This window comes from Rhipicephalus microplus, chromosome 3 (genome assembly GCF_043290135.1).
Source record: "Rhipicephalus microplus isolate Deutch F79 chromosome 3, USDA_Rmic, whole genome shotgun sequence".
Classification (NCBI taxonomy): Eukaryota; Metazoa; Arthropoda; class Arachnida; order Ixodida; family Ixodidae; genus Rhipicephalus; species Rhipicephalus microplus.
Genome location: NC_134702.1, coordinates 213,319,356 through 213,463,534, shown reverse-complemented (window position 1 = coordinate 213,463,534; position 144,179 = coordinate 213,319,356). Strand labels below are relative to the sequence as shown.

General features: G+C 46.3%; 1 protein-coding gene across 1 annotated transcript; it reads right to left on the bottom strand.

Moving 5' to 3' along the window:
- Positions 1-33,884: 33,884 nt before the first annotated feature.
- LOC142803131 (carboxypeptidase Q-like) lies at positions 33,885-108,329 on the bottom strand. Its single transcript, XM_075888234.1, has 7 exons — positions 108,232-108,329; positions 61,206-61,295; positions 56,407-56,617; positions 55,566-55,991; positions 51,740-51,989; positions 36,542-36,645; positions 33,885-34,460 (listed from the first exon to the last, which is right to left on the bottom strand). The coding sequence occupies exons 1-7, from the start codon at positions 108,327-108,329 to the stop codon at positions 33,885-33,887; spliced, it is 1,755 nt and encodes a 584-aa protein (XP_075744349.1).
- Between the last annotated feature and the right edge of the window lie 35,850 nt (positions 108,330-144,179).

Here is a 144,179-nt window from a genome sequence, read left to right as displayed (position 1 = left end):
AGCAGAAAGGTGGGTCTTAAAATGAATCTGCAGAAAACGAAAGTAATGTACAACAGCCTCGGAGAAGAGCAGCGCTTCGAGATAGGTAATAGTGCACCTCAAGTTGTAAAAGACTATGTTTACTTAGGGCAGGTAATAACTGCGGAGCCTAACCACGAGATTGAAGTAACTAGAAGAATAAGAATGGGGTAGAGCAGATTTGGCAAGCACTCTCAAATTATGACAGGCAGATTCCCACTATCCCTCAAGAGGAAGGTATATAACAGCTGTATCTTGCCGGTACTTAGCTACGGAGCAGAAACCTGGAGACTTACAAAGAGGGTTCAGCTTAAATTGAGGACGACGCAGCGAGCAATGGAAAGAAAAATGGTAGGTGTAACTTTAAGAGACAAGAAGAGAGCAGAGTGGATTAGGAAACAAAGGAGGGTTAAGGATATCATAGCTGAAATCAAGAAGAAGAAATGGACATGGACCGGGCAAGTAGCGCATAGACAGGATAACCGCTGGTCGTTAAGGCTAACTTACTGGATTCCCAGAGAACTCAAGCGGGTTAGAGGGAGACAGAAGGTTAGGTGGGCAGATGAGATTAAGAAGTTTGCGGGTATAAATTGGCAGCAGCAAGCACAGGACCGGGTTAACTAGCGGAACATGTGGGAGGCCTTTGTCCTGCAGTGTACGTAGTCAGGCTGATGACGATGATGATAATGTTACCTCGACAACTCGTGCTGTATCCGGTCTGATGATCGATTCTCGCTGCTGCTGTGTTGCCCACATGGTTATTCGCGTATTGGTCTTTTGTGCTACTGTTCCCATGTCGTTGATTCCCTCAGTCGCCTAATCCTGAGCGGGGACGTTGAGCCTAACCCAGACCCAAAGAAAGTGGCGGCTTCAAAATTAAGTAAACCTGACGAGTCACGTGAATATTCCCTAAGCGCTTTTGAGTCGTCGGTTGAGCTGGCAGTGTCAGATTGTGATAGCCCTTCCCTCGTGAAGGTTCTTTACGATTTAGTTGCTTGCCAGAAAAACTTATCGAAAGACATATGCGAAATAAAAAATACTGTGAAGACACGTTTTGACGCCTTAGAACTGCGTGTGACTGCTCCAGAGGTCTGATTGAGCAAGATTCCGAGCAGCTTCGTTCCAAATTCATTTGCTTAAAACGCACAGTGGCTGACATAACGGCTAAATTTGATGATCTTGAAAACCGTTCGCGAAGAAACAACATCATTATTCATGGTATACTAGAAGATAAGGATGAGAATCGTGACACACTGCATTTCAAGGTAGTGAACGTGTTCAACAGGCTTGCCGTGTATTGTCCGCGTGTTGAACGTTCTCATAGGTTAGGTAGAACACGTCCAGGGCGTTCTCGGCCTGTCATTCTGAAATCGCTAGATTTCAATGACAAACTAATACTGCTAAAGAATGCTTACAAGTTGAAAAATTCTGATATAAAACTGTCGAAGACTTTTCTTCGAAAGTACGCGCCGTGCGTAAAAAGCTATGGGACATTTCAGCTTAGCATCGTAATGACAGATCAATTGTCAAGATGAGGTTTGATCATTTATTTATCGATAAAATCTGGTATAATTGAGATGGCCCCTCAAGCAGACTAATAATAGCTCGTGGTTCTGACAGCAATGCCAGAACGACTAACGCATCTGCATCACTGCCTTGACCGTCCTATCAACCCGCCTCCGATCGTGCGATTTTGAACGTTAATGCCAGAAGCATTACTAACAAATTCCCCCAATTTTTTTCGCTAGTTTCTTTATGTTCTCCTCATGTTATATGGATCACGGAAACATTGCTTCACGATGAAATTCACGATTCTGAATTCACGCCTCCTGGTTACCTTGCTCTCCGTTGTGATCGCTAGAATAGAAAAGGGGGTGGTGTCGTTTTGCTTTTACGCTCAGATTTTAGTTTTGAGGCTCTATCTGTTACCATTAACGTTGAATCACTTTGGTGCAAGCTAATAATAAATAGGCAGAATTTAACCATATGTGGTATTTATCGCCCTCCTGATGGCCCTAACGATCTGTTCGACGATCTCTCACATTTCATACATGAGCATCACCTGGATAGTTCGAATTTGATACTTCTAGGGGACTTCAACATCACCGGCATTCACTAGCGTTCACTTACGTGAACGCTAGTGAATGCCGCTTCGAGTGCCCCTGTCTGTAGGGATCTAGTTACATTTTCCTTGTCACATAACCTAAACAACTAGTTCATGAAAATAGTCGTCAGAACTCCATTCTTCATTCAGTGTGTGTTAGTAACAGTCTTGCTCATTTAGGTGTCACATACGAGATCTTCAAGGTATCTCTGATCATAATGCAGTCCTCGTGCACATTAACTGTCCCATTCCACCTGAACGTTTCAGCTATACAACATATCATGATTTTTCTAAGGCTGATGATACGGCTATTGTTGACGCCCTGGCAGATAATCTTGATCATTTTGTGTCACTCAGTACCGAGTGTCATGTTGACGTGCTTGTCGATTACGTTGAGTCACTAGTGAGGTCATGCATAACTTGCCACGTTCCACTAAAAAAGATAAACAATAAACTTCCTTGGTTTAACCGCGATATCTTGCACCTATCACGACATGTTAGCAGGCTGTGTAAAATTAAACAATCTAATTCCGAGGCTCGCGTCTCCTTTGAAAAAGCTAACGATGAACTTTGCACTATTACTAAAAATGCTAAAGATTTCTATTTTTCAGTACAACTTCCTCAACTACTAAAATTAAATCCTCGAAAGTTCTGGACGTCAGTATCGCCTAGTACGACTGGCAGTACCTGTTTTAAGATTAACGATGCTCTAACCAACGACCCTGATGTCATTTCGAATGCTTTCAACTCATACTCCCCATCTGTTTTCACCCTCGATAACCATGCAGTTCCGGAGTTTAGGTATGTTGCCCATAATAATAAACTAGAAAATTATCGCAATTAGTTGTGATGGTGTCTTGAACCTTATCCTGAATCTTAATACAAAAAAATGTACCGGTTCCGATGGCATTCCTAATTCTTTTCTCTCACGATACTCTTTATGGACAGCAAAATACCTTACCTTAATTTTTCAGAAATTCTTAGACTCTGGTGTAGTACCACGATCATGGAAATCTTCCAAAGTACTTCCCTTGCATAAATCAGGCAATAAACAACTTCTTTCTAATTACAGACCAATATCTCTTACACCTTATTCTTGCAAGAAGTTAGAACACATAATTCACAAACATATAATCGAATTCGTTGACTTTAATAAACTCCTATCATCAGCTCAACATGGTTTCCGTCGCGGATATAGTACTGTAACACAATTGGTCATTTTAATGCATGACGTTGCTTATAACTTAGACATAGGTAACCAAATAGATGCCATTTTCATTGATTTCTCCAAAGCTTTTGATTCCGTCATTCATTCTAAGCTATTGTTAAAACTAAACCTCATTCTCGATAACCCTCGCATTGTTTCATAGATAGCTAGTTTTCTTCATTCGCGCTCACAATTCGTTTCTTTCAGCTCGACAGATTCATCTCCAATTGACGTCACATCCGGTGTTTTTCAGGCATCCGTTCTAGGCTCTTTATAATTTTTACTTTTCATTAATGATTTACCTCATAGCATCTCATCTAAAGTAAGACTCTACGCAGATTATTGCGTCCTCTATGAAACTATCAACTCCATTGACGAGCATTACCATCTCGCGCAATCACTCACGTCTTTTAGCAACTTGCGTGACACGTGGCAAATGAACGTTAACTGCACTAAAACGGTCGTAATGCCTTTTACGAATAGGCACAACGCCTTCTCTTTTGACTATTTTCTAGGTGGCACCCAGCTCAATAGAGTTTCACAGTACAAATATTTGGGAGTAATTCTAACTGAACACATTTCATGGGCTAGCCACATTGATCATGTATGTCGTAAAGCGCTAAAAAAATAGGTTATTTGCGCCGCACTTTACCTAACGCCCCTCGAGATACTAAACTGCTTTTATATAAATCCCTCATTCGTCCTGTTCTCGAATATGCATCTGTAGTTTATTTTCCTTACAAACACTGTAAAATAAGCTTGCTAGATAACATTTAGCGAAAATCTATCCGTTTCATTTTTCATTATTATAGCCGCAACTTCTCGCCGACCACGGCCCTTCAATCAATAAACATCCCATCACAACTCTCGCGATACCAAAACGAAGCTTTAAACTTTTTATACGGAATTATTAACTCCTTCTCCGGCCTTGGTCATGGTAACCTCATCACATTTACTGATGATAGTTGTACATGCAGTTCCTACGCTTTGAATGTAACACCTTTCTTTGCTCGTACTAATACCTCTAAATACAGTTTTTTCCGCGTGCAATAGAACTGTGGAATTCCCTGCCTGGTAGCATTCGCTCCTTACCACTAACCGACCTAATAGTTGCTGTCGATGAATATCTTACTGACGCGTAATTAACGTCATTTTTACTTTCGCTTTGTTACGAGTGTACTTGCTCCACAATTTGTAAATTTGTATTTTTTTGTTTGTAATTTTTCTATGTTGCCTAGTATTATATAACGTCCCATTCCTGCGATAGCCCTGAATCGGGCTGCAGTATGTGTCGATATTTTAAATAAATAAATAAATAAATAAATAAATAAATAAAAAGACGCTTCTCGAACAAGCCAGAACAAGACAAATCATCATTGGTGAAGTGAGAGGGGCATTTCTTGTCTGCCTTCACCCTCAGGAAGTACAAAAAGGACAGGTAACATCTTTGTAGGTGAAGCGACCATTCATTCGAATCTACGTACAGACTCTCTAGAGGGCTAGTTCGAAAAGCACCCGTAGAGAGGCAAATTTCGTGATGGTGGACCGGGTCGAGAATCTTCAAGGCCGATGGTGTTGCCGACTGATAGATTAGAGCACAATAATCTGGGCGTGTACGTACAAGGCTTTTATATAAATTCATCAGGCACTTCTTGTCACTGCCCCAAGTAGTGCATGACAACACTTTCAAAATATTCATTGTTTTAAGGCACCTGTCTCCTAAATACTTGATATGTGGGATGAAGGTTAGTTTTGTGTCTTATGTTAGTCCAAGAAAGTTGTGCTCGGACTTCATTGGCAGAGGTTGACCATGCAGGTCAATGTCGGGGTCAGGATGGAGGCCCCTTTTTGGCTGAACAAAACGCAAGCGCTTTTTTGGGCGTTGAGTATAAAACCGTTCTCATTTGCCCATTAAGATACCTTGTTCAACCCTAGTTGAGCTTGACGTTGGCACATTGAGATGTTGCATGATTTCTAAAAAATCTGCACGTCATCGACGTACACGCAGTAAAAAATTGCTACGTGGGAGAGACAGGTGCAAGGAATTCATTTTAAGCACAAAAAGTGTGCAGCTCAATACACCTCCTTGTGGCACTCCTGTTTCTTGGACAAATACTCGAGATAAGACAGTGCCAACTCGGACGCGGAATGTACGGTTGAACATGTAGCTTTCGATAATTGTCAGCATTCTATCGTGCACACGTAAATGTGACAGGCCTCGCAGTATGCCGAAGCGCCATGTGGTGTCATATGCTTTTTCCATATCAAGGAACACAGAAATAAAAATTGCTTATAAGCAAAAGCGTCGCGAATTTGTGCCTCAATACGGACAAGGTGATCAGTGATGGACCGAGTTTCTCGAAACTCACACTGGTATGGGTCAAGTAGGCCATTATTGTCAAGAAAATGCATCAGGCACCTGTTATTCATTTTTTCAAACACCTTGCAAAGCCAGCTGGTTAATGCTATTGGCCTGTAGCTACAAACTTAGGCCGGGTCCTTGCCTTATTTTAGAATTGGGATAACGATGGCTTCCTTCCAGGCTGAGGGTAGCTCGCCGGAAGACCATATCGCAGTATACAAGGAGAGGAGAGCTTTCTGAATTTCAGTGGGCAGGTGTTTTAACATTTCATATGCCACACGGTTCGCGCCTGGGGTAGATTTATTGCAGCAGGTAAGTGAGGCTTGTAGTTCTGCCAAACAGAAAGGTTCATTGTATGCCTCATGTGATGTATGCCATTCTACGCTTCATTGTATTCCTAAGTGTTCTATTCTTGCGCTCTCATTTCTGTTTTTCTATTTTGGTTTTGTATCGTCGGAACGCTACACTACAGTGTGATGAGCTGGAGACCTTTTCGAAGTGAGCTCCGAGAGTCTTAGCCAGGTCTTTCAAACTCTCGCCCTGTGTGTTCACTAGAGGAAGTGAATGTGCTTTTCGTCCTGCCACCTTACCAACCATGCTCCAGACTCTCGCCTCATCTGTGTATGAATTATTGCCTGATGAAAATTTGTGCCGACTTTCCCTTTTCGCCTGTCGGCGCGCCCTCCTTTCTTGCGACTTGACGTTCTTGAAGTTTACAAGATTCTCGGCTGTCGTCGAGTCTCTAAGCAACTTTCATGCCTTATTTTGTTTTCTTCGAGCATCACGGCGCTCATTATTCCACCATGGGAGTCGTTGTTTGCTTGACGGTCCACATGTTTGGGGAATGCATATTGTTGCTGCGTCATCCAAGAAAGCTGTAAAGTACCATACAGCATCCTCTATGCTCAACGCTGCCATGTCAGTCCAACGTAATACAGTCATTTTTGGAAACTTTTCCCAATCAGCTTTGTCGGGGAGCCATTTGGAAACTTGTGCAGGACATGTATTTGATATTGATTTTCTGATAACTATAAGAAAATGTTAAGTACCATATGAATTATTAGTGATTTCCCATTTAAGTAGAGGCAGGAGTGATGGCGATGTTATGCTGAGGTCTATTGCTCAGTACGTATTGTTAGTGATGTTGTAATATGTTGCCTCTTTCCTATTCAGGAGACACGCACCGGAAGAAAAAAGGAACTGTTCAATCAGGTGACCTCGCACATCGGAGCGAGGTTGACCCCATATGCTACCATGTGCGTTAAAATCCCCTAAGACAAAGTAGGGTTCTCTGTGAAGGACTGGAATTGATGCTTTTCAAGACGGTGTGGTGGAGGTATGCAGAGAGAGCAGATGGTGACGAGCTTATTCAAAAAACTGCTTGAACAGCCACCGCTTCAAGGTATGTTTGTAGTGGTTGGTGTGTGCATGCAATCCCTCGATTGATTATAATGGCAGCACCACCGGATGGCACAATGGCATCATTCCCGTCCTTCCGAAAAATAATGTAATGACGTAAAAAGTTGGTGTGTTTAGGTTTCAGGAGTGTCTCTTGTACGTACATCACCTTAGGTGCATGTTTGTGTAAAAGTTCTTGGATATCGGCGTTGTTTCTCAGCAGCGCTCTGGCGTGCCATTGTAGTATTTGTGTCATTTCAATGTTGTGTTGTGCTGTGTGTGCAAAAGTGTTGCGTTAGGTTACAGGGTCTTTTGGGTGGCCCGTGATTCGAGGTTTTTCTATTTTGGGGCGCTCCAAAAAGTTGCGCCTATCCTTCAGCATCTGAGGCACCGGAGGAGTGTGACTTGTATCCATCACCTCTTGTGAAGTGGTCGATGGTGCCTGCTCGGCAAGCACATTCACAGAACTTTCGGACCTCACTGCGCTTGCAGTGGTTCTAGGTTAAGCGGACACGGGGGTCTGCCGGCCTTGTTTGGCAGGTGGCGGAGCAGTACGGGCTGCTCTAGCCGGGGGCGCTGCTGGCACGACCACGGCCACATGTGTGGCATTCGAGGGTGCCGAGACATGTGGCGCGGTGCCCCGGCGTGTCACATCTGCGAAGGAGGGATAAGAAGGGTCGTGTAGTGCGAAACGTTGGCGTGCTTCTTGGAATGAGATATTTACATTACATTTTATATTTTTTTACATTATATTGAAGTTGTTATGACCACATTTCAATAAATGCACAACACTGATTAGACCCATAGCCATAGGCTAGTAAAGGGTCAAACGCGAGAAAGTATACAAGCAGAATACAATTTGCATAAAAAAATCTAAACATCGAAAAACGTTGATGTTTTAACAAACGAGCAAAAATACAAGAAGATACACAATGTTGCACTTTGTTCATAAATAATGAAATAATCAAGTATAGACATAATATCAAACTATGTGTAAGGCTTAGTACATGCTAAATGCTATTGATCTACATGTAGCAAATATTTTTTAGTGCGCTCGAGAAAACCCTAGAATCTTTAATCTGAAGTTGTATGTTATTCCACACTTTAGCTTCTACGAACTGTAGTAAGCGTTCACCATACACGTTTTTAGTGGGTGGAAGATTAAAATTCCCGCATTGTCATGCATCTAGTGACGCGGGATGAGGAAGAAAAGATAGCTACATCGGAAGGTACACTGTGTGCAATAACATTGTTGATAGTGACTGCGGTTTTATGCTGCCGTATGTAATCAAAAGGTAGAATATCCAACTTGTGAAACAAAGACTCACTGGGTTCACTATATGCCGCATAATCTATTATTCTTAGTGCCCGCTTTTGTAATATCCGGATAGGATCAAGGTAAGTTTTAAAGGTCCATCCCAATGAGTCTAAGCAGTATGATATATGACTATGAACAAACGAAAATAAAGGACTCTGAGAATATTTCTGCTAAAATAATTTCTAGCAGCCAGTAGCATACTGCAGCCAGATGCTAGCTTAGTACAAACAGATTTAATTTGTTTTTTCCAGTGTAACTGGCTGTCGAACACTACACCAAGATATTTAAATTCATTTAGATACTCAAGTTGGCAGTTGTTCATTGTATTCGAAATGACTCACAGTTTGCATTTCGGTAACGGGAGTGAAAAATGATGTATTTGGTTTTCTTTGCATTTAGTGTTAATTTGTTCACTGTAAACCACTTAAAAATATTTTCTAGTTCTTAATTAGCTCTACATTCTAGATCGGCTACGTTATCGGCGGTAACTAATAAAGCTGTGTCATCAGCGTACATTAGCAACTCGGCGATTTGAGTAAGCATGGCAGATCATTTACGTATAGTGAGAATAATAGTGGCCCCAGGACGGACCCCTAAGGTACCCCTGTCTTTATGTTTAATAATGACGACGTAAGATCTTGCATGTTGACCATTTGAAGACGTCCATCAATGTAGTTAGAAAGGAGGCTAAAAACTTTGCGGCGGAATCCAAAGTGTTTTAATTTCATAAGCAAAATATTATGGTCCACGGTATCGAATGCCTTTTTTAAATCAATGACGATAACTGCCACGAGAAGGTTGTTGTGCAGTGCTTTGTTAATATTCTCTGATAACGATAACACAGCTGTTGATGTGGAATAGTGTGATCTAAATCCATGCTGCTCCGGGCAAAAAGCATTATATTTTTCTAAGAATAGGCACATTCGTTTTCCAAGAATCTTTTCAAATATGGTGTTTATAATGCCTAACTCAGATATGGGCCGATAGCTTGAAGGATCAGAGCGAGTGCCCTCTTTATATACGGGCACAACTTTGGCGTTTTTCAAACAAGATGGGTACATCGATGTACGCAAGCAAGGGTTAAATACGTGGCACAAGATGGAACTCAAAATATCAATGTTATCTTTCACTAAGCGAGCAGTAATACCATCTATTCAACTGGCTTTGTTTGTGCATATATTGGCAACAGTGTCATAAATTTCATCCTCACTGATGTAGTGAAGAGCAAACGTATTTGTTGAGGAGGTTGAAAAACATTTCATTTTTCTACTAGGGAATTTTGTGGCTAAGGTAGAGCCGATTTCAGTAAAGAATAGATTAAATTTATCAAGTATGCGCGCATCGACTACATAAGGTGATACACACTGTGTTGGTTCTTTACCGACAACTTCTTTCACAATTTGCCATGTTTTTTTTAATCGCCTTGTGCTTGAAAATTGAGTCGAGAATAATAGACCTTTTTGTTGCCTCATTAGATTCACGGATTTGTTTCTTAAAAGTTTGAACTGACCTAAATAATATTTATTTTCTTTGTGCTGTCTCCACTTGTGGTACCAGAAGTCTTTCTTCTTCAGTAATGCAAGGATCTCTGTTGTCATCCAAGGAGTTTGCGGGGTGTTATATTAGCGTGCGCACACGTGTGAACGACTACGTTCAATGGCATGGTGAAGGGCATTTGTTATGTTCTCTAATTCAATGTTGGCATCATCGTCGTACAATCTTTCAAATTCGATGGAGAGAATGTGATTCCGTAATAAGTTGTAATTGATTTTGCTTGCATTGCTGAAAAATTGTGCATTCTTGTTTGGAGTTTTTCTTATAGAAACAAAGGTAGAAAGGTGATCTGCTATCGGTTCATTTTAAACACCAGCATTCACTTTCGATGAAGATGTGATCAATCGTTGTTGCCGACGTACTGGTTACTCTCGTAGGGGTATGTATGAGATTACGAAAATTGAATGAACTAACCAATTGTGTGTAACGAGTGTAACTAGTGTTTGCGGTGTCTATGTTCATATCCCCGACGATGACTGCTCGGTTCTGGTACTTGGTTGAAAGACAGAAAAAGACTTTCTTCCATCCTATCGAGGAATCGCGCTGTATTGGAATTTGGTGGACGGTAAACCACGCTAATTATGCCAAAACAGTGGAGTCTAATAAAAAGTGCTTCTATATCGGTAGAGCTGTGGGTCAGGAAGGATATAACTGTATATGGGCAGCCTTTTTTTACAAAAAGCGCCACTCCACCACCGCGTGAGCATGAGTCTCGCTGATGTTATATGGTTTAGTATCCGGGAATGTTGACATTCTCTTTCTTTTTTTTAACTCTGGTTTTGTCGTTGCTAGCACATCAAAGTTGTTTGTATGTTTAGATAAGAAAGCAAGAAGCAAATTTGGGTTTTTCCTTATACTGCGGTTATTGCAGTGGAGTATGTTAGTCTAGGTCTTATCTATGAGCTGATCTACTTGAGCTTCGTGACAGCCATTTCTCTAAAAATTCTTGTGGCAAGTGATCATGAAGAGCAGCTACACTAGTTTCGCGAGATCATCCTCGCATGTAACATGAACTACCTTCGAGTTCTCAGACTTCCTAGCAAGGATTTTTCCTTCGGAAACCCTGACGAATCTCCACTTCTTATCTTCCTTTCCCTGTATAGCCTTACCTAATAGAACCTTATTTTCAAGACACAGATGTTCGTTCACGAACACAGGTTTATTAGTACTGAAACCAAGAGTTGACGTGTTAAGCCTGTTCTTTCTTGCTGACTTTATTATTAGACTTATTTATTAATATTTATTTGACCTAAGTTCTACTATTTGTATTTCTGTTTTCCGTGTGGGGCATGACCGTGAGTAGGCAGCGTGATCTCCTACACAGTTAAAACAATGGGTTGTTTCTGAGGTGCAGTTGTCCGATATGTGTTGAATGGATGTGCACTTTGCGCAAGTGGCACGCCCTCTGCAACTCTGCGACCATGACTGAAACATTGACACTTGAATCATCGACGAGGGTTGGGAATGTATGGTCTTACACGGAGCTTACAATAGCCGGTTTCAATCGATTCTGGTAGGTCACTTGTTCCGAAGGTAAATATTACGTGGTTTGTATTACGTGTACGTAGTTTGTTGTTGCGCCTTATTGTTATTCGTTAGAATTTGACCCCGTTCTGGTCCTGCCAACATTCGAGCAGCTCACTTTCAGAAAGCTCAGCAAGATCATCATCGGAAATTACACCACGGACAGTGTTCATGGACCTGTGTGCGCCCTCCAAAACAGGGGTTTCCCCAAAGGCTACAAGCTTAGACAGCTTTTCATACTGAACTTTGTCGCGAACCTCCAGAAGAAGCTCGCCACTTCCCATTTTGTCACTTTATGACCTGGGCCTATTGCTTCTGTGAGAGTTTTGGAAACGAGGAAAAGTGAAAGGGCTCGGACTGTCTTCTTTTCAATTTGACTGTGGGTTACATGGTACTCTGGGAATGTCGGCTTTGGTGTGTTAGCCAGGAAAGTGTCTTCGGTGCGCCACGTTTTAAGGGAGTGATCAGGAAGGAGGGAGAAAGCTTTTGCCATAAATATACTATAAAGTTCGGCGGCGATGGTGGCCACCCACCACTGAGTCCAACAAGGGGACGCTACAAGGTTGAGTAGAGAACACTTGCAGACGCCAGCCATGCATCGCCGCTATAACCGAGTATAACTACCCAAGGTTGGGTAACTACACAGGGTTAACTCACGCCACCAGAAAATTTGGAGGTAAACGGAAAGACAAGATGACAGTACAGATAAAAAGTGGGAGATAAAGATGAAGATGTAGGTAAAGAGAGAAGGGAAAAGGCGACTGCCGATTTCCCCTGGGTGGGTCAGCCCAGGGGTGCCGTCTTAGTAAAGCGGGGGCCAAAAGGGTATGTTGCCTCTGCCGGGGGGCCTTCAAGGTCCAATCACCCATCGTCGGCTCAGCCCCCAGGATTCCCTTCTCAACGGACACGGCAAAGCCATGCTCGGCTAGGCGTGGGAGGAAGTCGAAACCTCCCCCCCCCCCGTTAGCTCGGGTCAGTGGTGTCACTACACACCAAACGCCTGCTTGCGCAGGCGCCCCTGCGGCGCCCGCAGTACGACGAAAGTCCCGATGAAGGCCGAAGCACCAAAATGTACTCGGGCAGTGCACCTCCCAACCAGCGTCACTAGAAGACTACCCGTGGCATGGACCTGCGGGCCTTTCCATGGCGTCACCACTCTTCGGATAGCTGCCGCGAAGTCACCACTCATAACGGAGTAATCGGCGCCAGTATCCCCCGAGTGCGGTGGTCGAGTGATTGTCGACGGTTATAAAAATATCGGCGGAAATCGCTGCGTCACGTTCAGGAAATTTCGGTACAGAAATATCGGCGTCGTCAACGTAGAAGTGTGGCAGCTTGGGCTAGTTGGTATCGTGTCGTGGCGGAGGATGTTTGTCAGTTCGGTGAACAGCGGCCCTACCCTCAGAGGTCGCTGGACTCAGTTTTCCTGGCGTGGGCCAGGACTTGGGGACCTGTTTCGTACACTAGAGAACGTGACGTAACGACTAGGCGAGCCGAGGCGCCGAGGAGAAGGTGATCGTGGCCGGTGGCTTTGTGCAGGAGGAAACGGCTGCTGCGCTGCTAGGTATTGCTGAATCTCGCGAGGACGCTCCCCGTTGCTGGGTTGTACGCGTGCTAGGGTGAAACCCCTGAAGGCCCATCCTGCGATACGCACACTAGCGGTACAGATGGCTCACTTCGCCACAGTGGTAGCAAAGAGGCCTGTTGTCAGAGGTGCGCCATCCGTCAGATTTACGGGTGACTTCACGCGGAACTCCATACAGGGAAGTGCTCTCGTAGTTATTTGCAGGAGCAAATCGACGGGGCGATGGTGAGAAAGTAGAGGGTGGCCGGCACCCGGTAGAAGGTTGGGGACTCCTCAATGCTTCGGCGTAAGACAGAGTAGGAGGTTCCGCACGCATTGTGAGCAATGGTTGGGTCAAATTTTTGAGTTCGTCGTGAATAATGTCTCCCAGAATCGTCGCACTTGCGTGAGTAGAAGTGGGAAGGACTTTTTCGAGCTCCTCCCTGACCACGCTTCTCAAAAGTTCGTGGCGTGCTGATAAGTCCTGTCTACAGGTGGAAGTTGACACCGCGGCAACAGAAGCTTGGCGGTCGTACTGTTGAGAGCGTTGCTGAAGTGACCGTTCCATGGTAGTAGCTTCCGCGATAAACTTATCGACAGCAGTTTTGTGGCTTGCGTATGAGTCCAGCAAAAAGTTGCTCCTTGACATCCCGCAGGAGGAGTCGAACTTTTTTTGTTTCATCCATCCCTGGGTCAGCGCACTTAAACAAGCGTGACATATCTTCGACAAACATAGCCACGCTTTCATTTGGTTTCTGAACCCGGCTCTGCAGAGCCTGCTCGGCCTCTTCATTCCTTTCGGGATTTCTGAATGCCTGGCATAGCTGTCGCTGAAATTCTCGCCAGTTGGTGATAGACGGCTCATGGTTCTCATACCAGAGACGAGCGTAGTCTTTAAGTGCGAAATAGGCGTAGCGAAGCTTCTTGGTGACGTTCCATTCGTTGGCGGCTGCGACCTGATCGAAGTGGTCTAGCCAGTCGTCTACGACCTCAAATAAATCACCATAAAATGGCTCCGGGATGCGCGCTGTGTAGACGACGCTTGGGGTGAATGCGAGTTGGTCTACGTTGCTCTCTTGCGTCTGACGTGCCGTTGTGGTGGCCTTTATTGCCGAGCTCAAGGAACCGAATTCAGGAGGTAGTCCTAGCAAGCTTCAGCTGTGGCGAAGTGCCAGGTTTTCCTCCGGAATCGTTGAAACGGTGTCAGAAGCTTGAAGCGGCTTGAGTTAAAACTAGCGGATTGGGATTGTACCCAGTACGTCCACAACTTTGTCACGGCAATAAAATCAGTGCAAATAACAGTGTAGCAAACAGCAGAAAAGCTTCGATCGAGCAGCGCAAGTTCGTCGTCATCTTTTCTGCCGACCAAATTCTTTGAGACGCACAAGTAATGATGACCCTAGCCACGCAACATCCAGAAACCCACTACATGTTCGTGTCAGTATTTACAAAGAAAAAGTGCGTAAAAATTCTCTCTTTCTTGGCTTCAACGTAATGAACTATAAAAAACTAAAAAATTTAGTTACTGCATTATATTCTGAGAAATGTAGTGAGCTTGTATACGCATGGCTGTGTAACTACCCCTCAGTGTAGAAGGAGTCGCTTCCGGATGTTGGCAATAATGGCAGCAGTCAGCGTTTTGTCGTGTTTGATTAGAGAGACCTGTCACTCTAGTTCAGCTGCCTGTTATTGTTGTTCGCGGGTCGCTGACATGGTTTTCTTGCCAAGCGCCGAAAGCGACTGCTTCTGCTAAAGAAGGCCTTTTTGGCCCAAATGATGCTCGAGGATCAACGCCAGCGGACGTGGTGGGTGCACCCGTCATGGCAAACGCGGCACGCCAAGAGTGAATTCTTCACCACGGTACGTATACCAGTTATCGCATTACCGCCAATAAATTACATTGCTAGTTGCGTACGCATTAAAACATTTCGCTGCACGTTAAAACGAAACATATTACTAACTCGAGATGATTCCTCGTGAGAGCATTAAATGTGCATTGCGATTGTATATTATCTGAGAAAGCATTGTTTGAAAACGTTCTAGTGTCGTTTGTTTATGTGATTTTAACGTTCTTCAAAAGTTAGTTGACCTTCTACAGTGTAGGTGAGCTGTCAATTCAAAAGTGTTTGCGACGACAAAGGACACTCGACAGCTCCTCACTCCACGTGGACCAATCAATCATTGTGACTGCCTGGTTATCAGGCTGATTCACGCCTCCCCCCCTTTTTTGCATTAGTGCACAGCCGTCCTGCGCTCAATACACTGCTTGCTCCAATAAAAATAAATATTTCATGCGTCCCTAATTCCATAAATTTTCATCCTAAAGGAGAACCAGTTCTTTTATTAATCAGCATGTCACAAATCGATCTCACATTTCTCGGAAGTCGTATTCTGCCGGCCACATTTTGTTGAGGGCGATTTCGGGCAATCAGTGCACAACTACTTCTTTTCATTTATTTAAAGTTATTCAATTGTGCTTGTGACTGCCAGAAATATAATTTGGTCATCTGAGACTGACTGAAACATGCACGAAGTAATCTCCTTGGCCTGTATGGAGCAATGCACATGCAATGTACGTGACACATATTTCTAGAAGTGTCGAGCTATGGATATGCTGCTGGCTTAGGTGCCAGTCAACATAAATATGCATAGTTATATTTCTGTGACCTTTGCCGGGAAAGAAAAAAGCGAAACTATGGTTTCTATTTCAGATGAAAAAAATGCGTGTTAGGGACCTAGAATACTTCAAAAAGTACTATCGCATATCCCCATCACAATTTGACTATATCCTCAGTTTGGTCAAGTAAGACTTGGAGAGAGAGACTTTCATCCGAGAGCCCATACATTCAGCAGAGCTACTTGCTATGACCCTGAGGTAGTACAATTTGTCTGAAACCTTGTGGCAGTACAATTGTATTTAAAATGTTTGTTTAATGCATGATGAATATTTTTTAATGCCTAATGTGCTCTAGGATTGCATGCATAATACACATTTATAGTGCATTACTTCAACTACTTAGTAAATACTGTGATTGTTTCTAATGTAAACTTTCTCACAATGTTATACCAAGTATGGCGATTCAGTTTGCTTTGTCAGCACCTGTGTATGTTTCCCATAACCGATTGAACTAGCGTATATTGCGACAACCATGCACAACAATGGACAATGTGTCATGCATAGGGTGGTGACGCGTTTCCTGAGTCATGGGAGTCACCTTGCATTGAGGAATGTTGTCTTGCAAGATATGCAGCAATCTTACAATGTGTCCTGCAGTTCATTTCTGATTTGATTGTGCAGCACCACCTTGATTTCAGCTGCATGTTGTCAATGTGTTTGATGATATGTAAGCTGTAGGCACTCGAACTTTCTGAAAAAACTAGGCAGCTGATGTGGCTGGGGGTCCCCCAAACCAGTTGGCAGAAACAAAGTCATGACAGGACAAAGGATAATGTTTTCAAACAAAGGCACAGCAGTTTTGTAAGCGTAATCTATGAGGTGCAGAATTTTTACACTTCAATTGAAGGCACCGTGTCATGCTGATATATATTATGATTACGTACAAAACTGCTTGCCTACACAGCTATGTACTTCAACTTCAATTAGCATAATTTATGCTACTTGGAGTGATGAAAATACGACAAGTGAAATTGCTTGCCAACAGTTCCAAAATATCTATAGTAGTTATTCTCTTTTAGCACATTGTGTCAGTACCTCACATGGTCATCGGGCAGATTAGATGTACGTGCATAATAACAGTGCTGTAAATTAGAATGTGAAGGGCACATTAGTTAGTTGTTTAAAGAGTACTTCATCTTTGGCAAGTTTTGAGTGTTGTACGACTTCCTGTCATGGCAGAGATTTAGTGCCGTGACCCCTAAAGTACTTGCATACACAAGCTCATTTTGTTACTTGTTGTTTTGTTTCTTTTTTCTTTTATGTGGCTGTTCAAGAGATAGAAGAAAGGACCTGTCCAATACAATGCCCAAACCTTTCTGTTCTCATTCAACATTTCTGCCTGTAATACACACCTAAGCACCACATGTAATAACTATACAGAATATCCATACTTGGTTCGAGTTGCAATTGAATTTTGTTATGGCAATAAAAAATATTCATACGGCTATGCGATGGCTAACTCAAAACCAACAAAATTTATATGCAAATATCTGTCTTCAGGAGCCCTCATGCAACACATTGTCCTTTCATTCCGTGAGGGCATATCCACAGCTCGTGAGGCTGCGCAAGAGACATTTGCGGCACTCTGGTTCAGAATAAATTCATTGTATAGGCCTGTAAGTTGATGATCGTGTAAAGGTGTGGCTGAATATTCAAAACTTGTAACCATAGTTTCCTTCCAAAGACGATCCCACATATGCCATCAGTATAACGATTTCCATATCACAGCGTGGTGTGTGGAAGGTACAGTAAGTCAGAGAGCCGGAATCATTAACAGATTTTGATAACTAATGGCCGCGCAGCCGCACATTGGTAATGAATTGTGAAATGCACTTGTACATTTATCAAAATTAAATCAATCGCCAATTGCTGACGGTCAACTAACTGAAATAGTGCCTGAATGTGGCACTAACACATGCATCAGAAGCACCACCTTTACAGATTATACTTGTTGTGACATAATGTGGTCAATTCAGCAATCGCATGTGCAAGTTATGCTTGAAGTTGTGATGTCGCGTTCTATGCAATGCCTTCTGTTCATGTGTATTCACCATAACCTAGTTGGCTGTGTTTCATTTCTCAGTTTTAGTTCCTGTTTTTGAAGTATTTATCGTGCTCTACCTTTCATGAGCATACTCAATCGCAATAGGTGATTCTTTCTTTGTTCTACTTGTCAGGCTATTTTATTCTTCTTACTGAGCTTGCTGACTTGTAAAAGTGATACTAATGTGAGAATTTTCATTTCTTCTTTTCTTGCATCAAATGAAAGGCCAATCCCTTGAAGAACCTAAAAAATCTAGTGCTAAGTGCGAGTGCACTTAGCACTTGATTTGGTAATGACACTTGTTAATGAAAAGAGAGGTCAAAACCTTCAAATGCCTTTCTTGAAATCCAATAAATAAATACAAAGATGCTGTTGCAGACATGGAAGAAATATGTTGTGTGTTGAATAGAGCATACTGAAAAAGAATCGTGTGTTCTGGCTATCTATTGCACCACATGGCTTACCGAATGTAGCGAGAAGTAAAAGTGAACTCCACTTCAACATGCCCAGCTTTGTACCTTACTTTAAAATGAACACTTCTGCATGCTTCAAGCCATCGTGAGGATTCGTGAGCTATCATTATAGGAGAGGAATGACCTTTCGTTGAAATAGATGCATATGGAAGGATATCAGTTTGCCAGTAGCCTGAAGAGGAAAACAGTGCATAGCGACTGAGGCAAAAACTACAGTCGGCCATGGTACATGAAGCTATGGTTTTTAAACTGTGGACAGTTTTGGATGTTTGTGCTTTCCTCTCAGCGATGAAATGAAACGTTCACTGGCCTAGATGTCTCCACTCCCATGGCACTGATCCCAAAAACAATGTTACCACTACTAAAAAAATCACTGCTTCCTTCATTTAAAAGCCAAAGACGGAGACATGCGTGCATATCGCTGAAGGATTCAGCTGGACATGACAGTTCCCGAACGATATTGGGGCTGTTGATGGAAAGCACATACAGATATAGTGTCCTCCGAAGTCCAAAAGTATGTACTTCCAAATAAAGTTAGTATGTATATGATTCTGATGCACTCTGCAGATAAATTAATCCTCTTAAAATTGTTGTCTATAGCGCATATATTTTATTGCCGTTGTAAGCAATGAGCACATGGTAGGTTCAGTGTGCTGTTTGAATAACGGCATCAGTTGTTTCCATGTGTGGAATATGATGCCATGATCTCTACAAAGCACACATGCTCGTTGGTTTGTCATACAATATATTATATTTGCAGCAAGTATGATAGTATTCCCTAACGCTCCCACGTACTTTTTTCGATAACATGAATTATAACAGGCCACTCTAGGTAACCTTAATGAGAATATGCTTAGGAATTAACTCCAGCTTTTTTCCGAAGTTCGCTTTGAACCTTACAAAATAATTGAAAAATAATAGAATTGGCTTCACACCATGACTTTTGCTATTCACACAGCTCTACCTATGTCCCTTTCTCTTCTTGAAGTTTGGATGGAATGTTAGTGAATTTGCAGTTTTAAGTTACGCTTCCTTTTCCATGCATACATTGTTAAAAGATAGCCTGGTGTTTATTAAGAAACAGTAGGTGTACACTCTTATGTTGCAACCCCACTAACTTGACCTCTCAGCACATCACCATTCGAAAGCATCTAGAATAATGGTACACCATCCTATTGTATGAAACACTCATCGCAAGAGCACATACTCCATTGATCTGCTTGCCGTGGTCGAGAGCGACTACAAGTTCGTGATCGTCGACGATGGTGCTTACGGCAAACAGAGCGATGGTGGAATCCTAGAGCAATCAAAGTTCGGGTGTCACTTGGAGAATGGAAAACTTCATAACCCTCGAGACCTAGAACTTCCGAACACGTCTCACCCAGCGCTTTGCGTTTTTGTGGGAGACGAAGCCTTCCAACTCCGCACCGACTTCTTACGGCCATACCCTGGACGAGGGCTAGAGGGCGAGAAGCGCATCTTTGATTACCGATTGAGCAGAGCAAGGTAAATTAGACCTGGATTTGAGAGGAAATGTTAATTTTTCTTCTTTAGTCCTAGTGTGTAAACTTGGTACTCATTTTGTCAAATTTGTTAAACACTTGCTTTTGAAAATATTATTAAATTTATGCCAATTAGAACTGTGCTGTATCATCTGAGCATGAGATTTTCACCGCCGGGTGTATTATAGTTCATTCTTCGATATGACGGAATGAACTTCAGCCATGGACTTGCAGTATGTTTACGAACATGATACGCCTCATTTAATCTTCTGACATTTAAACACACTGCCAAACAAGTACGCAGATTTTGCTTATGGAGTAGTGTCGCAAGTGTTGCAATGTTTCGAATATAGGACGACGGCAAGGGAAAAGGAACAAGCGGCAAAGCATTTTGAATTTTGTTGTGAGTTGAAAGTGTATTTGTAAACTTTCCGGTGTCATCTTCCATGGCATCATGTCATGTAGAGATTGGACTTCGAACGACTCCCTCAATAGACTCTACCCCCCTTGCTTTCTTGTGCTTCCAAGACTTTGCATAGTGCTAGTGAAGTAGCAGGAAACGTTGCTGGCCAGAATACTTGCCATTCTTGCACTTCCCAATATGAACTACTGTTGTGCGGCACATTGACGTATCAATATTTCACCAAGGGAACGAATGTCTGAGATACAGAATGCAGGCGAAATGTTGTTGATTTTTTTAATGTGTAAACTACACTGGAAATTTCGGTAGATGTCAATCTGCACGTGGTCATGTAACGAGTGTGGCAACTGTTTCTGAGCAATCGTGCTCATTATGTATTCTCCACCTTCACTATAATCCCAATGAACTAAATTTTATTGCCTGCACAAATTTTCTGTGTGTTTAATTTTTTCGAAGATATTTCAGTCACCACCACACATGAAAAATTGGTCGGTGACTGTAGCAACAATGACAGAAGTCAAGTTGCCAATTTTTTTCCAGTAGTTTTGACAATGCTCTAGACTGATCTTGTTACTGCTGTGGTGCTGTGGACAAGCTTTGTTTGATGTGATGTCACCATACAGGACGAACATGGTAGAAGACGTGAGTTTATGGCATCTAGTTTAAATTGTGACATGTTACATTCTGCACTCAGATCCACAGTATCTGCATTACCATGTTCCCTAAATGTGCAGTGTTCAAATTTGCTGTTTCTGTTTTGCATATATTTTGGATGCCACAAAATGTTCGCTTTGACTGTTCCGTGGCAGTGCTCCTTTAATTTCGCTTGCATACGGCGGACGGAATTCTCGGACAGGCAGCATGTCACGTGGGCTCACATCAGTGATTCTCTTTACCTACAGCTCATCAGAGAAGGCCGATGTCATGTGCGACCCTAACCCGTTTTTCATTGGGAGTTTAGCGACGGAAAATTGCGGCTTTTCCCTGTGTCCATTTTGGCACCATGAAGTGGCACCAAAGTTTTTGCTACTGTTGTTGGTGATTGTTCACAAATAGAGCTGAAAGTACATGTTTACCTGAGAGTGATGGAATGGGGACTGAAATGGTAACTCGTCATTTATGCTTTTTCTTTCTTTATTTTTTTCTCCGTGAATAGGAGGTGTGCCTATAATGCTTTTGGGATTCTGGTGACCAGGTGGAGAATCTTGGCGCGGACCATGGGCCAAGAGCCGAAACAAGCTGAAAAGATGGTGAAGGCCCTCTGTGCTTTCCAGAACTTTCAAATGTACAGAGGCACTGTAGATGAGGATACATATTGTGACGCTGGCTTTGCTCATTCTGTGGATAACTTAGGGCAGCGGCGATCTGGTCGTTGGACTGAGCTTCTTGCACAGCTGCCAACACAAGTGGCTCTTACATAGGCACGCCACTTTGCCAAAGCAGCTCGGCAGGTCAGGAACCGGCATACTAGTGATTTCTTCTGTGAAGTTAGCAAAGTGCCTTGGCAGGATAATATCTGGTGTCCTGCTCACACAGGGCCCGATGCAGCACCACCTGCTCCCCAGTCAAGAGGAAAATTTTTAGCACTTTGATATGTGGGATGAAACATCCCAAAACCACCATATTATCATGAGAGACGCTTTAGTGAAGGGCTCTGAAAATTTCGACCACCTGGGGTTCTTTCACCTGCACCCATATCTGAGCACACGGGCCTACAGCATTTCTGCCTCCATCGAAAATGCCTGTTTTTGTAGTAAAGATGTTAAAGAATACGTGCCACTGTGTGACCTTGCTGAAAACTATCGCCACCATAAATGCTTATGTGCAACACAATATGTGTCAATCCCACTACTCTTCATTAGTCAACTAAAGATGAAGGTGGCTACAGTTGGCCCAACAAAAGTCTGTGATGTTATGGTGGAGTGCCAACAACATTGCGTGCCGACAACGAGATAATAATAGGGAAAAGAAAAGGCAAAGGCAGCTGCGAGAACACGTTGATGGAAGGCTGATGACCACAATGACTTGTCCGTAATCTCTGAGAGGTGCAAACACTTGGTTTCACCGAAACTTTGTCTTCAGAGTTTGGGCAACCGTGTGTCTGGGACTGTTTAAATGGTCAACCTGCCCTCGCTATCTGGATGATGTCATCGTTTTCTCACCCACTTTTCAAATCCACCTCCCTCGCCTGTCAACCATACTTGACGCCTTTCAGTGAGCTGGCACCCTTTTATTTTCTGTTCATCCATTATTCTTTGTTATCTTTTGATACCCTGCTTCAGTTTAGCCAACGCCAATCGGCACAAAACTCTATAGCATGTCTGGCTGTGGCAAAACTAGACGCACACTCGGTAGGATCTGGCACGTATAGAAAGATTTTATCGATTTGGTGCGGTGGGTAGCTGGCGTCAACAATCAATGGGTCTTCGCAATTTGTCGTCGCACTTCGACTACTGTAAAAAGAGGGGCTGATCACTTCCAAGAAGCTTCACGAGAGGTGATAATAAATTTAAAATGAAGCATCAAATTTAGAAACACGGTTCACAAAAGATAAACAAGTTTTTCTAAGAGGCACAGAAGGTGAGAACAGTGGCCGGTGAAAGGCTGTCAGATATAGAGGAACCAAATACATGAGTGGCGGAGAAACTATAGTAAGGAACTGCACATAGCGCACTGAAACGGGGACACTGCACGTCATCAGGTGCTTTCATAACTTCTGCGTCTTCAAGGGGTAACTTGTACTATGTGGTTCAGTTGCTGACAAATGCTGCACCTTGCCTCAGAAACGCACAGTCACAAAAAGCACAAGCAGGCCCTTCAATGTGTGATTGTGATCAGGTTGTAGGTGAGTAGAAGTTGTTTTGAGGCCACAGCACTTTGCTTCAATTTGTGTAGGTGTTGATTGGACAGCACTACGAGCAGGCAGCGCAATGGCAAGTCAAGGCGAACTCCCTGTATCAGTGGCATTTGCTCAGAATAGCAGAATAGGATGACCAACAGAAAGGCACTGGAAAGAATGACCCACTACAGCATTCCAAGGCTCTGCTACATGTGTAATATTGTTTTCTACTGTCATAAATTACTTAGTTGCTTCAACTGCTAGTAAATTTGCCTTGTTTTTACATGCAGATAAGAAAAATAGTTATGTGGACTTACTATTGGATAAACTGGGAGGGTTTTTATTGTTTTAAGTTTCACCATACGTGTTCAGCAACATTTCAATTCAGAATATTTATATTTTTGATTGTGACTAGTTATGTTAACCAAGGTACTGTGGATGATGCTGTTATTGTATAATTAAACTCAGTCAAGCTTTTTTGTGTCATATTGATTGCAGTGTCCTGCCAGCACAGTACATTGCTCCCAAAAGCTGTCTCAATTACAATAGTCACAAATCGAAATTAAAAGGACTTGCAAATATAAATGATTCTGAACGTTTGTCAAACCAGAAGACACTAAACCAGGTGCTATATGCTGCGCTACGACTTAACAATCGCATCTGTATTTCACGATCGCATTTGTAGTTTGCCGTCCCTTGTTTCGTTCTATCAGATCTTCCGGTACAGTTTTTTTAATTCCGGAGTATCGGCCCAGTCTCTGCATTAGCAGCGATATTCGTGAGCTGGCTAGTAATGCGGCATGTGTTGTGTCGTAGCAGACAACGTGGTTACACTCTACACTTTTGAAGCGTCTGCGCGCGCATGAGCTGCTGCTGGTGCACGATTGCAGCGCTAGTCACATCGCGATGCCAGGTGCTCCGAGATTTCCCCCAAGTATGAAACGGCCTAATATTCTATAAAACGCCAAGCATTCAGAAAATTTCACAAATGCACCTTAGTGTCATTCATACGAGAGGGGACACTTTTGGTGAAACAACAATGCACTGAAATTGGCAGCATATCCAGCAGAATAGGTCTTGCTTGTCATCAGAGGCAGAATATGGGATTGTTTTGGAAGCTTTGAACAGTATTTTTTGAACATCATGTCTCTGTGAGGCCATGTGGCCTTTAGCACTTGCTTCACTTTCTGAAAAATAAAAGATAATAAACTTCTTACTGTGAAACTAAAATAATAAATGTGAAAGAAAAACAATAGTTGTATTGCCTATGCAATAACTACATGTTTTTGGTGCTACATGGCCTATAGCAATTCACTTGCGTAATGGTTCTGCCTTGACATAAAACTTTGTATAATGTGCTTTATATGAGAGAAAACTGTACTTCAGCGTCGGTCGTTTACTCGGCCTCTGATGACTTATCTCGTATCACTTACTTTTCGCGAAGTACTAGGGCCCAAGTGATGGTTAGGCGCCAGACTTTTCTGTGTACACTGAGCTGTGTACTCAGTAATAATTTCATACCATACGTACATAACTGATGATTGATGTTACGACAATTTGGGTGACGTTAAAAGTGCAACAGCTATGTTTGACGACGCATGAAATGTGTTTGCAAGATTTTCTGTTAAAAGTGTAAAAAGTGGCTTTCATGTGAGGCCTCTTTAGTCAAGGCTACGTAGCGGCTCGAGAGGCGCGGGCTCGTTCGCTCACCACACTACATTTATGGGGTCATGATATAAGCGCCGGCGTACATTAATTTATGAAAAGAAGCCATAGACGCTCAAAATTTGTCATTACGTTCCGTTTACAATCACTACGGAGTGTAATCTGATGGAATGTCACATGCTAATTTGAAACCGGTAAACATAGCTTTCCTGACTTGCCATACGTAACGTTTCCAGGTTACCGCCGTGTGGGTCTAAAACGTAGCATTTTAAACTTTATCTCGCGTGAAAAACTCACCTGCGTGAGAAGTTCACACTAAAAAAAGCGCCCGAAAGAAAAAATGATTTTACAATGAAGTACATGTACATACCATCTGTCAAAGCCTGGCCTAGCGTGCTGATGACTCGTCTTCAGGCATCCGCGCGTGCATCCGCACTCCGAAACATTACCTAGCGTTAATTCCACAGTACCGACTCATGCCGTACAAGTTAAATTATTAATTAACTCAAAAATCGAGCCGCTTCCAAACTCGTAGCTTCCTAGTTTCGTAGATCGAAACTATCGGCACTGAAAGAGCTACCTTCTCAGCATGAAAATTTGGCAATATGGCAACTCCACTAGCTGGTTTACTTGCTTCGTGGCACGTCATCGCGACGTTTGCTTCTTCGCACTTTAATTGGCTGCTGCCATGCGGCGGTGCGATGCGGCGACAAAAATATCTGGCCGGTTTGATGGTCGTCGCACGGGCTATGCGGCGGTGCGATGCGATGATACGTCACGAAACGTCACGAAACGTCACCACTCCGGCAGTCGCATCGTCGCACCGCACGCCGAATTGCAGAGAAAATCACACGTCTGTCTCGCGCTTTACGGTACGAACACACCGGTGGGAAACGTGCAGCCGCGGCATGACGCGCGTATTCGCCGCTGAGTGATGAAATGCGGCACGCTGGCCACATCTGCGGGAGTCACGTGACAACAGTCTTGAGCGGTCTCGGACGAGATTTAGCGCGCTTTTTCGTCGTCTGTTGTGAGCTCTCCGACTTTTGGTTCAATCGTGCGGACAATGGCAGGCGACGACGATCCCCTCACAGCGTTCAATGTTACCGTGATAGCGTGTCTTCTGTTGCTTCAGCGTCGCCGCTCTCGAAATGCGCCGCGAAGTAATTGGGTCCATCCGCTTAGGAGGTACAGGGATACCGAAAGATAAGCGCACACTCCTTCCCCGTCTGCGTGCAAGTATGAAGTCTACTTCCGAGAGTAAGTATTTTTTATTATTCAGTCTTGAGTACTGTTAAAAATCAGTTGACGGCAAAATTTCAGACGCCAAGGATAGGCAGTCAAAACGAGGTTTTATGTCTCCAACTTCGTCAATCTAGGCATAATAGATTTGTACATGAATGCAAAACTTGTACATGAATAATGCTATTTCAGGCACTTGTCCTTCAGGAATGATGACTATTATTTTCTACATATGTACTGTATGCAATGTTTGCAGTTAGATTTCCTCCACAAGGTCAGAGTTTCCTGGCACTGTTTGCGAAGAACATGCAGATGTTGATGCATAAGTAGGCAAAATCTCCTTGGAGCCTATCCACAGAGAGGGCAGCTAGAGCATTCCAGATAATAGTTCTCTCAACACCTGTAAAGCTGTTAATGCTGACCATGATGTCCGACGAGTAGCAGCTGTAATACTCAAGAGCTTCTAGGTATGTTCATAAATGTTCGATGGTGGGGGCTTGCAGAACGATTGCGTACAGCAGCTTCTCATCGACTTTTAGCGTACTCTTAAACAAGACAGTGGACAGAATATGTTTGATTATTGGTGTGCTAAAATAAAATATATTGTAAAATGGATTGCCAACATCTCCAAGCCTATGCTCTGTCAGGTTACATTCTCGTATAACCTCGCATGATAGGGTGCCCTGCGAAACATGGCCTTGTGGTGGCAAAGTAGTGTTCGTAAGAAGAAAATTTTCGTATAAAGAACGGGTGAGTAGGAGTTGTGCGCTCGAGTCGACGTTTCGACTACCGAACCTGTCGCTTTCAAGGCTAGAATAGAACAGTTTCGTTCGAGCCTTGAGGAAGACAGGTCCACTTGTCAAATTGTCGGCTCCAGCAAACTACCCCTGTTTACCGATTTTTTCTATCTTCTTCCTTCTTGCCATTTTCATGCATTTAGGCAAAAATGGCCATATTTGGTATTTATATACACCATGAAAACTACACAAAAGCTGTCATTAGCCTCTAGTTTAGGTTTTTACATGAAAGTGGCACAATAGGAGCGCACTGAACAAAAATAAAAGCAAAAGCCTAAGATCTGGTTTCTAGTAATCAGCCTCATTTTTCAGTTTCCTCTGAATACCACCAAAAACTTTTGACACAATGCTCAGTCTCGTTGGACCACTGATCAAAGAAGAGAGACGCCGTTTCGGCTGCCGATTTATGCACATGAAAGGCTGGCGATGACCCGGAGATAAGGCAATCAAAAAAAAGTGATAACCAAGTAACACGTTTGCAGCTCTGTACTGCAAACGTGTTAAACATAGGCCTTGGTGGAACGATGCAAAAACATCGTTCCACCAAGGCCTGTGTTTACTAATATAGTAATATTCACGCTTTCTGCTCAATGACATGCACTCTAAGTTAGCACCATGGAATAGTTATAGGTTATGGTTTTAAAATAAAAAACCACAGTTCCATGCTTACGTAACCTTAGCGAACAGCATAGGTGGCAAACGGCACCAGCTACCTAACGCAGATGAAGATATTCTATCATCGTCTTTGTCATTTATTTCACGTCATTCATCTGTTAATACACATTTTTTGTTGTTTATTTTATTTATTTATCTTATTATGAATTACCCTCTTCCATTTCCCAGGCGTTGAGCCGTGCTCCCTAGCAGGCTTCAGAAATTAGGCGCTTTCTTCTTCTTCTAAGCAATAACACCTTTCCTTTCCCTGTTCTTCACTCTAACATCATTCTGCTACACCACTGTTACCTTTCCAATCCCACATTTAAACTCTGTTATGCGAGGCTGTGCCATATTTTATTTTCGCCCATTTTGCTTTCCTTCTTCATCACTCTTACAGCACTTCTCAGTAAAGTAAGTTTTCAGGAATACTAAATGACAAAGTTTCGCACATGTCGTTTGACACCTAATAAGAACATACACTGAAAGCTTTGTTGACATCACTAGAAAGAGAAAAATCACTAGCTGCTTTTGCATGGAGAAGTGCCTGTATGATCTGCCTCTCTACTTCAACATTGTGATCGGTGTTTTAAAGCAATAGCCATTCATTGTCTTCAGCAGCATGAAGTACTCAACTCAGTGAAACAAAAGTAGATATGTTGTCTTAAAAACATTTCTTTTGTATTTTCAGATTTCTTGCTAATAGAGACACTTTCCGAAGTCTGTCATTCAACTTTCTGGCAGGGCGATCCACTGCAGGTGAAATAGTAAGGGCAACAACCGCCGCGCTGTGGGATGTTGTCCAACCACTGTACATGAAGTTTTCTCAGACAACTAAGGAGTGGAAAAGGGTAATTAAGGACCATTCCTATCAGATTTTTCTTACTTTAGTGGCTTATGTGTATCAGTGGCATATGATGATTGCTGTGGTTTCGTCATTTTTTTTGAAAAATGTATTCACAAACAACTTATCATATTGAACTTTTAATCAACTACATTAGGTGGTATAAATTGAGTGCTTTTTTTTAATAAAGAAGTCAGTGTTCTTCATAGCCATATAACGTGCTGAAGTTACATAAATAATCAGAAATAAATTATTCCTCTCAGTCCACTGGAATGAGGCATGCAGTTGGTCCCTGCAAAGGAGCATGATAAAGTAGTTGCTTGGTAACATTAAAACATCGGCATATGAATGGCTGGCAGTGCACTTCTTTGTGAAATGACAACAGGAAGTATACACTGAGGTTGCAGTACTGGTAAAATAATTCGAGCGCGGCTTGAAAAGTACTTCGTTTTCAAAATTAGTACATTATAACTTGTCGAATTCATTAAAATTGCTATAGATTTCCTTGGCGCCCATTCAGGTAAATGACTGTGATGCAGTAGTAACTGCTTCTTGAATATTAAAAATATTCAGAATTTAATTTTATTGGTTCTGTGATAGTACGTAATATGTTTAAAGCAATTGGCCTATTTCAGACCAGCAGTGTGTGTTTTATAGCTGTGTTTGCTTCAATTATCTGCAAGCCACATCTCAGCTCCAGCTACCCATCTGCACAATTTTGTGCGTAATTGTCATATTTCATATTGCATTCCAGTGTTTATCATTGAACTAGCAATTTGTACCACTGAGTTCATCCATATTGATTTAATTTTTGTGGCTCTTTTTTGACGGATCTGAATTGCTGCAGATATTGAGGAATTTCGAAATTTTCCGAATTGTTTGGGAAGCATAGATAGGAATTATGCCATCATTGAATTCCCAAGGAATACCAGTGCAAGGAACCTAAACTACAAGGAAACCGTCAGTGTTGTTTTCCTTGCAGTGTGTGATGCACATTAAAGGTAAAATTCTTATTCTTACTGGCCTTCTCAAGCAGTAATGAGAACGAATAGGCAACTTGCTTGAAGTTCCACTCATGGTAACTCTTGACTTAATCATGTGGGCTTAAGGTATCATAACAAGCAGGTAGTAACACTCATTCAACATTGTTTTCAATGGTGATACAGTCACTTACATTCATGCTAAACCATGGGGTTACGCACTTGCACTATTACTTACACTCACAGATATTCAGAACTATTTTCATTTGTGCAGATAGATTTTACTAATAGTATACTGTTATCCCTTCCCTCTCTCTGGTACTCTTTACCACTGTCACTGCCATGCCTTAAAACCAGTCTACAGAAAGCAATGTTGCATCTACGACAACAGTATCACTCACTCTTTTTTTACACCTACAAGTTGACTGAGGAGGGAGTGAAGTCTCTGTGGTGTGCCGTATAACTATGTCTACTGGATCTTCTTTTTGGCTCTCCCACTATGTGTTTTTGGTTTTTTAGCGTGTATATGGCAACAGTATTGATGAGGACACGAAGCTTTTGGTGAGGAGGCTATGCCTGGTTATAAGACGTGATTTAAAGAGAGCAAAGTAGGTACAGACCAGTGTCGGATATCAAACGTCTAAGCGGAAGGCTTCAGAGTTTCGGTTGCTTGGTTTTTATTCTTTTACATGCCTTGACATCGCACAGTCACATACATCTAGCGTTTCACTTATATCAAAGCATCACAACCACAGCCCTGGCCAAACACATGACTTGTACATATACAGCCACATATAACAAAAAGGTGGATCATCCTGCACAATAATTATTCATTTGCGGTATGACCACTATGCTTATGAAATTTTTCTTCTATACTGTATTCTCATTTTTGGAGGATAATTGCATTATACAAGTTTTTACAGATGGCCATTACGTGTACTACTGGCCTCGCTATGGAGAACCAGCCCTTTGCACAAAGAGAACAGTATGTGTTCTCATACAGCCTTACCTATCACTGTATTCCAGATTTACATACATTGACATGGGCCACTATGGATGCGAGGGAGGCAGTGGAATTTTTTTAAAGGTCCCGTTTGCTGGATTGCTTCAACAGAGAACTGTTTGGAATTCCCCCGCCAGCAAATGTCGGAAGCGTAGGACTTACACCTTATGTATTTGTAGGAGATGAAGCCTCTCCCCAGAAGACTTTTATGATGCGACCCTACCCCCAGCGAGGCAAGTTTTGTTGTGCATGTGCTTGTGTGCAGCACAATTTTGTTCTTGATGCTGGGACCATTATACAAATACAAAGGAAATTCTAATAGTACTCTACCAATAAAATAAAACGGTAATAGAGTTCACGGTTCATGGATAATACACGGGTGAAATGGGAATAGTTAGACAGTATCTGCACTACTGAGACATATAATTACTGTAAACTCTGTGCACAGAGAGGAGTGTCAAAGGTAGCGCGTATAGTTCGGAAGTGTGCAACTATGCATACCAAAGCAGATTGGTGTGCAGCGACACTACGGACCCGAGCTAACGGGGGAGTTTCGACTCCCTCCTACGCCTAGCCGTGCGTGGCTTTGCCGTGTCCGGGGAAAAGTGACGTGAATTACGTGACGTGAATTACGAGGTAGTTCCCCAAAGCTCCGACACCAGTTTAAACCGAATACGTCTACGTCCAGAAGTAGTCCATGTAGTACGGATGAAACCGTACCATGCCCGCGACTTATGAACACTTCGAACTTTTTCCTTATTATCCACAACAGCGTGGGCTTTTTTTTCATTGACGTGATCATTTTTTTTTCTTTCATGACCACCTCTTATCAATCGACCGGGACGGTCTCTCTTGAAAGGGGGGAATTGACGCAAGGTAGGCTGGCAACTATAGTAGCCAGCATCTGAAGAGGACAACGAAGTAGATCTGTGGGCGCGTGCTCTGGTGTTCGCGTTTCTGGCCCTTGGGTTGCGAAAGTAAACGCCCTATTTTGTACCTGCGTGCCTGTGTCTTTGTGACAATATTAGCAACATACCAGACAGGATTGTAGCAGCACTCTTGGAGCTTTTGCTGAAAAGAGTTATAAAAGCAGTGCTCAAGTCAACCTAATTTTGTGTGCTGGCATAGCCAGTTACACATAACATCGCGGGGCTTTTTCACATAGAGCACAGCAATGGGGGCAGTCGGAAAAAACACGGTGTGCACTCGCCATCTCAGACGCCATGTCAAGAAATGTGCTTTCACCAGCATTCCTTTGAAACCAAAGTAGCGTGGCATCTACCATTTGTCACTCGAGTAATCAAAGCATACGAAGCCTCTAGCTTACAGTTCTCTTAGCTTCTGCCGCCACCCCTGATCAACTGTGATCTGAGGCTTTTTATCACCTTTTGTGAAGCCTGCTCTGATTGGCTAGTAAAGCAGATGCATGTACATCTGACTTTGCCACCTTTTTGCGCGCATTCGATTAACCAATTAGATGTGAAGTATAACTTGCACAAAGTAGTAAATATACATAAACAAAAATTAAATAAGATTCACTGAACAGCTGTTAAGCGTTCACTTTGTCTTACCTATAGGACTTCATGAACTATACTCTATGGCCACGGGAACGGATTTTCATTGATTTGTTGCGGTTGCTGAAGCGGCTATTCGGGCGCTCTGAAGGCGTCGTTGTTCACATATCCCAAGGACGATGGCCTCCCAGAAAGTCGGAGCGCAACCGCCGGAGGGCGCACAAGCCTCTGACCGAAATTTCAGGCGTTTCGAGCCGAGATATATCCTGCGCGATTATCTGCACAAATAAATTGCTGCGAAGAGCACATTCCCCGAGGAAAACCATCACTGGTTTCTGATGCCGTTGCAACACTTTTTCCAGGTTGTCCACGTAGTTCCTAATCTGATTTTTCACGTTTGCATAAACCGGAAAGCAAACGCGCGTTAAAAGTAACCACATCTGCAGCTCTGAGGGAGTCCGCCACAGTCCAACAACGCAGTCGAAGTTCGCATGAAAAGAAGCAGCGGCGCCACTTGGAGGCATCCGCGTGAAAGCTGACGCCGAAGCCTGGCCGACCGGTTCTAGTTTACTATAAGGAACCAGCGCTGGAGTTTCTACTGCCACTTTGATGGTGAAAGCGCGCACTTCTCAGCCCTCTTGCAGACGAGAGTGGCCGCTCGTAGAGGCGGTGTGGGCGCACATCACCGTAACAAAACCTAAGGGCACTGGCAGTAATGCAGCGTATTCAAGTGTAACATTATGTAGACAGGCGGATAACGTATAGGGAACCGAAGCTCAAGTTTGAGGAGCGATGACAACGCTGTGCCTGGCCCTGGTGGCGAGCTGTAGAACACTTGAGGAGATACGCGGGTGAGGTCGCAGGCGAGTGTGTTCCGCCGAAACGCGAGTGCGTGCGGCACGCGCGCAACGCATTTGCAGTCGGTGCGGCGATCTTGGGCGCCGTGCCGTCAGCTTGGCGCGCTAAAACGAGGCGCTCGCTGTGCGAAGTGTCCTTTCCGTGATGGAAGAACCGGCCCCACGGAAGCGTCGGTGAGGTCCGTAGTATTGTTCTGTGGGGGTTGCCACAACAATGCAGACATCACACCAAGGGAAGCTCCCCACGTGTAAAGCTGTATAAGTCTCCCCGAAAGTCACAGCCGGCGAACGCCGCCGCGTTCGTGAACGATAGAGCAAGCCTGACACCAGGTCTGAAAAAAAAATCCAGCATGCTGCTTCGCGGCGACGTAAGCGGGTCATGTGCCCACGGCACGGAGGACATGACTCTAAAACAACTCGGACATTTTAATTCCATGATCGTACAACTTTAGTTTTTATTTTTTAGCACGCCGCAAACGTTCGCACATTACCGTCCACGGCTGCTACTGCTAGATATATACCACATGAAAACAACAGTTATATGGTTTTCATATACGTCAACACAGGCCATCGACAGAGTACGAGGCTTCATATTGGCAAAATGAGACTTCCCTCAAGGCATAATAACGTCGTACATGTTATTATCACGGAGGACCCGAGAAATGCATTTTGCAGCGACTCGGGCCTCATGGCAGTATTAGTGACGTCAGTGCAAGCTCTATAACACATACGTCAAAATATTGTTGTTGCTTTAAAACCTACAAGTACGTTTTAAAGTGCTCTACTGACCCATCTATAAATGCAGTAAACTACTGAGTGTTGATGTGGCCTTTTATTTTTCTCTCGCTTTTTAATTTCTACTTCATTTTTTACTCTTTTTTATGCGGCGCTACTTTACAAATTGCAAACACTGTAATACACACCAGACTTATTTCGGAGAGAGCTTTTGTTGTTGGTTTTTTTCTAGAATTGCGACATGTTTTGTGTTTTGAACTCTATTATGGAAGCACTTAGTGAGGACGGGTGAGAATATGTTTTCCTATTCCTGCATATGCGCCACTGTCCTGTGAACTGTATTATTTTGTTGTCTAGCTAGGTGGCGCTGCTTTTTTTTCTTTTCGCAATATTTCTATATGTTCGCTTTGCTCCCTCTTCTTCGAGCTTGGGTGTCCTGCGGCGCCACCCGTGCTTGTAAACTTGCAATGGTATAATTTCCCAACCACCTGGTCCTTTGTGACTGCAGTGTACAGTAAATAAATATTCGTGATAAATGAATAGGACGTTGGGCACTCACAAAACAACCAACGTTATATTTCTGTGTATTTATCTACGAGGCAGACTCTCGTGCAAGTCAGCAAGGATGTACGAGACGCCAGCCCACATCGCAGTGCAAAGGTCTAGAACCTTGGCGTCATGAACAGTCATCGTGTCCCCGTCAGTGTGGTGGAAATAAAAATACCTCCCATTATGCGTAGTTAGCGAGGCGACAGGAAAACCTGCTTTGATCCACAGGCTGAGGTCCGGTGCATCTGCTCCGATCGTGAGCTCGGTTGCGTCGATATTGCTAAAGAGGCTTAGCACTTCCGCAATCACACATTTCGCTCGCTCACTGTGTCCACTAAATGCCAACCCCTTAGGCTTGAATGTGCCCGTATCGGATTCCATGGCGATGTTTATGCGTTCTTTCCTTTCGTCAGCGTGGTCTGCAAAATACTGTTCCGCACCCTTGATGCCAACTTCTTCAGCTGTCCATAAAACAGAGCGGACAGTACGACGCGGCTGCAGCCCAAGTCGACGAAAGACGTCCAGTGCTCGCCAAGAAATGAACGCGCCTCCACCATCATCCATGGCACCTTGACCGACGTCCCAAGAGTCGATGTGGCCGCTGATGATGACCACCTGCATTTAGAATGCGCGAAAATTTAGGTGCAGCAAGCTTCTGCACAAACAAATAAACCATCAGATCAAAGCATCAACGCTCCAATAAAGCAGGTAATGGCCGATTTGAATCCAGTGTGTGTGACCCCACTTACTGCGCATGTGCAACAACTGGCCCAAACAAAGCCAGAACGCCCTTAAGCACTAGGGCGTTCGGGCCTGTGTAAGACTACGTCGCCTCCCTTTTACCCTCTCTCAGCAATGAGGTGATGACGTCGGGGAACGAGATTGTTATATTCGCGATGAACCAACGTGTTGTATCGTAATCAGAAAGCGCTGGCACAGGCTCACGCGTTCTGATCTGCTTCATTGGCTGTGTAATCATGATATTAATGCGTAAGGATTGACGTCCCGAAGCCACCTTATGATTAACGAGAGACACCGTAGTGGAGGACTCCGGAAATTTTGACCACCTAGGGTTAATTAACATGCACCCAAGTCTGAGCACACGAGTGCAAAACATTTTCGCCTCTATCGAAAATGCAGCCGCCGTGGTCGGGATTTTACCTCGCGACCTGCGGGTTAGCAGCCGAGTGCATATCCAAAAGACTAACGCGGTGGGGCAAGTGGCTGAGTAAGAGGCTGTGCCCCCTCCTCCTTACACTCACTCAGCAATGACGTGATGGCGCCGGGGAACGAGATTCGGCCGACGCGCGATTAACCCACGGGGCGTGCTCTAATGAGTGAGCGAGACGAGTAACAGGAACAAAAACTACAGTGAATCCATGATGTGCCCGGGTAGGGTGCCCGAGATGAACGGAACTTTAAATCCACCTATGCGTTGCGTCGCATGCTGCTCATAGTTCCCTAAAATAGAAGATGAATGTATGGATGGAGAAACCTTATTTAAAATTTTGAGCGACACGGCTAGTGCAATATGATGTATTTTTTATGGTTAAGTGGCTTAGCAGGTGACACATCTTAAGAATATAATACCAACATACAAGGGAAGTATATATTCTTGTTCTGCAAAACGGGATGATTCCCTCACGCTACGCTAGCTACGGGCCTAGTTCATCAGTTGTTAGTGAGCCAGTATGAGATCTTAAAAGGAAAAGAAATAAGTGCAGGCACCGTTGTCGGAAAGTGAACCAGCGTCCTTGAGAAGTACCGTGCAACAGCTGAGCCGGTAAAATACTGTATTCACAATATCCAAATAGACTCCTTTAACTGAGCATCTACAATGAGCTCCGGTGAAACTTGCCAATGATCGCTATTTAAAACTCGCACGTGGGAGAAGCTCTACGCGCGTGTCTAGAAAAATCGCGCCATCAGCGGAACGTAGAATTCATCCTCCCCTCCGTGTATGAAGTCTACTGACAGCAGCGACAACGCGAGTGCACTTGGTATCGCTGTTCTTATTCGGTATACTTACAAGTCAACTACGGAATATTGTGCAAACCTCGCAAATCTTTCAAAACAATCTCAACAGACAAACCTCCGAAGAAATCGTGCTCTACACTAGGAATAGCTGCAACTCACAATCATACCAACTGGTGTACTTGTCACGGGGAGAGGGGCGGATAAATGAAAGTTTAACAACGGTTTTTTTTATTGCAAGCATGATCGTCCGTTCACTGGCTAGGATTCACAAGCGAGACATAAAAGTCTACTAAATATGTTAGCACCAGGGGTAACATCGCGATAAAATTGATTATGTTTTCTTTCTTCATATTCGGCTGAAGTTCGAGTCCCGCTATCTGTTCTTCCCCTGAAAATTTCACTTCGCTCTGCCCTGTTCATTTTTTTTCTTTTCTGATTGCCATTACCTGCTACGTTTTTATGGTGTAAGCTGAGGCTTTACTCATAACCTACCTCACAAAAAGAATGTCCTTATAGAGCCTCGCTGACTGCGTCGTCAAGACGCGCTCGTCACGCTATATACGCGTTGACCTGATCGTAAGCGATGTTCTCCTAGAAGAATTCAGTAAGACGGTTGCAGTCAAAATGCTATATCTTGAAATGGGCAACAAACAAAGCACGACTACCCGGCACATACGAATAACTTGAAAAATCCGAACTTAAATTGTGCCACCACTTACCTCGCGAGGTTTTTCCCATCCTGTTATTTCGGCTACCGTGTTTCGCGAGATCACTGCAGGTAAGTCCCTGTTTCGCATTATCAGCTTGATGACAGGAGTTGTGCCTGAGTGAAAGCGAGAAGAATTAGATATTTATCGCCAATGGACAAAGTGAGGTATCAACTATTATGAGTGATTCAGCCTGCTGCATAAAAGTGCCTCACTCGTTCATACCCTTGCGTCCAAGGGCAGTGAGGCAAGTGCTTTGTCGAGTGTAGCCACCGCAGCGAAAATCTCTCAGGAGAGGTCATGCTACGGAATGCCCGGGTATATGATATGAAAACTACGAATTTCTTTTAAAAACGCTTACAATGATTTATGACTAAAAAGTGGTTCTCTACCAAAGAACAATGCAGGGTGTAAAGGTATGATGTCGGTAGGTAATGGAAAGTGTTGTTTTCAGTTTCTAGCTGTTTGCACTTTATTAAAATGTGAAAAACTGTTAGTGCTTCGCAACATCTGTCACACAATGGTGGATCGCCACCGGACGAAAGATATGTGTTTGTCGTGTATGTGTGTCCTATCCTGGGCCTCGTTAGTATTACCTCTGTATGACGTGATTTGATACTGGCAGCCAATGGCCAACGTTTGGCTTAATGATGTGTAGTTTCCTGTTATTTCGGCTACCGTGTTTCGCGAGATCACTGCAGGTAAGTCCCTGTTTCGCATTATCAGCTTGATGACAGGAGTTGTGCCTGAGTGAAAGCGAGAAGAATTAGATATTTATCGCCAATGGACAAAGTGAGGTATCAACTATTATGAGTGATTCAGCCTGCTGCATAAAAGTGCCTCACTCGTTCATACCCTTGCGTCCAAGGGCAGTGAGGCAAGTTCTTTGTCGAGTGTAGCCACCGCAGCGAAAATCTCTCAGGAGAGGTCATGCTACGGAATGCCCGGGTATATGATATGAAAACTACGAATTTCTTTTAAAAACGCTTACAATGATTTATGACTAAAAAGTGGTTCTCTACCAAAGAACAATGCAGGGTGTAAAGGTATGATGTCGGTAGGTAATGGAAAGTGTTGTTTTCAGTTTCTAGCTGTTTGCACTTTATTAAAATGTGAAAAACTGTTAGTGCTTCGCAACATCTGTCACACAATGGTGGATCGCCACCGGACGAAAGATATGTGTGTGTCGTGTATGTGTGTCCTATCCTGGGCCTCGTTAGTATTACCTCTGTATGACGTGATTTGATACTGGCAGCCAATGGCCAACGTTTGGCTTAATGATGTGTAGTTTCCCCGCCATGGTGGTCTTGAGGCTAAGGTACTCGGCTGCTGACCCGCAGGTAGCGGGATCAAATCCCGGCTGTTGCAGCTGCATTTTCGATAGAGGCAGAAATGTTGTAGGCCCGTGTACTCAGATTTAGGTGCGCGTTAAAGAACCCTAGGTGGTCGAAAGTTTCGGAGCTCTCCACTACGACGTCTCTCACAATTATATAGTGGTTTTGAGACGTTAAACCCCAAAAATCAATCAATGATGTGTAGTTTGTTTTGTGTGTGTCTATCCCACTTGCTCTGCCAGTGGTCCCTGAACATTCGTTTGAGAGACGGCTTCAGATCAAAGGCCGGGATTGATATGGATGTATTGGCAGTGCTTTCGTTGACGAATGCAGCAAGCTGATCCGCCATCACGTTGCTTTGGATCTCAAGGTGCCCTGGCACCCAGCACACTACAACATGTTGTTTGAGTGTGTAGAGTGTGTATAAAATGGAGTAAAGTAAGACAATGACAGGGTTTTTCTTGTTTTGAAGGGTTTGCAGAGCCTTTACCACACTGAGGGAGTCCATATAAATTACTGCTTTTTGTATTTGTAATTGTTTGGTGTGTTAGCCACCACAAGTATCGCATAAGCTTTCGCTGTGAAGATACTTGTGCCTGGATGTAGAGGGCCAGCATCCGTAAAGGATGGGCCGACAGCAGCGAAGGACACAGAGGAGTTGGACTTGGAGGCATCTGTAAAGAAACTCAGGGCGTTTGTATTTGCGTTGAAGTTCCAGGAAGTATGTTCGGATATGGGCAATAGGCACATGTTTTGTAACTTCAAGGAAAGACAAATCGCAGTCTATAGTATGTCACTGCCACAGTGGTGGGTATGATACAGGAGCCATTAAACTGTGTTCAAGTGACACTCCAGTTTCCTCAGCTAGACCATTCAGGCGAACTGAGAAGGGATGCTTCATGTAAGGCCTGTTTTGAAATAGAATGGGGTTTGACAAATCATTATTATTAGAAGATTATGAGGGGTGCTTCTTGTCTGCTTTCACTTTAAAGAAATATACAAAAGACACGTAAGTTCTCTGCAGATGAAGCGACCATTGGTTTGACTAAACGTAAAGGCTTTCTACGGGGCTGGTGCAAAAAGCACCCGCAGAACGGCGGATGCCCAAATGGTGCACGAGGTCCAGCATCTTCAAAGCACTTTGAGTCGCAGACTGATAAAAACGGCCCCATATACTAAGCGGGTGCCAATGAGGCTGTTATACAGACTCATGAGACATTGCATGTCACTACCCCTCGTAGTGCGTGACAACACTTTTAAAACATTCATGGCTTTTAAACATTTTTTAAATACTTGATGTGTGGTACAAAGTTCAATTTGTTGTCCAAGATTAGGCCTAAGAATTTATGCTCGGCATTAACAGACAGACGTTGACCGTTCAGTTCAATGTCGGGTTCTGAGTACATGCCTCTCTTTCGGGAGAACAAGACACACGTGCTTTTTTGTGGGTTCAGACGGAATCTGTTTTCCTCTCCCCATTTTGAGACTTTGTTTAAACCTAACTGAACCTGCCGCTTACACATTGCTAGATTGCAAGATCTAAAACCAAGCTTGACGTCACCGACACATGTACAATATTGCGAGAGATGGGCAAGCGCAACGAGTTCATTTTGATGAGAAAAAGTGTGCAGCTAAGTACACCACTTTGCGGCACGCCTGTTTCTTCGACAAATGTTTGGGAAAGAACGCTGCCCACGCGGACACGGAATGTCTGGTTCGACAGGTAACTTTTGATTCTGTGAAACATTGTTCCGCGAACGCCAAGGCGGGACAGGTCTCTTAGTATTGCAAAGCGCCATGTTGTATCGTAAGCCTTTTCGATATCGAGGAACACAGAGAGAAAATATTGTTTATGGACAAAAGCGTCTCTGATCTGTGCCTCGATACGAACAAGGTGGTCTGTGGTGGATCTACTCTCTCGAAACCCGCACTGAAACAGGTCGAGTAAATTGTTCGTTTCAAGGAAGTGTACAAGTCGGCAGTTTATCATTGTTTCAAAGACTTTCCACAGGCAGCTTGTAAGTGCAATAGGCCTATAACTCGAAGCTGAAGAAGGGTCCTTGCCCTCTTTCGAAATGGGAATAATAATAGCCTCTTTTCAGGAGGTACGGATAGTGCCAAAAACCAGGTAGCTTTGTACAAAGTAAGGTTTTTGGGTTTTGATTGGTAGGTTTTTTAACAATTCATACACCACACGTTTAAAACCTGGGGCAGAAGTACTGCAGGAGTTCAGAGATTTTCGGAGCTCAGCTAAATTGAAAGATTGATTATATGCCTCGTATCTAGTGCATTCGTGTTCGAGTTTCTGCTTTTCTATTCTTCTACTATATTTTTGGAAGGTGTCAGTATAGTGTGACAAACTGGGCACCCGTTCGAAGTGTGCACCGAGAAAGTTTGCCAGATCTTCTAAGGTATCACCCTGAGTGTTTACGAGAGGAAGTGTGTGTACTTGTTTTCCTGCTATCCTGCCAACCAAGTTCCAGACTTTAGCGTCCTGTGTGTATGAATTGATCCCTGACAAAAACTTCTGCCCGCTTTCTCTTCTGGCCTGCCAACGCCTTCTCCTGCCTTGAGACTTTATTTTCTTAAAGGTGTCAAGATTTTTGGTTGTCGGTGAGTTCCGAAACAACCTCCATGCTCTGTTTTGCTGTTTGCGTGCGTTTCAGCATTCAGAGTTCCACCATGACACACGCCAATTTCCAAGGTGTCCATTTGTTTGTGCGATGCATTTTGTTGCAGTATCAATCACGTTATCTCTTCAAACTTCACAAATACCAGACGACTGGTGCAATGCTGTAGTAGTTCCTATACATAAATCAGGCCCCAAACTAGAAATAAGCAACTACCGCCCAGTGTCACTTACAAGTTCGTGCTGCAAAATAATGGAACATGTAATTTTCAAGGCCATAATAACTCACCTAGAAACAAACGAACTTCTCTACAAACAACAGCATGGTTTCAGATCAGGCCTCTCAACTATAACCCAATTAGCTGAATTAACCCATGACATAGCCAACGCAATCAACGATAACGTCCAATTAGATGCTATATTTTTAGACTTTTCTAAGGCGTTCGACGTTGTCCCACATCTGGATTTAGTCAAAAAACTATCGGCTTTTGGTATTGATATCAAAATAATATCCTGGATCAACAGCTTCTTAACTAAACGGAAACAAAGCGTTAAAATTGACAATCAGCTATCAGAACCACTTGATGTTTATTCTGGTGTACCTCAGGGATCGGTTCTTGCACCTCTGCTGTTTTTAATGTTTATTAACGACATCCACTTTTCCGTTGAGAACACTATTCAGATGCGTCTGTTTGCCGACGACTGTGTCGTGTACACAGTCGTGCGCAATTCAGACGACCAAACTAAACTTAACAATTCACTTCAGGCAATTTATTCCTGGTGCAATACTTGGGGCATGAAACTAAACACATCAAAAACGCATTGCATTTCTTTTACAAATAAGAAAACCCCCCTTAACTATACATATAGGATTGGAAACTCAATTATCGAAAAATGCAATCAAGTAAAATACCTAGGCATTACACTCACGCCGAACCTTAACTGGGAACCACACATTTTGGCCATGTGTCAGAAAGCGGAAAAGAAGTTATCTTTCTTGAGAAGAAAACTGCGCAATGCACCACCACATATTAAAATAAATGCCTACAAAACACTAATTAGACCATGTTTAGAGTACGCCGATCTCATCTGGAGTCCACATCAAAAGTACCTGATTAGTAAAATAGAACGAATACAAAAATTGGCAGTAAGGTTCGTATATTCAGAATTCGCGAGGCAGTCCAGTACCGCAGATTTACTCGCGAGGGCAAACTTAAAACAACTTTTTCAACGCAGAATAATGTCACGATTAAAATTCCTTTACCAATTATATCATGGTCATTTCCACATATCACGCTCTCATTACCTGCAAGATCCGCCTAAACAATCATTCCGACTAAATCATTCTAAAACAATACGCCAACCCTTAAGTCGCGTAAACGCTCACAAACATTCACTTTTTCCGTCGGCTATCTCCCTCTGGAACAGCCTACCCAATGACATTGTTTGTTGTAGTACGATTGACTCTTTCATCAACCGCATACAGTGTATTGAATTTGCACCATGATTTTTTTGTTCATTTTTTTTTCTTTTTCTCTGGCAATGTATGTATTTCGATGTATCTGTGTACCCACTCCTGCTTGGGCCGTGAAGGGCCTGCAGTATATTCAAATAAAAAAAAAATCAAAAACGCTGTGAAGTAGTTGACAGCAACATCAATGCTCAAAGTACGTATGCCACACCAGGCTAAACGAGCGATGATATAAAACTGTTCCCTGTAGGCTCTGTTTATGGGCCATTCGGGAACATGTGGTGGACACTCAGTTGCTGTAGTTGTGCTCAAAACTACGGGGAAGTGGTCACTACCGCGCAGATTACTGACGACTTTTTACTGGAGTAGAGGCACAAGAGATGGAGATACTATGCTTAGGTCTATGGAGGAGTAAGTGTTATTAGCGAGATTATAATAGGTTGGTTTTTCGATTTAGGAGACATGCGCTCGACTAGAGAAGGAACTGTTGAATCAGTCGACCTCGCGGGTCACAACGAGAGTCACCCCATACCCTGCTATGCGCATTAAAGTCTCCAATGAGAACAGACGGCTCCGTAAGTTCAGTAACTAAAGAGTGTAAATCGCGTTTTTGCACCTGATAGCTAGGAGAAACGTAAATAGTGCAGATTGTGGTCAGTTTATCAAAAAGAACCGCTCGAACAGCCACTGCCTCAAGGGATGTTTGGAGTTGGAAGTGTGTGCATGCAATCCCTTGATTCACTATAAAGGAAACACCTACGGATGATGTGATGGCATCATCATGGTCCTTTCGGAAAATAACGTATTTACGAAGAAACATTGTGTGCTTTGAATTAAGGTGTGTTTCTTGTACCCACAGCACTTTTGGTGAGTGCTCGTGTAAAAGTTCTTGGATGTCGGTAAAGTTTCTGAGAATGCCCCAGATGTTCTATTGTATAATTTGAGTGTTCATGGTGAATGTAAGATAGTGCAGCGTGTACTAAAAGCGAGTGGCTGTTTAGACAGGACGTAACAGGGCCGTTACCAGGACCTGTTATCTGCTTTTTTTGTCTTTCTTCTTGGTGCGCTCCAAGGAGCCATGCCGCTCTTTCTGCACCAGAGGTACCGACTTATCCATTGCATCCTCGGAGGCACTGGATGCCCACACGTGTGGGCTATTAGTTCGAATTTCGGGCCTCGCGTGGTGAGGTGAGGCCTTGAGACCTGAGGACTCGGGAGTCTCAGGTCTCTTTTAGGGAGTAGGTGGGATAGCCTGAACAACAGCCGCCTCGCGGGCAGGTGCCACAACCACCAGCTCGCTATGCGCGGGCCGAAGGAGTGGCGAGGGCTGGTGCGGCGGTGCCCCCTGACGCGCCGCATCAGCGTATATAGGTCCATAGAAAGGTGTGACTTCGCCGTGCTTCCTTAAATGAAACGTTCTCCTTCACCTTTACTGTAATTATTTCTTTTTCTTTTTTCCATTATGTGCAGGAGTGTGAATATGCGGCATGGTTTCCTTCGCAGTTTACACAGAGTGGCGGTTGTTTTCAGATCTCAGACACGTGGCCTAGGACTCCACATTGTGCACAAGTATGGCGAACATGACAGGTTTTAGAGCCATGTCCATACCACTGGCATTGAAAGCAACGACGAGGGTTTGGTATGTACGGCCTGATAGATGTCATCGTGTACCCTGTTTGAGTAGATTCTTGTAGTTTACTGGAAGCAAACATGAGTATTAAGTGTTTCGTCGGTGTTTCCCTAATATCTCTTCTGATGATAATTCTCTGTACATTAGTGACATTTTGGCTCTTCCACCCTTCCAAACGTTCAGTTTTTTTCAGGTCAAGTAAGTCTGCGTCAGATACCACTCCGCGAGTGATGTTCATACATCTGTGTGGTGTTACGGTGATCGGTACGTCACCAAACGTTGAGAGGCTGTCTACCTTTACAAATTGTGCTTTGTCCCTAATTTCGAAGAGAAGGTCTCCGCAAGCCATTTTGGTTACTTTGTATCGAGCCCCGACAGTTTCAGTAAGACACCTGACAACTACGAAAGGAGATATGGTCCTGGCTTGCTTTCCGGTTTTTTCACAGTGAATGACTTGGAAGTGGGGAAATGTTTCTATTGGCTGGTTGAAGAAATTTATGTCATCGGTGCGTACCCGCTTTAGGCTGGTACGATCAGACAGTAGGGGAAATGCTCCATGCATGCCGTTCTCATTTTTGTTCAACAGTGTTGGCGGCTACCAACCACGGAGCCCAATAAGGGGACGCTGCAAGTTTGCATGTGCTGCAAGCTTGCAGACGTCAGCCGTACAACACTGCCATAATCCGATGCGCCAAGACCAAGGTAGGCTATTTGCACAGGGTTAGCCCTTGCCGCCAGGAAAATTGGAAGTAAACAGAAGAGATTAGTACACAGGACAGACTAAAAGTGACAAATAAAGACGAAGTTGTAGGGGAGAGAGATAGGAAAGGCGACTGCCCATTTCCCCTGGGTGAGTCAGCCCAGGGGTGCCGTCTACGTGAAGCTGGGGCCAAAGGGGTGTGTTACCTCTGCAGAGGGGCCATAAAGGTCCGATCACTCAGTGTCAGCTCAACCCCCAGGATCCCCTTTTCCCCGGACACGGCAAAGCCACGCATGGCTAGGCGTGGGAGGGAGCCGAAACCCCCCGTAAGCTCGGGTCCATGGTGTCGCTACACACCAAACGCCTGCTTACACAGGCGTTCCTGTGGGTGCCGCTAAAATACTGCAATCGCGATATCCAAATGGGCTCCTTTAACTGAGCGTCTGCGATCAGCTCCGGTGAATCTTGCCAATAATTGCTATTCAAAACTCGCACGTGGTAGAAACTCTACCGCACTTGTCCATAACAATCGTACGAGCAGCGGAAAGTATAACCCACCCTCTCCTCTGTTTATGAAGTCAACTGCCAGCAGTGTCAACGCGAAGATATCCGTGAATTTGGAAATTTCACAGATAGCAAACTATGATACAGAGACATACGAACTACAAAAGAGATCCTACAATTACAGACCCTACCATTAGCGACAATACACGTTTTTAAAGAGCAACCGGATATTTATAACCAGCTGTAAAGAACACTTTACTGTTCGAATAACTACCGGAATAAACATCTTTAACGTTGTGACATGCAGAGCAGGAAAGTGTGGTTTATGAACAAATATGTGGGTATCTGCACAGTTCCCGCCCAAGTCCTTTAGAAGGGATTGAAGGTTGTCGGATGGAAAGAAATATTGCTGTTCGTCCTTTTGTTGCTTTACCGGAACCAAATGTATGAACAACGCAATCTAAAAAGAGCTACAGCGTAAGTACGGAGGCAAAAAACAAGATTAGAAAAGAGCGCTGTTTTCCACGTTCTATCCTTGTTTTTTGCTTCCATAGTTACGCTGTAGTTACTTTTAGGTTGCAATGTTCGTATATTCTGTTATGTCCTACAACTTGCCCGGGTTTGCGCACATCCTAATTTCTTCGCCAGAAGCGACTACAAAACAGTTGCTACCAATTTTCGGACATTTCCATTGTGTGAGGGATCTCATGCCGAATCTACGAGACGATTACAGGCACGCCGTAGAAAAGGACTCTGGAAGTTCCCACCATCTAATGCTCTATACTATGCCGGGGTATTGAACGGTGCGCGGGCCTCTGGCATTTGGCGAGCCTCTGGCACCATCGCGACAGGTAACTAATCCGCGCCCTCCAAATCACCTGCCGAATACAGTAGCCCCTACTTCCACTTCGGAGGATATCATTAAACGATGTCACTCTTGTTCCGTCTGGGGAGGTCTGAAGAATCGAAAGCAGCATTTGCTTACCTGTTGGTCATTTTTGCTGAACATTCTTCTTCGTTTGATTTTTTTTCATTTTTATCGCATATGCCACCAACGCCACCAGTGACGTCGCTTAACGCAGGGATGTGCGCCTAGTAGCTACGCCCAAAAATGTGACAGCATTGTCACACCAACAACACAGTACACATGAAACATTGAGAGAACCTACATTCGACCAGAAGAAAAGCTTGTGTTGAAAGTTAGGAAAAGAGAGCCGTACTACTAGAAAAAAAACGCCAGGCCTGCGCGGAACAAGCAGCATTGACTCAGCAAAAGTGGCAATAGCGGCCTTTCAAAAATGCTGTTTTGCTAAGGCGTTTATTAGCCGGTAACCAGCGACCTTAAGATACGGCGGCAGTCACGGCCAAGCACGTACCCTCAGCGCGAGCGGCGTCCTTGTTGGGTATCCCCACTAGAAGGCACTCAAGGGTTCAAGCCATTTCAGAGTTCAGAGGCTTCGCTACAATTACCCCGGGGTCTAAGAGGGAGCCGCCTGGCGACCTAACAGCTTTTTACTATGAGCGGGTGACAATAAGCCTTCAGCCGCTCCACTTGACGATGTCGCGCCCGTGGCGGCGCATGTCCGAGGATTGTTCAACGGGTTCCACCAGATAGTTGACCGGAGTTGTGCGCTCGATGACACGGTAGGGGACTTCGTATTTGGAAAGTAGCTTGAAAGAGAGGCCAGCTACAGAGGTCCGGATCGAGAGGCATACAAGCACACTAGGAAAGAACGTGGGCTTAAAAGTGGTGGAGCCATAACGAATAATCTTCTACCGCTCATGCTCTTGCGTTGTAAGAGTCTTGGCAAGCTCGCGACAATCTTCAGCAAGCCTGACTGTTTCAGAAATAGGTGCACACTCAAATGGATCCGGCATGTACGGGAGTGTCGTGTCCATGGTATGCAACGAGTACCTTCCGTACAGCAAGAAGAAAGGTAAAAAACAGGTCGTGCGATGAGGGACAGTGTTGTAGGCGTAGTTGACGAAAGGCAGTATATATCCCAATACGTGTGGTTGGCGGTGACGTACAGCGAAAGCATGTCGCCGAGGGTGCGATTAAAGCGTTCGGTGAGGGCATTCGTCTGCGGGTGGTAAGCCACTTGCGTTTGCGGTGAACAGTTTTGCGGTGGACAGAATGACTCTCCGTCAGAATGGCTTCGACGACTTCCGACAAAAAGACACGGCCTCAATCGCTGGAAAGCTCTTTGGTTGGTCCGTGGCGCAGTATGAATTGATGCAGCAGGAAGGACGCAAGATTGCGCGCAGTAGCCGCAGGGAGAGCAGTGGTTTCGGCGCATCGCGTTAAATGGTCTACGGCAACGATGGCCCAGCGGTTACCAGCTGACGTCAGAGAAAGTGGCCCATACAAATAAAAGCCTACGCGCCCAAGCGGACGGCCAGGGCGAGGTAACGGTTGCAGACCGGCGTGCGACCGACATATGTGCTGACGGTTTGCGGCGTTGGCAAGCAAGGCAAAAGCGAACGAACTGCTGCATGTAGCGGTACATCCCGCACCAGAAGTAGCGTTGTCGAATGCGGTGGTAAGATTTGGATACCCCAGAGTGAGCGCATTGCGGATCAGAATGGAAAGATTCACATATCTCCGACCGCAGACTTCGGGGTATCGCGAGTAACCACTGCCGGCCATCGGCACCGTATTTGCGTCGGTGTAGTAGGCCGTCAAGGATGGCAAAAAGGTGAGCTCGACGACGCAAGGCACGCGTGGATGGTGTTGCGGACGGATCAGAGAGCAAGTCGATCAGCGTGGTGATTCAATTATCTTTTCGCTGTTCGGTAGCGAGGATGTCAACATCGATTGCAGGAACATTAATTGAGGTTACTGAGCTGGGCACGTAGTCTTCAGGCAGAGGGGAGCGCGAGAGGGCATCGGCGTCAGCATGCTTGCGTCCGTTGTTGTACAGCACGCGGATGTCGTAGTCTTGTAAGCGAACAGCCCGACGGGCGAGACGGCCTGAGGGATCCTTCAATGATTACAGCCAGCATAGTGCAGGGTGGTCGGTAACGACATCAAACCGGCGACCATACAAATAAAGTTGAAACTTTGTAAGGGCCTAGACGATCGCCAGGCACTCTTTCTCCATGACGGTGTAGTTAGTATCGGCTCTCATGAGCGTACGGCTTGCATATGCTACAAAATATTCAGGGCATCCGGGTTTGCACTGCGCCAGGACAGCGCCGAGGCCTACATCGTTGGCGTCCGTGTGTAGCTCCGTTGGGGCCGTAGGGTCGTAGTGGCGTAGAATGGGTGGAGACGTCAACAAATGGCGGAGCTTTGCGTACGCGTCGTCGCACTCGGATTGCCACGAATGGAGGGGCCCGTAACTTTCAAGGAGCTTCGTCAGCGGTGATATGATCATGGCGAAGTTTTGTATGAAACGTCGGAAGTATGAGCACAGGCCCACGAAACTACGCAGTTCTTCGACGAACGCAGGTTTGGTGAATTCGGCCACCGCCCGAAGCTTGGCCGGGTCAGGAAGAATGCTGCTTTGGACAAGACGTACCTTAGGATGGTGAGCTGCCGTACTGCAAAGCGGCACTTCTTCAAATTTCGTTGCAGGCTGGCATTGCTCACACGTGCGAAAACTTCTTTCAGACGTTCCCGGCTGCAGCGGCTGCATTTTCGATGAAGCCGGAAATGTTGTAGGCCCGTGTGCTCAGATTTGGATGCAGGTTAAAGAACCCCAGGTGGTCAAAATTTCCGGAGCCCTCCACTACGGCGTCTCTCGTAATCGTATGGTGGTTTCGGGACGTAAAACCCCATATATCAATCAATTCTTTCAGACCTTGGAGGTGCGTGGAAAAATCCGGAGCAAAGACAACGACATTGTCGAGGTAGCACAAGCATTTGTACCATTTCAAGTTGCGCAGAACGATGTCCATCATGCGCGCAAAGGTCCCGACATCGAAATATGAACGATATTTTTGCAACAGGTCCAGAAGCTGGGAACGCTGTACCGCCGTAAGGTTGTCAGCAATAGTGGGGCCAAATAAATCGGCAGATGACGAATCAGAAGTAGAAACAGCATTGATGGTACACGAACTGGGACAACACGAGTCATCAGGTACGTCCAGAACTTGTACGTCGTCGACCGGTTCCACTCTGCCGAGACGTTCCCCTCAAAGCAAGGTAACAGTGTACGGGAGTGGGTTGGTTACAAAAATAGCGGCGTTGCCCTGACTGATTTTGCACGGTCGCGAAAGGTACAAGCAACCCTTTTCTGCTACAAGCGCGGTCAGATGACAAACCGAGTGCAATTGTGTCGGAGAGACCGGCGCAGTACACCGACACAGCTGTCGTCGAGTTCGGAGGAACTATTGTATTGTCTTTCTTGAAAATCTTGCTCAGTGTCGAGGGACTGTCATCTGGCGTCAAATGCGAAAAGGGTGAGAGTACGCGGCGGAGGCACAATGGATGACGGCGTCGTGGCGGCAGAAAAAATCCTATCCCAGGATGACGTCATGCGAGCATGCCGGAATGACGCTGAACTGGGCGACATACAGAACGTCCTGCTGTACGATGAATACAATGCGAACTAGCAGTACAGAGGGACAACCCAAAAAGTGGCGCCGTCACTTTTCAAAGTAAGCGTCAAAGTTTTTCGTCCATAGCTGATACGGCAGCTCCAGTGTCATTAAGAGCCGATGCCCGAACACCGTCCACAAACACGTCAATGACATTCGAGGGGCTACTCTGAGGGCTTTCACATTGTGATAGCGTCGCAGTCCTTGCCTCGGGGACAGCGACGACTGGTTTTCCTGCTCATGGGCAGCCGAACTTGGCCGCATAAAGGACAAGGAACGACGTCGTGGAGACGGCGACCTTCGAGGAGGAGATGGACCTGGGCAAGACGGCGGTGGCATAAATGGTGGTTCGTCGTGATAGGCACGGCTGAGTTGGCCAACCACAGGCAGATAAATGAGAGCCGGCTGTACGCGAGAGCAATAACGTGCTACGTGACCGGCGTAACCGCAGGCAAAGCATATGGGTCGGTTTTCGGGTGTGCGCCATTGGTTCGCCGGGGTAGGTCTCACCCATGTCGCAAGAGCCGATGGACGAAGCAGTGGATGGAAAGGGTGCGTGGTGGGCTGAAGCTCAGGCTGTAGAGTTGCGTCGACATACGTAGAGGGCATACTCGCTGCAAAGGACGGAGGTCGAGCGGCAGCTTCAGCATAAGTCAGAGGGGCGGGTGCTGGAACGACTTAAGGTAACCAGGTGACCACTTGGACATAACTCAGAGGTACAGGAGCCGGAGGTTGTTTGGGGTGGTACGCAGGCATGACCTCCGCTATTTCCTGCTCAATCGCTCGGCGGATGGGAGAGAGAAAGGTAATGGCCGATTGTTGAAAAGCCGCGGGGTGGGCAAAAGACAGGAGAGAGAACTGCCACGCGATTTCCTCACGGATGAAGGATTTGAGGTCTGCCATCAACGCCACTTGGTCACAACTGACCTCCAAGCCAGCAAGCGTTGCAGCTCGTGGTGGGAAGCAACGAGTCATCGAACGCTGCCGGTGAAGCTTCTTGTAGCTATGACACAGTGTGATGAACTCAGCCACTGGGACGGGGTTTTCGGAGAGCAGCATCGTGAAGGCATCATTGTCAATGCCTTTCATGATGTTTCGGATCTTGTCAGACTCAAACATCGTGTGGTTGGATTTGTTAAACAAGTCCAGGACATCTTCAATATAGCTGGTGAATGACTCACCAACCTGTTGAGTGCGTTGATTGATATGTGGGGTTTAACGTCCCAAAACTAACATATGATTATGAGAGACGCCCTAGTGCGGAGGGCTCAAAAATTTCCACCATCTGTGGTTTTTAAAGGTGCACCCAAATTTGAGCACACGGGCCTACAACATTTCCTCCTCCATCGGAATTGCAGCCGCCACTGCCGGGATTCAAACCCGCTACCTGCGGGTCAGCAACCGAATACCTTAGCCGCTAGACCGCCGCGGCGGGGCTGCTGAGCGCGTTCACGTAAGCGCTGCTCGGCTTTCAGCTTACGAATGGCAGGTTGGCCGAAAACGTTGATTACAGAGGTGTCAAAATCGGACCAAGTTGCAAAATGCGACGCGTGGTTTTGTACCACAAACTGGCTATGTCTGCAAGGTAGAATACCAAGTTCGTCACCTTGCCGTCCTCGTCCCATTTGTTGGGGACGCTCACGCACTCGTAAATGGCGAGCCATTCGTCCACATTAGGGCCATCGGCGCCAGTGAAGATGGGTGGATCGCGGACCCCGGGGACACCGGGACAAGGGGGTGGCTTGGGAAGAGGCGTTTGCTGAGAGGCGTCGTGGGGCATGCAAGAAGGCAGGGTATGAGATCGAAGCTCCAAGGGCAGCGAAAATAAACGCAGCACTCTCCACCAATTTTCTAAGGCGTTTATTAGCCGGTTGCCAGAGATGATACGCTATGGTGGCCAAGCATGGACTCTTAGCGTGAGCGGCGTCCTTGTTGGGTATACCCACTAGGAGGCACTCAAGAGTTCAACTCAATTCAGAATTCGGAGGCTTCGCTACTGCTAGATAGAGCTTTTGTAAACGGTGGAGCATTAAGCGACCCTCTGTGCAATTCACATTATGCGACACCTGATTGTTTCTTAGCTGTTCTGAACCGCTTTATTTTTGATACTAACGCGATTCCTTTTTCCGACGTCAAGCCTGCGTAAGGCCAGTTTGCACGGGAGTTTCATGCACCACCGTTGCTCATTGGTAGAATACTGGGCTGGCGTGCAGGGGACCGAGGTTTGAAGCTCATTGTATCCTTGGTTTTTTGTTTACTGAGTTTTTTTCTTACTTTGTGCGATAGTCGTTACGGACACCGGCGGCTGTGAACAACTACGGTGCGCACGTGAACCGTGTTGTGATCTCATAAGATCTTTTGCTCTAGAATATCGCACTAGTAATGACCGTTGCTCACCTCTGTTTTGCAATCTTTTAAGCAGCTCGGCGTCTTCAACAGTGATGGATGCGGACGGTATACGAAACCATCTATTGGTGAACGTCGTCCACCCTGTGTGCAGAGTCGCTATAGAAAATGGCGTCAATGAGCGCACTAGGACGGCCACTGCACCTGCCTTTGCAGCTTCCTCTGGACCCCGCTTTCTGTACTTCGACGTCTTCTCGTAGGAAATAAACTTCTGGTTGAATACGACTATCTTGCCCGCTGCCTGTAAAGCAAAACAAATACTTTAGCCCTAATGTGTCATGACAAGTGTTGGTAAACGTTTTAATGCAATCAGCAAAAGAGATTTCAAGTCTACTTTATGAACATCATTAGGAAAGTCTTGTTTATTGTGATTTTTTTAATTTTTAGACCTTTTTCCTAATGTCAGTCTTACGCTCACACTTCTATCTTAAAATCTACTAAGAACAACCAAATGTTTTTGAAAGAAAATAAAACAGGCTTTGTCGACAATTACACAGCTGAAGCACAAGGGGGTAGCAACGGACAAAAAGCACAACGAGGACAAGCGTTAACTTCCAACTAAAATTTTATTGCGAAGCATCAAAACTGTATACCTGTCATATGACATCACAATCAAATTATGAATCCCCGCCGCGGTGATCTAGTGGCTAAGGTACTCCGCTCCTGACCCGCTGGGCGCGGGTTCGAATCGCGGCTGCGGCGGTAGCATTTCCGACGGAGGCGGAAATGTTGTAGGCCCGTGTGCTCAGATTTGGGTGCACGTTAAAGAACCCCAGGTGGTCTAAATTTCCAGAGCCCTCCAATACGGCGTCTCTCATAATCGTATAGTGGTTTCGGGACGTCAAATACCACATATCAATCAAACAGTTAGTAAAATCAGGAATGTACAAAAACAATAATAAAAACGCAAACCAAACAGCAGCGTATTTACATGGAAAAACCACGTGCCTATGAATTCAAGCTATCTAGTTCTTTTTTGTTAGTGCGATGGACGGCTTGCTTACGGTGCCACTATGGCATCTCTCATTATCTTCAGTGGTTTTGGTACGTTACACCCCACATATCAATCAGTCAATGGCTTGCTGACGGAGCTTTGATTTGGCATCGCCGCCGCCTCAATGATTATGAGCCTTACACTATCGTTACAGTGAGTAGCCAAAACAGCTTTTTTATCAAACATTGGTTTGTACTTGTATTCTGTGCAATGAGTCGCCAGGAAACCATCAGATCTCTTTTCCACTTTTTGGTTATGTTCAAGTAATCTCCCATTGAGGCATCTGCCTAGCTGTTTGACGTTACTTAGACCACAGCTCAAAGGTGCGTAAGGGAACTCAAAGGTCTGCAGAGGAACTACGTCGAAAATAAGCACAGACGCAACAGTTCCGCGCTTTGTGAAAAAAGACCCCAGCCGACGCTACTGTTGCGTTGTGAATTGTCACGGACGCAAAAAACTTCAGTTTGACTGATTTCCGCTGATTTCGCGAAGCAGAACGGCGAGAGCGCTGGATACGGGTCGTCACAAACGTGTTGCGTCAGCGAATTGCTCGATTTCTCTATAGACAGTCGCATGAGAAAGTGTGATAATGTAAGTCTCTTGTTATTGTTTTGCGTAGCTTTCGCGGACAACCGTGCTAACTTTGATTATGAAGCTTAACAGATTTTGTGACCGCGGTGCGCGCCGTGCAACAGCAGACAGGGACAGGTGATGCGCGCCACAAACAGCGCACACCCTGCGACCAGCCATAATCTAAAGTTATCGCCCCCACGCAGCATTACGAACGTAGGGCTTTGAAGGCTCTAAGTTCCGGCTTTAGATAGGAAATACGAACACGTAGGTCATACAGGTAAATCATAAAGTGATTGCTACCAAAATCATGTTTTTCTTGCCTTTGGACTTCACGGTTGTCGGAGCCATCTTAGAAGCCTCGGTTTTGCCTTTCGTTTTACGCTGTGAAAGTGTACAAACTGAAGACAATCGTCTACAGAACATTCTAGCACGCGTAATAAATCAGTTAAGCGCACAGGAAGGGAGAGATTGGTGGAGAATGCAACAGCAAAGGCGAAAATTGGCAAGGCCAATCGTGCCAGAAAAAGTAAGCTTCGCACGACTCATCGCAAGATAGATTGCTCGCGTATGAAGTTCATTGCTTTGGCGTCATCTATATACCCAAAGTTAACGCATTTAGTTGTTACAGGATGCGCGTCGGAGTGTTTGCCTAGAGCTCGATGTCATGCGATGCTCGCTTACAGCACGCCAAATAAAGTCAAACATCTTTTTCATTGTACCTGCAGTTAGTTTTCATCAGTTTCCTATTTTTATGAAGCGAGGTTTGACTGAAGAACGTTTGCCAGGTCCTTGATCATCAGGAAGCCGCACCTCAAGATCAGCAACAAAGGAGGGCCTATGAATGATCCCTTGCGGATGGCTCTCTTTGCACTACCCATTTATGGCCGGCACGGTGATGGGGGCGCTGGTGGCAGCGTTTTTCGCAGTGGCGATTGGGCAGAGTCTTACGTCTATTGGCGGATCATGGGAGAAGGCTTTAGTGGGCGTAGTCAGGCTGATGATGATGTGCTGTGAAGACTTTAGGGTATTGCGCATCAGCGTAGGTTACTAACACCAGACTTCAGCAAAACGCTCGAGTACATTTGATCTAAATTGTGTAGTTTAACGTCCCAAAACCACCATATGATTATGAGAGGCGCCGTAGTGGAGGTCTCCGGAAATTTTGACCACCTGGGGTTCTTTAACGTGCACCCAAATCTGAGCACATGGCCCTACAACTTTTGCGCCTCCATCGAAAACGCAGCCGCCGCAGTGGGGATTTCAACCCGCGACCTGCGGGTCAGCAGCCGAGTACCTTAGCCAGTAGACCACCGCGGCGGGGAGCTCGAGTACGTTTAATGCAGTTTCTTTACTGTATGTAAACAGTATGAACATTCGATGACAATAGTATAATAGCCGACGCACTTCGCCGCTTGTCAGTAGTTGATCGACGGCCGACGCTCCGTTCGCCGTTATCAGTCCAAGACTGCTACTGTAATCAGACTTTCCGTTTACCGGGCACAGGTTCGTCCAAATAAACAGTTAAATTCCAACACAAATCTCCTGTCTTCGGCCACGTCATGACCCAGTGACAATATTCAGGGAAATTTAGCTTTCTCATACAAAACTGCACGTGCAATTACAGAAGGTTGAAACGAAAAGCATCGCTTCAGTAGTTCTCTCGCGATAATTCAATCGCAGTTTTTCTCAAAACGTCAGCTCAATTTCATGGCCCATAATTCTTCAAGATGATGCCGGTGGTCCTACACGCTGTTCATATGAGGTGTATCAGAAATATTCTTAGTTTACTATATTTTCGATGCACATGGAGTTTCAAAGACATTCCGGCTAAAACTATAAACGCGTGAAATCGCATCACGCACATTATGAATATCAAAAGAGAGCGCGACCGGACTTGGCTCTGTATGGAATTGTTCTCGGTGAATAACGACGCTCAACCATGAGATACTGCAAAAATATTTCAAATTCCTTCCTATAGCTAGAAAGCATCTTTGAGTCTCTAGAGCCAATCAAGAAAGCACCCTCTTGGGTTTCTTACGTTTACCACCTCATGCTTTGTTTACAGAGCAGGCGAGTGTGATTCCGGCTGCATGGGAAGCACTGTTCATCGTCCGTGCCGCCCGAGTTCGGATATTGCAAGTTTAATAATAGCGCAAGTGGCGATTGCCGCTTTCATATAATTTCCATAGCTCGCATACCTTTGTGCGCATGCGTTTTAAACTTTAGATCTTATCACTACCAACCACGTACCTTATGCCTGTTTTCCTGCAGTTCTTTAAGTGAGTCTACGACCAAAATAGGTGCAGTTATGCCGCGACGAGGCGTTGGCGCGCTGTATCCAAGGCCTAAAATGGGCAGCTTGTGCAGCCTCGGTGCCACAATCCACGCTGCCTCAGATCCCCTAACCCAACGCGGCACTCTCGCTGGCTCCGTATGCACATTATCGAGACGGCGACGCTTTAGCAACTTGACCATGTAGTCGATGCTTCTCTCCAGTGCAGCAGTCCCCGTGTATCTTGCACCGAAAAAATCCACAAAGAGCGCCAGGTCCTCGTATGTCTTGTTCCGCTCAGAACCATGAACGACAGCATGGATGATTGAGTTTACGACGGGGGCATATCCATGAATCTCCTCCAGAAGTTTTCTGTTAACGAAGCGAGAGAAAAAAGATTCAGACTGAAAAGGTAGAGAAATATAGGCACGAATGTGAGAAATTTCTAATGCTTCGAAACTGGACCTTCATCTGGTTCCTATGCATTCGTCATTCCACGATGCTACGCAAACAGGGACGCAGACTTGAAAATTACAGGGCATGCGCTCACTCCCAAATAAAGGTTGCTGCAAAAAACAAACCACATGTCTGAAAACTCACTCATGCGTCGTTTCGCTCAGACTGAGATCGGGCCGTGAGTGAGTTCGACGAAGTTTGGTTGAGGAAAATTTAGACTTGAGTTTCAGTGAGTCCCATTGAGGAAAATATTGGTGCGTCTTACTGGGCACTCAGCGCGAAATACATTTCTAGGGTTTATCTGATCACCGATATTTATGGCCGCAAAGATCTCGTCGATGAGGGAACCGCCAACCTACTTACCACAGAACCGTCGGAGTCATCGTCACAAATATGAAGGCAACAGGAGCAGTACGAGAATATCCAGTCCGAGTTTGGTTGTAGCCTTGGCATGCCATCTTCAAAGAACCCAACCGTTCTACACCACGAGCTGTTGCGCTCATCACTAGGGGATATGGCGATACAGTACCGAAAGCGCTCGAAGAGCAACAGAGCAACACAGATGCCGCGCACTCTGCAGTTCAATCAAAAGAGGAAAAGAGCCTAATACCGAGGTTCATTCAAGCTAGAGTGAAAAACCAGGAAAAGAACCCAATGTTACACGAAGAAACCACTCCAGTGTGAGCGTTTGAAACCACAAGGCAACGAACATCTTGACGCAGGAGCATCTACCGTGCACCCTAATTGATTGATATGTGGGGTTTAAAGGAAGCACCATATGATTATGAGAGATGACGTAGTGGAGGGTTCCAGAAATTTCGACCACCTGGGGTTCTTGAACATGCACGCAAATTTGAGCACACGGGTCTACAACATTTCCGCCTCCATCGGAAATGCAGCTGCTGCAGCCGGGATATGAACCCGCGACCTGCGGGTCAGCAGCCGAGTACCTTAGCCACTACACCACCGCGGCGGAGCTACCGTGAGCCCTAGCACCTGCACCATGGTCATCATCGCCACCTGTCACTTCAAAGACAGGAGAGGCCATACGTATCTGTCTGTGGCATCGCAAGACACCTGTCGCGTGATGGCTGAGCCAGGACATTAGAGGAGGAAGGACACAGACATATATGGAGGCAAGGCTTCTACTGGGAGAAACCTCTTCCACCTGCCGTCCAGAACTCGTGAAAGGTGGGATTGGAACTTGCTACTCTTCCTGACTTCTGTATTTCACGTTGCTTCTTATAGACGTGTCAAGATCATCGAGGCATGAGAGCGTCACCGCCTGCTGAAGCAACCCTGAGAAGACATCGAAGGTGCACGGGTACTGGCTGGATCACACACCCTAACCGATAAACGCTTGCAGGTGTACCAGAAAAATCTCGAAGCGGTTGCCCTGTTTTCACCGAGCAATAATTGCGAAGTCGAGCGATATGCGAAAGGAAGCTGTTTCTTCGACTGCGGTGAATAAGAAAGAAGGACTGCTGGTTTCCTCTTCATTCCGCTCACCTTCGTCACACCTGCACTTCGGTGGCAGGGACGACAACGTTCTAGCGTTACAAGCGAAGCTCGGCAGCATGGTCGGCGCGTTTTTAGGCAGTATTTCAGCAGTTTCTAGGCAGCATCGACATGCATTTAGAACTAGCCTACCAAAACGGAATCACGTCCGGCGCACAGTAAATCTGCATCAGCTGTACCTACTGGACGCAAACAACCACGTCGCGGCCCTGGGAAGATGTCGAGTTTGCCGCCAGGAAACGTTGGCGGGAAACTCTATCGTGCGCATCAGACGCGCGAAGAAGCAAGAACATGGCGGGGCTACACGTGAGAACGCAATAAAAAGAGAAGAAAAGGAAGGGTTCTACCTGCGCAACGTGAGTGTCAGTCTCTTCTATGTCTCAACAAACGCAGCCAAGTGATATATTAAAATGGTACCTTGGTGGCATTTTGCAATTTTTTTTAAAACTAAATGAGTTTTGTGATTATTTTTTATTTAAAAACAGCCAAAACTTGAGACCTCTCTTCACACATAGCACTGTAGAAGTATCATCTTGGTGTCATCGTTATATTAACTACATGTTTTACCTTCCTTTAGCGCGCGGAATTTGAGGCCCAGGTACAGCCACTTCACATCGCCATTTTTCATATTCGTAAAATTTCCGGGCGCTCTTTGGCCGCCACATGGCCCAACTCGGCAGCGCACCAGATGTCCGGCAAAATACTTGGAGGATCTTTCAAGTGCTCACAGATGTAACGCAGACCCATACTGAAACTCAGAAACACTTACAAGGGGCAATACATAGCTTTGAAGGCAATGCAACCCAGCTGGCACACAAATTAAAGGACCAATATTTGTGTTCCACACGAGACCCCCGTGTATAAGTGTACTTCTCCACGGGTGCAGAGAACGTGAAACTAGATCCCCCATTCTAGCTTTCCGAACTTCAGGGCGCTCTGACTCAAACGAAACGAGGCAGCGCACCAGGTCAGGACAAAATTAGTGTGAAGCTATTAGCTAACCTTCGTGACTGGCATATCAATCAATCTTAGATCATTTCAACTCAGTTTTGTCAGAAGAAGTGCCACTACTCATACAATGGAACACTGCCCTGGTCACATTTATACCGAAATCTGGAAAAGTCGTGAACACGAACATCTTTCGCCACATTTCTCTCACACCATGTACACAAAAACTGATGGAAACAATAGTGCGTGATTGTTTATTTCTTTTCATAAAGAACCAACGTATTTTCACATAATCGATGGACAGGTTTTGCACGTACATATCTACGCCAGATTTTCTGTTTTAACTCAATCGTCATATATGAGACCCCGTCGAATGCTCTCGCAACGACAGACAAGTCGTGCTCACCTTGGACTTGAAGGGGGTGTTTGACAATATAATCCATGAAGGAATATTAACACGCCCTTCACAAACCAAATGGAGCTTGAGAGCGTTCGAATACATTCAGAAGTTTCTAACCGACAGACAATCGCATACAAGACAAGGATCACGGCTCTTTCCACTTAGAAACTAGAGGTGCACTACAAGGTGCAGTGCTGTTTCCTTTATTATTCAATCTGGCCACGATGCTCCTGCCGGCTCAGCTGGCTGATGTTCCCGGAACACAACAAGACATCATCATCTGGACCACGCAGGTTGCACTCGGAGACCCCTAAGCAAACCTGCAGCATGCAGCGAGCATTGTAGAGCCGCCAATGTGGCCTCCAGTGCTAATCATTACATAAGCTTTTCACCCAAGTGCACGGCCAAAATATAACTCTCACTGGAGACAGGTCCGATCCTTGAACAAAAACTAGTCCAGGTGTTTTGGCTCTTTATTAATACAAACAGATAGTCAGACTGGCCGAACTGTAGAAGGTGGGCGACCAGGTGGGCGACCAGGTGGGCCGCATGGTCCGCCGGGTCTCCAATAAACGCGGGTGGCTACGGTACAGAGATGCCTTGCGGCTGGCACGTGTATTTGTAACCAGCAGAATCTAACATTCTACACCATAATACCACTGCGTAAGCAAAACGAGGATGCACTTAAAGTATTCCTTCGCAAACTTGTAAAGCAGGCCCACAAGTTCCCGGTGAACACCTATGACCAGCGCCTTCTGGGGCTGGGCGCGGTGAATACGTTTCGGGGGCTTCAAGAGGCCCCCCTCAGAAATCGGTACAGTCAACTTTCATAGATGGTAGCGGGTCGCCGCCCATTAGCCCGCCTACACATTCAACACACTCACATCACGGAAGATCACGTCCAACTCCCACTCGAGTAGAGATGCGACCCCCATGTGCGTCTTCTTTCAATCATATGACAAAACAAGACCACAATGGCAGGCGCCAGGTGCGGGTGGAATGACAGGCCCTCTTTATGAATCGAAACCCGAAGTGTTCTGCTTGGACGCCTCCGGCCCACACCGCGAGGGGTAGTACACGGCCGTTGTGGTACACGAGAACGAAACAGTCAACGGGCTCACGTTTCGAGCTAGGAACATTGTCCACGCAGAGGAAGTGACCATTGCATTGGCCACTTGTCAGCCCAGGTCACGAACCTTCATCGCCGACTCCTGAGGGGCCTGTCCAAACATCGTTAACGGCTGTGTCGCGTACCTGGCCTATCAGTTAATGGAACGTTCTGATTATCAGAGAACCCCTGCACCCCGCCGTATAATCTGGACGCCTGCTGACCCCGCAGGTCACGGGATCGATTCCCGTTTGCGGCGGCTGCATTTCCGACGTAGGCGGAAATGTTGTAGGCCCGTGTGCTCAGAATTGGGTGCACGGTTAAGGACCCCATGTGGTCAAAATTTCCGAAGCACTCTACTACGGCGTCTTTCATAATCATGTGGTGGTTTTGGGACGTTAAACCCCACATATCAATCAATCAATCAATCAATCCATCCTCCTATGAGGCAGTCACTGCATACCTCGTTTGTTTTTCATTGTTAAATAAATGTTTTTACGCCACCACCACATGGCCCATGCGCCATGAAACACCACATATTATCATCATCTCTACACGTACACCATTTAGTTCACTATATTCGTACTGAAGCTTGGTTACACTGCCGAAAAATCTACTTTCTGTTTATAAATGCAAAGAATTTCTTAGCCAAGTTCGGCGAAATAGATTTCGGCATTCGGCGCTGAAATCAATCGAGTTCAGCGAAATTGACGAATGCAAAGAATAAGTGTTAGGGTGCCAGCTGGAATTGAACCCAAGCATTCTGCATGACAATGAAGCATTTTACCACAGAGCTACGCCAGGTTTTCGAACTACTTTTCAAATAAGCGCTAATCTTCGTAAAACATCAATAGTGGTTGCGGTACTGCTTACCCAATTTTATAAACATTACATATGTACTCCTCTGATAACGTCGTCACGTCGAGTTAACGTCAATTGTGGTTAGTTGCCATACGCTAAAGTTGATTCATGTAGCAGTTTCCAAGGCCAGCATCCTCGTGAGCATCAGCGCTTCACATCAGCTTTAGTGTTGCTAATACACATGTTACAGTTAGAATCGTTGTGCAAGTGTAAACAACTGGTTTTATGAAGATCTTCAACTCTTCAACATATAACCCTGCGTGCAACATTTGTACATATATTTAGCGTCAATTCATGACGTCTCACTCAATAAAACATTTTCAGTACAGTCCCCCATCCCTCTGCATGCTTCGAATAATGTCGATTTCTAGGATAATGTCGATTCCCAGGAACGTGGGATCTGCCGAATCTTTTTTCCTGTGCGGTGACGTGGCAAAAGCGCATAGCTTACTCACTGAAGTGCTGGCACGTCTTGTTTCTTTGTGTAGCCTAAGCGCGTTTCGATTTCAAATAAGTTGAGTTTTCTGAGCAGTCTCTTTTATTTGTCAAAGACTCAATATGTTGGCCGTCACAAAGAAATCGACCACCGCTCTACTAAGCTCAATATAAATACACACAACCACGTCCCCACGGGCAGCGTCTCATGTGCACAGGGCAAAGGGACTCGATCAATGCCAGCACTGTTGAAAAACGAAAAGCACTACGTGTGCTTTAGTACCCAGAAGATTTTTTCGCAACTTGTCAAGCTCAGGGAACTACCGGTATACTTAAATAAAAAAGCTTACTTCAGGCATAAAGCTCTATTGATACACCCACTGAGAAAGAGGGGCTTGGTGGCTCGTCAGTTGGTTTCAAAAATTATGTCTTTTTGGCTCAGTCAAAGTAATAATGATGATTATGAGTGGTTTTTAAGCGCGCAAGGGCCAATTGATGGCCAAAGAGCGCCATTTCGAAAGACTAGATAAGTGAACAGTGATATGATGCGTGGTAGTAGAGGGGCCTTAAAGTCCTCGCGCTAACGCGAGTAAAAACAAGGAAGTAATAAAATCATGACAGTGGCGTAAGATATGTGCACTGAGAGTGGATGGCAAAATGACATGATAATAAAACCATGATAGAGATGTAGCCACCGCAGCCACGACCAGGGTACAAAGGTCCTGCTACGGGTGACCTCGAAATATCGGGTGAAAGCTGTAGGCATCTTTTAAAAATGTAAAAAGTGTTTGCAGATCAAAAAGCGAATCCCTATCGATGAGCATCCCAGGGTGTAGTGGGAGCTGCTGTCAGTATGGCAGTAAAAAGTGCTTTTTTCTTAGATACTCTAGCTCATTGCATTGGACGAGGATGTGGAAAACCGTAAGTGGTTTTCCACATCTGTCACAATACGGTGTATTGCCGCTAGATAGGAGATATGAGTGTGCGGAGTGTGTATGTACTGCTCTAAGCCTTGTTAGTGTTACTTCTGTGTGTCGTGATTATGATAGTTGCGGTCAATAACCTAGTTGCGGCTTAACATCATACAGTTGATAAACTATGTGTTTATCCCACGTGCTCTGCCAAATACCCCCTGAGCTTTCATTTTAGAAAACATTTTAAGCCAAGTGCAGGGATTGGTATCGCTGCATTGAAAGTAGTGTCGTTGGCGGAAGCAGCCAGCTTGTCGGCCAAAACGTTCCCTTGTATCTCACGGCGTCCTGGAACCCAGCATACAACGACATGCTCTTTTGATGTGTACAGTGTGCACAGAAGTGAGTAAAATGACAAAAACACGGGGTTCTTGTGTTTTAGGAGTTTTCAGGGCTTTGACCACGCTTAGAGAATCTGTGTATACTTCCGCCTTTTATAATTTTATCTGTTTGATGTGTTTTACCACCGCCAGTATTGCGTAAGCTTCTCCTGTGAAAATGCCTACATCAGGCTGAAGAACGCTGGCCTCGGAAAAAAATTGGCCTACCACTGCATATGACAAAGAAGTGTTGGACTTTGACGCATCGGTAAAGAACTCCGGGCATGTTTATTTATGTTGCAGTTCTAGGAAGTATGTATGTATGTCTGCAAGTGGTACATGCTTTGTGACTTCAACAAAAGAAACATCACAGTCTATAAGCTGCCATTGTCACGGTGGCAGACATGTTGCAGGAGCTATCAAATTGTGTTCAAGAAGAGGCACACCTGTTTCTTTGGCCCTTACAAGGAGCGCGTAAGGCTGCCTAAACGGAGGACGGTTCTTGAACAAGCCAGAACAAGAAAAATCATTTTTGTGAAATGGGAAGGGTGTTTCATGTCTGCTTTCAACTTCAAAAATACAAAAAGGACAGGAAACAAACGGACAGGAAACTAAAAGGAAGGAAGCGACCATTCATTCGAATCCACGTATAGGCTCTCTACAGGGCTAGTTTGAAAAGCACCCGTAGACAGGCGAATGCCTAGATGGTGGACAGGGTCGAGAATCTTGAAGGCTGATGGTGCTGCCGACTGATAGATTATAGCACCGTAATCTAGGCGTGTGCGTATGAGGCTTCTATGTAAATTTGTTAGACATTTGGTTTCACTACCCCTAGTTGTGCGTGACAACACTTTCAAAATGTTTATTGTTTTCAAGCACCTGTCCCTTAAATTATTGATGTGTAGTAGTGCGTGACAACACTTTCAAAATGTTTATTGTTTTCAAGCACCTGTCCCTTAAATTCTTGATGTGTAGGATGAAGGTTAGTTGAGTGTCTAATATGAGACCACAAAACTTATGCTCGGTCTTCACTGACAGAGGTTGACCAAGCAGGTTAATGTCGAGGTCAGGATGGAGGCGCCCGTATCGGCTGAACAAGACACAAGGGCTCTTTTACGCGTTGAGTATAAAACTATTTTCATCTGCCCAATGAGATACCTTGTTCAACCCGAGTCAAACCTGACGTTGGCGCACTGAGATATTGCACGGTTTGAAACCACTCTGTACATCATCGACATATATGCAATAAAAATATTACGTGGGAGAGACAGATTCAAGGAATTAATTTTCACTATGAAAAGTGTGCAGCTCAATACACCTCCTTGTGGCACTTCTGTTTTTTGAACAAATATTCGAGATAAGACAGTGCCAACTCGGACACGAAATGTTCGGTTGGACAAGTAGCTTTCGATGATTAACAGCATTCTACCCCACACACATAAATGTGACAGGTTTCGGAATATACCGAAGCGCCATGTAGTGTCCTCTGCATTTTCGATATCAAGCAACACAGAAAGAAAAAATTGCTTATGAACTAAAGCGTCGCGAATTTGTGCCTTAATACGAGCAAAATGGTCAGTGGTGAACCGAGCCTCTCGAAACCTACACTGGTATGGGTCAAGTAGGCCATTAATTTCATGGAAGTGCATCAGGCGCCTGTTAATCAGTTTTGGAAAGATTTTGCAAAGACAGCTGGTTAATGCAATTGGCTTGTAGCTGGAAACTGAGGCTGGGTTCTTGCCTTTTTTAGAATTGAGATAACGATAGCTTCCTTCCAGGCTGAGGGTAGCTCGCCGGAAGACCATATCGCATTATACAAGGAGAGGAGAGCTCTCCGAGTTTCAGTGGGCAGGTGATTTAACATTTCATATGCCACACGGTCCGGGCCTGGGGTAGACTTATTGCAGCAGGTAAGTGAGACTTGTAGTTCTGCCAAACATAAATGTTCATTGCATGCCTGATCAGTTGTGGGTTTGAGCTCTAATCTCTGTTTTTTCTATTGTGGTTTTGTATCTTCGGAACTCTTCACTCTAGTGTGATGAGCTGGAGACCTGTTCGAAGTGCGTTCCGAGAGTATTTGCCTGGTCTTCCAAAGTCTGCTCTTGTGTGTTCACTAGAGGAAGTGAATGTGCCTTTTGTCCTGCCACCTTACCAACCATGCTCCAGACTCTCAACTCATTCGTGTAGGAGTTGTGCCTGATAAAAATTTGCGCCAACTTTCCATTCTGGCCTGTCGGCGCGTCCTCCTTGCTTGCGACTCAACACTCCTAAAGTTTAAAAGATTCTCGGCTGTCGGCGAGTCTCTAAGCAACTTCCATGCCTTATTGATATATGCTTTGGGGACGCTAGGGCGCCAGTCGAAGCAAACGTGCTTCGAATGAACTCCCACCTCGACGCCTCATCTCACCCGGAACACCTCATCGCCGCCACCTATGAAGTACTGGACCGTCTTCTACTAATCAAGCGCAGTCGGTGGATAAAAGGTTTTTAACCGTAAGTTCATATTTTCTGAAAGTCTGCTTGTTTGAAGATGCAAAGCGATGAACGCCGCTCTAAGCCTAAGCGGAGTCGGGCCGTTGGCTCGACGAAATGCTACTCGCGTTTCCGCACAACGCGCGAGAATGGCTGACGACGACGTGGCTGCGTCAACCGGAGCCACGACATCGATCGAAGAAAAAACTCAAGGCTGTGAAAATGCGACCAGCGTCTCACAAAAGAAGCCTTTTGACAATTGGGGATGGTCACTGCAACGTACCACAACTCAAGGCTGATCGCCGTTCCGGAGACCAAGGCCGAAGTGGTAGACAAATCAGCGTCGAGCCAACTTAAACAGAAACGGAATCCTTTTCGAAAAGAGAAACTGCCTCCACTGCCGAAAACCAACTTCAAGGTAGACCTAGGGATGGGCTCAACATCAGTCAGTTAAGCACGCTTAAGACGGCACACGCTATAACTATGGCATGTGGTAACCCGGACATCTGCAACGAAGGCAACCTGCTTATACGGCTGCGCAATGGATCTAACATCGCCATAATCAGCACGCCAAGCACGGAAACCGCCAACATTGTGCAGAGCCTTCGAAGTCTACGTTTTGGTGCAAAAGACCATGCAGTGATGGCGTACGAAGCCGCGCCGGACAACTCGTGCAAGGGTGTGATTCACGGACTAGACGCCGGGACCACGCCAACCGAATTACTAGCCCATCATCGGGTGCGTACCCAAGAAGTGAAAATACTTTATTCAAGAATGCTTGGAAAATCCCAAAGTGCCGTCATTACCTTCAAGGGCAAGATCGTCCCGCGCTATGTTTACTACTATGGTGGTGAGACACGTTGCTTCCTCTATCGATCATCGCGGAAAGTTTGTTATATATGCTTCAAGCCTGGGCATAGGGCAGACGTATGCCCAACACCAGACGCTGTTTTCTGCTCAAATTGCACCGAGCCTGTCATAAAGGATGGACACAACTGTGAGCCTCGGTGCGCGCTATGCAAGGAAGCGCACCCTACGCGGGCAAAGGAGTGCAAGGAACGCCTCAGGAGACGGAGAAGCCCACGACCAAGAACAAAAGAGCAGACAGCCGCAGGAGCACATGGCTCCGATGGACGTAGCCAGGCCGGAAACGCTGGTTCAGCAGGGATGGAAGCTCACGAGTCAGGTCCCGATCAGCATCAAAACCACGGTCATGGTCGAGATCGGCGTCCAGGACCCACCAGGTTCCAGAAAACAAGAAAAAGCAGCACAAGAAACCCGTCACCAGGATGGAAGACGACGGTACGGTGAACAGAAAAGCGCCTTTTTTCTCTGCCTCTCCCACTGCTCCAAACAACACGAATACACAAACAGTAATGGTCGGTAAGAATGGCAGTGCACCACCTAACGACGAAGTAAAAGAATTAAGGCAGACTATTCAGACACTCAGGGCAGAAAATGCCGAACTCGGGCAGAAACTAAACGATCTTATAGATTAACTGAAGGCCCTGAGAACAGGACAGACCAATGATAACTCCCAATCAGACAGACAGCCACCGTAGGGCGCCAGGAATTCACAACTACCATGGTTTCTATAAAAAATGCCCTATCAAATCTTAGGAACCTCACCTCTAACATTCAAGTTGAGGTGCGCAAGGATAGAGAACGTCTGATGCAATTCACGGCCAAGAAATCCAGAGGCAAACCCTACACTCGGCCATCACTTGAGTATGGCGAGCAGCCGTAAATGTTCGGGCAAGTTGAAAACCCTCGAATCATGGCCGTGGAATCGTCGTGGAATTCGTCGAAAGCAAGGTCTTTTGAATCAATACATCAAGAAATGTGCAACTTCACCAGACATCATCGCCCTACAGGAAACCGGCTGCTCACCGATACTCACTGGCTTTTCGGTTTATGAGGGTCTTGACCAAAGTAAGGTTGCTACTTCGGTTGCCAAAACGGTCACCGCAAATAGATATGACATCGATTCAACAGATATTGACCACGTTCTCATTGAAATCATTACGAAACAAAGAACCGATGAAAGTATATTTCTCCTCAACAACTACAGCCTACAAAACCAGTGGAAAATTAACTTCAGCTCCCTTCTGGGCAAGGCAGAACCAGCAGCAGGCAAAAAGGGTCTTGTCATTCTTGGAGACTTTAATGTGTGGCACAAAAGCTGGGGATATGTCAAGGAAACTCAGAAAGGCAGGGATTTGGCCAGATAAGCTGATCGCAGAAGGCTAAGCCTCATTACAGACCACACTCAACCAACGCGAGTGGGAAATAGTATCAACCGAGATACTTGCCCGGACTTGGCGTTCGTAAAGGTGTCAGGGATGCCCGATGGGAAAACGGCGGAGAAACGCTTGGCAGTGATCACTGCATTTTGCGCATCAAGATAGAAACCCTCCCAGTTAAGAAATGACATGGCCTGACTCGACTTACAGACTGAGAAGCTTTTAGAAAAACTAGGGCAGAATTCGAGGATAAAGAAATTGCGGACATTGAGAGTTAGGTCTCGGGAATCAAGGCAGACTTGAAACGATTAACCCGTGAAGTTACCCTATCTACAAACACTCCCGAGGTGGACAAGCATCTACTAGACCTCTGGGACGCCCGCCGGGACCTATTAAAATAATTGAAGTGGCAGAAACACAACCGCAATCTGAGACTTAGAATCGCCGCAGTCACCAGGGAAGCCGAAGAGTATGCGACGCAGCTGTCAAGGCGCAACTGGGACCAAAAATGCAACGAGCTACAAGGTACAATAGGTTGGAAAAGGACATGGGCCTTGCTGAGGGCCCTCATAGACCCAACCACGACCAAGACGGAAACTTGTGAGACGACTCGAAAGATTGCACACTGATTCAAAGGCACAGACCGGGAACTGCTAGAACACAGAAAGCTGCGCTATATTGGCGATACAACTAATACTGACTGCAGCCTGGCATACACTGGTGTAGCTAATCCCGCTCTTGACGAACCTATTACCGCAGAAGAAGTTCGACATGCTATGCTGTTGGCAACAAAGAACACTACTCCAGGAAAAGGTGGCATGAGCAACGCTCATGCCATCCTTTTCTGGAGTAGTGTTCTTTTTCTGGAGTAGTATTCTTTTTCCATCCTTTCCTGGAGTAGTGTTCTTTTTTTTCATACGGAACCTCGATGACAAATCTATCACAATGTTTACAGAATTCGTCAACAAACATTGGGAAGAGAATACCGTTTCAAAGAATCGGAAACATGCGGATAATAATTATTCCAAACTCTGGAAAGGCTCCAAGCTTGGAAAATGTAAGACCCATTTCGTTGACTTCATGTTTGGGAAAAGTATACGAGAGAATCGTGCTTCAGAGGCTGGAGACCTGTTTGGAAGACAACAAACACATGCTGCACACCATATTTGGCTTCAGAAAATGCCTCTCATACCAGGACGTCCTCCGACAAATCAAGAAGGAGGTGCTTACCGATGTCACAAAATATGGCGAAAACGTACTACTTGCACTGGATCTTAAGGCTGCTTTCGACAATGTCAGTCATAAGGCTGGGCTAGAGGGGCTTAGCAAATTAGGTTGTGGAAAGCGAATGCACAACTACATCAAAGCTTTTCTCAGTAACACAACCACCACAATTGGTATAGGAGGCATCCAGACTGATACGTTTGATACACCCACAAAAGGAACACCCCTAGGTTCTGTAATATCACCGATGCTGTTCAACATCGTTATGATTGGCTTAGCTCGGAACGTTGAAAACATTGAAGGACTCAAACATGCCCTCTACGCAGATTATGTTACAATCTGGGTGACAAAAGGATCTCTAGGCCAAAAACAAGATCTTCTGCAACGCGCAGCTGATACAGTTCACGACTACGTGCGTCAATGAGGCCTCGCCTGCTCTCCGGAGAAATCAGAAGTCCTGAGAGTCTACAGGCAAGGATACGATCTGCAAAACTCTATAGACTTCTATATAGGGCGGAAGAAGACTTCAGAAGTGTCCCGAATTAAGATTCACGGCATGTGGATACAAAGCAACTGTCATATAGACCACAACATCAGACAGCTGTCAAACACTACAGCGCAAATCACGAGGATGATCACCAGAATCTCTAACAAAAGACGGGGTATGAAGGAGAAGGACACTTATAGGCTTGTAAAGGCCCTCGTGGTCAGTAGGATTGTATACAGTGTCCCCTACCAAACGCCACTCCCACAGGAAAAAGAACAATTAAAGGCAATACTCAGAAAATCCTACAAGTGCCCCCTTGGGGTTCCTGTCAGTACCTCGACAGAGAAGTTCCTTAAACTTGGGATAAACAACACAGTGCAAGCACACATCGAGGCGCATCTTGTTGCGCAGAAAATGAGATTACTGTTGACTGCTACGGGCAGGTACACGTTGCAGACATTGGGCATGAGGGATGCTTGCGGAGAAATCAATACCACGGCGAGCATACCAAAGGACATTCACCAGATCATTGAATTCAGCCCAATACCTCAAAACACGCATACATAAATCCATAAGGCTAGAAGAAAAGCCAGATCAGACGCACCATAAAAAATTTTAAGGCGAGAACCGACGTATTGTACGTTGACGCGACCACTGAGAGCACTACAGGACAGTTGTAAGGGTCGTTGATCACCAACTTAGAGAAGTCAACAGCGCTTCGATCAAAAGCAACAACATCCTCGAGGCTAAGGAAGTAGTGATCGCACTTGCCGTCACACGCTAGAGCGAAGAGTCTACTACAGAAATAGTTACTGACTCGCAAGAAGCTTGTCGAAGGTACAGCAGTGGGCGCATATCCAGTGCTGCCATCCACATACTCGAAGGAAGAAAAATCAAATTCTCGAGCTGCTCCATTACGTGGACACCAGGCCATGAAACTGCGGCAGGGAACCAGCGTGCCGACGCCATTTCCCGAGAATACGCCGACCGGGGGGCGCACAACGACGAAAAACCAGCCACAGCTACTAGACGCTATAAAGCAATTTTAGAACACCAGAGAGCCCTGAGGAGCATATACTCCCCTCCCCACAAAGACCTCAACTGAGAGCAGTCGGTTGCCTGGAGACAGCTGCAGACTAATACGTACCCCAATCTCAGTCTTCTGTGTAAAACCTATCCGGGAATATACACCAACAAATGCCCGCTATTCAGAGAACACCCCACATTTTACCACGTGACATGGGCCTGCCAACACACACAGGTAGTTCCAAGAAACTGTACACCAACACCGGAGCAGTGGGAGGCTGCGCTGTCCTGCTCTAAGCCTGAAGAACAGCTCGAGCTGATCGACAGTGTCTGAAAGATGGCAAAGGCCACAGGGGCTCTGGACTGAGGGCTCCACCTTCACCGGAAAAAACTATTTGTAGTAAAGTTTTGCATTCATTCTATGCTTTATTTTGTTTTGTTTTTTCGAGCATCACGGCACACATTATTCCACCTTGAGAATCGTCGTTTTCTTGACGGTCCACATGTTTGGGGAATACATTTCATTGCTGCATCCACCATGAAAGCTGTAAAATAGCACACAGCAACTTCTATGCTTAACGCCGCCATGTCTTTCTAAGGTAATAGAGTGAATTTTTGGAACTTTTCCCAGTCGGCTTAGTCAGTGAGCCCTTCGGGAACTTGTGCACGACATGTATTTGTTATTGATGTGCTGATAAAGATAGGAAAACAGTCACTACCATATGGATTATTAATGACTTCCAATTTAAATAGAGGCAGGAGTGATGGGGATGTTATGCTGAGGTCTATTGTTGAGTACGTATTGTTAGAGATGTTGTAATATGTTGGCTCTTTTCAATTCAGGAGGCACGCACCGGAAGAACAAAGGAACTGTTCAATCAAGCTACCTCGAGCATTGCAGCGAGAGTCACGCCATAGATTGCTATGCGCATTGAAATCTCGATTGATTGATTTGGGGGGGTGTTAACGTCCCAAAACCACCATGTGATTATGAGAGACGCCGTAGTGGAGGGCTCCGGAAATTTCGACCTCTTGGGGTTCTTTAACGTGCACCCAAATCTGAGCACACAGGCCTATAACATTTCCGCCTCCATCGAAAATGCAGTCGCCGCAGCCTGGATTTGAACCCGCGACCTGCGGGTCAGCATCCGAGTACCTTAGCCACTAGACCACCACGGCGGGGTGCGCATTGAAATCTCCAAGGAGAATGTAAGGTTCTGGAATGAGGGACTCGAATTCATGCTTTTCAAGAGGGTGTTGTGGAGGTATGTGAAAAGAGCAGATGGTGACGAGCTTATTCAAAAGAACTGCTCGAACAGCCACCGCCTCAAAGGTGTTTGCAGTGGTAGGTGTGTACATGCAATCCCTCGATTGACTATAATGGCAACATCGCCGGATGGCACAATGGCATCATTCTGGTCCTTCCGAAATGTAACGTAATGACGTAAAAAGTTAGCGTGTTCAGGTTTCAGGTGTGTCTCTTGTACGCACAGCACATTCGGTGTGTGTTTGAGTAAAGTTCCTGGATATCGTCGAGGTTTCTCTGCATTCTCCTGACGTTCCACTGTAGTATTTGTGCTATTTTATTGTTGTGTGATGATGTGTGTGCAAAGTGTTGCGTTAGGTTACAACGCCTTTTGGGGGGGCCGTGATTCAAGGTTTTTCTTTTTTTGGCGCGCTCCAAAAAGTTGCGCCTATCCTTCGGCGTCTGAGGCGCCGGAGGAGTGGGACTTGTATCCATCACCTCTTGACCATCAAGAGGTGGTCGATGGTGCCCGCTCGGCAGGCATGGTCATAGAACTTTCGGACTTAACTGCGCTTGCAGTAGTCCGAGGTTAGCAGACACGGGTGTCTGCCAGCCTTGTTTGTCAGGTGGTGGAGCAGTACAGGCTGCTCCAGCAGGGGGCGCTGGTGGCACTGCCGCGGCCACTTTGTGTGTGACATTTGCGGGTGCAGAAACGTGTTGCGCGGCGCCCCGGCGCGTCACATCTGCGAAGGAGGGATAAGATGGGTTGTGTAGTGCGAAACGTTGGCGTGCTTCTCGGAATGAGAGATTGAATTTGACCTTAAGTTCTACTATTTGTTTCTCTTTAATCCATGATGATGATATATGTAGTTTTTTGGCGCAAGGGCCATTCGATGGCCAAAGAGCGCCAGTTCATGGGACAAGGAATGTGGACAATGATTGTGATTACCGGCTGTATAGGGCCATAAAATTCCTCGCGGTCAGACGGGTAAGAACATACAAGTAATAAAATCATGACCATGCTGTGAAAGGTGTGTGTGGTGTCAATAGATGACAAAAGTTGGTGATAATAAAAGACGATGGTGGATATGTATGACTTTAGCACAAGTGCCTCACTCGTTGATACCGTTGCGTCCAAGGGCCATGAGGCAAGTGCTTTCTTGTGTAGCCACCGCAGCGACAACCTCTCTGGAGAGATCGTGCTACGGAATGCCCGGATATATAATATGAAAACTATGAATTTCTTTTAAAAACACTAACAGTGACTTATGACTAAAAAGCGGGTCCCTACCGACGAACATTGCAGGGTGTAAAGGTATATGTTGTCGGTAGAGTAATGAAAAGTGTTGTTTTCTTATAGTGTCCAATTGTTTGCACTGAATTAAAATGTGAACTGTTAGTGCTTCACCACATCTGTCACACAATGGTGGATCGCCACCGGACAAAAGATATGAGTGTGTCGTGTATGTGTGTCCTATCCTGAGCCTCGTTTGCGTTCCTCCGTATGACGCGATTTCGATACTGGCGGCCAATGGCTAAGGTGTGGCTTAATAATGTGTAGTTTGTTTTGTGTGTGTCTATCTCACTTGCTCTGCCAATAGTCCCTGAGCATTCGTTTGAGAGACGGCTTGAGATCAAGGGCCGGGATTGATGTGGGTGTAGTGGCAGTGCTTTCGTGGAGGGATACAGCAAGCTGATCTGCCATCACGTTGCCTTGGGACTCACGGTGCCCTGTCACCCAGCACATTACAACACGTTGTTTGAGTGTGTAGAGTGTGCATAAAATAGAGTAAAGTGAGACGAAGGCAGAGTTTTTTTCTTTTTAAGATTGTACAGAGCGTTACCAAACTGAGGGAATCCGTATAAATTACTGCTTTTTGTATTTGTGATTGTTTGATGTGTTTAGCCGCTACAAGTATCGCGTAAGCTTCCGCTGTGAAGATACTTGTGCCTGGATGTAGAGGGCCAGCATCCAAAAAGGATGTGCCGACATCAGCATAGGACACAGAGGAGTTCGACTTGGAGGCATCTGTAAAGAACTAAGGACGTGTGTATATGTTTGAAGTTCCAGGAAGTAGTTTCGGATATGTGCAATAGGTGCATGCTTTGTAACTTCTAGGAAAGACACATCGCAGTCCATAATCTGCCACTGCCTCGGTGGCGGGTATACTACAGGAGCCATTAAACTGTGTTCAAGTGACACTCCAGTTTCCTCTGCTAGACCCTTCAGGCGAACTGACAAGGGCTGCCTCATCGAAGGCCTGTTTTGAAACAGAATGGAGCTCGACAAATCATCAATAGTAAAGTGTGCGGGGTGCTCTTGTCTGCTTTCACCTTCAGAAAATATACAAAGGACATGTAAGTTCTCTGGCGATAAAGCGACCACTCATTTGACTCAACATAAAGGCTTTCTACGGGGCTGTTGCGAAAAGCACCCGTAGAAAGGCGGATCCCCAAATGGTGCACGGGGTCCAGCATCTTCAAAGCACTTTGAGTCGCCGACTGATAAACAACGGCCCCATAATCTAAGCGGGTGCGAATGAGGCTTCTATACAGGTTCATGAGGCATTGCCTGTCACAACCCCACGTAGTACGTGACAACACTTTTCAAACATTCATGGCTTTTAAACATTTTGTTTTTAAATGCTTGATGTGCGGTTCGAAGGTCAACTTGTTGTCCAAGATTAAGACTAAGAATTTATGCTCCGCATTAACAGACAGACGTTGACCGTTCAGTTCAATATTGTGTTCTGAGTGCATGCCTCTCTTTCGGGAGAACAAGACACACGTGCTTTTTTGTGGGTTCAGCCGGAATCCATTTTCCTCTGCCCATTTAGAAACCTTGTTTAAACCTAATTGAACCTGCCCCTCACACATTGCCAGATTGCAAGATCTAAAGCCAAGCTGGACGTCATTGACATATGTACAATAAAACATATTGCGAGGGATGGACAAGCGCAAGGAATTCATTTTGATGAGAAAAAGTGTGCAGCTAAGTACACCACCTTGCGACACGCCTGTTTCCTGGACAAATGTTTGGGAAAGAACGCTGCCCACTCGGGCACAGAATGTCCGAATTGACACGTAACTTTCGATTATGGGAAGCGTTCTTCCGCGCACTCCAAGGTGGGAAAGGTGTCTTAGAATTCCAAAACGCCTTGTTTTATCATAAGCCTTTTCGATATCGAGGAACACAGAGAGGAAATATTGCTTATTGACGAAAGCGTCTCTGATCTGTGCCTCGATACAAACAAGGTGGTCTGTGGTGGATCTACTCTCTCCAAACCCGCACTGAAATGGATCGAGCAAATTGTTTGTTTCAAGGAAATGTACAAGTCGGAAGTTTATCATTTTTTCGAAGACTTTGCACAAGCAGCTTGTAAGTGCAATAGGCCTACACCTCGAAGCTGAAGAAGGGTCCTTGCTCTCTTCCTAATGGGAATAATAATAGCCTCTTTCCAGGAGGCAGGGATAGTGCCAGAAAACAAGATAGCATAGTACAAACAAAGTAAGGTTTTTCGTGTTTCGATTGGTAGGTTTTGTAACATTTCATACACCACACAGTCAGAACCTGGGGCAGAAGTACTTCAGAAGTTTAGAGATGTTTGGAGCTCAGCTAGACTGAAAGCTTGGTTTTATGCCTCGTATCTAGTGCATTTGTGTTAGTTTCTGCTTTTCTATTCTTGTTCTGTATTTTTGGAAAGTGTCAGTCTAGTGGGACGAGCTGGACACCCATTCGCAGTGTGCACCGAGGAAGTTTGCCTGATCTTCCAAGGTATCACCCTGAGTGTTTACGAGTGGAAATGTGTGTACTTGTTTTCCTGCTATCCTACCGACCATGTTCCAGACTTTAGCTTCCTGTGTGTATGAATTGATGCCTGAAAAAAACTTCTGCCAGCTTTTTATTCCGGCCTGCCAACGCGTTCTCCTGCCTAGAGACTTTATTTTCTTGAAGTTGTCAAGATTTTAGGCTGTCGGTGATTTACGAAGCAACCTCCACGCCCTGTTTTGCTGTTTGCGCGCGTTTCAGCATTCAGAGTTCCATTATGGCACACGCCGTTTTCCAGGTTGTCTATTTGTTTGTGGGATGCATTTTGTTTCAGCATCAATCAAAAACGCTGTGAAGTAGTTGACAACAATATCAAAGTTCAAAGTACATATGTCACTCCAACCTAGACAAGCGATGGTATAAAACTGTTCCCAGTCGACTCTGTTTATGAGCCTTTTGGGAACACGTGGTGGACACTCAGTTGCTGTAGTTGTGCTCAAAACTACGGGGAAGTGGTCACTTCCGTACAGATTACTGACGACTTTCCACTGGAGTAGAGGCACAAGAGATGGAGATACTATGCTTAGGTCTATGGAGGAGTAGGTGTTATTAGCGAGATTATAATAGGTTGCTTCTTTTCGATTAGGAGACACGCGCTCGACCAGAGAAGAAACGTTCAAGCAGTCGACCTCACGCGTCACAACGAGAGTCACCCCATAGCCTGCTATGCGCATTAAAGTCTCCAAGGAGAACATAAGGCTCCGGAAGTTCATCAGAGAGTGTAAATCACGTTTTTGCAGCTGACAGCTAGGAGGAATGTAAATAGTGCAGATTGTGATCAGTTTATCAAAAAGAACTGCTCGAACAGCCACTGCCTCAAGGGATGTTTGGAGTTGTAAGTGTGTGATTGCAATTCTTTGATTCAATATGATGGCAACACCTCCGGATAATGTGATGGCATCATCACGGTCCTTTCGGAAAATAACGTATTTACGAAGAAAAATTGTGTGTTTTGAATTAAGGTGTGTTTCACGTACATGCAGCAATTTTGGTGAGTGCTCGTGTAAAAGTTTTTGGATGTCGTCAAGGTTTCTGAGAAGGCCCCTAACGTTCCATTGTATAATTTGAGTGTTCATGATAAATGTACAGTAGTGCTGTGTGTGCGTAAAGCGAGTGTCTGTTCAGCCGGGAAGTATAAATTCAAGTAACAGGGCTATCACAAGGTCCCGTTATTTGCCTTTTTTGTTTTCTTGAAGCGCTCTAAGGAGCCACGCCGCTCTTTCGGTACCAAGGGTACCGATGTACCCATTGCCTCCTCAGAGGCACTGGATGCCCGCGCGTGCGAGCTGGTTGTTCGAATTCTGGGCCTCGCCTGGTGAGGTGAGGCCTTCAGACCCGAGGACCCTTGAGTCTCCGGTCTCTGTTCGGGAGTTGGCGGTGTAGTCTGGACTACAGCCGCCTTGGGGGCAGGTGCCACAACCACCGGCTCTCTCTGCGCGAGCCGAGAAAGTGACGGGGGCTGGTGCGGCGGTGCCCCCTGACGCGCCGCATCAGCATACGTTAGGGCATGAAATGGTGAGATTCTTCCTAGCTTCCTTAAAAGAAATATTTTCTTTCACTTTCACCTTTATTATGTCCTTTTCTTTCTTCCAGTATGGACACGAACGTGAATATGGAGCATGGTTTCCGTCGCAGTTTATACAGTGCGGCTGCTCTTTGCAGTTTTCAGACCCGTGGCCCAGGGCTCCACATTGTGCACAGGTGTGATGAGTGAAGAAAACAACAACGGAAGTGCGGGGAAAGGCGCGTGTAATGTGCGCGTGAGTGTCAGCGAATCAGCTGATGACCTGTGGTGGCCCATAGAGGTGGCGTGTCATGATTGCGCCACGTGCGACCATTACGTGGCAGCAGGCTTTGTGGCTGGGGGACGAGCCGGAGCAGCGGCAGACGGGAGACAGCGGGCCGAAGCGTCGGACGCAGGCGAGCCAGGTTCCGGCCAGGGAACGCAGCCGTCCACGCTGCTCCCGTCCAACCACCAGCTGGGGCGGCATTGCCGGCACGAGTACTGCATCTCGGGGCGCGGCCTGGCCTGCTGTTCTCTTCCTTGCCGAGGGCATCGCGGATCTCGGCGACCCGTCTCCACAGTCAGCCGTTCGACACAGCGTTGAACGTTGCCTGGCTAATGGTGACGGTTGCGTCGAGCATCGCGTCTCGGCGCACGCTCTTCGCTGGACGAGCTGGCCATGTCCCGCATGGAGCATCGCGTCTCCGATGCGGGTTGACTGCTCCGTAGTCGCACCCATGCCATCAAGCGCCGGTGTCACCAGAGCGTCGCACATCGGCAAGAAACGAGCGAGACGTTCTGCCGGGCCAGACGCGGGTGTGTGCACGGACCACGGAGCCGCGCAAGGTCCAGGGTGGCCGAGGATCCAGGTGCCAGGAGAGTTCTGGCTGAATCGAGAATCGCCGAGCGGTGCCGAGCCATACCGAGCGACGCGCCAGACTCGGACGCGGGCCGCGAGCTCATGAACTGCAGTGTGCACCCGAGGGTACCTGGCGGTTCCCTGGCCAAGAAGAAGGAACGTGGGGAAAAAGGAGAGCTCGAGGGTTGAGGCCACGAAGGCAAAGGAAGCGGTGCGCCGCTCGAGAGTACGAGTTCCTGGCAGCGTTCCTGAGCCGGACGTGGGACCCGTACGTGTCGGCCAGGTCGAGCTCCGGAGTGCCTGTTCGGGGTCGAGTCCGTCGGCCTGTACAAGGTCCAAGGACGGGGCCTGCTGAACGGCTCCGACTTGGGTGCTGTGGCCGGGAGCAGGTTCATGGACGAGGCCTACTGGGTGTGGTCCTCGTGAGCCGTGGCCCGATCCCCGACCTCAGGAGTTGCGACCCTGACGGCTGGGTTGGCCGCAACGTCCGACTCAACGGCGCTGCACACGATAGCGCATCCGTGTGCCGTCAGCCGTTCCAGCCGTGCCACCTTTGCCCTCGCGCACGTCCATGACCGCATGATGTCGGGACGACGGGGACCCAAACTGTGAGGCAGCGGTTTCCTCTTGCGAACCGAGAACTATACGCGCTGGACACGGAGTAAGCGTAGCCGCGAGCTCTCCGCATATTAGAGGTCTGACTCTCGTACATGTTGCGTGATGCTTGGCGCGTAGTGTTGGACATATAGTTTTATTTTCACCTGCCACTTCGTTCTCTAGTGTACAATATAACGATTCTTTTGTTCGCATCAATTGTTGATGTTAATCCTTTCTCGTCCGCTATCAACAAACATAGTGACGAACGTCATTAACCACCACAAAAGGTCTGGCGACACTGACAGTTTTTAGAGCCATGGCCATACCTCTGACATTGGAAGCAACGACGGGGGTTTGGTATGTATGGCCTGATTGAAGTTTTTGTGTACCCTGTTTGAATGGATTCTGGCGATTTACTGGAAGCAAACGTGAGTATCAGGTGTTTTGTTGGTGTTTCCTTTTTGTATCTTCTGATGATAATTCTCTGTACATTAGTCACATTTTGGCTTTTCCACTCATCCAAAAGTTCAGTCAGTCAATAAAGTAAGTCCATGTCAGATACCACTCCACGAGTTGTGTTCATTGATCTATGTGGTGTTATGGTTATTGGTATGCCACCGAAATCTGAGAGACGGTCTAGCTTTTAAAATTGTTCTTTGTCCCGGATTTTGAGGAGAAGGTCTCCGCTAGCCATTTTGGTTACCTTGTATCCTGTGCCAAGAGTTTCGGTAAGACATCTAGCAACTACAAAAGGAGAGATGGCCCTGGCTTTCTTTCCAGTTTTTTCACAGTGGATAACATGAAAGTGAGGAAATGCTTCCATTGGGCTGTTGAAAACTTTATGTCATCGGTGCGTACCCGCTTCAAGCCGGTACGATCACTAAGCGAGGGGAATGATTTATGCATGCCGGTTTTATTTTTATTCAGCAGCATTGGCGACCACCCACCATAGAGTCTAACGGAGGGACGCTACAAGTTCGTAAATACTAAAAACTTGCCGACGCCAGCCGTACAACGCTGCTATAACTCAAAGCACCTAGACCAAGGTAGGCTATTTGCACTGGGTTAACCCTCGCCGCCAGGAAATTTGAAGTAAAAGGAAGAAACAAGAAGACAGGAAAGTAAAAAAGTGATGGCAAAAACGAAGATGTAGAGAGAGAGAAAGGAATAGGAAAAGGCGACTGCCGATTTTCCCTGGGTGGGTCAGTCCAGGGGCGCCGTCTACGTGAAGCCGGGGCCAAATGGGTGTGTTGCCTCTGCCAGGGGGCCTTAAAGGTCCAATCATCCAGCGTTGGCTCAACCCCAAGGATCCCCTTTTCCCTGGACACGGCAAAGCCACGCACGGCTAGGCATGGGAGGGAGTCAAAACTCCCCCGTTAGCGCGGGTCCATAGTGTCGCTACACACCAAACGCCTACTTGCACAGGCGCCCCTGTGTGGATGTGATCTCCATCACAGTTGGAACAATGAGTTGTTTCTGACGTGCAGTTGTCGTATATTTGTGTCATGGATGCACACCTTGCGCAAGTGTTGCACCCTCTGCAACTCTGCGATCCATGACCGAAACGTTGACACTTGAAACATCAACGAAGGTTGGGAATGTATGTTCTTACACGGAGTTTACAATAGCCGGTTTCGATTGATTCTGGTAGGTTACATGTTCCGAATGTAATTATTACGTGTTTTGTAGGGGTGAGTTTGTTGCTGCGTCCTATTGTTATTCTTTGGACTTTTACCACGTTCTGGTCCTGCCAACCTTCGAGCAGCTCACTTTCAGAAATCTCAGTAAGAGCATCATCAGAAATAACGTCACGGACAATGTTCATGAACCTGTGTGGGCCCACTGAAACAGGAGTTTCTCCAAATGCTACAAACTTAGACAGCTTCTGGTACTGAGCGTTGTCACGAACTTCAGAAGAAGATCGCCACTTCCTATATTTGTCACTTTATAACCTCGGCCTATTGCTTCTGTGAGAGTTTTGGAAACGAGCAAAGTTGAAATGACCCGGACTATCTTCTTTTCGTTTGGACTGTGGATAACATGGTACTTTGGGAATGTCGGCTATAGTATGTTAGACAGAAAAGTGTCTTCGGTGCGCCACCTTTTCAGGGAGCGATCAGGAAGGGGGGGGGGGGAGCTTCTGCCATAAAAATACTTTAGAGTTCGGTGGTGATGGTGGCCACCCACCTCCGAGCCCAACATGGGGACGGTTCAAGCTTGAAAGCTAACACTTGGAGACGCCAGCCATAGATGACCGCTGTAACCTGTTATAATTATCCTAGTTTGTATAAGTACACCCGGTTAGCACTCTCCGCCAGGAAATTCGGAAGAAAACGGGAGAGAGAAGATGACAGGACAAATAGAAAGTGAGAAATTAAGACGAAGGTTAAGGGGGAGAGAGGTAGGAAAAGGCGACTGCCGATTTCCGTCTACGTGAAGCCGGGGCCAAAGGGATATGTTGCCTCTGCCGGGGGGCCTTAAAGTTCCAATCACCCGGCGTCGGCTCAATCCCCAGGATTCCCTTTTCCCCGGGACACGGCAAAGCCACGCACGGCTAGGCGTGGGAGGGAGTCGAAACCCCCCCGTTAGCTCGGGACCGTGGTGTCGCTACAGACCAAACCCTTGCTTGCGCAGGCACTCCTGCGCGGGCTCAATCAAAGTAAACAAGAATTTCGGAGTCACTGGATATTTTAAAAGAAGGTCTTGCTTTTTGAAATGAGCGAGTATTCCCAATTTATATAATTTTTGCAATTTGATCTCATATTAAGCTCTTCAGATTACATGCAAGACGCGAAGAGTGAAAATTGTTCGAGATCTTACGTGAACGCCATTTTATGATTAGGCCCGAACGTTCGATGCCACACGTGCTTATGCCGACGCACCTCTCCATGCATTAAATTACTTCACTGTTCTCGCTGCTATCAGTTTACAGCATGAATCACTTGTTCGTTAGCTTTTCTTTTCCTTAGTAGACGTTCACCCAAGCAAAACTTTTCGTGTTTGCCAGTGACGCTGAAACTTTATCCACCGTCACAACGACGTGAAAGGACATACACGGGGTGTACTTCGTCACCAAAAAACCCAGAGAGGCAACAGGCGTCTGACTGTGCGATTGTGGACACGCAGAGTTACCTGTCAACGCTGTTTTGAGTACTCCAAAGCCCGACTCCCTTGCACGGTTCGCTGCGCAACCAGGTACGAAAGGACAATTGAGCTAAATATTACGTGTATTTTCACATTGAACACTTAGAAACAAAGGTACAATTTTCTCACTGCTAGTAGTACGCGTCACCGAACCGCCTTGAAGTGCTCGCTGGTTCACTCGCCAGAACGACAGCAAAAACAAGAGCAAACGCGCCTGTTCCACGCTCTACCAAGAACAACCTCAGTCGACGCTGCTTTTGCGTTGTGGGTTGCCAAGGATGTAAACTACTTCAGTTTTGCTTGTTTCCGCAGCTTTTGCGAAGCATAACGGCGAGAGTGCTGGATACGAGTCATCACGAACGTGTTTGGTAAGGGAATTCTTGCGTTATTCCCAGCCGGTCACGTGACAAAGTGTAAAAATGTAGGTCTCCTGTTATTATTTTCAGTAGCCTTGACGGAGAGCCGCTGTGACTGATTATGAAGCTTAACAGAGCCTCTGATCGCGGTGCGCGAGGTGCAAGAGTAGACAGGTAACGGGCGCAATAAACACCACGACCACCGATAATCTGCAGTGGTTGCCACAACACAGAATTAGGTACGTTGGGCTTTGCAGGCTCTAAGTTCTAGCTTTAACTAGTAAATACAAACACGTACGTCACACAGGTAAATCGGATGAGGATCGCGACCACAAGGAAGTTTTCCTTGCCGTTGGTCTCCGTGATTACCGGAGCTATCTCGGAGGCATCGGATTTGCCTTTTCCTTTGCTGAGAAAGTGGACAGAGTGTATTGCCATATGCAGTAAACAGAATAAAACCATAAACAGAACATTCTAGCAATAGTTTAACGCAACGGAAGTGACAGATCAATAGAGAATTCAACTACAAAGACAAAAATCACCAGGGCCATTCGTGCCGCATAAAGCAAGCTCCGTACCACTGATCGTTAGATTGCTCTTGTATGTAATTCGTCGCTTTGGCATCATGCGTATGCTCAATATTACCACATTTAGGCGTTACGAAACGCACGTCAGAGTGCTTGCCTCGAACGCATGTCATGCAATGCTTGTTTGCATTTGAATTGCAGCACACCGAAATAAATGAAGCATCTTTTGCATTGTACCCGCAGTTCGCTTTGGTGAGCTCACTACTTCTCTGAAGCGAGGTTGGATTGACGGGAGAAGCTTGCCAAGCCCCTAAGTTTCAAGAAACCGCGCCTCAAGACCAACAAAACAAGACTGCCTACGTACGTTTCCTTGTGAACGGCTGTCTTTGCACTACCCCCTTATGGCCGGTGTGGTGGTGGGGGCGCTGGTGGCGGCATTTTTTGCAGCGCCGCCTGGGCACTCTCTGACGTCTGTATTGATGGACTTTAAAATTATTCTCTGTCTGCCACTGGTTGAGCGAAATGAACCTCTCGATAGCACAATTATCAGCTTTCCTTTAAATATGGAAGGTTTCAAGGGTCTATCTGACTATCTGGTAATTATATAGTGTGAAAGCATCACTTTCATTCTTCAACCTTGTCCCGCGAGCTTTACCAGTCCCAAATTCACAATAACGCAGAATAAGTGACATCGAAACTTTATCGGAGCAATAAGTTGCCTGGGGATAGATCGGCTAGATTCCTGTATTTTACCTATTCAAGATTACTGTACCCTAAGTCGATAACTTTGTGTGTTTAAGATGGCCCGTGAATGCATTTTGTAGAAGCTTTTGAAGCAAGAAAGATCTATGAACCAGGACAAACAAGTTGGGGAATATCAACAAAGACCCACTCGCAGCACGAACCAACTAGAAAATTCATACACAGGTGTGATAAACGGCTGGTTTTCTTAACGGGTATTTCTTAACCCTGCCGGGCTTGTTGCTGAGATAGGTGGTTAACACTCAAGAAAAGATATAGAAGGCACAACGACGACGAGGACAAAGCGGAGAAACGATCTGACAGACATTGGCACCCGTGTCTGTCTTATCGTTTCTGCACTTCCTCCCATGTCGTCTTTCAGCATTATATTGTCACAAAGGCACAGGGACGCAGGCACAAAAGCAGGGCGTTTACTTTCGTGACCAAGGGACAAAAGCACGAACACCAGAGCACGCGCCCACAGAAGCACTTCGTTATCCTCCTGAAAGGCTGTCCACTGTAGTTGCCAGCCTACCTTGCGTCATTCAGTTCCCCCCTTTCAAGAACGACCATCTCGGCTGATTGACTGAAATGCTAGAGACGGTCGAGAGAAAAGATGGTCACGTCAACAAAAAAAACATGAGCCCACGCTGTTGTGGATAATAATAAAAGTTCAAAGTGTTCATAACTTGCGGGCGTAGTACGGTTTCAACCGTACTACATGGGCTAATTCTGGACGTTGACGTTTTCGGTTTAAACTGGTATCCGAACTTTGAGGAACTACCTCGTAATTCACGTCACTGAGGTGCACAACTTCGTAAGGCCCAAAGTAACGTCGCAATAGCTTCTCTGAAAGCCCACGTTGTTGTACTGGTGTCCACACCCATACATAGTCACCTGGTTGATAGTGGACGTTCCTTCGGCCGTGGTTGTAACGGCGAGCGTCGATATCTTGCTGCATGCGAATGCAGTTCTGTGCAAGCTGGCGGGCTTCCTCAGCTTTCTCAACAAAGTCGTAAACGCTGTCATTTTCGCTTCTGTCTTGGTCTACGGGGAGCATAGCGTCTAACGGTGTTGTGACGCGACGGCCATAAACAAGCTCGAAAGGTGTTAGGTCTGTGGTCTCTTGCACAGCGGTGTTATAAGCAAACGTGACGTACGGCAAAATTTCATCCCACGTTTTGTGCTCTCCATCAACATACATAGATAGCATGTCGGTCATTGTTTTGTTTAACCGCTCCGTCAAGCCATTTGTTTGTGGATGATAAGTTGTTGTTTTCCGGTGGGGATGTGCGTCAGCTTGGTGACTTGTCGCAATAAATCTGCCGTAAATGCTGCTCCGCGATCGGTTATGAGAACAGCAGGTGCACCATGACGCAAAACAATGTCGTGGACGAAGAATCTGGTGACTTCAACAGCAGTTCCACTAGGCACAGCTTTGGTTTCTGCATAGCGAGTCAGATAGTCGGTTGCGACAATTATTCACTTATTCTTTGAGGATAACATAGGGAATGGACCAAGGAGATCCATTACCCCTTGCTGAAACTGTGCTCGAGGTGGATCCAAAGGTTGGAGGAAGCCGGCGGGCTTTGCGGGTGGCAATTTACGCCTGTCACATTCACGGCAGGTGCGGACATAGCGCTGAACGAATGAATACAGCAGTGGCCAGTAGTACTTCTATCGTATGCGCGCTAATGTCCTAGCAAAGCCTAAGTGACTGGCAGAAGGATCGTCGAGGCATGCCTGCAGAGCTTCCTCACGCAGTGCCGCTGGAAAGGCGAGGAGAAAAGTTTCCTGGCTGCTCTCAAAATTTCTATTGTAGAGAACATTGTTCCACAGAATATACTATGTTGAACCACATGAGAGCTGGGGCGGGACGATAACGCCTTCCCCTTGAAGATGCTGGATGACAGGTAGTAGCTCAATGTCCTCACGTTGAAGTTCAGCCGTCCGGACCACAATGACGATGCCAAGAAACGGTAATTCTTGTTCAGTGTCAGGTGACGTCGCCGAAATTGGAGCACGAGACAGTGAGTCAGCTTCTGTATAATATGTCCTGATCAGTAGACCACCGTTATATTGTACTCTTGAAGGCGAGGCTCCAGCGGGCGATGCGGCCTGATGGATCCAGTAGACTGGCAAGCCAGCAGAGCGAATGATGGTCACTGACCGCTCGATATGGCCAGCCGTATAGGTAGGGTCGAAACTCGCTAATGACGCAAACGACTGCTAGGCACTCTTTTTAGGTGGTATAGTAGTTAGCCTCTACTTTTGTGAGACTGCGGCTCGCGTAAGCGACCACAAGCCATGCGCCGTCTTGCCTATGAACAAGAATGGCTCCGATTCCTACGTTGCTGACGTCCGTGTGAATCTCAGTGTCGGCAGTATCGCCAAAATGTGTCAGCACTGGAGTTGTCTGCAGTCGATCGCGTAGCTCTACGAAGGCTTGTTGTTGTTCTCCCGTCCATACGAAGGGTACATCTGGCAGTGGCAGTCTTGTAAGAGGTTCCGTAACTTTTGAAAATCATATGACAAAACGGCGGTAGTAGGCACAGAGTGCGAGAAATCGCTGAAGAGCCTTCTTGTCTCCAGGACGAGAGAAACCGGCAACAGCAGCCAACTTCTCCGGATCTGGCCGAACACCCCCCGGGCTCACCACGTGGCCGAAAAACTTGAGTTCCTGATAGCCAAAGTAGCACTTTTCGGGCTTGCTAGTAAGGGTCACTTTTCTTAATGCAGTGAGGACATTTTTTAGCCTTGAAAGATGTTCGTCAAACGTGCTTGAAAAAACAACGACATCATCCAAGTATACAAGACACGTCTACCACTTTAGTACAGAGAGTACAGTGTCCATCATGCGTTGAAATGTGGCGGGGGCGGAACACAGACTGAAAGGCAGCACTTTAAATACGTAGAGCCCGTCGGGAATCACGAACGCGGTTTTTTCCCGGTCGCCCTCGTCAACTTCACTTTGCTAGTACCCTGACTTGAGATCTAATGATGTACTGACTTGAGATCTAACGATGTAAAAAACTGCGCATGGCGTAGACGGTCTAAGGCGTCAGCTATCCGTGGTAGGGGGTAAACGTCGCGTTTTGTGACTTTGTTAAGCCGTCGGTAGTCGACGCAGAAGCATAGTGTGTTGTCTCTTTTTTTTACTAGGACAGCAGGTGACGCCCACCGACTGGTCGAGGGTTGAATGACGTCATAATTCAGCATTTCTTGTACTTGACGCTTAATCGCCTCTCTTTCCTTCGGGGACACAGGGTACGGATGTTGGCGAAGAGACCGCGCCGACTCCTCGGTAACATTGCGGTGTGTTGTAACGGTAGTACACTGAACTTTAGATGCGGTGAAGAAGCAGTCTGAGAATTCCATCACAAGGTTCAGCAGCTGCTCTTTTCGTGAATCTGGCAAGTCTGGATTAACGTGAATGCGGCTGCTCAGGTCAGCACAATATTTTGCATGCGGTGAAGTTGTATTCATTGCGCTGACATCGGAAAAGTCGGCGATTTCACTGAAAAAAGCGACATTGGTGCCTCTAGGGACGTGCTGAAACTCGTTGCTGAAGTTGGTCAGCAGGACTCGAAAGCGTTTATTTTCTAACCGAACAAGGCATCGGGCTATGCAGATAGTCCGTTTGAGCAGCAGCGGGATATATGCCTCAGCATTACCTTCAGAGTTATTGAATTCACCGAAAACGTCGCAGGTTACCAAGGTCCACACGCTACTCTTCGGCGGTAACGTGAGGTCATTGTCAACAATTCTCAAAGCATTGACGTAACTGTTGTGAGAGTTGCGCGCTAAAGCGTGTGCCGTAGAAAACGTCACCTGCGACTCTTGCAAGTCAATCACGGTTCAATATCATGCAGAAAGTCCAGTTTGAGAGTCAGGCCCCTCGAGCAACTGGGCAGTATTACAAATTCTCCTAGATACGTAAATCCGTGAATTCTGACTCGCTCTGTGTACCGTCCCACTGGAGTGAGAAGATGGCCTCCTGCCGTACGTATCTGCGACCCAGCCCACTGGGTAGAAACCTTCAGCCTGCAGGCAAGACCCATGCTCATAACGCAAGTGTCTGCTCCAGTGTCAATTAGGGCCATTACTTCGTCGTTCACGGTTACCACAATGTTTGATGTTACCACTCTTCGTACCACGTTTGACTGCGTCTGTACATCTTTTTGCTGCCGTCGCTGTCGTCGTAGTGGAGGATCTTCCGTACAGTCAGCGTCAGCGGCCTCACCTCTGGTGGTCGCTGAACTCAGTTTTCCCGACTTGCAGGACTGGGTGAACAGCGTCTCGGAGTGCCGCGTGAATATCTTGGGCTTGGTGACCTGTAGTGAGCAGGCGACGAGGAGCGGGGCTCGTGCGATCGATGTTCGATACTGCGGCGATTCGAGATGAAGTTCTCGATTTCCAGTGGTCGCTCGCCAGGTCGTGGACGAGGGGCATTAGCCGAAAATCCACGGAGACCCACATGGTGGTATGGACATGTTCGGTAGACGTGTTCGGCTTCCTCGCAGTGGAAACAAAGTGGCAGTGGTCGGGTGTACGTCAGATGTCACTCTTCTTCGGTCGTGCTTCGGCGATCAACGGCGGGCTGCGAGGACGGAGTCTACCTCCATTTGTTGAGTGCGTCGCTCATTGGGGTAAAACACGCTGGCTGAACTACACGATGGAGGACGTTGCACTGCTTCCGCGTAGCTCATTTCGACACGTTGCCTCTGTTGCGGCGCCTCGGACTCTGGGGGAGCGTGAAGGGCTTGCCGTAGCTCGCCGCGTACCATCTACGCAACGCAGAGGTGCTCTGCGGGTGAAGCAGTCACCTGCATCTTTTGTAGCTCCTCCTAAATCAGAGCTCTGATGAGCTCTCGCAACGCACTGATGTCATTGCCGAGAGTGACAGAAGTGGCCTCACTTGGATGTACACCCTGGTTATACTGCCTGGCACGCTGTTGAAGGGCCCTCTCCATGGCAGTGGCTTCCTCATGGAACTCCGCAAGTGTCGCAGGCGGATTTCGAATCAGGCCGGCAAAAATCTCTTCTTTAACACCACGCATTACGTGGCGGACTTTCTTGGATTCAATAATAGAGACTCGGCTGTCTCACGCCTTAAAAGCCGATCCATGCCTTCTTTGTAAGTCGTCACCCTTTCGTTATTACCTTGAACCCTTGCCTCTATAGCACGCTCCGCTGTCTCTTTCCTGTCCTCTCGGGCAAAGGCCTTGAGGAACTGCCGGTGAAACTCATCCCATGACGTAAGCGTTGCATCATGGTTCTCAAACCACGTTTTCGCGGAGTCCTCGAGAAAGCAGTACACATAGCGCAGCTTACGCTCTGGCGTCCAACTGTTGATGACGGCCACTCGGTCGAAATGCTCGAGTCAGTCGTCGGCATCTACAAAAGCAGCTCCGTGAAATGTCTTCGGGGTCTTGGGCTGGTTGACAACCAGGTTCACTGGTGCTGGCGCGGTGACGTTAGGTGGTGTTTCGTTCATGGTCCTCTGACGTTCAGGCAGCAAACCGTGCTCTGGCTCGAGTCTCTGGAGACGACGACTGGAACGTACGTGCACAGTAGTAAGCTCGGCTAAGCTACTCAATGGGCTTGTTTCAGGGGTGCTCTCTGGGGCCCGTATCATCTATCGTACCCCGCACCTCCACCAGAAAATGTCATAAAGGCACAGGGAGGCAGGCACAAAAACAGGGCGTTTACTTTCATGTCCAAGGGCCAAAAGGACGAACACCAGATCATGCGCCCACTGAAGCACTTCGTTGTCCCCCTCTAACGCTGGCCACTATAGTTACCAGCCTACCTTGCGTCAATATGTTGTTCGTTAACTCTTACGCCACGTTGCATGACTGTGCTGAACCAATATCCAGGAATAACTAGTTCAGCAGCCGTATGACTTCGCTTAGTAAAGCTTATTTCCAACACATCAAGTCTCTGAAGATGTCACAGACATCTTTAGAGAGTCTAAATACCTTCACAGGAACAATAGACGTTTTAATATAGCACTTCATTGACGGTACATTGTAGGTATTTTGAGGCTGTAGCTATCCAAAGAACTCCGCTGGGAAGACGCGGAGCCAAACCAGGAACCATGTTCATTTCTCTAAGCCTCAGCCGCAACTGCCCAGCTGCTGGCCTCAGAACCCCTACAACATGCGTAGGCCAAAATAAGAGCTCGCTTCTTCTTTCTTGTAGAGAACAAAATAAGCACATTAATTTTAATGTGGTAAATACATCTTGGGTACATACATCATGCACGCACATGACAAAAACATGATTTATACAACAGGAATAAATAAAAAACCTGATAAATGACATAGTGCTGTTCAAGCAGATGCTATATGGTGAACAATCGACTTCGCAGATACGTTCAGCAAGTTCGACGAAGTGGATACTAGTTGACAGTTTGTTCAATATTGTTATCTGATATGCTAGAATGCATTCCCGCGTCTCTCATAATCAAATGTTGGTTTTGGAACGTTAAACCCCACGAATCAATCAATCATTAAAATGCATTCTCCGTTAGGTGTACGAGAGAATTAAACTGATCTGGATTGAATTTGGTGAATGTATCAGCAGGATCTGTCAACGGAATACTGATGTATTTTTGGGAGCATAAATTATTACTTTATGCACTGAGGTCGCTCGCTTTAGCAATGTCATGACTTGTAAAGAGCTGGTCAGTACCTAGTGCGCTAGGAAATCCTTAAATTTTCCAATATTCTAAGAACTTTTTCTCTAACACGACAAGAGTGTTGAGGCTCTGAGCAGAAGCGCACAGTAGTATAATTGAAAATTGGAATGGGCTTCATGCAGCCATGTATTTCCCAGAACGTCATTGAATTCCTTAAACTGAACTATCACAATTTTTGGTTACTCGGTATATAGTCAGCGACATCACATTGCCTTTCTTTTTAACAATGAATGACTGACCAACCTTTAGAGCTATATTCATTACGAGTTACAATTCATAGAGTTTCATTTTTAACATTTGGTATTTTTTATTAGTAATTGTGCGGTTGATATAAATACCATGAGGTAATATTGTACACATACAGATGGTCAAATGGAAACAGATAGAGCGGCATCTTTTATGTGGCACTGAAACTGATATCTGAGTGTCGTACCTTCTTCCAGACAAACCTGTCGTCCTTACCTCGGAAGAATGTCGCGGTCGCTGCATGATGTCCTGTTGTCCACTGAGCAGAGCGCTCCAATAAAAATATTTGAGATAGCATGAACAGCCGCCAGCCACGATATGCGAGTAGAGGTCCCGCTTGTCAGCATGTTATATGTCTAAAACAGAGTAGTGAGGACAATCGTTTACTCTTAGTAGTATATATATAAAGTGGCTATTAGCAGTAATTATATAGTAATCGTGGGATAGCCGTGTAGCCAACCTAACACCTTCATTGCCAGACATCGTCGTCAAGTGGCCCATTGTACGCAAAGTAGCCAAAAACCTCATCCCTACTCAACAGCGTGCGAGATAATATAGACTCTCTTGCAATGTGTTTGTTTTGCCCCGCGGTGGTGGTCTAGAGGCTAAGGTACTCGGCTGCTGACCCACAGGTCGCCGGGTCTAATCCCGGCCGCGGCGGCTGCGCTTCAAATGGAGGCAGAAATGTTGTAGGCCCGTGTGCTCAGATTTGGGTGCACGGTAAAGAACCCCAGGTGGTCAAAATTTCCGGAGCCCTCCACTACGGTGTCTCTCATAAATATATGGTGGTTTTGGGGTGGTTAAACCTCACATATAAATCAATCTTGCAATGTGTTTTTGCTGGAGTCAGCGGAGGTGGCAGCCGGGAGACTAGCCGTACCTAAGCGCCTCTTTTCAGGCGGCAGCCAGACTTCGAGTCTTGATGGCGTCTGCATCAAGCCGCAGCGCCTACAGTGAATAATTCGGGCTAATGCTGGCTGCATTGCCGGTACCTTAAATAGATCATATGGTTGGTGCTGTGCTTTGGCTGAGTGTCATTGCGGGACTGGCCCATATAATATGTTGGGTGTTCGCATGAGCACTTCCGCAAGCGTTGCATTACTGTGCATGAACGTGTTAGCAGCAGACAAATGAAGGAAATGGACAAGGAATGCAGCAGCAGGCAAATGAAGGAAGTGTACAAGCAATGCTCTGTTGAACTCTTGGGCACCCTGAATGTCATCATCTAATGCTACTAAGCCGAATCGAGAATATTCGGTTCCGGTTTTTAGAACTTTACTGGGAAGGTTTGATTGAATAAGTAAGAGAATTCAGGTGGTGCAACGGCTACCGACATTACACTTATGAGAAACATTGTTCTTTGTAAACAATTCTGTTTATCACAGATGATGCCTTATAAAGCCACCAGTCGAAAAAGCATCTTTATCGCGTTGCTGAAATGTACCTTCGACACGTCTTCTTTGGCTCTTTAATATTGGCAGAAGTAACTTCGTCAGGTTCACGGGAAAGACACAAGAATGAACAGAAAAACGCAGGAAAGCTTTCTCACAGCATCGCACTGGTTTTTGAATGGAGCGCAGCAGTCGCTTAGTAACTTACTAAAGGCTAGTGGGGAAAGGAAAAATGGAAGCTTGCGATTAACAATATATTGTCGCTAGGTGAAACAATATATTGTCGCCCAGCCTTTAGCCGTGACAATATAAACACAGGTTGTGGCTCCAGCAAAGAAACCGACGTTAACGGATTTTTAATTACTTACCTTGCTCTCACAGAGACGTTCACTTATTTACGTTAACTGATTATTCTTGTGGTCACTCCACCAAGAACAGCGATGAGATCATGAAGTTGGCTTCGTGCAAGCTCTTTCTCCTGCTTTCGCAAAAAGCAAATGCTGGGAGTCTTACTTATATTATAAAAAAGCTTACTTCAATGGTGCTGGCACCTTACCTTTGCACCACTTGGTTAACCTGCAAGCGCTATGTAGCAGAAGGCCTACTCCCGAGCTGCTTGAAATCCCTCTTTCCCACTCACTCAAAGGAATAGCCATCCTTTTTCAACGTATCTAACTATGACACGACCACCGGCGTGATCAGGGCATTTCGATAAACATATAGATTACTTCCGCCGCGCTGTTTGATGCGTCGGCACTCGTATATTCCTCACCGCTACAATCATAAATAATGCAACGAACACGCTGAGCAGCGCGACGATAGTATGAAAAGGATAACACATGTGGGGTTCCAATAGGTACTGATTGTTGTGAATGCTGAACAATGAAGACCTGGCCGACTGTAAATTTGCGCCTTATCATACACAGAGACTCCTTTCTAAGAGGTTAATGACCACGTATTTGTATGAATCGTCGTAACAAGGCATAAAAATTCTGCGTAGGTGTAGCGACTGAGAGCAACTGTCTCTTTCAGACGAGATTGGTCGGCCCGGATGGTCACAAACCCATTAAGCGATTGCTAAACTATCCCCTCTAATATGTTTTTTGAAGTTCTTCTAGAGCACGACGCTTCGTTATTTTGTGAACAGCAATCCACGAGCAGTGCTTGTGAAATGTTGATAAGGTCAGTTACTGCAGAACCAACTCTTTCAGTCCAGCTTCGCTTGTTAAGGTTCTGCTGTTAAACCTGACGTTGATTTTAATGTCGCAAGCGAATCGGAATTTTCGGTTCATCCAGTATTAGCAAACAGCACTGTTTATGCAAGAGCTACCGCCTCCGTACTCGCACTCGTCGTCACTGGTGGAGTCCTTCAGTCCAGAAACAAGCAATAAGAATAATTTGAGATTTCGCGTCCAGTTATTTGACGTCGGAGGACAACTCTCGTAGGGGAGAGAACGTTAGCCTTGGGGACAAAAGCGCTAGAAGTATAACTCTGCACGTAGCACGCCGGTGGAAATTGCAGCCTCTAGAGCACTTTTCCGCTACCAGAAAAAATTTATTCACAGAATCATTTCTGCACTTTAAAGACGTGCGTAAACTTTTCGTACATCATACGGTAAACACCTTTCGTACATCATACGGTCTGCAAACATTATCTAATACTTTGCCGCGCTTACTGAACAAACTGGAAGCATGAAACATAGATATGACGCGTACTTCTAAAAAGGAAGTGCGTAGATTGATAGTGTCATCCTGGTAAGGTTTTTTTTTACGTCGCCCATTTTGTTATCGCCAAGTGTCTATCAATTCTGCCTTGCGGACCTTCGTTACAGACCTTCTTTTTACTCCTTCTCTTTGCTACTCAAATTTTTCGCGCCTTTGACAACAAACATTACTTTTTTTCTGTGTGTACCGTTTTAATGCATCATGCATCCAATTTTTCGGGCCTTCAACTACTAGCCGTTGGTTTTCCTATGTGTAACATTTTAGTGCATATGCATCTCAGTGTGGGTGATACACTGATTGGTGTAACCATTTTTTTTTCAAGCGCTTATTCCTGTTCTGTTGTGTGCAGTAGCTCATATGTATACTTTTTATTATCAGTCTTTCTTTTACCGTTGCCTCTTTTTTTGTAAATTGACACTATTTGCACTTTTGTATGTTTCAGTATTGCCTCGTCGTTTCTCTTTTTCTTGTTTGTAGCGTTCCCATGTTTTTCGAATACAATATCGTTTCTTTGTTTAGTTGTTAGCGTGCATATATTTTTTACTTGCATATTATTGTTATCGCAATAGAATTGCGATACTTTGGTATGTTGTGTTTATTACTGTAAATTTCTACAGCATGCATATCTGCCGTCTGCTGCTGATGTTTGAATTGTGCTGACGGGCCTGTCAAGCTGCTTGTATGCAGCTTTTGTCGTCAGCCTTTCAATGTATTCACGATAAATAAATAAAGATAACTGACCTTAAAAAAACTCAAGTGAAAAGATTGATTTGATTGATATGTGGGGTTTAACGTCCCAAAACCACTATATGATTATGAGAGACGCCGTAGTGGAGGGCTCCGGAAATTTAGACCACCTGGGGTTCTTTAACGTGCACCCAAATCTGAGCACACGGGCCTACATTTCCGCCTCCATCGGAAATGCAGCCGCCGCAGCCGGGATTCGAACCCGCGCCCTGTGGGTCAGCAGCCGAGTACCTTAGCCACTAGACCACCGCGGCGGGGCCAAGTGAAAAGAGGTGAACGTAAGGTAAAACAGTAAAGAATTTTCGTTGTGAGTTTTTCTTTGCATAAGTATGCTCTGGTGGAACCTTTAAAATCCTAATGAAGTTCTCAACGGCTCTGCGTATGACATTGACTCGGTATGCAGCCATTTCTAGACGGTTGATTTAACATTGGCAGGAACTTCCAATGAACTCATGTTTACTTTAACCCACGAACATTTTGTTTTATCACAAACACAAGCTAACTCGGAACATAGTAGTAGCTTTTCATACCAAAAAGTGTGTGGATATAGGCGTAAGCAGCCCATCGACGGTTCTAACTGACAACAAGTTTGCCTTTTTGAGCCATACTTGACCTTTTATACTGCACGTTGTAAATGCTGCTATGTTCAAAATTACGGCCATGTTCAAAATTACGGCGTGTTTAGTTCGCTTTTCTCTTCATGCTTGTTTCTTTTTCACGCACTTGCGCTCTTGAGCTAACCTGGAGCATATATTTCGTGTGGTTTCTTCAACAAACTGAGTTACGAGTTAGCGCCGTGTTGTCTTCCCGCCTTTCTTTTATTGAAATAGAAAATAAACGAAGAACTCGTTGCCACCGTTACTTGGCGACGGCTCCTGCCCTTTTGCACTTGATCGTTAACTTCTGACCACTACTGAGCAGTAGTGCTCATAAATATTTGATTCTTCGAAAAAACGTTGCAGCACCTTCATTGCTTTTGATTTATTTTAGGTGGCCGTGGACCTAGTATTTTATTTAAATCAAACACTTCATGATCCAGCGTATGGAGTTCTGTTCGAGTCGTCATCGGTTTGTCTAGTGTTTCGGACAGTCTAGCAACAGGGGATAATATCATCGTCGTCATGGCCGCATGAACACGCTGACGATGTTACACGCTGAATGCGAAGTAGGTAGTGCTTTGTGCAAGTAGTTCCTGGTATTAGACGATATATCAGAGTGTCGATACGCTTCCAAAGGTGACAATGTAACAGACAATCAAGATTACGATCAACGACATATAAGATTCATTCCTTAGTTTTGTCTGTGAATCAAGTACACAATCATAATTCACGGTTCGTTCTTCTTAAACATCTGTACGTCACAAGTGAGATACACGAATAAAGCCGGTTTCCGTTAATGATGAGGAGTTTTTCCCAATTCATCTGCGATTTCATTTCCCTTGATTCCGCAGTGACTACAAACCCACTCAAATGCCCTTCCATGATTCGACTTCACAGCTTCTGAAAGCTTTTTTTAATCTTGCGCATAATGTGTCTAGCGCATCATCTATAGCGCATCAATGTTTCCTGAAGTGACACTTTGTAAAGCTTATGCGTAGCGAAATTGCTACGACTTCCGACGTTGTTGGTGAGGAGAGATTTCTTAACCAACATGCATATATTCTGTACGTAACCCCGAAATATTTACATCCGGATGTCACTACCTCTTTGGCGATTGAGCCGTCAGTGCACACGTGAGCGTAGCCTTGGTACCTGTCATACAGACAATATAATGCCAACTGTTCTGTGGCAATGATTGACACTTCATGTTTGTTACAAAGTCGTTCTATTAACGTTTCCATAGTTGGTAGCTCAAGCAGCCATCGTGGGTAGTTTAGGTCCACTGACCAATGTTTCCCCACAAGAAGCCGGGAAACGTTCTGTGGGTACACATGGTGTATTTGCGCTCCGGCATGGTTCACAATGTTTGATATGAGTGAGAGTGACGGGTCTTGGGTGACTAGGCGAAAGAGATGCCAACCGGTTTCTATATTTCAAATTACTATAAAGTTGTGTTCTCTTGCCTCTGCCAGTGTCCAAGAACTTGATGTTGCCTGTGGAACTCCCAGACATATGCGCAATCTTCGTGCTTGTAACAGCTGAAATCGGCATAAAGACGTCTAAGATTGTTGTGGTGAACCAGTGCGGAGTAGGCAATCTTCTTTCTGTAAGTTCACAATGAATTAGAGAAGCTGATATACTGCCCCATTTTATTTCCGCCATGCGACGTACAGCAGTTATGGTGCAGTTCGCTTGATTTTCTAGATCGGCAAGTTGCTAACTCTATCTGAGCTGGCGATCTAAGGGAACAACAATGAAGCGATGCTTTCATGCAATTTTGGTTCTTCGGTCATCCACAAAAAACTTCTGAAGTTTTTCACTTTCTTCCTCGTGACCAGCAGAACTACAAATTTGGAAGGAGAAATCTGCATGCCCCGCTATTTGAGGTAATCACTTATTGCATTTAGTCTTCGTTGAAGCCGACGTTCGATCACTTCCAGTGATTTATGGGACATCCACATGCATATGTCGTCTGCTTACATGGATATGTTCAAGGTTTCAGGCATCACTTCTGAAAGACCTGCCACCGAAGCAGTGTAAGAAGCGGACTTAAAAGGCTTTCTATAGGCACATCTCTGCTCACGTTGAAGCAATCGCTGTCTCAGGCATTGGTAGAAATGTATATTTGCCTGTCACGCAGGAAGTTCGTGATTCATTGAAGTTAGCCACCATAACCCCTAGTTAGGTAAGCCCATACAACACAGATAGGCGGCTGACAGGGTCGAACGCCTTTCTTATATCTATGAACGCCACCACCGCAGTGCTTCTCTGCTCGTCTCATGCTCCACAATTTTAACGAGGTCAAAGACGCAACCCATATTGCATACATCGCCATTCCCTGAAGCCAGCCGTCTGTTCTGGAAGAGAGTGGTCAGCTTGAATCCACCACTCTAACCTTCTATCAACCACTTTTTTCGTGACTTTAGAATTGAGGCTGACTGGTCGAATTGAGTCAAACAAAATTGGCGATTTACAGGGCTTTAGCAGAGGGATAATTCTCCCGACCATCCAACCCGTTATGTCCAACCCGTTCTACATGTCCTTATAAATCCGCAGAGGAATTGGCATTCTGTGGGGGCCTAGATTTTTTAGAACGCTGTATGACACATTGTCTGGACCTGTCGTGGTTCTTACGCTGGTTAAGGATATAGCAGTACGCAACTCAAGTAGAGAGAATACGTATCATTTAGTTCAGTACGTGGTGTAGAAGCGTACGCATCTTTGATTCGCTTCTCTACAGAATTCAGCCGTGCAGTAGTGTTGTGAACTAATCACTGAGTTTCACTTAGAATTGTGCAAACGTTCTTAACAACATTACGTTTGGACAGTCCAAGAGATGGTCAATGCTCTCAGTGGGCTTCGCTGGAGAACTAGATGACTTTAAGCAATGACTGCAATATTCTCGGACTGCCATATTCTCATTGACTGCCATATTCTCAATGACTGCCATAATCTCATTTAAGGAAGAATTCTAAAGTCAAAGCCTACGTTGGTTGGCATTTTGACGCAAAAAGGGGGAGCTATACTGAGCAACCAGCTTCCTAAAGTCCATGCTTATAAACCCGAGGTCATTGGCATTCTACTGAAACACAGCTGCGTTGGGGAAATGGTTATTCATCTGTAGAGCCATTTTGCTATGCAACAAATTTTTAAACCACTAGAGACTCCACGAAAAAACGGCGCTCACCGCTAGAGGGCTATTGGCCTTTCGTTTCTTAGATTAGATTTGTGAGGTTTAACGTCCCAAAACCACCATATGATTATGAGAGACGCCGTAGTGGAGGGCTCCGGAAATTTTGACCACCTGGGGTTCTTTAACGTGCACCCAAATCTGAGTACACGGGCCTACAACATTTCCGCCTCCATCGGAAATGCAGCCGCCGCAGCCGGGATTTGAACCCGCGACCGGCGGGTCAGCAGCCGAGTACCTTAGCCACTAGACCACCGCGGCGGGGCGGCCTTTCGTTTCTTTTCTATCTTCGTCAGTCACAAAATATAATGCGCTGCCAGATGAGCACTAGATTCGGGTGGCAGTCCAAGGCACTAAGTATCACATTTCAACTGAGTAAATGAAGGGGAGATGTAAGTTATTGTAATTAAGGTTAAGGAGTTTCTACCTACTTATCTAATTGTTTTGCCATAGGTCAGCTTGAGTACTTGCGTAAAAAGACTTTACTACTAGCCCCATCAGTCGCGAATTGTGATGCGCAGTAAGAAACGCGTCAAATTCGCGGGGCATAATTCCGAGGCAATCAGTATTACATTCTAGGCAACGATGATAATGATGATGTTTGATGTTTTGTGGCGCAAGGGCCATTTCGTAGCTAGAGAGTGCCAGTTCATCATGCTAGAGATTTGGATAATGATTGTGATAAGCGGCTGTATAAGGGCCGTAAAATTCCTCGCACTAGGGCGGGTGAAAATATAAAGCAATAAAATTATGACCGTGCCGTGAAAGGTGCAAGATGTTAATGGATGACAAAATTTTGTTGTAATGAAAATGATGGTAGACATGTATAGCATTAGCACAAGTGCCTCACTCGTTCACACCCATGCATCCAAGGGCTATAAGGCAAGTGCTTTATTGAGTGCAGCCACCACAGCGGAGACCTTTCTGGAGAGGTTGTGCTACAGAATGTCCGGGTATGTGATATGAAATGTACGAATTTCTTTTAAGAACGCTAACAATGATTTATGACTGAAAATTGTTCCCTACGAACGAGCATTGCAGGATGGAGTGGTATCTGTTGCTGGTAGGGTAACGGAAAGTGTTGTCTTCTCAGCGCTTCTGATTCTTTACACTGGAATAATATGTAAAGCACAGTGAGTGTTTCTACGCATCTAACACACAGAGCTGGATCGCCTCCAGGCAACAGAAATGAATGTGTTGTGTGTGTATGTACTGTTCTTAACTTCGTAAAGATTACTTGTGTGTGGCGTGATTTTGATACTGGCGGCCAATGACCAAGTTGTGTCTTGATGACATGCAATTTATTATCGTTGTGTGTGTCCCATGTTCTCTGCCAATAACCTCTGAGCTTTCGCTTTAGAACAGCTTTCAAGTCGAGTGCAGGAATTGGTATCAAAGTGTTGATAGCGGTTTTGTTGGCGGATCCGGCTAGCTTGTCGACCAGAACATTGCCTTCCACTTCGCGGTGTCTTGACATCCAGCAGACTATTACATGCTGCTTGGATGAGTATAATGTGCATAAAAGCGAATAAAGCGAGACAAGTACAGGGTTTTTGTGCTTTTTAGGTGTTTTCAGAGCTTTTTTACTATGCTTAGAAAATGTGTATATATTAGTGCCTTCTGTTGTTTTATTTCTTTAATGTGTTTGACAACCGCAGCTATCGCATAATCTTCACCAGTGAAAATGGTTGAATAAGAGTGCAGAGCGCTGGCTTCCCAAAAGGATGGGCGGACGGCTGCGTACAAGACACATGTGTTGGACTTACAAGCATCCGGCAATAATTCAGGACATGTGTATTTCTGTTAGAGTTCTAGGAAGTATGTATTGATATGTGCAACCGGTGCATGCTTCGTAACCTCCAAGAAAGACAAGTCGTAATCTATTGCCTGCCATTGCCACGGTGGCAGGCATACTGCGGGAGCCATCAAATAATGTTCGAGTGGCACACCGGTTTCCTTCCCTAGGCCCCTCACACAGAGGGAGTAGGGCTGTCTCAAAGAAGGTCGTTTTTCAAACATGGCAAGGCTTGACATGCCATTAATTATGGAATGTGATAGGTGATCCTTGTCTGCGTTTACATTAAAATATATTTAAAATACATGTAACATCTCTGTAGGTGGAGCGACCATTCGTTCAATTCCACGTACAGGCTTTTCACAGGGCTAATGCGAAAAGCACCTGTGGAGAGACGGACGCCTAGATGATGAACAGGGTCGAGCATATTAAGGACAGTAGGTGTCGCAGACTCATATGCCATCGCCCCATAGTCTAGGCGGGTACGTACAAGGCTTTTAAACAAATTTATTAAACACTTCTTGTCGCTTCTGCACGTAGTGCGTGACAACACTTTTAGAATGTTCATAGATTTTATGCACTTGTTTTTTAAATATTTGAAGTGTGCTGTGAAGGTTAGCTTGGTCTCCAAGATAATGCCGAAGAATTTTTGTTCAATATTAACAGAAATACGTTGACCATGCAGTTGAATGTCGAGTTCAGGGTGTATGCCTCTCTTCCTGGAGAACAAGAGACACGCGTTTTTTTTTGTGCATTCAGACGGAGCCCGTTTTCTTCACCCCAGTTGGAGACTTTGTTCAAACCAAGCTGAACCTGGCGCTCACACATGGCCAGATTGCAAGATCTAAAGCCAAGCTGAACGTCATCGACATATGTACAATAAATTATATTGCGAGGGATGGACAAGTGCAAAGAATTCAGTTTGACGAGAAAAAGTGTGCAACTAAGTACAACACCTTGCGGCACGCTTGTTTTTTGGACAAGTATTTGGGAAAGAACGCTGCCTACTCGAACTCGGTTTGTCTGGTTTGACAGGTAGCTTTAAATTATAGTGAACATTCTGCCACGCACGCCAATGCGGGACAGGTTACTTAGTATTCTAAAGCGCCATGTTGTATCATGTGCCTTTTCGACATCAAGGAACACACAGAGGAAGTATTGCTTATGAACGAAAGCGTTTCTGATCTGTGCCTCGATACGAATAAGCTGGTCGGTGGTCGATCTACTTGCTCAAAACCCGAACTGAAATGGGTTGAGCGAATCGTTCGTTTCAAGGGAATGTACAAGTCGGCAGTTTATCATTTTTTCGAGAACTTTGCATAAACAGCTTGTAAGCGCAATAGGCCTGTAATTCGAAACTAAAGAAGGGTCCTTGCCCTGTTTCAAAATGGGAATAACAATAGCCTCTTTCCAGGAAGTAGGGATAGTGCTAGAGAACCAGATAACGTTGTACAAAAAAGGTAAGGTTTTTTGAGTTTCGCTTGGTAGCTTCTTTAATATTTCATACTGCACACGGTCAGAACATAGAGCGGAATCACTGCAGGAGTTCAGGCATGTTTGGAGCTCAGCTAAGCTGAAAGCTTGGTTGTACGCCTCGTATCAGGTACATTTGTGTTCGAGTTTCTGCTTTTCTATTCTTCTTCTGTATTTTTGGAAAGCGTTAGTCTAGTGTGACGAGCTCGACACCCTGTTCTTCCAGTTTTGCTGATCTTCCAAGGTGTCACCCTGTGTGTTTACGAGTGGGAGCGTGTGTGCAAGTCTTCCTGCTACCCTACCAACCATTTTCCAGACTTTATTCTGGGTGTGTACGAATTGATCCCTGATAAAAACTGTTGCCAACTTTCTCTTCTGGCCTGCCCATGCGTTCGCCTAGCCTGAGACTGCATTTTCTTAAAGATTTGAAGACTTTCGGCTGTCGGTGAGTTCCAAAGCAACCTCCACGCTCTGTTTTGCTGTTTGCACACGTTTCGGCATTCAGAGTTCCACCATGGCACGCACCGTTTTCCAGGGTGTCCATTTATTTTTGGGATGCATTTTGTTGCAGCATCAATCAAAAACGCTGTGAAGCAGTTGAGAGCGACATCAATGCTCAAAGTACATATGTCACTCTAACCTATACGACCGATGGTATAAAACTGTTCCCAGTCGGCTCTGTTTATGAGCCATTTGGGAGCACGTGGTGAAAACTCAGTTGCTGTGTTTTTGCGTAAAACTATGGGGAAGTGGTCACTTCCATACGAATTACTGTTGACTTTCCACTGGTGTAGGGCACAAGAGATGGGGATACTATGCTTAGGTCTACGGAGGAGTAGGTATTATTAGCGAGAGTATAATAGGTTGCTCTTTTTGATTTAGGAGACAGGCGCTCGACGAGAAAAGGAACTGTTCAATCAGGCGACCTCGCGCGTCGCAACGAGAGTCACCCTATAGCCTGCCATGTGCATTAAAGTCTTCAAGGAGGACATAAGGCTCTGGAATTCATCAATTAAAGACTGTAGATCACGTTTTTGCAGCTGATAGCTAGGAGGAATGTAAATAGTGCAAATTGTGATCAGTTTGTCAAAAGGAACCACTCCAACAGCCACTGCCTCAAGGGATTTTTGGAGTTGTAAGTGTGTGAATGCTATCTCTTGATTCACTATATTTGCAACACTTCCGGATGATGTCATGGCTTCAACACGGCGGTCCTTTCGGAAAACAACGTATTTACGAAGAAACTTGGTGTGCTTTGAATTAAGGTGTGTTTCTTGTGTACACAGTACTTTTGGTGAGTGTTTGTGTAAAAGATCTTGGATGTGCTCAAGGGTTACGAGAAGGCCTCTGACGTTCCATTTTATAATTTCAGTGTTCATGTTGAATGTAAAACAGTGCTGTGTGTACAAAAAGCAAGCGGCTGTTTAGAAAGGGAGTTTGAGTTCACTTAACAGGGCCGTCACGAGGCTTTCTTATTTGCTTTTTTGTTTTCTTGGCGCGCTCCAAGGAGCAACGACGCTTTTTCGGCACCAAGAGTTGCGACGTATCCATTGCCCCCTCGGAGGCACTGGATGCCTGCACGTGCGAGTTCGAATTTTGGGCCTCGTCTAGTGAGGTGAGGCCTTGAGCCCTGAGAACTCTGGAGTCTCCGGTCTCTGTTTGGGAGTAGGCAGTGTAGCGTGGACTACAGCCACCTTGGGGGCAGGTGCCACAACCATCAACTCGCTATGCGCGGGCCGAAGCAGCGGCGAGCACTGGTGCGGTGGTGCCCCCTGACGCGCCGCATCAGTGAATGTAGGTCTATAGAATGGTGTCACTCTTCGCCGTGCTTCCTCAAATGAAATTTTCGTTTTCACCTTTAATGTAATTATTTCTTTTTCGTTTTTCCCGTATGTGCAGGAGCGTGAATATGTGGCATGGTTTCCTCCACAGTTTACGCAGTGTAGCGGTTGTTTGCAGCTCTCAGAAACGTGGCCTAGGACTCCACATTGTGCGCAAGTCTGGCAACCACGACAGTTTTTAGAGCCATGGCCATACCTCTGGCATTGGAAGAAATGACGAGGGTTTGGTATGTACGGCCTGATAGATGTCTTCGTGTACCCAGTTTGAATAGATTCCGGTAGTTTACTGGGTGCAAACGTGAGTATTAGGTGTTTTGTCGGTGTTTCCTTATTATCTCTTCTGATGATATTTATCTGTACATTAGTGGCATTTTAGTTCGTCAACCCCACCAAATGTTCAGTTTCGGTCAGGTCAAGTAAGTCTGCGCCAGATACCACTCCGCGAGTTATGTTCATAGATCTGTGCGGTGTTACGGGGATAGGTACGTCACCAAACGTTGAGAGGCTGTCTAGCTTTACAAACTGTTCTTTGTCCGAATTTCAAGGAGAAGTTCTTTTGGTTACTTTGTATCCAGCCCCAAAAAATTCAGTAAGGCACCTGGCAACTACGAAAGGAGATACGGTACTGGTTTGCTGTCCAGTTTTTTTCACAGTGTATGACATGGAAGTGGGGAAATATTTCTATTGGCCGGTTAAAAAATAGTATGTCGTCGGTGCGTACCCGCTTTAGACCAGTACAATCAGAAAGTAGGGGAATGCTCCGTCCATGACGGTCTTATTTTTGTTCAGCAGCGTTGGCAGCCACCCTCCATGGAGCCCAACAAGGGGACGCTGCAAGTTGGCAGGTGCAGAAAGCTTGCAGACGAAAGCCGTACAACACTGCCATAACCCAATGCGCCTAGACAAAGGTAGGCTATTCGCGCAGGGTTAATTCTTTCCACGAGGAAAATTAGAAGTAAACATAAGAGATAAGTACTCAGGACTGACTAAAAGTGAGAGATTAATACGAAGTTGTAGGGGAGAGAGATAGGAAAAGGCGACTGCCGATTCCCCTGGGTGGGTCAACCCAGGGGTGCAGTCTACGTGAAGCCAGGGCCAAAGGGGTTTGTTGCCTCTGCAGGGGGGCCTAAAAGGTCCGATGACCCAGCGTCAGCTCAACCCCCAAGATTCCCTTTTTCCCGGACACGGCAAAGCCAAGCACGGCTGGGCGTGGGAGGGAGTCGAAACGCCACCGTTAGCTCGGGTCTGTTGTGTCGCTACACACAAACGCCTGCTAGCACAGACGCCCCTTCGGGGACATTATAAGCAAGAAAATGAAGGAATGCGCTGTTTTGTATGAGTTTAGGTAAGTAAAGTTAATGAGGGTTTAACTAATTATCTAAATATTCGGTCACTAGTCACCTTCAGTATTCGCTTTTAAAAAATGTCCTATTAGGTCGGAAAGTATGCACAGTTTGTGTTTTCGTTGTGTTCATTTCGAGCGAACAGAAAAAAGTACTTTTTACGTTGTCCTGAAACACGTCACGTCGAACAATCGTCGAAGATGGTAGTGTATCCAGCAAAGTGACATCTGCAGCAATACGCAGCATAATCAAGTTGTATTATTGCCAGCTGTCCACGTAGCAGGCTAGGACGAATGTGCAAACTATTTTTTGAGCTATTTGATGAAACACGTGGTGCGTGACGTGCCATTGAAGTTGGTGTGTACATTTGTACACACCATCACTGATTGATTGATATGAGGGGTTTAACGTCCCAAAACCACTATATGATTATGAGAGACGCCGTAGTGGAGGGCTCCGGAAATTTCGACCACCTGGGGTTCTTTAACGTGCACTCAAATCTGAGCACACGGGCCTACATTTCCGCCTCCATCGGAAATGCAGCCGCCGCAGCCGGGAATCGAACCCGCGACCTGCGGGTCAGCAGCCGAGTACCTTAGCCACTAGACCACCGCGGCGGGGCTACACACCATCACTGAAAGGGCTATTGTGTACGCTCCGAAATGTTTCCAATATTGTCCTGAAAATAACTCGCCCAGCTTTCTATACTACCTAACGTACAGTCAACCACAAAAGTTTGCGGACCACGCAAGCGCGTGTCAAACTGCCTATTTGCGCCACCTAGCAGCTACAGCGCCTCTCACCCGGATATGAGCCTTCTTGGTACTCGCCTGCATGTCAAGTCTCTATTCCCCAGCAAGAGATTGTTATTTCGTTGCCTTGACACAGAGCGCTGTCTGCGGTAAGACCGCGACATATCTGCCTTGATAGCAGTATCTAAGCAATCACTGCAACCTTTGTCGACTGGCGTGTAGATAATTTTCGCGAAGCGCTGTGGCAATTTTTTTACGCGATGTTTACTGATGCATTTTGTTTTAGCAGCATCTTGATCCAATGAGTGTTGCTGCTTCTGCATCTTGAGAGAAGGAGTAGGGGGAAGTTTCACAGACACCATAAAATAACAAAAACGGATACATAGAAAGTTCTTCTTGCACACACTGGCGCATCTTCGTATCAGTCACTGAAAACGTAGTCGACCTGCTTCTAGCCACGTGGTGATTGTCCATTCGAAAAGAGGCCGCTCCGTGTTCCGCTAGATGAAAGAAGGCACATTGTGCGTTTATTTATGAGGGAATACCTCAGCGCGGGTAGGAATATTCGGGCTTTCCGCGACGACGGCAGATTCACAGATATGGAGCGAAGCGGACATTCAAGGGCCACGACTGAGAAAAAGGGCCGCCTGATTACGGCCGCCATCGTGGCTCATCCTTTTTAAAGTGCTGGGAACATCCGTGAAGTGCTCTCATAGTATCGTCTGAGACTGTAAGAAGAAGGCTGAGTGAGCTTGGCCTGAAGTCTTCCGTAGCAACTCAGAAGCCCTGCATCTCAGACAGCCAGCTGCAAGAACGACTCGTGCTCGCTACAGCAAAGGTAGATTGGGCAACGGATGAATGGGGCGATGTCATCTTTAGCAACGAGTCAACCTTTTCCACATTCTGGGACAAACGGAAGCGAGTTTGGAGTCCACTAAACTACAGGTGTGTTTATAGTGAGTTTATAGCAATTTATTCCAGAAGATAATTCTGCATCACAACACGTTTCGCGTAAAATGAGGTTTTGGAAAGTGCGAGATTTTTCTGCAGTGGTGTGATGTTGAAAACACCAATTTAACGATTGTTTCCTAACACTACTTACTCTTAAGCTAATTAAAAGCTGCCAGTGAGTCTTTCGGTACTAGCTTATGATGTTCGCAATTTTTCGTTACAAACTATATAACGTACACCAGTGTACAGTTCAAACACAAGAGGAATGTCAACATTTTAAGACGCGCCATAGGAGCCTAACTGTATGCTATTTCTTCCAGATATCTGCCTAATTACAAACAGAGTGTTCTGTTCAGTGGACAATGTTTGTGAGCGTATGGGGAGCAATCAGCCAAGACGGCCTTTGTCCCTTTGTGCATCTGGAAGGGCCCTTCACTGCGTCACGGTACTGCGACGTCATCACCAGACACCGCATTCCGTATGCGCTTGATGGTCCCTTCAGCGATGGTTGCTACATTTTTCAACACGACCACAGCACGGTACATAAAGCACGTGTCCTCCAGTCATTGCTAGAAGAGCATGCTCTTTGCCAGCTCGTGTGGCCTCCATGTGGCGCCGACTTGATTCCCATAGAAAATGTCTGGGGCATATTGAAGAAACGACTGTCCACGAGCCAACGGCGTCCACACGGCCGATACGCTGTGGCCAGCGATCGCACGAGAATGAGAAAACGTGCACGGTCGACCCGACATTATTAAATATTTTTACGGGTTGATGCCCCCACGCATCAATAAGATATACTAGAAAACGGCGGACATTTCACTTATTACTAGACCCTTGAGAGATGCATGTTTCAAGACGCTTCTGTAAATGTCCTGTGAATAGATACATAAAAAAGAGTCACCGCATCCGCTTATTTCTTATTTTTCTAATGTTACCACTACAGCAGCGCAGCGGGTAGGGCTCTGCGCAGCACAACCCGGGCGCAGGCGATCAAATGTCGGCCGCCACTATCACTTAGCGATGGGGGATGAACGAAAAATTTCTGCCTGCCTACTGACTAAGCATCTGTGTGCCATGGCTGCCTCACCGCTCGCTTGCTCACACACACACACACATACACGAAAACCCCAAAACAGCGTGGCTACGCAGAAATAGAACTGATAACAGACGAAGAATACGCTGTCTTATGACTTGTACTCATATACTTCTCTCAAAATATAAGCAAGTAGCACTGGCTACCAAAGAGCGCGTCACGTTGGAAGGGATAGGTACAAAATATTTGCGCCCGGCGCTAAAATAGACAGGTCGCAGATATAACGAGGGATGCGCCTTTAAGTAGCGCTGCTGGCGATTGCTGGTGACGTAGCGGAAGTGTCGCGAAGATGCTCTCGTACACGCGCTCGTGTTCTTCGCAAACTTTTGTGGTTTACTGTACATTTTCACTGATTATATAAGAGCAACCAACCTTCGACAAAGCGATATGATTTCGCCAGAGACTCAGCAATCTATTACGTAATTTTCGCATCAACGATTCTTTAGATCAATTTTGTCGACGCAGACGGTAAATTTCGCCGTTTGACTAGGCATTCGAGGCTTTCGTCTTAAACATTATTGGCAGCCATTGCCTAATCGCGCCAATTAGGAAAGCGAAGCTTAACGTTGCCGTGTCGGGGGAACTGCTTTCTTTTTTCCTTTTTAAGTAGGGACGCCCCCAAAACGCTGTTTTTGGGTAAAATTGAGAAGGCGTCTTTCACGTTTCCTTTTTTTTTCAGCGTACAAGGGCCTGGAGCGCCACCGAAATCGACAAGATCGCAGGGTGAATGAAGAAGGAGTCAGGCGTGACTTCGAGCCGCGCGAAAGCAACGCTGGCACAAAGGGTGCAGATAATAAAGTCAGTGGTATTGCCAGCTCTGGGAGGACCTGTCGAGTCGCTCTCTTATGCTCTTTGCTATCCGTGACCCGGATGTTAGGATGAATTAGCAGCTAATACCTGATACAAACGTGAAACACCCTCCTACATGTGCAACACAGGCCCAACGACAGGCGCATGTTGCGATAAAGGTACCGCGGGTTAAGAATTTGAACATTTTCGGAATCAAAATTTTTCTACAGTACGCAATATCAAGTATAAACCTCACGTGTTTTTGAGAATATCACTTTGGTTGCGCCAACACGAATTACTGCAATTAAAAGCACCCATAGCGAGTGTGCTCCTTCTAACTGCTTTTCGGTATCGTCGGTAGAATGCATGGATATGCTTGTTCAGTTAAGATTAGGGAAACAAGGCCACATCGCCGACTATTCAAGACAGTCGATTTCGGTTCTAACGGTCACTGGTTATAGAACCGCAACTTTGAGAAAAAAACTCGTTGATTGATGATTTCTTTGATGCCAATCAGAAGTAGTTGAAGAAGGTATTTTGGAACGCCACCATCGCCAGTTGCAGATGTCAGTTATTGGAGGCTTCGCTTCGGGTCTTAAAATTCTGTATTCGTCAAACGCGTAAATAATTTCGCGGGGCTGCCTCGCAGTATGAATGTTTTAAAGCTCCCTATCTAGCACTGCCGAGAGAAAATGCACACATGCATGAAAAACTAGTGCATTAGGGCTCACCACTTCATGGGCGGTTTCGAACCCGGAATCAGATCCTTCTTGCGTAAACGAGAGCTGCCCATGCCAGCTTTCATAGCAAATATGAGGCGATTGCCCATCCCTCCGTTTTTCAACAGAGAGCCCAAGGTATCACCCCTTCCGAAACAGACAGCTTTTAACACAGAGCTGTGGTATCACCCCTTCCAAACATCACCCGTTCAAACACATTACAAAACACAAATACCACCCGTACAGGCACATTACAATCGACCGCAATCAGAGAAAGCCAGCAGCCCGACATCAGTCACAATGGCCATGCAAGCATTTGCCTCGAGCGATACCTAATTTCGATTTCGAACGCCTCGCACCGAAGAGCGATGTTTCGAATTTGGCACTGGCGCTGCGGTCGCTGTGATTGCGTGGAGCACGCATGTGCGTTGTGCGGTTTGGCGCCTTTTCCACCTTTTTGTTCTCGCTTCGTAGTTCGTTCCCGCTCCTACAGTTCTGCCACTCTCCTTGCCTGTGTGGTGTATCTTTTCCGAACCCGTTCGGCCACTGTGCTTGCCTCTATGGTTTATCTCTTTCGAACCCGTTCGGCCACTCTGCTTGCCTCTGTGGTTTATCTTTTTCGAACCCACGCCGATCAAATGTTTCAGCCATGGCAGGATGTGTTTGGCTGGTAGTGTTGGAAGACGACCAGCGAAAGAAAGTGTTGCTGTCTAGCGCTGCTGCTTAGCCCAGCCCTGATGGATCAGCTGCGACTGATCCACAGAGCTGAACGGGTGGCTCGCGCCAGTGGGGGCCTGGAATAGAGGCACCACCCTGCCGGACAGACTTCGCTCTTCACCCTCCATATTCCTCGGAGCACTGTAGTTCTAGCCTGTCTCAATTATGTACATAATAAAGTTTTCTACTACTCCTACTACTACTAACGATACATACGCGGAAAAAAACAGGTGCTTTCTCTTCTTTAACGAGAATACATGACAAGACCTTGGTAAGTTTTATTCGAACTTTTTTTGTGCTGATAAGTCGTGAAATGTACAGGCATACATAACAGTTCTGGCGTATACTGTGGCGCGCAAAGTGATTCAGGCTCTTTGGTAATGCTTTTTAAAGTTATGTCTTAAAGGGGCTAGCAAAACCGTTTTTGCCTTTTATGCTTTGTTTTGTTGAAGTAACTTGCAGCGTGAAAAAGCTGAAGGCATAATGAGCAAAAGCTCGCTGATCTATTGAGGTAACGTCGTAGTGACCGTGTTGTTCTTTTGATGTTCGTTCTTGGAGTGCGTAATCATTGGAATCATGTTTGTTCTTTAGAGTGCGTAATTATACTTTTGATTTCGCTACTGCATTAGGCTCAAACGTTTTTTAGGAATTTTTTGTAGTTTAGGCAGTGGCAAAGCTTCATATTCGTTTTTTTGTTTTGTCAGTAGTATGCATGTGTGTGTACATGAGAGCGTACGTGTAATAGGGTGATTTTTAATCCCTCGTAACCAAGCAGCTCAGTTTATAACATGATTTTATACATGGTATAAAACCATAGCACTGCTCTGAGAGGCAAACAATAAATGCTTTATCATGTGGAATTTTTTGCTCTAGCATGCCTTCAAATCATTTACATTTTGAAGCTTCAGCCAGGCATTGCATGCATTTATGCGTTTTCTCAATATTTTCCGGATTTGCGATATGGACTAATGGAGTGCCTTTGGATAAAGTTGCAACATTAACATGTCGATTTGACAGATCCAAATGTATCATTTAGATGTAGACGGCCATGTCGACCTTGAGGAAGGAAGTGAGATCCCAAACAAAGCTAAAAGAAATTTAGCACGGAAAGAAGACCTTCATGTTGGTGTAAGTACTGTTGCAGGTTAGAAATGTATTGTTTATTTTGAGCACTTCGGAGCAGGTGTTTTATCATAGTGAATTAGCGTGCACTATTTAGCGTGAACAGGATTCAAGGAGCAAAATAGTGTTTAGAACCTGTGTAAATTGTTACAAGTATTCTTTAAAATAGCTATCACCAAAAAGCAAACGGCTTAACATTTAGGGAAAACCATACACCAACACGATGGCTTTTTGCTCTTCCGTAGAATTATTTGGTTGCAGGTGTGTACATACAGTCACAATCTTAAAGGGGCAGAGTGATCTATTTTTGAGGAAAAAGCGAGCCTGTTGTGTGTTTCCTTTGTATGCGACTCCACACAAACTCCTGCAACTAAGCTGTTGCATTGTGGTATAGAGTGAAGGGGACAACATCTACGGAGCAGCTATTCTTTTTCTGTTCACCGACAATTCAGCGTGTAGTTCACCATGTTCACACTGTCAGCGTGGCGCCCTAAGGCGGGCCTTTTCCGCATGGTGACCGTACAGGCCTCCTGGTGCGCACCTTGCACTTACCCTGTGGCGCGAGCAGACGACTGGCTCTTTCTGCGCGCTTTAGCGATGCGGCTCGTTTGCTGTGCAAGCAAAATACAGGATTCAGCTAAACTCTTGCGCCTTAGGTGCCTAGGTAGATGTGGTAGACATTCCGACAAAAACATAGAAAGCTTATTTCGTGTTTTTTACCACGACAAAGAATAAAAATGAGCAGTGACAGGCCTGTATGCATGCAACATTAAAAGCAGCTCTGGGTATTTTGTCGTTTCGCCATGAGAAGCGAACACTGCAGCCATTTTGCGCGGCAGGCTTTCGTAGAGGCTATCGGCCCAAAACAACGGACTAGATTCTCGCATTTTTCTTCAAAGGCCTCCCGCAGAACATACCTGCAGCGGCTGCTGCGAAATGGCCTTTTCTTTTATTTCAGCCCGGGAACTTTCAATAATATTTATGTGGGCACCTAGTGAGGTCAGCAGGAGCGGAGGAATCGTACATATATGAGGTGAACACGAAGCATGGTTCTGTGTTAGTTACGAACACACCTATGCCAAGAGTACCCATTTTAGTAAGGATGCAGATTGTTACTTCGTCTTTGGCAAGTGTACAGCAGCAACCAATCACTGTTATGACCGGACGCCCCCGATCATCAGTGAACAGAATTGTGAAAGCTTACAGCACTGAAGCTCGCTTGGCGAATCTGTGCCGAGTTCACCGGCCGAAGGTGATGACTGACTAGGACGACGATATAATAGTAAAAACAGTGAGACGAGATCCGAAGATGACCGCAAACGGAAATGAGGAACGACCTATGGCTCGTAGCCAGCACCCAAAATAGTACGTGAGTGCTTTCACGCAGGGGACCTTCGTAGCCGTGTTGCGGCAATGAAGCCATTTGTCTCGGAACAAACTAAGGTGTAACAAACGTGTTCTTTTGAGGAGTTTCGGCAAGAAACTCGCCCGGGCAAGCAATACAGCTGCAGCACAGAAAACAGGAGGCCGAGAGCTCAACACACGAACTCCATCCACTGGCACAGAGCTAGCGCCGATGTGCACCCGCACAAAGCGGAGCCATTCTGGCGACGGCAACTTGGGGAAAAGACGCTATAGGTGGGTCGTAGCAGGGTTTAAGTCGCGTGACGTTAACTGTTTCACAGCCTCGGCAGCGGTGATCAGGCGATGGTTCGATTGCCCCGACGACGTAGTTCACGGGAGAGGTCTTCTTCAGTATGCGGTAAGGACCGTGGTAGCGTGACAAAAGCTTGGTGGAAAGTCCGGGAGTTGTGGACGAGCGAAACAAATAAAACAAAAAAGAAGCAAGGAATTAACGTCGTGTCTGAGGTCACACAGCAAGTGCAAACAGGTGCGAAAAGTCCCTTATGAGCAACAAAACCTCATGTTGAATATTCAAGACCTCTAGTGTACAGCACTACTTAACGAAGGCCTTTTTGATAGGGCAGAAACGTGTAAATGCTGCTTAAAATCTCGGAATGCACGCTGACTATACGCGTACTATCAAGCGCACCAGAGTGAAAAGTTTCAGAGGCTTAGGTTAAAGAAGTTTCAGGAGATATATAGCCTATGTAATACCTCGTGCTGCTAGCACCTTGCGGAAAAGTGGCGGCACCTCAGGCACGTTCGTGACCCGTGCGGTGCATCGGTGAAGTGGCTCGCTTGGCCACCTGTCTATTCTATCCCGTGCTAGCGGCCGAGTGTGTTCCTTTGCTGCCACGTCTACACTTCTCAAAGTGGCACTAATGCGTGTGATTGAGAAAGCGGCGGACAAATGGTCCGCTTGCACTCGCTAGCTTATGGTCGACACGTGCTTGACGCGAGTGACGCATATGGTACGATATGCATGAAGAAGCACGGCGTCGATCACACTCGGCTATAAATAATACCGCACACAACGCCAGTCAGGAGACCGCTCTGAGGTTCAAATCCTTCGTAAGTGACGTAACACCTACAGAAAGAGCCGAAGCTGTCAATACTTCATACGGTTGGCCACTCCCACAGGAGTAAAGACAAAACGAACAAAGTGAAGACGATGTAAACATATGATAGTTATATATGTGCCAATATATGGGAGCGCTTCAGTTATATATGTGTGAATGCACCCGCATTTATGTACAAAACATGGAGGCGGAAAGGCTGTAATCCCGTGTGCTCAGATTTGGGTAGACACAAAGAACCCCGGGTGATCTGAATTTCCACAGCCTTCCACTACGGCGTCTCTCATAGTTTCGTGGCGGTTTTGGACGTAAAACCTCAATTATGTACACAACACCCATGATATGAATAGCACCGCCTTTTATTCTTGTGTGTGCCACAGTGTGGGTACGGCGCTCGGCCGCTGACGGAAACGTCGCGGCTTCGATCCCGACCACGACGGTCGCATTTGGGTGGAGGCGAAACAATATAGACACGTGAATGTGCGACGGAAGTGCATCTTTACAGACGCCATATGGTCGAACATTCCGGAGCCCTTCACTGCGGCGTCGCTAATAGTCATATCTTGATTTCGGGATGAGAAACCGCGGATATCAATGTTATTGCTTGTTTATGCCTGCGCGGTCTGTCAATATATGCTCTGTGGTTTTTAGTATATAAGAAAATGATACTGGTTTGTAGGATTATAACTTTCATCGGAACTCGCAAAACATGTACTACTGGTAGGATGGAGCGCGTTACAACTTTTTTTAGTTTCTGCTAATTGGAAGCGTGGGGAGGGGAGCTCACTTATTTACTGATGCTATAAAAACTGGGGGACCCTTAAGCTTCACCTTTTGAAGGTTGAGTGCGCTATGAATGTTTAGTTGAGCGCGCTTTGGATGTTTTCAAGTGCATGCTGAGTTCTAATTGGCTTGTGTCATCAGTGAAGCTTTCGCTTACGGCTGTATTCTGTGTAATGGGCAGCTTGCTTTAAACCACAGGCTACTGTGCACGTTAAATCTTTTAAAACTTGCTCTGCATCTACTATGTGGCCTTAAGGGAAAAGGCGCTGTAACATGTGTGCCTGTTACAGAGGGTGGCCTGCTTTGAATCATGAAGTCATTAAAACCACATTTCATTGTAACAACATGTACCAAACTCGGTATTAGGCGATGCAAACGGACGACATAGGTAAATCACACATCCGAACATGATAATCACGATATGCGTGTCATGTAACAACATAACTACATGCAACACTCATGATGCGCTCTCGGTCGTTGCACTAGCTTCACATATGCCAAATTTGGTATTACGTGACGTCAATAGGTGAGGAAGGTATGTGAGAGGGGCAAACATGATAATCATGAGATGCGTGTTATGAGAACATGACTAGTTGCCACAGTCAAGGCGCCAATACATTTCGACGTGACGCGGTGTTCGTGCCCGCCGGCGTTCATTTTGTGGCGTCACACTGGTGTTGCCACGCCAGGCCGCTGCACCTGCCATATACTCGCAGGCACGCGCCGCACTGCGTTGCTTTGACGTATGCGCGCTTCAGCACGTCTGGCATCCCCCCGTCACGAGAAGAGGGACACCGTCCTAGCCCTGCAACTGCTGCTAAAGAAATTAACACCACCAACACACTTGAGAAAAAGAAAACATATATTTGGCCTGCTGCAGCGTTAGAGGGGGGGGGCTCCGCGTGGCCCTACAGTTCTAACAAATGGTCCACGTCCATGGTGGCGACGCCGTCCATCGGTGGCCCGTCGCTGGTTGCGGGCGGTGGTAGCCTTGAAAGCAGTGCCGCGAAATGGGGGTCTTCCTCTATTCGCTGTCGACAAAGGGCCGCCAGGTCGTTGTCCGAGCGCTGGCTGAGCAGGGCTGGTTTCGAAGCCTTCCCCATGATGGCCATCCTCATAGCAGTAGCCTTTGTCCGCGCCACGTGCATGTTACCCTCATAGTGGCACTGGTAGTGCACCGTCACACGGCACATGGCGCATTATTCCGCCGCAGTATCAGTAGGCAGTTGGGCGCCTCCGGCTGCCTTCTTGATGTCCGCCAGTGTGTGACCCCCGGAATGGCCACGGGACATGGTCCAGGAGCAGGTGGTGCCGAATACGCCGCTGCGCCTTCCAACGTGCGTCGCTCACAAAGTATAGCGTGGCGCCTCCTGCCTCTCCTGCCGCGCCCACGTGGCCCACGCTTCGCCTTGGCGTTTTGGAGACTAGTGGTGATGCCGAAGTTGTTGGTTCCGGCTGCTGGGACGCCCGCTTGGTGGAGTTCAGTGATGCCGAGGTGGTAGGTTCTTCCTGTCCCGGCGACCTGATTGTTGTCTGGAGGGCATGTTGCTTCACGACGTACCTGCACCAGAAAGAGAATGGCGCACCGCTGGCAGTGTCTGGCTTCTCCCCCTCGTCTCACCGACAACCAGCGCCACCTATGTTTACGTAGGGGTCGTTGACCCGGTTAACAGGCGCCACACACCAGCACAATCAGAGCATCCTTGAATGTTCTCGCGAGTAACCAGACGCTACCCCTCCGCAGGCCAAAGAAGTGAATGTAAACATCAAGAAAAAACACCAACAATCAAACGACAATCAGCAGCAGCAACTGGGCGGAACCAACTTCCTTTGCAAGCACTGGCTGTAAAGAAGTTACCGAACTGAGACTACACAGTAAAAAAGAGGGCCTTTGGTTGCGGAAATAAGCCCGCCGTCCAGCGCAATATCACTAAGGCGACCGCTTTCTTAGATTATACCAATGCGTGATCCGAATGCGGTCCGCCGCGCGGGTGTGCGCCGTTGCTTGCGTTTCCTTTAACAACAATGCTCGCCTTGAACCCTCTAATCGTGCCATAACCCGGCTCAAACACTTCGCGGTATTTTTCAGTCAAGGGAGTTTCTTTTCTCAGTGCCTACACTTGCATAACTTCATGCCATCGGATTTTGATTTTATTCATCCAGTAACGGCCAAACAACGTAGGCATTCTCGCGCATTTCGTCTTCTTGGCAACTACTAGCGGCAAATGAAAGTGCTACTCGCGGTATTGCACTTCAACGTCAATGACGACTTTGGTATCAACAGTTGTATGGTTATATGTACACTCTAAGGCAAAAGGGTGGTAAAAGCGTGTGTGGTTTGTTATTTTAGAGAATAATGGGGCTGCCACAACCATTAATCCATTTATGGACTAACGGTGCCGGCTCTAACAGTTAGTCCCCACAGATGAGCTCAAGGGACTAACATTTAGTGCTCACATTTACACCTTAGTGAGTAACCGTTAGTCCCAAAATTCACCTCAAAATACTAACATTTACTCCTCACATTTGCACCTTATAGAGCAACTGTTAATCTCCACATTTACACCTTACCGGGCAACATGGTCCTCACAGTTGCACCTTGCCGGACGAACGGTTGATCCACTCAAATACTCCAATCGGATGAACTGTTTGTCCTCAGTTCAAACATTGTTTTTTGTTTATTTTCCGCCAAGCCCAATACTTTTTTCGCGTGTTCTTCAGCGCAGTGAGCAACAAATCGCGCAAAAAAGAACACGCGAAAAAGTAGTTAGCCACCTATGTGTAACTGCTTTCACAGTCACGGCAACAACGAAAGAAAAAAGTGGGACATCGAAATGTTTTACTTTTCTACATACACATGAAGTTTCTGCATTCTGCTAAGTGAATTCATGGTGAAGTGTACAAATTCAGTCTCGTTGTCACATCTTGTTCACTCCTTGTGGAGCTCCTCCGACGGAAACGATAGATGACAGTCATTGCAGACGCAAGCGCACGCAGCCCTAAGCCTGTCGTGTTCCCACCGCGGCACGTACTATGTTATAGTAAAAATAATTAGACATTGAACAGAGCATAAAGATGCACGCATAAGACAATACGTGCACGTTAATATAAAAAAGCGTTAAAATATGACACACAAACAACTTTACCTTCACATCTCGCACAGTCCTTCTGAAGCTGCTCTGACAACAGATATGGATGACAGGCATCGCAGACGCCAGCGCACACAGTCTTCAGCACTGAGTGCCCACGGCTGCATAATAAATATGTAATAGTGAGTCACACGTGACAGAGGTTGAATACAACTGCATATGAGAAATACGTGCAAGGTGAAATGAAAACATAGGTGAGATATGACATTCTAATAAGTTCACCGTGATGTCACACATCGTCGAAGACTCATTTCGATCCCCGTTGCGCAGCAGCTTAGGAGCGGCAGCCACAGCCACAACTCCGTGAACCATCGTGCCACTAACCAGTCGGCGAGTCCTAAGCGAGTGACGTCGTTCAGCTCGAGCAAGTGAATGCGAGACCAAACACGGCGCTGCACCCGGAGTGTCTGCGCGGGCGAACTTTGAACAGGAGAGCGAGCGTACACTTGGCCGCCGCCACGAACAGCACCGAGCTGGTTTGGAGCTAGCACCGAAGAAATCGACGGTAATGTGGCCCTTTTCCACAAACTCGAGCGAGTGCAGCGCGCAAACGCGGGTCCGCCGCCGCGGCCAACGGACGGCACCGAGCTGCTTGCGACCGACTGACGGGAAAGCCAACTGCAATGGCGACCATTTTTCAGTGAGTTCCGACGCTAGCGAAAGCCCCGCCAGTCTGTGCTGGTGCACTTACAGCACGCGACATAATAGAACCAAGCTCTTTACGAGAACCCGCAACGTGTTTTTGACGACTCACAACACAGCGACGAGGTGTCAGCCCAATATCGTCAGCCCGGAGTGCATCACGGCGGCGAAGACAGGCGAGCACTCGAAGGGCGAGCGTACACTCTAAGCCAAAAACGGCCGAAATGGGAGCAACGGCTGTTTTTACTCCTTCAGACCGACTGTCACTCTCCGAAAAGACCAAGCGGAACAAGATGGCCGACTTGTTCGATAATGGAGGAGCAACTGTATTCATCTTAAGTTTGTAAGGGAGCAACGGAAGGGGGAATCGCTGTAAATGCTCTCGTCGCGCAACGGTTACTCCCCGGCAAGACACCGCACACAAATATGCATGCCGCCCACATTGATATTCATGGGCCAGATTATTGTTTGTTCTGTGTGCCAAACTTCACCAAACCAAAACAGTGATTTATTTTAGCATCCGTAGATAATAAGATAGCAGCGCTGGCTGAACACAGAAGGCCTGAGAATACAGTACGGCAACTACCTAACACATGCAGCAGCAGAATGGAGAGTTGGCACGTCAAAGCGGACCGAACGCCGAAACACGTGCAAAACAACGATAAAAAAAGCCTAGACACGCCGTTCGTCCGCGAAGAAAGGGCGTCAAAGTCGATCAAGCACCGAAACACGTGCATAAGGAGCCTCCCCCCCCCCGATATATCGGAGAAGAAAAAAAAAGTGGACCCAGACGCGCTTCTCATCAGCCATACACTTAGTAGCACGCTTCACCGTGTAGTTTCAGGGCAGAATGACAAATCTGCGCCATCTGCGCCCGCACTACAAGTGTGGCGCTAGTGTAGCAAACGATGCAAGTTGCAAAGTAATTTTTATTCAGTGTTTATGTTTACTAGCACTAAATAAAAATTGCACTCATTTTTTATATTTAATTATGAGTTTTAGTGTACCTCAGTTTTTTTTTTATAAATGTATTAGGAGAACACACTGCAATCATTGCGCTGACGCCTGTGCTGCCACTGCTCGACGTTTTTTTTCCGGCGCAACTAGGTTCGCGTTCGCACTACTAATATTCATACGGTGTGTGGTCGGCGAGCACATGGACGTGCGAGCTTGTGAGCTATGTTTTGATCGTGTGTGTGTGTCGCATATTTGCGTTTCTACTTATTCGTGATAAAGGTTAGTGTATATTTATCTTTATGAAGCGCGAAGTAGTTGTGGATTTTGCTGCTGGGTGGAACAAACACATCGTAAACACGTCTTCAGCTATCTTCAAGCCTGTTCGCTCGTCGGACAAAGGACTGTGCATGCATCAGCGTGCAGGTGAGTGGCATTTCCAGCAACATTTAATGCTCTTACAATACATTGTTGAGTGGTTGCGCTATTGAAAGAGAAATAATTTGCTCTTATTCACCGTATCCATTGCTAGCCGTATCGGACTAAATTACCTCTATTACCGCCTGCATACCCTCTTGCTTCCCCTGTCACCACTGCAGTGCCAGTGTACTTTTGCAGTTAAAAGTTCATTTCCGCAACACTACCTCGCTTGAAAAAACATTAGGGTGGGGTTGTAGCTGCATTCATACTGGCACTTTTCTACCATTGGCTTTATGTAATGTTAACGGCTGAGTGTTGGGGCCTTGGGCCGCATTTTTTAGAGCTGTAAAGTGTATGTAAATCAGTAAGTGAACAAATCATTGTCGCATCACTTCACTGGCATAGCCAGGCGGTTGCGCACAAAATTTTTTTAGGCCGGGCGTAGGGAGCCCAAATTGACGATCATATTCGCTTGCCCGGCCTATTCAGATAAGCGGACCCCCCCCCCCCCTCCCCGCACGTCTAAAAAAAAATCTGCCCACATCACTGCGTCACTTGCTTCACCTCTGCGCTGAACGTACTATTTTATAAGCGCACCATCAAGCGAGCAGTTTACATATGGACAGAACAATTGGAGGACGAATGACTCAAATCTTTCAGATTTCTTTAGTGATGCAAAAACTTAGCAAAACTCAATGTTGTAAAAGACAATGATAAATGCTGTATGTTCTCGTTGGCGTTGTCATTATTCTGCATCATGAAATCTTTATGCGCTGTGAAAACTTGGCATGCCGTTGAAGTCACATATCGACGTTAATACCAATCGAGGAAATTTCGACAACCTCAATAACACCGTTTGGGATTTGCCGCATGCACATAATTAGGCTGATTCCCACTTGGCTGTTCTTAACCTGACTTCACTGCTACCAAATGAAGCAATATTTGATGCATGTCTTTTACTGCTTTTTTTTTCAGGGATATGACACAAATTTGGTTATACTGCAGATAAAGATGCTCCCAACGATGCTAAAGTACAGAAAGCAAGTGAATTTTGGTAAGTGCAGACTTTTTGTACTACGTATATGAAAGCATCGCTTTTTATGGGCAAACTGTGCATGTGTTGGCCAGAGAATAGTTCATCATTCCACATGGTTACACTGGCACTGACAATTTGACATGGCTCCGCTGGCCCGTGTGTGTGCTCACACTGTTACCGTTAAGATAAAATGTTTATGTTTTCATTGCAGGAATCGCTGTTTGTACTAAAAAGCCAACTGCCAAGATTTGTTTACGCTGGTACTCCTGAAAGTACGCTTTCCCTATTTACATGGATTTTGGCTTGCACAAAGCATAACACTTGGGCCTAGATTCACAAAGCTGTCCATGCGCAGGCCTTCATAACAGCGTTCCTTGACTTGCCTTTACCCTGTTTTCTGCAGATGTTTCATGGGTTTAAAAGTGCCACAGCATGTTGACCTCCCCACTCTGAAATATTCGCGTTCAAATTTCCGCAAGAGTGGGTTTAACTTTCTTGTGCACCTCCTTGCTAGTCCAAGATACTGAAGTGTTATGCTCTTACTAGAGGTGGCAGTGTTTCTAATGTTTGTATTTCCATCACATTGACCAAGTATGCAATCTTGGCTTGACTGGTAGCACATCCTCAACAAATGTTTTTGTGGCACATGTAGAAGGCAGTACAAAATAAACAGGCAGACATTCGCACTGGGAGCTAACTTCTAATAATGCTTTTTTTTTGGAAACCACGGTGCGCTTATTCCAATTTGTCTAACAAAACAGTAACCTGTTTGGCTGTGAACCAACAAGACGTTGAACTAATAAAAGCTTCACATCTTGTTGCTCTCAAATATATATGTATTGGCAAGCTATCTGTGACACTGTCAAACAAAGAATCAGAATATCTGTGCATGTCTTAAGATATATTGCTTCGTTCACATATCTCGTGGCTGTGACTCGACAACCGAGTGAACAAATGCATCCTAGTTTACTAAATTTAAAGCATTTTTTGAAGGTAGCACGGTTTACATTTTTTGTCTATAGTTTTGTCCAGCCGTTTGCGTCAGGTACAAAAAAATATACTGAAGATTATCATGTAGCCTCTGCAAATGGTTGCTTTCAAGCAGGCTTTGCATGCTTGGCTTGTGCCTACAGGTATTGCACAATTCAAGACGCAGCAGCGTATGATAGAACAGTAGAATCGAGAGCAACTATGTGCACGAGCTAAATAAGTATTTTAACATGAGCGGACGGTACGTGTTATTTGCCACACACATGATCTCACTTAGAATGCCCATTGGTGAATGGGCTCATAGAAATGTCACTCAGCTGTGTATAGGAAACAAGTTAATTGAACCTAAAGGTATCTAACTGCTACAAATATGCCTTGTTAAGGGGCTGCACATTTTCTTCCAGAATATTGCTGTCTGAGACATCATGTGAAGAGCGTCTATCGCATCAGCATTTATATGGCTTGCCAAGTAACGTTTGGCCGAACCTTCCTTTTTTTCACATTTCGTTTTGCAGTAGACATCCTAGAATGTAAGCGCTGCTGCAGTGTGTGTGTGACTCATTGTTATGAATTGATTCTGGCATGTTTAACCTCACACTTCTATTTTTTTTTCTTGCAGCAATGAGATGCTTCACATATGCCTGCGGTGACATTCCGCTGCGCTAGCCTGATGGAAACACCAGCTGCGAAGCTTGAGTTCTTCAGAATTGGAGAAGTTGCCCTTCTCTCACCAATGATGACACAGACTGCCCTATGCTAGAAATTCAAGATTGTTTTTCTACGGATGACGCAGAAAACCTTTGATGTATTATTGTGCTTGTTTAGTGCTGGATGTGGTGTGGCGAAGTCTACTTTTACGTGTGCTCACACGTCGCCTCATAAAAAGAACAATAAAGCATTTATTTTCCTTTCAATATTGTCCACTTTTTGTGTTAGAAGCACCCAAGCAGTGCTCCTCCAAGGAGCTCTCGCCATGTGTTGAGCGTGTGACAAGCATACTCGAGATAAATACTCATTTCCCCAAGGAGTAACTGGAAGCATGTGCAGTTGGTTTTCAGAGAGTAACTGCAAACACGTGGGAGGAACGGTAAAGAGTAACTGTTGCTCTTAGAAGAGCAACTGGTGGGAGTAATTGTTGGTCCGCAGGGAGCAACTGGTGGGAGTAACTGTTGGTCTGCAGGGAGGAACTGGAGGGAGTAACTGTTCATCCCCCGAAGGAGGAACTGAAAGGAGAGTAACGGTTCCTCCCTCTGCAGTTACTCCTTTTAGGAGAGTAATGGGAGTGGCAATGCTATTGCTCCCTGAAAGGAGCAACCCCTATACCCCTGTTGCTCCCCTTTGGCTTAGAGTGTACGGGAGGCCGATGGCAATGGCGGCCAATTTACAGGCGGTCGCAAAGCACGGACGAAATGCAGACGCCGAAGCTGACCTTCGCGATGGGTTTCGTGCATGCGATATACAACACGACCGAGCCCGTTGCCGGCAAGCGCGATCCGTATCGCGCACACAACAAGTAGAGTTGAATAAAGAATAATAACTCACTTGCCTCAGAATCAAGCGCTGTTTTCTGCCCCGAGTCGGATTGAGGTATATATCTGATAGGCCTGTTGTCTTCTCTTCCACCATATTGGCCTTCCCAACTGTTGCTGTCGTGTGTTGGTCGTGACTATTTTGAAGCCAGAGATATACAGCATGGCGTGGTGACGTGTCGATACTTGCTCCAGACTTCATGGGTGCAGCGAAACGCAAAAGCAGCAGCCCATGCTCATCCAAGCGTACCCACAAGCACCACGTCATATTTCTTAGGTCGGCGAAACCAGGCGGCCGTGGTCGAGCACTCCCAGCGCGACGCAACACGAACCATCGCCCGGAAAATACAGGGAAATATTGAGCCAGCAGAGGAAGAGAAGGAGGGCTGGTCACCTTGGCAACGCTTTTCGCGCTGCCTGAAATCCCCAGGCGGTTCATTCCTTTGGAGCGTGTTTGGAAAGTTATTGGTTTCGTGCGGCACACTTCTCTCTGTGGTTGCTCCTCAACGGTCTATTCGTTCATCGCACGCGCCTATTGGGCTCCGTTACTCCTTTTTCGGGTAATTTGCCTTAGAGGTTCAAGTCTGACATCTGCTTGCCGGAAATTCGCCCCAGGAAAATCATTCGAGCACTCTGCTTCAGACATAATAGGAACTGCCGCTTCCGTGTCTAGTTTCATGGGTACCTCTTTCCCGTTGAGTCTTACATTTATTACAATGGCACGGTTGCCCTAACGGTTACAGGTGTGACCAAGCGTTAGCAGTTCAATGTCAAACGAGTGCTGGCTGCTCTTCTAGCTGATGTACAACCCCAATTCTACACATTTTCGCGACGTCACCCTTTTTTGACATATAAAACACCTGCTGTTAAGAAAAGGACAACTTACATGTGCGTGTCGTCCACCGCATCGCTGACAGATAGTCTGTGCCACCGAAGCCTTTGTTGTGTTGCCGCCTATCAGCAGCGTTGCGCCGGAGACGTGGCCGGTGCACGACCCACTTTGTGAACTCCTGCCCAATGCTGCTGACTGGCTTTGCCGATGTATGTCACTGCAGCTGGCTGACTGTTCGACGGTGTTTTCCGCGACCATTTCTACGGGGTTTTTCGCTGCCACCGCGATGGGCATAGCGTAGTTGCAGACACGGTCCCAGGTGAGCTCGCTGTCGCTCATGGCCAGCAAATGGCAACGTATGGCTTCGAAATGCATGCCTGCTATCAGGCGGTGATGAAGTGCTTGTTCCAAAAAGGCGCCGAAGTCACATAAAGATGCCGCTTTCTTCAGCTGTACCAGAAAATTCTGCGACAGTTTCTCGAGAGGGTTGCTTCCTTTTGTATAAATAGTATCTTTCACTTACCACTGACCACCTCGGAGAATAGTGCTTCTTCAGCACCGACACGACCTCCGGGTACGACGACGTGCATGGCGACTTCGGTAGTAGTAGTCTTCGGAGCGTCACGTATGTTTCTTCTCCAATGGCGCTTAAAAATAGATGTAGTTTCTTGGCCTCAGCAATTTTATTGACTGTGGTGTAGAGCTCGAATCTTTCGACGAGCACGTCGAAGCTGCCGCTGCCGGGAGCGAATGCCGGTAGCTTGCTGAGAGCCAATGCCGTCTTCAGTTCATGTCCCATCCCACCCTCGTCGCTACTTAGTTGCATCCGCCACGAGAGAAGGACCAAGGCTTTACAAAACACCTTTATTAAACACACTGCATGCTTGCAGCACAAAGCAACCATTCACACAACAACAGAACAAGAGCAGAATATATACGCCCACCGGCCACTGGCGCATCTACGATAACATGGTGACGTCATGAACACTGTTCATCGGCGATGTCTTTCACGCAGCGTAATGCAGATAGCAACGCAACACAGTGCAACAAAGCAATGATTGGGCATTTGAGCTCTAACCAAAAGCACGTTTTTTCAGATAATGTAAATACTACTCATGGTTCGAAATAAAAGTGCGTCGTCTCTTGTTCGAATGTGGCGTTCGGCTGAGCAATGAAGTCGAATTTTTTGTGCAGTTTGCTAAGAATTCACATTTTCGACAAAAACTATCAAAACGAACTTTTCCCTGTACAGTGAAGTGACATGCCTCACGTACGAGAAAAGTGTCGACGTCACGTGAATAAGAAATAGGCGGTGGCTACTCTGAGCGGACACACTTTTGTGACATATATGTGCGTCTTGTTAGCAATAAATCAGTTGAAAGTATTCACTTATCCTCGTCTCTTGTGTTTGTTATGTGAAGTTTTTCGCTCTGAAAAGTTTAATAGTGGATTACTAACTAGCCCAATCCCACACTTTACTTCCGCACCTACAGACCTGTTCCACGTTTTTTTACTGTGAGGTTTATGGCCATCGTTCTAATCCCCACCAGGTGAATTTTTACCATACTTACATTCGAAAGGAATTTCACTGTTCCTATCCCATGAGAATATATCGAGCCATGGGGAAAGTGGGTCAAGCATGCGAAGAAGTATGAAAAAGAATGGGAGCAAGACTCCGAGCTCAAAGGTGCGTTTTAGTGCTTACGTGCAGCGTCCTAGAAACACATGTTTTCCATGGTGACATTAGTCGCAGTGTTCAGCATATCAAGCGAGTTACGCTAGTGATGTGGCAGCCGAGGAAGACGGTAGCACATTTTATATATTTCACAGTCATTGAATTCGTGCAGCTTTTTTTAAAGTTATGCTTTCACGAATGGAGACAGAGACTGAAATCATTCTCCTCGATTTCGTTTTGTTGCTATACTCTTGGCGATCATAAGACCAAGGTTGGCGTTCCGATTAATGAAAATCGAAACTAGACAGAGTGCTTGGGTTCAGCTATCCTAGATGAAGTATTTTAAAAATAAGACAAGAAACCGTTTGACAGTGTATTGGCGAGCTTTTCGGTTAACATTCCTGATTACTTAGAGGAAATTGTACTAATTACTTGCGACATTGCACAAAATACCCTGCTAGGTTGTGCATAAACTTGCAAAGCAAATCATATCATGTTGTCTCGAGTTCACTATAGGTCGCACGTATGGGGCTGCCCAACGTTGCCGTCCAGAATTGGAATAATGGTGCGAAGCCTGTGATCGAGGGCAACAACTCTCTCGAAAAGCATAAAAAGCTCTTTCGTGTAACGATACGGCAACACTGACAAAATCAGAAGGGAGTGACTTTATGTTACTTGCTGTAAGAAACGAAATTGTACATACACTCAGCCGTGCGCCCGAGAGAGACGTGTGCCACATGACGCTCTGTTAGCCGTGCGCATGGTGTAAGAAAAACATAGTTTTCTTACAGGCCGCGTGCCTGAGGTAGACGCCTGGAATCCGAAATCACGCGGTCAGCTACTGCGGCCGCTTGACGACCGTACATGGAGCAAGCATAAGCCACGAAGACTTTAGAAGACTTTACGGAGAGCGCCGCACTTTCGCGCGCAAGAGGGGTGGGGGGCACGCAAGATGTGCGCTCTTTATTTTGTTTTACTGTTGTGACATTGAAACGCGGAAAAATAACGAGGTAAAAAGTGTAGCTAGTTGGTAAGAACTGAACGTTGAGCTTTCAAATGAGATTCACAATTTAGCTGGCAGGCTTTGTATATAGCAGAAATCCTGTGAAATATGGTGATTCATTTCCAGGAATGAGGAAACGAATGGTGGGTGGGAAACTTATTTCACTGACGCAGTTGTAAAAAAACAGTGCTGGTACGATTTATCCGGGTTGTACTATATACGGTATAGGTATATCTCAGATGAACGTCACACCACCTGCTAAATGTAACTTGTTTGTTTTGTTTTATATTGCACCATCAAGTGCAAACTTAGTAAACGATGCATCTGATAAGGCGTATTGCAAAGTTTGCAAATGCAAGCTTAGGCCACACATGCATCACGTTAAAGTGAACACCACAAGACGAAAACACATCGATCACATGAAGGCGACAAAGGAAGTGGCCGCCAGTACACCCATCGACATGTTGTTCAAGCCTTGGCCGTCCAAGCCAACGACAGACAACCAAGACGCAGCTGGCCGAGCTGCGCCTCACAGCTCACGTTGCCATGCCCAGTTCTTTGTGTACTCCTGATCATCTCACTACGGTTGCTAATGTAGAGAGGAAGAAGATTATGTGCCGCAGTGGGTCACGCTTTTAGCGATAGGAGCCGAGCGCGAGCTGTTGACCCGATGCTGTGATTCCTGGGTCCGTTGCTGCCATCCGCTTTCCGCGTCAATAGACCTGCTGTGCAAGTACTAGTTACTCCAATAAACCCTGTTTCAGAGTGGTGGAGGTGCTGGGTAACTCAACCTGGAACTTTGCATCAGAAAAATACCTGCCATTCCAGAAATGGCTGAAGAAAACACCCAGCAAGGTACGATCCAGCCTTCGCTGGTCATCGTGCCCACTGCGCTATGCGTGCGCGATGCACCTTCTTTCGATTGTACTGATGAGCAAGACGTAAAAGATTGGCTGTCGACATCTGAAAAAGTAGGCGCAAAGAAAAAGTAGGACGACCCTTCGAACCTGCAATATGTACCCTTCTACCTGAAAGAGTTAGCGAGTCTCTGGTTTAACAACTACCACTCGGAATGCGCCACTTGGGGTGCTTTTAAGCTACGCATTACCGGCGTGGCGTGTTCGGTCACCCCGAGGTACCCAAGCTTCGTGCCGAACAGCGTCTACGGGGAGGCGCACAGCTTCAGGGCACAGGCTTCACAAGCTAAATCGAGAATGTGCTCGGCATGTGCAAGCGCCTTGACCCTTCAACGATCGAAACACGCAAGATCAAACACATCTTGAAGGTCATAGACGACGACGCCTTCCACATGCTGCTGGCCAGGGGCCCATGTACCGTGTCCGAATTCGCCACTCTTTGCCAGAGCTTCGAGGAGTTGCGCAAACAACGGGTCATGACACGGCGGCCTGCGGCTACCGATGAAACTCTCGTGGCATCGACTCTCGGTGGAGACCATAACACACTAATGTCGGATATCAAACGATATGTGCACGAGGATGTGGCCCGACAACTTTCGTGCTAGTCGTATGTACCGGCAACGGAACCGTCTTCTGAACATCTCGTACCCGCCATCAGGCAGGTAATACAGGCGCAGGTCTCTGAGGCTATGCCGTCCGTCTCTCAGACAACACCTGTCACCGCGCCATTGACTTACGCTGCTGTTGCTGCTACTCCGCCACGACCTCGACTTGGGCCAACTCCCCAGCCTGTACGAGTAAAACGGCACCATTTCTAGCAACACAACCGCGCCACAACGGAAACCCTTGGCGCACAGTTGACAATCGCCTGATCTGTTACGCATGCGGATATTCAGGTCACGTGGCGCGCTTCTGTCACCGGCGCTTCGGCCGGGCTGCAGCTCCGAGGTACTCTGACTACTGTTTCCCGGCCCCGTACAACGCACGAGAACTGCACCGTCGATGTGACCGACAATCAGTGGAACGCGACCCGTCACCAACCAAACTAGACCACCGCCTTGCTGCCGACTACCGACCATTCGGTCCCAGTCGCTCATCCTCACCACGCCGCTACCATTCTCCGTCCCCTCTGCGTCGCCGAAGGAACCCCTTAGCGACAAAAAAGTAACTGCCACAGCTCCGGAGGCACGAACTGCGAAATGGTCACATTGTAAGGGTCCTCGCCCGTCCTGCACAAACGTCCTCGAAGTGTTTGTTGAAGGCCTATAAACTATTGCGCTTGTTGACACCGGTGGCACCGTATCTGTGGTGAGTCTGAAAATCTGCTGTTCGATTCCAAAAGTAACGACACCACTTTCCTACGTTTTGTTGAGTACCGCGAGCGCGCAACCAATTCGACCAGTCGAAGCACGTACGGCGAGAGTAATCATTCAGGACGTCCTGTACCACATCAAGTTTCTGTTGTTGACCACTTGTTTCCACGACGTGATATTTGAATAGGATTTTTTGTCAGGCAACCACGCCGTAATTGACTGCGCTTGCGCGCAGGTGGAATTGGCCATGTTTTCTGATGCTCCATCTACTGATAATGAGCGCACTCACGTTGACAAGCTTCTTGTTGCTTCCGACATTGATGTTGCTCCTTTTAGTAGCATCGATGTCTTCGTCAATCGCACAGAATTGTCTGGCTCTTCTGTTGTGTTCTGCCCGAATGACGTTTTCAGTCGCCGCCACGGTACGTTTCTGCCATACGCCAATCTTCCACCTCACCAAGATACTTCCAGAATTGTCGTTTGCTATCCTAGCTCGTGACCTCTCACCTTAAGAGCTCACAAAACACTGGGTTGTGTTTTTCCGGTTGAAGACAACGTTAGTATGCCCATTGAGTTCCTTGACCTTGGCCAGCAACTTCAACTGAACGCTGTTACTCACCTTTTTACGCGGGATGACTACTCCTCAGATATCTTTAATCGTTCCATTGTTAGCAAGCTTCCTCCAGATAAACGGGACTAGCTAATAATCCTTTTACATTCCCAGATTTATTTGACCTTCCTCAAAAAAGCAATGATTCAAACTAACACTGTCGCTCACACAATCTACACTGGAACGCACCTTATTTTGCAGCAACGCTCTTACCGCGTATCATCCAAGGAACAAAGTGTAATATCAGAGCAGGTGGGCGATATGCCTCAGCGCGGTTTCATCAAGCCATTGTCTAACCCCTGGTCTTAAGCTGTTGTGCTGAGGGAGAAAAAAAGACGGTTCGATTAGATTTTGAGTCGACTACCAGCGACGGAACAAAATTACACGGAAAGAAGGAAAGATGTATACCCTCTTACCCGCATTGACGACGCTATCGATGCCCCTCCACGGTGGTGTAGTGACTAAGGTACTGGGCTACTGAGCCGCAGGTCGCGGGTTTGAATCCCAGCTGCGGCGGCTGCATTTCCGATGGAGGCGCAAATGTTATAGGCCCGTGTGTTCAGATTTCGGTGCACGTAGAAAAACCCCACGTGGTCGAAATTTCCGGAGCCCTCCACCTGGGGTCTCTCATAATCATATGGTGGTTTTGGGACGTTAAACCCCACAAATTAATCAACGCTATCGATTGCCTACTAGGTGGAAAATTCTTTTCGTCACTGGACTTACGTTCTGGTTACTGGCAGGTTTCGATTACAGAGTGACCGTTCTAAAACAGCGTTCGTTACGCCGGATGGCCTTATACGAATTCACGGTGATGCGATTCGGTCTGTGCAATGCACCTGCAACGTTTGTACGAATGATGGACAGCACTTTACGTGGCCTTAAATGGCAGATATGTTTATGTTACGTTGATGTTATCGCATTCTTTTATCATTTCCCTACTGACATCAACCGTCTGCGCACAATTCTTCAGTGCGTTACGAAGGTAAACATCCATCTTAACCTCAAAAAGTGCCACTTTGAGGCTCGCCAACTTACTATATTTGTCCTTGCTGTGTCAAAGGACAGAATTCGCCCCGACCGGGACAAACTTCAAGCCATAGCTGACTTTCAAAGCCGACTTCACTTAAAGAACTTAGAAACTTCATCAGCTTGTGCTCGTAATTTCGCCGTTTCGTCCCCAACAATGCATCAATAATAGTCCCACTTACGCAACTACTGAACGGTCCAGCTAATCTAACTGGACCCGGAATGTGACGAAGCCTTCCTTACACTGCGCCGCTTGCTTACGTCACCACCCATTCTACGCCATTACGATCGAAGTGCCCTCACTGAAATTCACACACCATTGGCGTTGGTCTGCAAGCAGTACTCGCGCAACGAAAGCCCGGTATTCTAGAGTACGTCGTCCCATTAGCAAGCCGCACACTCAAGAAAGGGGCAATGAATTACTCAGTATTTGAGAAAGAGTGCCTTGCAATCGTTTGGGCGTTAAGCAAGTTTCATCCTTACTTGTACGGACAGAGTTTTGACGTTGTGACAGACCACCACGCACTTTCTTGGTTGGCGTCGCTAAAACATCCTTGAGGGCGCCTTGGACGCTGGGCTCTTCTCCTACAAGAATTCGACATTCGTGTTGTCTACCGCTCAGGACAAAAACACTCTCATGCGGACACCCTCTCACGATCAACAGTGAGATCAAGGGCAGACCTACATTCGAACGCCAACTTCCCCGACGCTCCCATTTCCGTCTCAAGCATGTCATCTGAACAGCGGAAAGACCCATGGATAACATCTCTCCTTAACATTCTTTCCGACTCCTCGAGCTGTGCGTACCCATGCGCTCGTCACCGCCAAGCCACACATTTCGAGGTACGGGACGCGCAACTATACCGCAGAAACAGCCACGCGTATGGTCGAAACTGGCTCTTGGTTGTACCACGCCACATGCGATCTCCCATTTGTGCGCCTTTTCATGCCGACCCACAACACGCTCACTCTGGTGTGCTTAAAACTTATCACCGGATCCACCAGCATTACTACTGGCGTGGTATTTACATTTTTGAACGAAAACACATTCGGTCCTGTTCATTGGGCCAACGACGAAAGACAGCGGCCCATTCACCAGGAATATTACAGCCTCTAACGTGTTCGGCGCGCCCTTTGGAACGCGTTGGAATTGATTTATATAGTCTCCTTCCGTGCTCTGCCGCTGTAAATCGATGGATCATTGTCGCCGTCGACCATTTAACGAGGTATGCTGAAACAGCTCTAATACCTACGGCTGCTGCACGTGACGTAGCCAATTTCATCTTGCGACGCTTCGTACTGCGTCACAGGGCCCCACGTGAACTAATCAGTGATTGATGGCGTATCTTTTTATCCGAAGTTGTACAACAGCTCCTTCGAGCATGCAGCACGGTGCACCGCACCTCTACAGCCTACCACCCGCAGACCAACGGTCTAACTGAGCGCTTACACCAAACGCTAGGAGACATGCTCGCCATGTATGTCAAATCCGACCAATCGAACAGGGAAGTCATTTTCCCATTTGTGACTTCTGCATACAACACTGAGACGCAGTCAACCACAGGCTTCTCGCCTTTCTTTCTTCTATATGGGCGTGAGCCATGCTCAAGCCTTGACACATTTCTGCCGTATCGTCCCGACGCCTCACAGTTCAACCCTCTTTCTGAAATTGTGCACCACGCTGAAGAGTGTCGTCAGTTGGCCCGATCACTCACCTCGGACAAGCAAGCACTCGAAAAAGACCGCCACGACAGTGAGCAGCAAGTCGAGACTTCTTCAGACTTTTGCCGTGCAGTCGCTCGTCTGGCTCCGACTGCCCTTCCACTCCCCAGGTCTGTCCTCTAAGTTTGCCCCCAAGATTCACGGTCCTTATCGCGTCGTCGAACGTCGATCTCATGTCACATACGTGATCGAGCCGGTCACGCCATCTACAGACAGGCGACGCCTTGGTCGTGAGACTATCCACTTGAGTCATCTCAAGCCCTATCTAGTGTACTCAGATTTGGGTGCAAGTTAAAGAACCCCAGGTGGTCAAAATTTCCGGAGCCCTCCACTATGGTGTCTCTCATAATCAAATCGTGGTTTTGAGACGTTAAATCCCACAAATCAATCAATCAAGCCTTATCTCGATCCACTCCTATTCTGGCCACCTTGATTTGCCAGGATGGCTTGCCTTTGTCGCCGGGGTATTGTAGAGAGGAAGAAGATTATGTGCCGCAGTGGGTCACTCCTTCAGCGACAGGAGCCAAGCGCTAGCTGCTTACCCGAGTGCTGTGATTCCTGGGTCAGTTGCTGCCGTCCGCTTTCCGCGTCAAGAGACCTGCTGTGCAAGTACTACTTACGCCAATAAACCTCGTTTCACAAAGAGTGCTTTTCAGGACTCCAGCGTAACAGATGGGCTGACTTATGGACGTAATAAATGCAGAGCCATTGTTACCAATGTCCTCAGTCAAACATTCTTCGACATGCTGGTGAAAGACATAGGACAAGGAGAATATTCTTTTATTGTGGATCAAAGTACCGACAAATGCTGCACTGAAGAGCTGGGAATTGTTGCGCGATATTTTTCTCGCAAAAGCGACAACTTCGGAACGCGATTTTCGGGACTTTATACCATAACCGACGCATTCACGAATGGCATCTATTTGGCACCCATTTCCTTTCTGCACTCATGCAAGTTGGACATGTCAAACTGTTGGAACCGATACTTACGGCACCAGTGTTATGGCCCGTAAGACCATTCGCTGTACTCCCTTCCCTAATGAAGACAGATAGCCGTCACTCATTACATTTGGCTGGTAGTGTGGCGACCAGTGATATGCCATCGAATTTTGAGTTTCTTTTATGGAAAACATATAGGTGGCTTTTGAGCTCGTCTAGAAAAGAGAACCATTCTCCATTGGTTTCATCATCATCATCATCATCAGCCTGTCTACGTCCACTGCAGGACAAAGGCCTCTCCCATGTTCCGCCAGTTAACCCGGTCCTGTGCTTGCTGTTGCCAATTTATACCCGCAAACTTCTTAATCTCATCTGCCCACCTAACCTTCTGTCTCCCCCTACCCTACTTCCCTTCTCTGGGAATCCAGTTGTTGACCCTTAATGACCAGCGGTTATCCTGTCTACGTGCTACATGCCCGGCCCATGTCCATTTCCTCTTCTTTATTGCAGCTATGATATCCTTAACTCCCGTTTGTACCCTAATCCACTCTGCTCTCTTCTTGTCTCTTAAGGTTACACCTACCATTTTTCTTTCCATTGCTCGCAGCGTCGTCCTCAATTTAAGTTGAACCCTCTTTGTGAGTCTCCAGGTTTCTGCTCCGTAGCTAAGTACCGGCAAGATACAGCTGTTATATACCTTCCTCTTGAGGGACAGTGGCAATCTACTTGTCATAATTTGAGAGTGCCTGCCGAATGTGCTCCACCCCATTCTTATTCTTCTAGTTACTTCAATCTCGTGGTTAGGCTCTGCGGTTATTACCTGCCCTAAGTAGACATAGTCTTTTACAACTTCAAGTGCACTATTACCTATCGCAAAGCGCTGCTCCTTTCCGAGGTTGTTGTACATTACTTTCGTTTTCTGAAGATTAATTTTAAGACCCAACTTTCTGCTCTCCTTGTCAAACTCCGTAATCATGAGTTGCAATTCGTCCCCTGAGTTACTCAGGAATGCAATGTCATAGGCGAAGCGCAGGTTACTGAGGTACTCTCCATTAACTCTTATCCCTAACTGTTCCCATTCTAGGCTTCTGAAAACGTCCTGTAAGCACGCAGTGAATAGCATTGGGGAGATTGTGTCCCCCTGCCTTACACCCTTCTTTATTGGTATTCTGTTGCTTTCTTTATGAAGCACTATGGTAGCAATTGATCCCCTGCAGATTTCTTCCAGAATGTTTATATATCTTTCATCTACGCCCTGATTCCGCAGTGTCTGCATGACGGCTGATATTTCTACTGAATCAAACGCCTTCTCGTAATCTATGAAGGCTATGTATAGTGGTTGGTTATACTCTGAGCATTTCTATATTACCTGATTGATAGTATGAATGTGGTCAATTGTTGAGTAGCCTGTTCTAAATCCTGCTTGTACCTTTGGTTGATCGAATTCTAATGTTTTCTTTACTCTGCTAGCAATTACATTTGTAAATAGCTTGTATACTACAGAGAGCAAGCTGATCGGCCTGTAATTCTTCAAGTCCTTGTCATCTCCTTTCTTATGTATTAAGATGATGTTAGCGTTCTTCCAAGACTCTGGTACTTTTCCCGTCAGGAGACACCTCGTAAATAGAGTGGCTAGTTTTTCTAACACAATCTGCCCTCCATCTTTCAGCAGATCTGATGTTACCCGATCCTCACCAGCAGCTTTGCCTCTGTGCATGCTCTCCAAAGCTTTTCTGACTTCTTCTATCATTACCGGTGGGGTGTCGTCTGGGTTACTGCTAGTTCTTATAGTATTAAGGTCGTGGTTGTCTCGGCTACTGTACAGATCTCTGTAAATCTCCTCCGCTATTTTAACTATCCTATCCATATGGGTAGTTATTTTGCCTTCTTTGTCCCTTAGTGCATACATCCGCCTTTTGCCTATCCCAAGTTTCCTGTTCAGTGCTTTGACGCTTCCTCCGTTTTTCAGAGCGTGCTCAATTCTCTCCATGTTATACCTTCTTACATCGCATACTTTACGTCTATTAATCAACTTCGAAAGCTCTGCCAGTTCTATTTTGTCTGTTGTACTTGACACTTTCATGATTTGATGCTTCTTAATTAGGTTCTTCGTTTCCTGGGAAAGCTTGCCGGTGTCCTGTCTAGCTACCCTGCCTCCAACTTCCACTGCACACTCCGTGATGATACTCATCAGATTATCATTCATTGTATCTACGCTAAGGTTGGTTTCCTCGCTAAGAGCAGAGTACCTGTTCTGCAGTGACACTCTGAATTCCTGTACTTTCCCTCTCAGTGCTAGCTCATTGATTGGCTTCTTGCGTATCAGTTTTTGTCGTTCCTTCTTCAAGTCTAGGCGGATTCAAGCCCGTACCATTCTATGGTCACTGCATCTTACCTTGCCAACCACTTCCACATCCTGCACGACTCCTGGGTGTGCAGTCATTATAAAGTCTATTTCGTTCTTATTTACGCCATTAGGGCTCCTCCATGTCCACTTGCGGTTTTCTCGTTTTCGGTAGAAGGTATTCAAAATACGCAGATTATTGCGTTCTGCGAATTCTACTAGTAGCTCTCCTCTGGCGTTTCTAGTGCCGATGCCCTAATCTCCTACTGCTTGGTCTCCAGCCTGCTTCTTCCCTACCTTTGCATTAAAGTCGCCCATTACTATAGTATACTGGGTTTTCACCTTACTCATTGCCGATTCCACGTCTTCATAGAAGCTTTCAACTGAAGCGTCATCATGGCTGGATGTAGGCGCGTAAGCCTGTACTACCTTCATTTTGTATCTTTTATTCAGTTTAATTACAATGCCTACCACCCTTTCATTAATGCTATAGTAATCCTCTATGTTGCCAGCTATGTTTCTGTGAATTAGGAACCCTACTCCCAGTTCTCTTCTGTCTGCCAAGCCCCGATAGCAAATGACGTGCCCATTCTGTAGCACAGTATAGGCCTCATCTGTCCTCCTAACCTCACTCAGCCCTATTATATCCCATTTAATGCCTTCTAGCTCCTCGAATAATACAGCTAGACTTCCCTCACTAGATAACGTTTTAACGTTTAACGTTGCTAAGTTCAAGTTCCAATGGTGGCCTTTCCGTATCCAGAGAATCTTAGCACCCTCTGCTGCGTTGCAGATCTGACCGCCGCCGTGGTCAGTTGCTCCGCAGCTGGTGGGAACTGAGGGTCGTGAGTTAATTGACGAATGCCTACGGGAGGGTGTGGCCAGATACTGCACCAGGGTGGCCAATCCTTCTCTGGTGAGATCATCGGTGCGTACCGGCTTTAAGCCGGTAGATCAGACAGTAGTGGGAATGCTCCATGCATGTCTTCCTTATTGTTGTTCAGCAGCGTTGGCGGCCACCCACCACGGAGCCCAACGAGGGGACGCTACAAGTTTACAAATGCTGAAACCTGCAGACGCCAGCCGTACAACGCCACTATAACCCAATGCGCCTAGACCAGGGTAGGCTATTTGCACAGAGTTAACCCTAGGCGCCAGGAAGTTTGGAAGTAAACGGAAGAGAGTAGAAGACAGGACAGATAAATAGTAAGAGATAAAGACGAAGATGTAGGGAGAGAGAGATAGGAAAAGGCGCCTGCCGATTCCCCTGGGTGGGTCAGCTCAGGGGTGCCGTCTACGTGAAGCCGGGGCCAAAGGGGTGTGTTGCCTCTGCCGGGGGGCCTTAACGGTCCAATCACCCAGCGTCGGCTCAACCCCCAGGATCCCCTTTTCCTCGGACACGGCAAAGCCACGCACGGCTAGGCGTGGGAAGGAGTCGAAACTCCCCCGTTAGCTCGGGTTCGTGGTGTCGCTACACACCAAACGCCTACTTGCGCAGGCACCCCTGCGGTACTCCATTGGTTTATGCCACACTTAATAACAGTGACCCCCTCAAACTTGTCAGCATGACCAACACTGGGCGACGGTGTCGTGCTCTCGGGGAGCCACATCCTTGAACAATGTAATGAGCTTAAACTGCACTTTCAGGTGGCTTATTCGGCGGAGCGCTTTTATACAGGACGGCTGTTGCATGGTATGTTTGAGGATGAACTATAAACTATATGTACATGCTTTATTTTTCAGCCAATAGTGGAGTTTGTTAGGGTCAATGGGCTGTTTTAGATGGAAAATACGGACCCCGCTAAGCTCTTTGAGGACTTGGGCCACCTTTGTGGTCAGTGCTTTAAAAAATAATGCTTTGTGAGCATGCGTCCAAAACTGCTGATTGAGAAGGAAACCTGACGCTGCCCACTTGAACACGGAATGTCCGATTTCAGAAGTAACTTTAGCATACGCAGCTGAGCTACCGACGAGAACGAACGCGTTTCGACAGCTCCGTGAATATCTGGTGATAGCATCGGCTCGCGCAACGATTGCCCCACTTGCGTTCCTGCACTGTCTGCGCCCTGGCTCAACGCAGCGACACTCAGCTGTCTGACCTTACCGCTTAAGGACAGAGTTGCCAGACGTCTCGGACGAGGCCGTGGCGTCACCTCCAGGCTCTCTTTTCCCGGACACCATCGACGACCACGACTTACCACCCTTGGCGCCATTCGCTTCAACGTTGTGCGTGGGACGCTCGCCAGGACAGTTCCGTAGTCCCGCCCGTTGCACCTGGTGGCGGCAGCGCTTTCACAGAGCTTATGATGCAGCCATCACAACCAGCTTCCACTCCGAAACGCAGTGCAAAACGCATGGCTGACTCACAAGGGAATGCAGATGATTTCTCTACTTCAGCCACACCGGCAAGCAAGCGGGAATGCCACAGCGCACTCAGCGCACAACGCAGCAAGCGTCGTCGCCCCGTTGACGTTAGCGGCAGAGCTTCCAGATGTTGACACAACGCACCAAACTCACGCATAGACCTACGCACACGTGCTGACTGACTCCCAAACTGCCCGTGCTACTGATAGAACATGCTGTTAGCACACGCTCCGCGAAAAAAGTAGCACCGCGAAAACTCTTAGCGGCCGTCCTTGCTGCTTTGGGGCGTCGAGACAGCAGCGACAGCCTGCCGGTCGCCCCACTAGAGTATAATATAAGGGAATGCTACGGGCGCGACATTTCTGCATATGTAGGCCTACGCAGAGTAGTTTGACTTGACACACGTCCCGTAACGCTGTGCAAAGTGAAGGGAACACGTTATTGTTTTTTCTAGACGCAGACACCACCTAACGTTTTAAATACTTGTAAAAAGGCGGGACTTTCTCGCCGCATGTCAGAAAGTGCTGTAAAGGTAAATAAATACAACGGTTTTGCTTGTGTGCGCTGCGTTTTGCCCACAAAGCACAAAGAATTTAGGTTGCCTAAAGTAACAGCAACGCGCATCCGCCGAATCGCTGCTGGTGGCGTGTACCTATCGGCGAATAGGCACAACTTGAAGACAAAAAGAGGCGTTGCTATAAAAACCAGCCCTTTACGAGAAACTTGAGTTTAATTACACGATTACTGCCAAAGAATAAAAATTATCTCCAAGCATGATGTTGGTTCGAGACACGCCGGGAGTGCGGTCTCCATCCTTCTCATTGGAACACGTGTTTAAAGGCGGTCTCGCACGCCCTGTAAAAATTACTTATTAGGCCGCGACAGATACGTACACGATTGACATCTTTTCCTAAATTTTGTATGAAGCGGCTCTTTATCAAAGTGCACTGGTGTTCTTGCATTCGCTGATGTAAAGCCTGTTTCACATGCCGCGATGGCAGCGAAAACAAATGTATTCAGTTCGCTCCAATCACTGTGCTCGAAACCGTCGCTAATGATGGTTTCGTTTCATATGGGCCGCGAACGGTCCACGCTCTTCACTCTGCGGCTGGTGCGACGGGCAAGGTTGCTTGCTGACATTGTCTTTCACAGACATAACGTAAACTTTCAAGCGTAATTTAAAAGTTTGCGCACTACGCCAATGTGGAAACTTTATGAATAACATCAACAACTACGCGTGTTGCGGCATTTGAGAACATTTGCAATAAAAAATGCGTAGTGCGCAACAACAGCTTTTGCATTTCAGTACAAGAAAAAAGTGGGGGACATTCTGATGCTCTAATGACCGTCAGGAAGTAACGGTAACATATGTATGGTGTGCGAGTATGTTTAGTCTATTATTTTTGTTTTAAATAAATGCAAGAAAGAGGTTTTTGCAAACGATCACTGGAGGTTAGGACACTATTTAGAGAAAAAAAAACCTCATTTATGGGTATCATATCACTGCACATACCCAATCGCCGATCACAAGATCCTACTAACTGTTTACGTCCTCTTTATTAGGTCAGGCATTTTTCATTTAGATGCTACAACCACACTTCTGCATATCACTGTGCTTTCGGCATGTCTCTTACAGTAACAATTAACACAAATGAATGATAAAATGTTTGTTTTATGTGTGCCAAGCAATCATTTGTGCTCCCAGCGTACTGAACTAATTACGTATCTTTATTGCAGAACACCAAACATTGTGGGTGTGATGAAACCTCACCATGGGAGGTCGTGTAGGCAGAACTCCTGTGAAAGAACCAAGGACGAAAAACAATGGCAATGTTGTTAAGACTCTAGCGCTTGTTTATTTACTTGATTTTTTAGACATATAATGAGTTGACGTCAATAAGAAGATGTGATAGTGTGGGTGTGCAAGAGAGGTGATTTTTTATTACAACGCTACAAAAATGTGCGCACTTTTAGACACAAATGTAAGAATTGGCGAGCATGTAGCATTGCTTGAAGCCAATCATACATGGCACTATAAAGCACACCGTTTGATAAAAGCAAGGGCTTATTTACATAATTTAGTGAATCATAACAACGGGGTGACCGGCGCGTGAGGGATACATCTGGACAGAGAACGAAGAAGACGAAGTGTTTTTGGAAAACAGTGAGGCTGCTGGCAAAGGCTGCCTGATTGAAGGCGTGTTAAGTGTACTTCACTTTTGTGTGTTTAGTGGCTGTTACATTTGGTGGCGATGAGTTTCTTGTCTGGAAGATTTTCGGTGAGCCCTGAGCAAGTCGATCAACCCTATTTAGTCCTTGTTGACGGAGCCACTCTCCCTACTCTCGGCAAAGTTTGCTCGAATGTGTGTGCGAAGACAGTGAGACAGCGGTTCCTTGTGGTCCCAAACCTGCGTATGCTAGCGATCTTAGGCTGTGATTGGTGCGCAGTTTAGCATTAGTTTGCAGTTTAACGGCACTGATTACACCATTGAACTCATATCTACCGCTTCGACACCGATTCGAGCAAGTGTTCAAACCTGCAGTAAAGCTTGCTCTAGGCAGTCGTATTTCCGTTAAGTCACGTCATTCCCAGAACATTTGACAAAGCGCGCTCCATGCTCGCTGACAACTACCGCATGCTAAAAAGTCTGATTGATAAATTTTCTTCGAAAGTCGGCATTCTAACAACGGGCACGAATACGGCTGGGAGTACAAACAGAAGTGAAGAACTTGAAAGTGGAAAACCATCGCTTCTTTTCAATCCCGTGATAACGGCGACTTCAGTTACCATCCCCTTGTCTGCTGCGTGGGTTCCTGTTTACAGCCCGGATAAGTCCGAATGTTGACAAGGACATTCTTGTAGAAAGTACCGTTTGTTCCCGGCCTGGAGGCGAATTCGTGATGCCGCGGGCCCTCCATCGCTGTTCCAGCAAAACCTTTGCAGTGCTTCTCTTCAACCTGTCCAACAGCATCATGTGCGTGCCGTCAGGCACCATCCTTGGTACCTGTACCTACCTTGAGGCATCGTCTTTCGTAGCAGTAGTAAAGCCCTTAGCACTTTCGCCACCAACTGCATTGCCATTAGACTGGAATGAATTCAACTTCGACCCCAACTTGACTGCGTCACAGAAAGCTGAGATTCAAGCACTTCTACAAAAGTTCGGTGACTGCGTGGCGATGTCACCCAGTGAGCCTGGTCACACTCCTTTGGTGCAGCACAAAATCGACACGGCTCTGAAGTTTCTGTTCGGCATCACTCGCGTCGAGTCTCTGCCTCTGAACGCGCAGAAATCACTAAGCAAGTTGTTGACATGATTAAGCGTGGTATCATATCGCGCTCGTGAAGTCTGTGGTCGTCCCCCGTAGTTCTTGTGAGAAAGAAAGACGACACAATCAGTTTCTGTGTTGACTATCGACGGCTAAATAGTGTCACCAAGCCTGACGTGTATTCGCTTCCTCGTCTTGATGATGCCCTAGACCGCCTGCATGGTGCCCGTTTTTTTCACTACGCTGGATCTTCTTTCTGGCTATTGGCAGGTGGAAATAGACCCAAATGACCCTGAGAAGACCGTCTTTATAACTCCGAATGGCCTATACCAGTTTCACCTCCTGCCATTTGGTCTCTCCAACGCTGCTGCTGCATTTCAGCGAATAATGGACCGGGTTCTTGAGCAGCTCAGGTAGTCGATGGCTTTGGTCTATTTAGACAACATAATTGTCTATGCTCTCACGTTTCCCGAACAGCTAAGACGTTTGGGAATGGCCTTGCGTGCCCTCGAAGACGCTTGCCTTTGCAACAAACCTTCCCTGTGCTTTTTCGGCTTTTCAGAAGTTAGTTACTTGAGGCACGTTGTCTGCGCCAACGGCATTAGCCCTGATCCCACGAAGCTCTAAGCCATTGCCTGTATTCCGCCTCCCACCACGGCTAAGCAGCTTAAAAGTTTCTTGGGCTTCGCTTTATACTTCAGACGCTTTGTCCCTGATGCTTTGTCGCGCAGTACCTCTCAACAAACTACTGAAGAAAGAAGTTAGCTGGAAATGGGGACCCGACGAAGAAGCTGACTTCCGCGACCTCAAGACTTCCCTTCATGCACTACCGACGCTCGCACACTATGACGAGAATGCCACGACGATTCTACACACTGATGCCAGTGGTCTTGGCCTCGGCGCTGTTCTCTTGCAAGTTAACCAGGATGGGCAGGAGAGACTGGTCGATTATGCTTGCCGCCGGCTGAGTGAACCAGAGAGCCGATACCACGCCTCTGAACTTGAGTGTTTGTTGGTAGTTTGGGCAGTCGAAAATTTCGTCCGTACGTTCGTGGTAAAAGCTTCATGGTCGTCACTGACAATGTCGTCCTTCACTGGCTTCAAACAAAAAAACTCAATGCTAAGTTTGCCAGGTGGGCTCTCAAACTGCAAGATTGCAACATTTCTATTGTACATCGCAGCGGCGCTCACCATTAAACGCTGACTACCTTTCTCGTCACCCGACAGCTTTCAGCGACATCTCCACAGTTTGTGCAGTGCTTGATTTACGAACTACACAGCTACAAGACACAGAAATTGTCGATATAACCCGACGACTATCCGGGGAAGTACGCACTCCCAAGCGTCGTCGTGAAAGTCTTTCTGCGTCGTATGGCACCCGAGAGGGAATTCTTTGTCACCAAAATTATCGGGATGGGCCATGCGTGCCTGTTGTGCCGGTAGTCATGCGACAATCAGTGCTGTTCATGTGCCACGACGCTCCGACTGCCGGTCACCTCGGGCTGCACAAGACGCTGCCATGCATCAAAGAGAGGTTTGGTGTCGGCGCATGCACAGTGAGATTTCCCGCTACGTTTTGTCGTGCACAGTCTGTCAAACACGGAAGGCTACCAAAAATCCGCAACCGGTCCCCATGCAACCCATCCCTCCACCTGAAACACTTTTTGAGAATCTGGGACTTCATTTATATGGGACTGTTTCCACATATGTCGCGTGGCAACAAGTTCCTCATCGTTGCCAAGGACTTTCTCACGAAGTGGACCAAAGTCAGGGCCGTCTCTGACACTTCGACTCTGCACGTCCTCACGTTGATTAACGAGTGCGCCATTTTTCGACACGGCACGCCATGCTTGCTCATCGCTGATTGTGGCACGGCCTTCACGTCCCGCGCATTCAGAAACCTACTGAACGACCATGAAATTCAGCATGCCACAGTCACTCCTCAGCACCCACAAACAAACGGCCTCGTGGAACGTACAAACCGTGCCATAAAGAACATACTGTCGTTATGTGTGAGTCCCAGTCATAACAACAGGGACGAATACATCACCGCAGCTGTCTTAGCTCTCAATGCGTCACAGCAGGATATCACACGGCAGTCACCATTCAAGGTTGTCTATAGAAGAACGCCAAGGCTTCCGCAAGAGAGTTTCTTTGGTTCGTACACATCAACGGAATACCATCTGGATAATACCAGTACGTCGGAGCTTCTTCGGAAGGCTCGCTTTAGATAGCACCTGGCATTAGCGCATCGTCAGGCGAAATTCCGCTCGCCTGACGATGCGGAATTTCGCCTGACAATGCGACGCTGCTACAATTTCGCCTGACGATGCGACGATGCGATTAAATGCTGAACCGACGATGCTACAAAAAGTACAGACAAAACACAAATACGTGAAATGTTCAAAAATAAGAGCGTTATGAAACTGAAAGACATACAGAGAAAATTAACAAGAAAACATTCACGGTCGCGCTTCTGAATATTTAAGTGCGACGCTCTCCAACTACAAATACTTAAAAGCTGGTTATAATAAAATAACAGTTTAAAAAGAATCGCAATAAGAAGTTTCATACTGACCAGGCCAGCTCTTGGTGCACGTAGGGGAGTTGACAGGGCGTCGCTGAAGATCATGCCAGCTTAGTAGACGACGAGGGTGCCCGGTATTGCTGCCATTTTGATACGTTGCGCGGGTCACTCTGTGCTGGCCGTCTACGCGATACTCGCGACACCGACGACCGCACTTATTCCTGACTGCACGTCAACTGCTCATTCCAAAGCAGTCCAAACTCTTTCGGGACGTTCCGTCCCCTCTCGAGTACACTTATTCTTCCTCTACACATGTTTCTCTTTTCGGTACAGGTGTAAAAAAGACGCGGCGGTGCCGCCGCTGCATCGCCAGTCAGCGAATGTGGTCTTCCCAACACAAAAGCGCCCTTCCTTAGACGAAGGGGCGTGCGGCCAAAACGAGGATTCCAGACTTTTGTGACAAACAGCCTCCCTGGCCCGTTTTTGGCAGCGCAGCACTCCCTGATACCCTTCGTGAAATAGGGCGGAAATGTCCTGGCTCAAGGCTGGTGGAATCACAAGTCGTCGGTATGGTGGAAAAATGCCATCGTATACGCTCGGTCTGTCCCTTTCTATCCAAAACGACGTGGCCTGCAGAGACACCTGGAATTCGTCGGCCCATCTTTTAATGCATTAGGTCATGACAGCGGACACCATTTCGAGCTTGATGCTTGCGCACATTCTCCAGCCGTCTTGCTGCCAGCGGAGGAAATTCCTTAAACACTTCACTGATTAATAGCTCCAGCGTCTCTATTTAGGGGGTAGCCGGCACTTCAGAGGGCGCTCGTGACAAAGTGTCTGCTGTATCCAAGTGCTTCCCAGGCATATATTTTACGACATACTGATCAGTTTTATCCGCATTCGTTGTATGCGAGGTGGTATGAGCTCTAGATCTTTTTTACGCAGTATTGTAACCAGAGGTTGATGGTCTGTGTCTATTTCAAGGTGAGGCCGCAAAAGAACTGATTGTATCGTGAAACAGCCCAAGTTCTAGTGAGATACTCTTTCTCTGGCTGGCTGCAGCGAGCGCTCTTAATCGTACGAAACGGCCCGTCGAGTACCTTCATGCAGGTTGGTCCTGTTGGAGTACCGCTCCCAAACTATAGGAACTGGCATCAGCGGATAGTGTTATGTGGTAGCAGCAATCGTATTGTGCCATGTACGTGTCGGAGCTCAACAACAACTTCAGTCGTGAGAAGGCAGCTTCTTGTCTGGGACACCGAGTCCAGGTGCTGTTCTTGTTCAAAAGGGCTCCATACCATCGGATAATGGAGGTATGAAGCTTGCGACGTGGTTGTTCATTCCAAGTAACCACAGCCTTCCACTGACGTCAGTAGGCAGCGGCAGGTCCTTGGCAGCCTTAACCTTGTCGGATTCTGGGGAAACTCCGTCTGCTCCCACCACTACAACCACGAACTTCACTGAGGTGACCCGACATGCACACTTTTTCTTGTTGAGAACAACACCCCCTTCTTCCAAGTAGGCCAGGACGGCATTCAGGCGCTCGTCGTGCTCCTGACTATCTTTGCCGAAGCGAAGAATATCGTCCATCATATT

What these genes read in the sequence shown, in the direction of transcription:
- LOC142803131 (XM_075888234.1), bottom strand. Translation starts at nt 108,329, where the DNA reads ATGGGCAATCGCCTCATATTTGCTATGAAAGCTGGCATGGGCAGCTCT. An exon ending in TCGAAACCGCCCATGAAGTG is followed by an intron (nt 61,296 to 108,231) that starts GTGAGCCCTAAT and finishes GTCACCGCACAG; the next exon opens with GAAAAAAGATTCGGCAGATC. An exon ending in ATGCAGAGGGATGGGGGACT is followed by an intron (nt 56,618 to 61,205) that starts GTACTGAAAATG and finishes ATTGAACTGCAG; the next exon opens with AGTGCGCGGCATCTGTGTTG.